Source organism: Dipodomys spectabilis, unplaced genomic scaffold, assembly GCF_019054845.1.
Source record: "Dipodomys spectabilis isolate Male_0828 unplaced genomic scaffold, ASM1905484v1 ptg000436l, whole genome shotgun sequence".
Taxonomy (NCBI): domain Eukaryota; kingdom Metazoa; phylum Chordata; class Mammalia; order Rodentia; family Heteromyidae; genus Dipodomys; species Dipodomys spectabilis.
In genome coordinates, this window is record NW_024871113.1 from 4,154,855 (window position 1) to 4,276,750 (window position 121,896).

The window sequence follows — 121,896 nt, forward strand, 5'->3', positions numbered from 1 at the left end:
TTAGGTTGGAAGTATGTTTCAAATGAGAGAAAGCCAGTTGAGCAAGAGAGCAGAGTAAGTTCAAAGTAAGTTCAAGCCTTGGTACCAGTAAAAATTAATTAATTAATTTTTTTTTAAAAAGACAGTCTCAAAGAGCAGAAGTTGAATTTAGCACATGTCAAACTCCAAACAAAATTCACATAAAGGTAGCAAGCCTCCCCACAGAAAATAATTGCATCCTCTTTAAACTGTTACTCTCTTTTGAAAGAAAACTAGAAATGTTCATTATAAGAGCCAGATTTCAGATCTAGCGATCTGAGGATTGCTATTCAAAGCCAGCTCAGGCAGGAAAGTTCGTGAGACTCTTATCTCCAATAAACCACTAAGAAAACCAGAAGTGGTGCTGTTGCTCAAGAGGTAGAGCGCTAGCCTTGAGCTGAAGAACTCAAGTCAGACCCAGAGTCCAAGTCCCATGACCAACAAAAAAAAAAAAAATCCCACACAGGCCAGATGGATGATAATTGGCCATGTTTTCTAGGTAAGGTATATTTAGGGCTAGTTTTTCTATATTTTGTCTTACCTCATATATTAAGTGCTTTTTTGCAATGAACTGAAGAAGGTTCTTAAGTGACTTTTTTCTATGAATGACTGAGTTTGTAATAAAGTCATTTTTGTAGAAGATTGTCTATTTTTCACTATTCCTTTTTATCATTTATATCTTCCTCTTTGTTCTGCACCACCTTCTACTTCCACAGGTTTCCAGGGTGTATCATAAGAAGACTGTAAACACATTAGTATGGGGTCCACCAGTGTCTCCCATGTCATTAGGTAAGGCTATGCACCATTCTTTAACAAATATGTGGGGTTTTTCTTTCATTTTAATCATAATGCATTAAAACTAGAAGGAGTTAGAAAAGTTCTAAGTCAGTGCTGCACTTGTGGTTTTGCTGTGTACCCAGAGATCCATGAAAGCAGTAGTAGCAAGTAATAAATTGGAGTATCTAGGAGAAACTATTTACTGATAGAGCAGATATTTTTCATTGTACACAGGTCTCTTGTTCAGTGTCCTGACCTTTGATTAATACATTCTGTCCCTTATTCTCTTCTAGCCAACATCAACCTTGTCTTTGTTATTCTTATCTCAAAGAAATAAGTCAAACAGAGCACCAGTAGCTCATGCCTATAATCCTAGCAGCTCAGGAAGCTAAGATCTGAGGATCATGGATCATGGTTCAAAACCAGCGTAGACAGAAAAGTCTATGTGCTTCTTATGTCCAGTAAAATTATGATATTTCTTATTTATAATGAAATATCTTAAATATCCATAGTTCTTTTCTTAGAAAGAGGGGATAGATTATTAATCCATCACAACTTAATCAGCCTTCAGTTAGTTTTTTCCATCAATAGAAGAATTGCTGTATATATGAGGGATATACTTGCTTTAGAAATCTTAGAGTTGCCAGACACTGGTGGCTCATGAGAGCCCACAATGCTTCCACAGATACCATAATGAACCATCAGCTTGGTTTCTAGTTTTCTACCACTTGAGCCACAGCTCCAACTACAGCTTTTTTGGTAGTTAATTGGAGATAAAAGTCTCATGGGCTGGCAGATCTCAGCCTCCTGAGTAGCTAGGATTATAGGCATGAGCTACTGGTGCCTAATAACTAATTTTTATTGTATTTTATGAAAATGTTGATCCATAATAAGTTTGAAATAAAAATATATAAATGATATTCCCTCTAAATAGTTTGAGAAATATCTATCAACTGACTGGCCAACTGGGAATTAGGTAACTAAATTATCTTCAAATATATCAGTGGAAGATAATGTACATATCATGGCTCTAACTGCAGAGATAAGTGAGGAACAGATCAGGTGCTGGAAATCTCTCAGATTGTACTCTACTATGAGCAACATGACTAATGCCTTGACATCTGTTAAATGAAATGTCTGTGCTATTAGTAGAAAATGAAAGGGATGAGACCTTAGAAACTGGGCAACAGAGCTAGGACGCTGTGGCTAATGCCAGTAGTCTTCATACTCATGAAGCTGAGGGCTGAAAGATTGTGGCTTCTAGCCTAGGCAGAAACATCCGTAAGATTCCATCTCTAACCAGTAAAAAGCTGGTAGAGCACTAGCTGGGAGCAAGAAAACCGAGTGAGAACATTCCTTGAGTTCAACACACACACACACACACACACACACACACACACACACGCACTCACACTCACACACACACACAATATTAGGGAATGAACAACTAAACTTTCCAAATGAACAACTAAATTTTCAGCAACCACAATCACAGAGACTCCTGAGAAAATACTCATGAAGTTAAAGACCCACCACTACCACCCAAATCACAAAACCTGAATTTCAGGATGACTCAAATTTTTAAGGAAGGGAATGATTAAGTTCTAGGACTTGGCCAGCCATGGTGAATGTCTAGAAGCCATTTTTTTTAGTGCCATTGCCTTGTTTTTTTTTTGGTCTTTTGTAGCTTTTATGTCTTTTTTTTTTCCAGGGCTGAGGACCGAACCCGGGCAGGCGCCCTTCTGCTGGGCTAAACCCCCAGCCCCTAGAAGCCATTTTTTAGAGACAGCAAGTTGACCTCTCGGTCTACATAAATCAAGTGAGAAGTGAGAGTGGAAAAGTTGTGTCACAGTGCCCAATTTGACCAGGGAAATCTGTGTTCCAAATACCAAGACTCAGACTCTGTGGTAATGTGTGTTTAGGGTACAGACAGTAATCAGCAAAAGAGAAGCAAGAATAGAGGAAGCGATGCAAACTCCTTTAAGTGTGATCTTGAAGGGGTAATATTTAAAGAACACACAGGTACCCGGAAAAAGGACTAAGCAGAAATATATCTCTGAGAACTAGCTGAGACAAAGAAAGTAAAAAATAATGCTTTCTTTTTATCATCCCAGAAAAATGGACAAATCTTGACAAGATGCAACATATCTTTTGAAGATGCTAAAGCTCATAACAGCCTTCTTTAATCACTGAAATATATATTCTCTAAAATCAATGATGATTGGAGACTTCACTGTTAGAGCTTATGCCACAGAGAATAGTGTGTGTCTAATAGTGTGTGTCCTGGTGTGTCTAACCCCTTTGACACAGAGAAGAAACCTCAATTGATAATCTGGGTGAGGAGATTCAGGTAAGGGATAAATGGATCCCATAGTCCACATTCACCTTTGCTTCCCACTTCCTAAAGAAAGGGGAGCCTTGGTCTACTTCAGAGACCAAGTCTGATGTAAAACCATTTATCTACAACCCTGCTATGCTTTGAAACTCCCAAACACTGCTTCATTTAAATATCTCCTAAATCCTGTCCTTACCCTCAATCCTACAATAATTCTCTTTTCCTTTGCTGAGACTTCCCGTGACGGTTCTGGCGTGTGGACTCCTTCGTTCCTTTGGGGCGATAAAACTCAGCAGTGTTGAACAATTTTGTTGCTGGTATTCTCAAGCTGGTCAAGCTGAGAATATTCTGATAGAGAACAGGAAAAGGAAGCAACATTGAGGCCCAGTGCAACAGGACTGGCATTTGAGATAAACATCAGAGCCCATTTATCACCATCAGACTATTATTATAACATAGAGAATGAATGTTATGTGCCATGTCTGAGTGTGGGTCTGGCACAGCCTATGCAGATTGATCTCAAAATGTAGAAATGGAGTTAAGCCATGACTGATTCAGTTTTCAACAGAGGAAAGTATCAGGAAGGTAGGGGTACCAGCAAGTTTAGTCTGAAACCCAAGACTAGGTAAAACTCCAGGGCGTTTGCCTAGGTTCTCAGACAAGGAGATGCCTGGGAATTTAATTCTTCAAAGAACAAGGATTTTTTTCCTTGTCATCATCTATGAAAAGGAGTGCAAATAGAGGCAGTGACAAATCCCAGAATAATAGGTGTAGGGGAATAAAAGAAGCAGCCTAATATAAAACTGTGTCACTATAACGTTTCATGCTGGAGCTGGAGCTGTGCAAGCTAAAGCAAATGTATTGGTGATAGTTCCACTTTCTGACAGTTTTCTGAGCTACAGAATTCCTCAGAGGAATTCCTTATCCTTCCAGAATCTGAATCCACTATCCCTGTTCAGTGGTAAAGTTGAGAACATTGTGTAGCCAACTTGCTCCATTCTCTAGAGGATTTGCTTCCAAAGTAGCACTGATTGGTTGGCTATGAGACCACAGTGGTATTTCTATCTGTGGCTACACTGGTTTAGTTTAGTGTTCCTGCTCCTTTTAGGGAAAGGAGAAATTGTTATTTTGGTCCACAGATTTTTCAAAACTTCCCTTCTAAACCATAAAGCAAGTTTGACCTCTGGGAATTTTCCCTCAAGTTAATAATTTAAACTGTATTTATATGGTGAGGTATGATTCCACAAAGATTGTCATTCCATGTAAGGAGATTTTTAAGTAACAGCAGCAGCAGCACCACCACCACCACCAATAGAAAGTCACATTGTTTCATGTTTTGGGGCTCTGACCAGATATAAAAGGAATTCTTAGGTGGGAAAAGAGAAGAAAACTCTGAGAACCAGTTTTAAGATCTTCAGTCATATATGGACTAACTCATGCAATCAGAAAGAAAGTTTCAGTTCCCAACAAATCCATCAGCACAGTCAACAGAGCCACTTGATAAAAGTGACAATGTTACCTGTTTTGTTCCCCACCCCCTTACAAATTTCAGTACCTCACACCTAAATAACTAGCACTTTTACCTGTTCTCTGTACTCACACTGTATTTCCTTACCCTCACTTCTTTCTTCTTTTAAATCTCTACTTTAAAGAGGAGGAAAACAGGGGCTGGGAAGTTGGCTCAGTGGTAGAGTGCTTGCCCCACGTGCATGAGGCCCTGGGTTTGATTTTTCAGTACCACATGAGCAGAAAAAAGTTGGAAGTGGTAGGGCATTAGCCTTGAGCTGAAGAGCTGAGGTTAGCCCCCATGACTAACAACAAAAGAAAAGGAGGAAAATAAATGTTTTTAAGGTGAAAAAAATTAAAATATAAAACAATGACTACCAGTAATGTATTCCTAAACTAACGGCTTTCAAACTTTTCCACTGAAACGAACACAAGAAGTTATTTTACATCATGTCCTATATATGCATAATAATTGTATATAAATGTGTATATAGAAAGAATTGAGTTTTACCACATACCACTATGATAGATACAGTGAGTTTTCTTTCTTCTTTTCTCATTTTACAAAATGTCAATGAGCTTCTCAGTGATTGGCAACTTGGAGCTTAAAAAATTCTGCTCCTATGTACAACAGAGTATTGCTCCTGTGAGAGATAACTCATTAATCTTTATTTCAAAATATAGCTGAAAATAATCATCTCACTGCCAGCCTGTTCTGTTCTATTCTTGTCTTCAGAGTTCAGGAGTCAGTGCAGATGTGATTATAAAAGAAAATGAGGATCATAGTCTCCCTTCATGATTTTTGACATCATGCTGTTCTAGGTCATGCTGTCAGAACAGGAACAGGCTGCCCCACAAGAAATAGTTCGTAAGGAAATGTCTAAGCACCAGCTAGAAGTCTATCTGAGTTAGGCTAGTATCTCAGTGACATTTACATACACTTTTTGGACTAGAAATGGCTTTAAAAGAACTGACAGAACATCAAACATGATTAAATAATTTAGAGCTCTTCATAAATGAAGTTAAAGACAGTTATGAAAAAGATCAAGATTGATCTATGAGTTGTAAGTCAATATTCTGTATTATTCAGGTGAAAAAAGTAGGATGAGTATTTCATATAGTAGATTTCCATTTGTTTTCAAAAGATGAATATGCATGTGAACAGAATAGTTGTAGAAAGTTCCAGAAGATAGTACGATTGATAGTAGGAATTGCCTCTGGAAAGGGAAAGGCAGAAGGCTGGAAATCTGTATATTTGCACCTGTGAAATGTACTTGAGGTATTGGGCATTGGTGCCTCAAGCTTGTAATCCTACCTACTCAGGATGCTGAGATCTGAGGATCTTGGTTTAAAGCTAACCTACCCCTCCAATTAGCTACCAAAAAGCCAGAAGTGGAGCTGTGGCCCAAGTGGTAGAGTACCCACCTTGAGCAAAAAAAAAAATTGTTCAGAGACAGTGCCCAAGCCCTGAGTTCAAACCCCAGAACAGACACCAAAAGAAGTGTTTGGATGTTTATATTTTGTGTATACAATATTACTTTTTCAATTAAAAGTAATTTTTTTCAGTCGTGGAGCCTCAACTGTGGGCCTCAGTGCTGTCCTTCAGCTCTTCAGCTCAAGGTTAGCGCTCTACCACTGGAGCCACAGCGCCACGTCATGCCTTTTCTGCATATGTGGTGCTGAGGAATCAAAACTAGGGCCTCAGGCATACAAGACAAGCACTCTACCACTGAGTCACCTTCCCAAGCCCTAAAAGTAGTGATTTGAAAAGAAATGGATATTATGCATTATATTATTAAGAAAAGAATTTTCCTTGTGAGTAATTTTATAAATAAATGTTTATTAGACACTGAAATTCATTATCTTGCTCATTTACACATCTTGTATAGTTTACAGAGTACCAAAACCATTGCCAGCTCAGAGCTCATCATCACCTTTTGAGATAAATATGACAGGATCTAGAAGCTGCATTTTTACAAATTAAAACAAAACAACAAGTCTTGTTCTTTAACAATTTAAAATCTAATGCATATTTTAAGGCAAAGGTTTTGGACTTATTATCTGACTATAGGATAATCAAACCTAACATAATACAATATTTGCAGTTTCAAAGTAGTTGTGAATAGCAGCATCTTATTAAAGCCTTTGGGGAAATTTCTTGCAATTTTGTTCCAGACACTTTTACATAAAGAAGAAGATAAGAAAGTGAAGCTCCAAGGTAATTTTGTGTAACTTATGTCTACTATTAAGATACATCGTCATGTGAAAATTGGTTGTAAATACTGTTAAAGAAGTTAGCATTTATACCTTCTTCACAGATTTTAGCTTCACAGTAGAATAAATTGAAAATAATTGCTTAAGTAGAAAAAGGGGAGAATTACAGCATATCACTAGTAAATCTTGAACATTATTACCAAGGCAGTTTCCCTCAATTTCTCTGGGACAACCCTAATTTGTTGTTCCTGTCTGGGTCTCGTGATCATTCTCACAGTGCTCTTAGTGTGGATTATAAGTGGTAAATCCATCCTATCACAGAGAATCCATTCTTATAAACTGTTAAGATCCTAATTTCCCAGAGTTTGGGCTTCATCTCAAGTTTGAAAAGACTCAGGATGGATAATCTATTCTCAGCTCTTAAATGTATATATTACTCTCAAGGAAGAAAGGTAAAATTTCCAAAACACTACCCACCCACAACTCTGGCTTTATTAAAGAGATTAATCATGAAAGTAAAGTGTCTGGGTCTGGTATGAAAGTTGAGGCATGCTAAAGTTTAAAAGGAAAATGGGAACCACATCTCAGGTGTTGAGAATGCTGTGAAAACGAACTGTTCTCTATGTAGACTTCAAAAGTTGACTCTACCTTGCAGAATTAATTGGTCATGTATTTGCTTAACTACATATTTAGAGAGTGGCTCCTGGAAGCAAAACATTGTTTTAAGTACTGCATGGTGTTTGTTTTATTCAATAGCTGTAGCACTTGGTATTTAATTTCAGTGGTTTTCAGAAATGTAATTTCATGCATCCTGTTTTGCCTGGGCCATCTTCTGAGCACCTTTTTGAGCAGTATTCTTCAGAATTTCCAAAATTTTAACTTGAAATTAATCTATTTGTCTCTTTAAAAAACTATTCCCTTGCCTTGATTAGCTGCATTGATGCTGTGGGAGGTTTTTGTGTTACAAATGTATTTCTTCCCTAGAACAAGGAGCTACATCAGTGGCCAAACTGAGTTTTAGAGAACTGAAGTCAGCACCATCGTGGGAAACACAGAACTAGCAGAAGCTTAAGGCAGGTTTTGCTTCCTTTCTGCTCTAAAGCTCCTTAGTGTTTAAATAGTTTATCATGTAGTACGTGACTTGTTGAGGTTTCTGTGTGAAGTATTAAAGAGTATTTTAATTGTTCTCTGATGTTTAGATTTACACTTTGAACAAAATATTTTCAGAAGATGAAGATCACTTAGTATTGTATCTACCAAAGGTCATGCACTGCGGTATTGGGGGCTTTGAAACTTGGCTCTGGATCCAACAGTTCGATGTGATTCCCTTCATTTTGTCGCTGAATGTTTATGGAACTCTTCTGCTTGTTTCTTTCCTTTAGTTTGCTGGGAATCTTCTTTCCTAACAATTATTAAATTTTCACACAAAGAATCCATGGGTTTTTGTTCTAGTCATCGCTCGTTGAGTGGTTACTGTCACTGCCCTCACTGGCACTGGCGCTGTCACTCCCATTGTTGTGGCCATTTCCAGACTTGCTCTGGTCATCGTCCTCATCACTGCTGTCAGAGGTGCTAGCCCCATGGTCACTGCTGTCACTGCCATCGTCACTGCTGTCATCGCTGCTGTCACTACTGTCATCGCTGTCACTGCTGTCATCGCTGCTGTCACTGCTGTCACTGCTGTCACTGCTATCATTGCTGTCATCGCTGCTGTCACTGCTGTCACTGCTGTCATCGCTGTCACTGCTGTCACTGCTGTCATCGCTGCTGTCACTGTTGCTGCTATCACTGCTGTCACTGCTGTCATTGCTGTCACTGCTGTCATCGCTGCTGTCACTGCTGTCACTGCTGTCACTGCTGTCATCGCTGCTGTCACTGTTGCTGCTATCACTGCTGTCACTGCTGTCATTGCTGTCACTGCTGTCATCGCTGCTGTCACTGCTGTCACTGCTGTCATCGCTGCTGTCACTGTTGCTGCTATCGCTGCTGTCACTGCTGTCACTGCTATTGCTGCTGTCGCTTCCATTGCTGCTGTCACTACCATCACTGCTATCACTGCTATCATTGCTGTCACTGCTATCATTGCTGTCACTGCTGTCACTGCTGTCACTATCACTGCTGTCACTGCTATCGCTGCTGTCACTACTATCACTGCTGTCACTGCTGTCACTACTATCACTGTCACTGCTGTCACTGCTGTCACTGCTGTCACTGCTGTCACTGCTGTCACTACTGTCACTGCTATTGCTGCTGTCACTGCTGTCACTACTTTCACTACTGTCTGATTTGCTTTCACTGCTGTCACTGCTGTCACTACTGTCACTGCTATCGCTGCTGTCACTACTGTCACTGCTGTCTGATTTGCTTTCACTGCTGTCACTACTGTCACTACCATCACTGCTATTGCTGCTGTCACTACTGTCACTACTGTCACTGCTGTCTGATTTGCTTTCACTGCTGTCACTACTGTCACTGCTGTCTGATTTGCTTTCACTGCTGTCACTGCCGTCTGATTTGCTGTCACTGCTATCGCTGCTGTCATTACTGTCGCTGCTGTCACTGCTGTCACTGCTGTCGCTGCTGTCACTGCTGCCTGATTTGCTGTCACTGCTATCGCTGCTGTCACTGCTGTCGCTGCTGTCATTACTGTCGCTGCTGTCGCTGCTGTCGCTACTGTCACTGCTGTCGCTGCTGTCACTACTGTCACTGCTGTCTGATTTGCTTTCACTGCTGTCACTACTATCACTGCTCTCACTGCTGTCACTGCTGTCGCTGCTGTCGCTGCTGTCACTACTGTCACTGCTGTCACTGCTGTCACTGCTGTCTGATTTGCTTTCACTGCTGTCACTGCTGTCACTGCTGTCGCTGCTGTCGCTGCTGTCACTGCTGTCACTGCTGTCGCTGCTGCCATCCTTGTCACCACTTTCTGATTTGCCTTGGCTGCTTTCTGACTCATCCTCATCACTCTCACTGTCACCATCACTGTCACTATCATTAGCGTCTGATGTGCTATCGCTGTCATCATCTCCTCCGTTTGAGTCACTGTCATTGCCATTATCTTCCGATTCATCTGAATGGTAGGTAGCATCTCCTTGACTACCGCTGTCATTGTCACCTTCTGAAGTGGCATCATCACTTCCCTTAGATCCATCACTGCTGTCAGGGTCATCTCCTTGCATGGATTCATCATCAAAATCATAGCTATCATATCTGTCACTGTTGCTGCTGCTATCTGTCTTGCTATGTCCAGCCTTGTTCCCAGGTTCTGACTTCTGGCCAGGCCTTTCTGAATTGTCAGCTTGTCCCTGTGGTTTGTTGTTTTCCCTTCCTATGATTCTACCATGCTGTCTTTTACTCTGTTCATGTATTTCCCCAGCTGTTTTGGTAATATTAGTTCTGTCCTCACTGTTGGGAGAGTCCGTTTTCATTCCCTAAGGAAAATGAAGAAAGGAATGAGTAATTAGTGAACATTTACTGCAAAATTGCATTTGTATAAGGAGGACTAGTCTATGGTATGTGGCCATGGTAACAGGAATCTAGCTTTCAATGCTTTGTAAACACTGATTTGTGAAAATATGGTCAATACCTAAACGTATTTAGTTGTTTGAGTTCTTGAACAACTTATCCACGTTTCTACCCAGTAGAAAGTTTTGTAAACAATTACATGATGTTGAAAATGATTGTGTACAATTTTATGCAATTTTAATTGTGTAGAATTAAAATATGCTATGAAATGTTGTAAAAGCAGTTCCATGATAGAACCATTATTTAGCTCAAGATGTTTCTAGCATTGAGAGCAATTATTCAGAAATGACTAGTATTTTTTAAGTTGTTCCTTATCAAAATCCAATAAGGATTCTAGCTTTCTCATTAGATAGTCATTCAAGATAGGTGAAAATACCCGGATGTTTATCATGGCTTATTTCTATGATTCCATTGCAAAGGGGAGAAAAAAAATTTTAACTGCCATTTAAAGAAATTGGGTTTAAAACCAACCTTATCTTGACTCTTTCCAATAGTACGTGGGCCTGACTGTTGAATGATTCCATTTCCCACACTTTTACTTTCTCTGTGACTTGATTCTTGAGGGTTCTCTGTTTGGCTACCATTGCCTTCTAGAATACCACCAGACTCTTCTTCGCTGTTAGAGCTATCATCTGTACCAGTGTTATTGTTGGGATCTTCCTTCTCTTCAGAGTCACAATCTTCAACTGAATTTTGACCTGTGCTTTTCTCTTCTTCTTTTCCCTGAGCCTGTCCTTCCTGGCCCTTGCTGTGATCACTGCTCTCTTCCTTAGTATTTGCTTCCCCACCTTCATTGTCACCAGAGCCCTTGTCTTCATTCTCATCTGCTCCATTTCCACTAGGATTCCCATCAGAATTATCCAGGCCAGCATCTTCCCCATTGTCTGGTATTACCTCAGCCTTCCCATTCCCATTTCCCTCTCCTTCTGTGTGAGATGTTGTTGAATTTTGATCACCCTCAATCCTATCTATTTTATCTTCATGGTTTGTACTATTATTGCTATCAGCTACTTGTGGTCTATTTTCTTGGACAACAGTGGCATTCTGGCTTGCATCTGTTCCATCCCTATCTTTTAGAATATGGTCAGTATTTTCATCAATTCTGCTCTCATTTACTGTTCTAACACTGCTGGAGATGCTCACTTGTCCCCTGATAGCATTTGCTCTGGTATCTCCTTTTCCATGTACCTCATCATGACCATATGTTTCTGGAGTTCTTGTGCCTCCATTTTCATCTTCAAGATTTCCCCCTTCACTTGCTAAAATGAAATGTGTAGAAGGATTGTTTTCTCTTCCTTCTGCCCACTCAGAGCCATTCCCATGTCCTTTGTCACCATCTTTGAAATGCTGTTGCCTTTCTATTTCACTTTCGTACAGAGTACCACCACTTTCTTTAGTGATGTCATTGACAATTAACTCATTCTGAAAAAGAGAAACAATTGAAAATAAATTGTGAATATCATCTCAAAGTAAAGCAAATTGAAAAGATGAGTGGAAATTTGGAGAAAGTGGAATGTAAAATCAGCTTGGAAACAGAAAATTGGTGGAAACACATTTTACGTCTCAAACCTGTACAGGTAATTTTGATTTTGCTTGAAGATGTAAATTCAAAGATTTTTCAACAGCATGTCTCTCCAGTGGTTTAATTTGAGGAACCTGCCAATATGAAAACAGTGGATATTATATACATCCTTATTTTTATGTGTATTGATGCATTTGTGCAATGTGTGTACCCACATTTTTCTTTCCATAAAAAAGAAAAGATAGAACACAAAGGTTAAAGGATGACCTAATTAAGTAGAAAGAGAAACAGCTTGTTATAGGCCTCATGTGGAATTTCTAGTGGAGCACATGTATGTTTTTTATTTTGCTATCACCAATGTTACTGATTGACCAGACCATTTATCTCAGCTATAGGCAATATCCCTTATAAAGACAAGGAGATAGACCTTTGGTGTTCTGTTCCAGCTAGCCTCTTGAATTAGTAAGGGCCCACTTCAGGTATAATCCTAGCTAAAAAAACCTAAAACAATGGCAGATGTGACAAGGCTAATTCAGAAGCAAGCTGAAGTAATACATCAGCTGTAGGAACTGCAAGAAAATGCCTGGAAAATTCTAAACTACAGAAATACCAAAATGTTTGGAATTATGAAAACACATGGAAAATACTGAACAAAGAAGGTAGCTAATAAACTGACAAATAGGTTATAATTCTCTGAATATTTATCTGTGTTTGCTTGTGTATTCCAAATCTTCCAGAATGACCACATAAATGGTCATGCTTTTCATTGAAGCATTGGTTTCTTCATATGTTGAAAACCTCATCTTTCTGATTATTCTTCCTTTAAAATCGATATTAAACAACATTGCTATTAAAATGAAATCTACATGGCACGAAGGAATGATGGACAATATCTCTACGACTTCCTGGCATTGAATTTACATTACTTCGGATATTTTTTTATCATGACCGACACTTTATCTTACTTAGCCTTATATTGCTGAAGTGGAGTTGAAGTCTTGAAGACTTTCCTGTCCAGCCTGGCTTGAACCTCAGTTCTCTACATCTCAGCTTCCTGAGTAGCTATGATTACAGTCATAGGCCCCCAGCCATTTGAGTACATTTTTAAAATAATCCTTTGAGAAGGCATACATTTCAACTAACAGAATGAGCACATGAATTGAAATGCACATTTGTTTTTGTTGAGATAAAAAACATATTGTGAAATCATTTATGGAGATCAAAATGTTTGGAGTCATCAGCATGCATATTTTGATGTGAAGACAACTAAGGACAAAGTTTTGCTAAGGAAGACATACTTACTGGAATAGCCCATGCAGCAGCCCAAATGCAAATGTATATAATTATCTTCATTTTCCTTAAGAATATAGATCGATGGCTGTTTAAAAATAAGAACAGCACAAAATTGCTTATAAAAGAAAAGAATGATAATTATAATAATACATTATTTTGGTTTGCCCTTTTCTAGAGCAAGAAATATATTTTTAACATGAGGAGATTTACAGTGTTCCACAACAAACCTGGCAGGGTTATGAAGGTTATGAAGGTTTACCAGGATGAGAACTGAAGTAGCTTCCTTCTATTTCTGCTTGTGCCAATGTGGTATCAAGACCATAGCTGCAACTGTCCTGCTGCTCTTTTTTGTCGGTTGTAGGGCTTGAACTCTGGGCCTGGGTGCTATCCCTGAGCTCTTTAGCTCAAGGCTAGCGGTTCTACCACGTGAGTCACAGAGCCACTTTCGGCTTTTTCTGCTTATGTGGGTGCTGAGGAATCGAACCCAGGGCCTCATGCATATAAGGCAAGCACTCTACCACTGAGCCACCTTCCCAGCCCATGCCTTGTTGCTTTGATAATCATATCCCTCTTTTCTGAATAGCTTTAACCATGTTATGTAATTCTGCTAAGAGAGTACTTAAAAGATGAAGCACTTGTAATCCTCCCCTCTAATCTATGGAATTTGACTGTAAGAGGAAGAATAACTGAACTGAGAAACCCTAGTCTAGTGGAAAGAATAAACATTGGTATCAGAGACCTGGGTTCAAATCCCACCAGTGCCACTGACTGTGTGAACTTTGAGAGTCTTACATAGCTTTATAAGCCTTTTGTTTTTTTCCCCCATCTTGGATAATAAAAATAATGTACCTCAGGGCTCTCCCAGGGTGTAACAGAAGAATTATCTCTGAGAAACTTTCACTGAGTCCATCCCAAAGTGTACTTGGGCTGTCATGGGGATGCATTCTAATAACCAGCTATCATGAAGAGGATCTGATGGGAGCTTTGAGGTGTCTCTCCTCTTTTTTTTTTTTTTTTGGTTGGTCGTGGGGCCTGAACTCTGGGTTTGGGCGCTGTCCCTCAACTCTTCAGCTGAAGGCTAGCACTCTACTACTTGTGTGTCAACCCCACTTCCGACTTTTTCTGCTTATGTGGTGCTGAGGAATCGAACCCAGGGCCTCATGCATGCAAGGCAAGCGCTCTACCACTGAGCCACCTTCCCAGCCCCTCTCCTTCTCATACACTGCTGTGCAGTCCCTGCAACCTACCTCACTGAGGACACATTGTGCTCTTCTGACACCGCTTGGTTCCTCTACCTTACTACAAACTCCAGAGGCCCAAGAAAGTGTTTTGGTTATCATCATCTCCAATGCAAAGCACAGAAAACCAACTCTTGGGAATGTTGTAGATGAATGACTATGATTAGCATAAGTAATGCTCAACCCTCTTCCTGGAGCTTGGCACTCTCTTGATAAATGAGAACAATTATTTCACGGCACTTCTGACAATGTGGTCTTTCACCTCATTATCATGCAGAATCAGAAAGAGTCTAATATGTATTTTGATACATTTGAAAAAGGTATTGTATAATCTAAGTGACTCAAATATACCAGTTTCTATTTACTAACTCATGGTTTTCTTTATGTTATAAGGCTATTACTGTAAAAAGAAGAGCTTTTTTACTCCTATTTCAGGACCACCCACTTGATTTAGATTCTAATCCTGTGGATCATAATATGACTTTGGATAAATGTGGAAACCTCAATGATTATGACATAAAAATTATTAATGTTTCCCATAGGAAGAGAGCACTGTTCCAGAGCTACTGAGAAAAGCAAACAAAAATACAAAAAATGTCCTTTACTCTTTATGGCTGCTCAGAGAAAGCTAAGAATATCCATATCTCCTTTAAAAATGCTGTAGATTAAAATGAGGCTGAGTCCAGACAATGCCCAACTCTTGGGCAGAGCTGATAAAGGCCAGCTACAGCTTGAGTAGTTCTACTGTCCTTATCAGTCACCACCTGTCACATAGATCCTTAAGGCTACCCTCACTGAGATCCTGAGAAATTACTGTGACTGGAAAGCAGTGTCCTGAGGATCTGTGTGTCTTGCCTCACATCTCCACCCTGCAACCCAGCAGTCTGACCACGTTAGCTTCTTCTTTTTTTTTTTTTTTTTTCTTTTTGCTTATGTGGTGCTGAGGAATCGAACCTAGGGCCTCAGGCATGCAAGGCAAGCGCTCTACCACTGAGCCAACTTCCCAGCACCCCCACGTTAGCTTCTCAGAGCCACTCTAGAGCACTGCCACAGCCATGCCATCACTTGCCAAGGTAACTAGCTTAAGGGACCACTGTAGAAATAACCCCAATGTCACCACCAGAGGCTCCGGACCCTCTTCAAATCATTTATTTATGTTCTTCACCAAATGAGGTTGAACAATTGTGAGGCTAATTTTAAACAAGAACATAAGGAGATAAAGTAAATAAGAACAGCAAAGCCTTGTTTGAAAAGCCCGAGGTAGATTTGAACCTGAATTTTTTATTAAAACTTAATAAAGTGACCAGCTATCATATTTTTATCTTTGTTTTTAAACACTTAAATAAAAAAATTTAAATACTTTTTTGTCTAAATGTATCAGAAGATACGTATAACAGAAGTCAGAATCTCAGATATCCTAAACAGATGTGCTGTTTGATAGAAGATGTCAGAAATTAATTTTCCAGGCCTGTAGTTGAATTTCCCAGACTGAGATTTATAGCATAAACTGAGAATCATTCAGTTAGTCAACAGATACTTGAAGATCTAGTACAGGCCTGATAGTGAAGTATAGAAACAGGTAGGAGCCCTTCTCTCATGGAGCTTTAAACTGTGGAATGGTGAGATTTTGACACAAATGGACATGATATGAAAAATGCCCGAATCTATGTTTATGCTTCAATAAGATTCTGTTTTAATGTCATTATTGGTATTACTTGAAAAAGGACAAGATTATGTGGCTTCTTTTCTATTAAATTCTGTCACGTTGCAATGCTAAAGCTAAAAACTAAAATAGTTTTTGCACTAGATTTAAGGTTCTTTTCTTGGATAAAAATCACAATAGAGGTTGTCTCTCAACAAAAGTATCTGTGTACAGCTAATAATACTAATAAATGAATAATCATTGCAATAATCATTGCAAAAATCACAATAAAACTCTAGTAAATTATATATAAATCATTCTAGTCATATCTACTCCAATTTATGTATCTTTCTCTGATGAGCAAGTGAAATTTTTACAACATACAGCATGTGTAAAAGAAAATGTCTAAGTCTTCTGTGGTGCAGAATCTTATCAAATGGCGTTAACATTGCTTACCACTTAATTTTCTATTATCCTTTAGTATATTGACAACATGAAAAATCAAAAGGAAACAAAAGTCTAATTAAACAGTTATTCATAGTTTAAAATAAATTGTTTCTTTTGTCTCTGAAGCTCAAAGTTCTTTCTAAAGGAATTGTTGGTTCTGAGTTAAAGAAAGTTCTATCTTACCTTAAAAGCCTTCAAAGTGACTTTGAAAATCCAGGTTTTCTTATCTTTCTCTTTGAAAGACTGAGACTGGTACACTGTCCTGGAGTTTTGCATGACAATTTTGTACCTGCTGAAATTTAAACTCAGTTTGATAATTTCCTCAACCAATCAGTGTTTAGGATCCCTGATGTGGGGTTATGAAGTGTCCGCAGGTCCATGGGGCACGTAATAACTCCCCACTTCCTCACTTACCTGGTATGTATTTGGTCACTGAACCATTTGGTTCCAAAAGAACTAGACTTACTTTCACTTAATTAAATAGCTCCTGGAAGGCTGCTTTGCATCTTAAATATAGAGAATCAGTGTGATATATCTGAAAGGAGCCACTTAAACTCTGTCACCCTGACATTTCTTGTCTTGCTAAGGTTGGTAATCTAAGAAAACTCTAGGTTTCTTTAGTAAATATGACTGCCTATTTAAGACCCCTATCATTCCTGAGGTAGATATTAAAGTTTCTGTGCTATAATTCAAGAAACTCCCCCCCACACACACACACCACCACCATGTGACAGCCTAACAGTGCCTGAGGAATTTTTTTTTTTAACAATCTGTAAACAGCCACTCCCATCGAATTTCTCTGATCTAATCCCAAGGGTGACACAGAGTTTACAAATCAATTAACTTAATATTCAAACATTTTAAATATGCAAAAAGTTAAATCTAACTGTACAATGGTTAGCAATGCACAGGTTATCTCTGTGAGCTGTGGCATGCAAAATAGAAAACCAGATTGTAATTTTAGTGATATGGAAGAGGAAATAAGGATGGGATACAATATTTGACTTGGATTGTATAAAATGAATAATGAATGATTTTAAGTTATAAATGTAAGTATGCTTTCTGTGGATAAGGCTAACTAACTAACTAGCTATTTTAGCTTCTAGAACTCTGCTTCTGCTGTTTTCTGAACAATGCATGCCCTAACTCAGCTGAGCCATCACCACCCTTAGTTCTATTCCCCAGCCTCGCGCCAGCAAAACCTTGGTGGGAAATTTAAACTTAAGGTTCTTGTAACAATCATTGGCTAAAACCAACACCCAACCTCCCCCCCCACACACACACCCCCTTTTCACAACCCTAGCCAAAAATGCTTAAAAGCCAATGTGGACTGACACTCGGGGCCGTTTCTTGGGATTCTTGACTCCAGGTGTGATCCTGGAGCATCACCACTTTTCGCTCAATGAAATCTTCTACATTTTCATTGTGGACTAAGTGGTCTCACTGCTTGTCCACATTACACTAGGAAAACATTGGAGTTCTTGAACTCACCATTTGCACCTGCAGTGTTCATTATGATGCAGGTGATACATAAACTATGACTCCATCAGGAGCTTGAAATTTGACAATATGTCTCCCTGTGTACTTGCTCATGAATATGACCATATTTTCAATGTTACAATATTGAAGGGCACAAAATACATACCAGTAATAATAGATCAGTGTCCAACACAGAGATCTGAGGCTTTTATAGAGAGAGAAATATATGTGTGTAGGGAAAACAAAGGGGTGGAAAGGAGATTGGAACTGAAGCTGTGTTTACATAGCAAACATTTTGTTTTATTTATGCAACAGTCTTATTTGGAGAGCTTGAAGCCAATCTTATGAAGGTTCAAGGCCCTCCTGCAAGTAGCTCCATCACTCACACAGACACCAGTGGAAGCTGCTGAATGGAACCTGTCTGCCTGTACCTTACTTTGAACTAACATGAAGGATTTAGTCAAATTTCAATGGTCCCCTCTTAATAACAGATAGAAAAGCAGTGAGAATGCACAAGTTTTAAACAGAAGTACCAAGTAACTTCATCTAGTTGTTGTTTATAGAGCAATTCGTCTAGCAATAACAAATAGTCTCTTTAGGGGAGTGGGAGGGAGTTGCGAGGATTTGAATTCAGGGCCTTGTCCTTGCTCAACTAGCATTCTACCAGTTGAATCACACATTAGCTCTGTTTTTTGGTCCTTAGTTTGGAGATAGAATCTCATGGACTCGACCTTTAACCATGTTCCTCTGGAGCTCAGCCTTCTGGATAGCTGGGATGAAAGGAGGGAGCCACCAGCACACAGTGGAAACATTCTGGGACACTTGCTGTATATATCAGAATCTAATTCAACTACATATCAATAGAATAAAAAACTTTGGAAAATTCAAAGCTTTTAAGAACTAGCTAGCACTTTTCTAAACAGCCAATAGTAAAGAAGACTTCAAATGTATAAAACAAAATGCGATGAATTGAATGAAAACAATGCACCACTTACCAAAATGTGTGCAATGTCACTATAGCACTTAGAGAGACACTTATAGCCATAAATGAATATGTGTGTGGATAAAAGCTTTGAAATAAGGATCTCATTGTCCAACTACAGAAACAACAAATGATGATGATGATGATGATGATATAATTTAAAAGAAAGCAAAAGAAATCATGTGCTACCTGTAATCTTATCTACTCAGAAGACTAAGACCTGGAGGACTTGGGTTCAAGACCACCCCAGATAGAAAAGTCTGAGCAACCCCATCTCCAAAATACCCAGCAAAAACCTGGACAGGTTGTATGGCTTAATGGTATAGCAGGAGCCTAGAAAGCACAGTGTACTGAGTTCAAACCCCTGTATTACCAAAAAAAAGAAAAAAAGAGATAAATAAAAGCAGAAGAAACAAAATCATAATGATCAGAACTGAAATACATTAAATAGAAGGCAAAAACAAAAACAATAGGGAAAGTCTATAAAGCCAAAGCTGATTTTTTAAAAAAGACTCAGTCCAGACTGAGGAAAGAAAACATAAGACACAAATTAGCCATGTGAGGAATGAGATGACACTATGATGGATTCTATAGATGTGGTAAAGCATCTAAAAATTAAAAGAGTACTGTGACCATCTGTAGGCTAATAAATTAACATCTTAGATGAAATAGATCAGTGCCTTGAAACACCAAAGCTCATCTTTAAAAAATGCATTGTCCCATAGGTATTAAAGAAATTAAATTCATACTTTAAAATCTTCCCACAAAATTTTTTTTGAGCTCAAATTATTTCACAGGTGGATCCAGGACATTTCAGGAAGACATGTTGTACCAGGAAACTAAAGTGTGAAAGTAGTTCATAACCATTCTGTGATGGTTAACATTACTCTGATCCAAATCCATTTTATTACAAGAAAGTATGCCACCAACCAGTGTCTACTATGAGTAATAATGCCAAAATTCTAAATAGAATTGTAGTAAATCAAATCTAATGACAGAGGAAAAAGTTCATGATGAGCAAGTTAAGTCTATTCCAAGGATGCAACATGAGATTAACATTTGTGTACATATGACCATATAAGATGATGCTAAGCAAAACCAACCCCAAGATATGGTCACAAGAGGTTTTTCTTTGTTGTTATTATTTTTAATGTACTATGTGATTTTTTTTCTTTCTTTTGTATGTACTTCCCCCTGTGGTATATCCTCTGTTGTCACTGCATTTGATTTTGGTAACTTGCATCTTGTATATACATTTATCTAATTGGGGAGGGGAAGAGGAATAACAAAATGCTGAAACAAGGACACAGGATAACTCATTGCAACAATGATACAAGACACTATGTTGGAAATGAACTTCCTTCTGGGGGGAGAAGATTGTGGGAGGTGAGGGAGAGAAGGGATAGTAGGAGAAAATCAAAGGAGGGGCAACAATGTTCAATAAGAAATGTACCCATTGTCTTACTCATGTAACTGTAACCTCTCTGTACAGCATCTTTACAATAAAAAAATTTAAAGTCAATCAATGTAATTCACCATATTGATGAACTAAAAAAGGCATGATATCAATAGGCTCAGAAAAAATTTATATTTGCTTATTCTTTATTTGAAAATAAACAGCTAAGAACTGAAAACTTTCTCAATATCATAAAAGGTATCTGTTCAGCTTAACCTGAAATATTGGCTATTTTCCCCAAGACCAGGAGCAGTACAAGGATATCCGCCATTACCACTGTTATTCATGATTATTCTCCAGCTTCTGAGACAGAAGAAATACAAGATATTTATATGAAAAAAGAAAGCAGAAATGAAACTATCTTCATTTGCAGACTGTATAATCATCTACACTGAAAATCCAAGGGGATGTATAAAAAAGTCACAATAAATAATAAGTGATAAAATTAGATATTTAAGTGTGTGTGTGTGTGTATCTACATGTGTGTGCATGGGCACATGCATTGCTACGGGGGCATGAATCTTTTTCTTTAGCTTTTTCACTCAAGGTTGGCACTCTAGTACTTGAACCACAACTCTATTTTAGGCTTTTTTGCTGGCTAATTAGAAATAAGACTGTCACTAAACTTTTCTGCCCAGGCTGGCTTCCAAGCCTGATGTTCAAATCTCAGCTTCCTGAGTAGTTAGGATTTACAAGCATGAACCACCAGTGCCCAACATACAATAGTTCTTACTCTCTTAGGGAATGTTGAACTTTTCATGGTCTCATTTGCCTCCAGTCTCTGTCCCTGTTGTCCCTCACAGACTCCAGAAGATATCTCTAAAATATAAATCTAATCATGTCACTATTTCGATCCAAACTTTTCAGTGCCCCTTTAATCCATCCTTGGCTCAGAGAACCTTTGCTTTGAGAACCAGTGAGACCTGAAACACACCTGGGTTGGGAAGGTGACAGAGACACAGCCAGAGATGTGATGGGAGCTGGTAACCAGCCTTCTGTATGCACAAGATAGAGCCTGCTCTGAATGATCTCCAGTGCAATCAGGAGTGACTTTATCAAAGATGCCCCAAAATGTCCTCTATTCAACTTTTCTCAAACAAAAAGTTTTTTTTTTTTTTTTTGTGGGTCCGGTCGTGGGGCCTGAACTCTGGGCCTGGGCGCTGTCCCTCAGCTCTTCAGCTCAAGGCTAGCGCTCTATCACTTGAGCCACAGCGTCACTTCCGGCTTTTTTCTTTTTGCTTATGTGGTGCTGAGGAATCGAACCCAAGGCCTCAGGCATGCAAGGCAAGCGCTCTACCACTGAGCCAACTTCCCAGCCCTCAAACAAAAAGTTTTAATGATGACCTTTTTTCTGGCAGATTAGTCAGTGCCAAATATTTTTAGATGCAAACACGAACTGAAAATGACACATCCTCAAATAAAGATTTTAACAAACCCTTCTTCTAAATTTGGCAGAAGAAAGACCAAAGTGGGGACTGTTAGTATTATCCCCATCTCTGGTCCTCAGCTCCACCCAGACTTGAGCTCCTCCCCGCCCTAGAGTTCCCACCTTACAGCTGGCCATTCCTCTCTCCAACCAGACATACTAGCCACCTGGTTAGGAGCAGTTGCCATGTGCTCTCTCTCTCAGGAGATATGGTCCCTCTAATAAACCTTATAATAATCTTTCTCCTGTGAGTGCCTGCCTCCGTGTGGTTCCCTTAGATGGTCATGAAGGATTCTAGCAGGGACTAAGAATTAAAATATTTCAGATGCAACTGAAGATTGTTCTTTCTCTAAAATCCCAACTCATGAACAAGTGCCCACCAACAATCAGAGTTAGCAATTTGGTACCCGTGGCCTGAAAGTCTGACAATCACCAACAGCTTCACTCTAGTAACTGTGTTTCTGGAAGTTTAGTAAATCAATGTCCAAAGGTTCTGATGGTCAGCCAATCATAATAATACCTCTAGACAATGAGATACTCAGAAAGTGCCTCACTCCAGTTACATGTCAACTCATTTGAAAGCCCATCAATACAGGAACACTCTTCCTTCTGAAAGCTTACCGATCTCTGAACACCAGCCTTCCCAAACATATTAATTTAGAACGACAGCCTTGCAAGTACAGATGTACCTAGTATGCAAGAGGGAAATTTACTTTTCTTACATAAAGCATTAAATTGAATTTACTTAGAGTTCACAAACTAGCAGCTCTTTCAACAATGCAGTCACTATTTCTACTTAGCTAGAGTTCTGACTTGTGTGTAATATATGATCACTACTGTGAGGTTATCAAATTAAATCTTTTCAATTCCTGTGATAGTTCATTTTCAGTTGTGCATATTTTCACCTTGTAGAGCCAAAACATAACTGTACAACTCCTAAATTTTCATTTAGTATAAAAATGGTAATTAAATATAGTAAGCAGCATATAATAACTGAACATAAGAGATAAATCATTTCCTAGACTAGTACTAAAATGTTACTAATAAATTTTTGCATGTGTGTGCTGGTCCTTGGGCTTGAACTCAGGTCCTAGGTGCTGTCCCTGAGCTTTTATTGCTCAAGGCTAGGCGCTTGAACTGCAGCTCCACTTCTAGCTTTTTGTAGTTAATTGGAGATAGGAGTCTCATCAACTTTCTTGCCTGGGGTTGGCTTTAAATCACAAGCCTCAAGTCTCAATCTCTTGAGTAGCCACCAATACTTGGCTAAATAATAAAATTTAAGAGCAATTCAAATGAGGAAAATAAACTAATCACAGACATAACAGCTTTTGTTTTGGTGGATTCAAGCTTCACAAAATAGGTTAGATTATAGACAACTGTGAGCTTTTCTTACATTTAGACAGGTTGGGAAGTTCAGGATCAAAGCACAGATAGAATTAATGTCCAGTAAGGTTCTGATCTTCATACACAGTACCTTCTACAGCATGCTCCTATGGCCAAGAAGAGGTCAAGGTTATTTCACAAAACATCGCTCCCATTGCTAGTGGAGCACTTATTATCTAATCATCTCATAAACCTAAGCTAAGGCATTCAACATTAAAGTTCCATATATGAATTTGTGGGGACCAGAGCAACCTTCTACATTGAGTATTTTAAGTCTTTTAGCTCAACAAACTAAATGCTGTGCTATCGGAAGTATTTTCTGATTTCAAAAATTGCAAGCAAACACTGAAGGCCAGTGGCTCACATCTGTAATTCTAGTTACTCAGGAGGATGAGATCGAGGATGGAAAGCCAGACCAGACAGGAAAGTAGATGAGATTCTTACCACAAATTAACCACTAGCAAGCCAGAAGCGGAACTGCGGCTAAAGTGGCAGAGTGCTATCCTCGAGCAATAAAGCTCAGAGACAGGGCCCAAGGCCTGAGTTCAAGCCCCAGGACTAGCATACAAAGGTGTCTACACACACACACACACACACACACACACACACACACACACAATTACAAGCAAACTTTCAAGTGCCAAGGTAAAATATACTGTAACAAAAATATAGCTCTGTGTATTGTTCTAGTGTTTATTCAGGATCTAGTGCCTTGGTTTTTATGACATTAAGGGTATAAGTAATTGCCATGTGAAAACATGTTTCCTTTGTTTGTGCTACATTTTTCTTATGATAGAAAATTACTTATTAGGCTACATGAGTGAAAATTGCTCCGGATGAGAGTTAAGAAATGCAAATTTTTTGCAGAGGCTCTGTTGTTATGCCAGGAATTCTCAAGGAATACAAATGTTGGTGAGTATTCACATTAAAGTGCAGAGTGTTTATTCAAAGTTTATTTATGCAAAGTGTTTATTCAAAGGAATGGAAGATTCTAGCTGTCTTGCCTGTCCATTCCATGAATAATGTTCTTTCTGTTGGCTTTGAAGGCATTGTTATAAAACTGTTCTCCTACCTCAGCATTTATTCTGTTCAAAAGGAATCCTGATATTTTTATGACTTTGTTAGCATTCAGCAATCTTTGTTTCTCTTGAATTCAGAAATGTGTTAACTCTCTTGAACAAAGACTCTAGAAAGAATCCTTAGTTATAGTCTAATTCTGAATAAGAGTCCCACAAAATTTACATTGACTTTTTAAATAATCCACTGAGTGATGCCTACTTATTTCTGTACTGGGTTTTGAACTCAGGGCTTCATGCTGAAGTAAGGTGGCTGAGCCTTCTTGCAGACATCCTGGTGCCTAGGCTGGAGATGGAAGGCTGTTCACCCAGCTCTAATGCCTACAGGTGAAACAGCCATTCTTTGAAATGCAGATGCCTCGCTCAAGGTGAGCTAGGAGGGCTCTGCTTTCATGGTGGGGGAGAGTGATGCTCCTAACCCCTCAGCTGATGGACATACCTGGATCCTTGGGGACAAGGATGGGTACTTGGCTGATAGGTTACTCAACCTATTAGTGCCTGGGACTGGGAGTGTCCTACCACCTGGTCCCCTGGCATGACCCTATTTAGTCATGGAACAGCATAAGTGCCAAGACGCCATGCCACATATGTCTCCATGATTACATCCTGTGTCCTGTCCCCTGGCCTATCTCCCATCATCAAAGCATCCAAGTTCAGCTCTCCATCAGAGCTGAATTGGTTTGTTGGTATTGATTTTTGTTCTTTCTTTCCTCTCTAGCCTGTTTCCTAGCTCAGCTCTCCATCAGAGCTGAATTGGTTTGTTGGTATTGATTTTTGTTCTTTCTTTCCTCTCTAGCCTGTTTCCTAGCTGTGTTATGTGTATTGGGGGGCTGTAGGCCTTTGTAACAGCAGGCTGCTTGCAGCTTGCTAACTGTGTAATAAAGACTCTAAAATTCCATCTTCCAAAATGTGGCTTCTGGGATAACTCATCTTATACTTGCTAAGCAGATGTTGCCCTCTTTGAGATACACCTCCAGTCCTGCTTTTTTGATGATTATTTTGGAGATAGGCTCAAATGAACTTTTCTGCCTGGGCTGGCTTCAAACAGCAATCCTCCCGATCTGAGTCTCTTAGGTAGTTAAGATTACAAGTGTGAGGAATTTTTTTCTTTTTTTAATTTTAATTTTTATTTTTATTGTGAAAATACTGTACAGAGGGGTTACAATTACATGGGCAAGATAATGAGTACATTTCTTACCAAGCATTATAGCCTCCTCCTTTGTTTCCCCTTCCCATGGAACTTAATTCTTGACAATGATTTTTAAAAATTATTCTCAAGAAGTTTCAATTTGACATGCCCATTTATGTGTATAATGCATCTTGATCATAGTCATTCCTTCCATCATTCTCCTCCTCACTTATGGCTGGGATACATGCAATCCTAGCTACTAAGGAGCCTAAATCTGTAGATCATAGTTCAAAGCCAGCCCAAGCAAGAAAAGTCCATGAAATTCTTATCTGCAATTAACTAGCAAAAAGCTTGAAAGTATATCTCTGGCTCAGAAGATGCAGATGAGCAAAAAAGCTTAAGGACAATCCCCAACCTGAGTTCAAGCCCCAGTACCTACAACCACACATACAAAATGTTATTTATCAAGAGATACCACGCAAACCTAAAGAAGAAAAAGGGCAACCTACATTGTCTAAGACAAAGCTTTAACAAACAAATTGAAGTGATCAAAACTGGCCTATTAGAAGGAAGGGAAATAAAAAACAAAGACCTCAAAGTAAAAACAGACACCCTGAAAACATTGCAGGAAGGAATAAGAGAAACTCTAGGACTTCTTGGCACAAGCCAAAGTTTCCTTAAAAAAGACCCAGAAACACAACAAATCAAAGAAAGGTTGGACAAATGGTATTGTATGAAACTGCAGAGCTTCTGCATGGGAAAGGACATAGCTAGCAAAATCAGTAGAAAGCCCACAGATTGGGAGAAGATCTTCACTAGCCTACAACAGACAAGGGCATATATCTAAAATATACTTAGAACTCAAAAATTTAAATCCCCCCAAAACAAATCCTCCAAGAAACAACTGCCCTATTAATAAGCTAAAGACTTAAAGAGAGATTTCTCTGAAGAGGAAATAAGAATGGCCAATATATACATGAAGAAATGCTCAACATCTCTGGCCATAAAGGAAATATAAATTAAAACATTAAGATTTCACTTCACCCCAGTTAGAATGTCTATAATCAAGAAATCGAATAACAATAGATGCTGGAGGGGATGTGGCCAAAAGGGAATGCTACTACACTGTTGGTGGAAGTGTAAACTTGTTCAGCCACTCTGGAAAGCAGTATGGAGGTTCCTCAAAAGACTACACATAGAGCTTCCTTATGATCCAGCAATACCACTTCTGGGCATTTACCCAAATGACCACAAAGAAGGCCACACTAAAGATACCAGCCCAACTATGTTTATTGCAGCATTATTCACCATAGCTAAGATATAGAAACAATCCAGATTCCCCCCAGTAGATGAATGGATCAAGAAAATGTGGTGCATATGTGTGTGTGTGTGTGTGTGTGTGTGTGTGTGTGTGTATGTGTGTGTGTGTGTATACATACAATAGAATTCTATGCTTCCATCAGAAAAACACTGCCTCATTTGTAAGGAAATGGAAGGACTAGGAAAATATCATATTAAGAGAAGTAAGCCAGGCCCAAAGAAACACAGGTCCCATGGTTTCCCTTATTTGTAATAAATAGTAGACATCTAGGACAATCTTAGCAGATGAACAGAGTGGCTCATCTTATATGACCGTATAAGATGATGCTAAGCTCCAAGACATGGACACATTGTTGTTGTTCTCAATGTACTACGTGATTTCTTTTTTCTTTTGTGTTTTTCCCCCTATGGTTTGTCCCCTGCTGTCACTGTATTCAATTTTGGTACTTTGGGTATTGTATATATGTTTATGTGAACTATGGAAGGGAAGGGGAACAACAAAATGGTGAGACAAAGGATAAATTGGGAAGCTATACAACAGTGATAATCAAAACACAATATGTTGGAAATGATCTGTACAACTTAGGGAAGGATTGGGGGGAAAGAGAGGGGAAAAAAAGAGGGAAAGGGTAACAAGTTAGACAAGAAATGTAATCACTACCTTACTTATTTAACTGTAACCCCTGTGTACATCACCTTGACAATAAAAAATTTTTAAAAATCTACATAATCACTGCAGAAATTATAAAAATATGAAACAGGTTGTATGATATTTTATAGATTAAATCTATAAAACAATTAACTCTAAGGTGAGCTAAATCATCAGGAAAATAGAATTTGAGTTATATAATTTAGTACTTAAAATTTATTTTAGATTGCTTCTTCTATTTCATTAAAGAATGAGTTTGGGATATTGATAGGTATCACATTGAATTTGTAGATAGCCTTTGGCAGTATTGCCATTTTCACGATGTTGACCCTTCCAATCCAGGAGCATGGGAGGTTTTTCCCCTTCCTGAGTTCTGCTTTAATATCATTTTTCATCATAGAGGTCCTTCACTTCTTTAGTTAACTCTTAGGTATTTTATTTTGGGGGGAGGTTATTACAAAAGGAATTGCTTTCCTGATTTCAGCTGCGCTCTTCTTGTTGTCATACAAGAAAACCATTGATTTTTGAGGGTTAATTTTATATCTTGCTATTTTACCAAATTTTCAGATCAACTCGAGTAACTTGGGAGTGGAGTCCATGGGGTTCTTTAATTAGTCTACATCTGGGATAATCTTATCAGACAAGTAAAAAAGATCAAAAGCTATACACATATGACCATATAAGATGATGTTAAGTGAAATGAACCCAAGATAGGGACACAAGAGGTTTTATCTTTGTTGATGTTGTTTTTAATGTACTTATATTGTAGTATGTGTTTCTTTTGTATGTTCTCCCCTATGGTAGAACCCCTGTTTTTACTGTATTTGATGCCAGTACCTTGCATTGTATATGCATTTTTCTAATCTGGGGAGAGGAAGGGAAATAACAAAATGTGTAAACAAGGATACAGATTGACCCATTGTAACAATGAGATGTGCAAGACCCTATGTTGAAAACGAACTTTACAACTTGGGGTGGGGGGGGAGGGAGGAGATGGAGAGGTGGGAAAGGAAGGGATAGTTGGGGAAAAACAAAGGAGGGTGTAACAATGCTAGATAGGAAACATACTCATTACCTTACTCTTGTAACTGTAACCCTTCTGTACAGTATCTTTACAATAAAAATATATATTAAAATATTTTAGATAATTATTTTATCATATAATGTGTCTCACTCATGCAATACTCTTTATCTCAAAGTTTGTAAAAATAGCTGATTAGAAATCACTCACATTTAACTGGTCACTCTGTATCTTTATTTGCTAAATCTAGTGACCTAAGACTGGCCTCTATCAGCAGAAAGATGGGGATTTGGGGGAGGTAATTATATGTTCTTCTTACAGGAAGAACAGTCAGACATCAGAAGACTTCCAGTGCTCTCATGCGGATACCAGCATCACTTGGCCTCAGTGGGCTACCGGAAATTCCTAGCTCTCATATCTCACTTGCTCCAAGGTCAAGTATGAGTAGGAAAACAAGCTCGGACTCAATGACACACTTGTTTAAATAGAGTTATCACAACTCAACTGTTTCTGGGTCTGCACAGCTACTCCAGATTGTGATCAAACTCTTAAAAGACACCCTTATTTAGTCAGCAAGTATTTAGAGGAAAACTTGTGCTGGGCTCTATGAAGGACAAGGAATTAAAGGGGCTTAAGGGGAGGCAAGACACCGCTCATGGAAGTCTAAGTTGGATATTTTGGAGATAGGCTTATGGTAGTAGTAGCTTACTGCTTGTGTCTCATGCCATTGATCCAAACATAGTCACAGGGTCAACCCAACTCCAAGGGAAGCTGGGAAAGAGGAGGAGCACTCTGATAGCAGAAAGCAGTAAATCTGTCACAGGCAGAAAAGGCTCTCCATGCCTACATGGCATTGGCCATGTTGCTACAGAGGAATTGCATCTTGAGTTTTAGTGATGCTATGGTTTGAACTTGGGTTTTATGTTTGCTACAAAACATGCTTTCATTTAAACCATGCCTCCAGTTTTGCTTTTTTATTTTCCAAATTAGATCTCATTTTTTTCACCCAGACTGGACTTGACTGTGGTCTTCCTATTTATGCTTCCCAAATAGCTGGGAGGCCAGGTGGATGTCATTGCATCTATTAAGATAGGGGAGGAGGGTCTCACAATTGTTTGGCCTGGGCTGTCCTGGAACCATAATCTTCCTGATCTCAGTCTGAAGAGTACCTAGGATTACTGGTATAAACCACCATGCCTAATTTATAGTTTAACACTAATTATTGAGATTCTTTTATAAGCTATCTTAAATATAAAGATTAATATGAAGGCAAGAAACAGGCTCAAGTGTTCAATACTATTCCAAATATTTTACCTTGAAGTAGCATTTTTTTGAGTTATCTATTCAGATCTTTTGCCTATTTTTATTTATTTTTTTATTGTGAAAATACCATACAGAGGGGTTACAATTACATGAGCAAGGTAGTGAGTACATTTCTTTTTTTTTTTTTTTTTTTGGTCTGGTTGTGGGCCTAAACTCTGGGCCTGGGCGCTGTCCCTCAGCTCTTCAGCTCAAGGCTACTGCTCTACCACTTGAGCCACTGCGCCACTTCCGGCTTTTTTTTCTGCTTATGTGGTGCTGAGGAATCAAACCCAGAGCCTCATGCGTGCAAGGCAAGCGCTCTACCACTGAGCCACCTTCCTAGCCCATGAGTACATTTCTTATCAAGCATTGTTGCCTCCTCTGTTTCCCCTTACCATCCCTTCCCATGTTCCCCCCAGCCCCCCCATGCCAAAGTTGTGAAGTTTGTTTTTCGACTTAGCCTCTTGTACATCTCATTGTTGCAATTTGTAAATCATATGATTCCTAAATGATTTGTATCTAAACTAAATCTAGTTTGAAAAAAATGTAGACTGCAAGAGTGCTGCTGACCTAATAAATCCAAATTCGTCCTGGTGGAGCTAGTAACGTTCACTTTAAGATGCCTTCTGGATTCATTTTGTGTATACTCATTTTAACAACTACTGACCAAAAAGGAGAACTAGAATACTTTCTACATAGCAGCTGAATGTGTCTGTGATTACAAAACAAGCTCAGCTCTGGGAGCCAATTTGGATCATCTTTGTGAAATAAGAAAAGCCAAGCATAGAAAATTCTAGAACTTAAAATGGTCATGATATTAGCTGAAACAGAGTTGACAGACCCAAGGTGACCAAATCTGGAACACAGGTTCAACTTAGGCAAAGAAACTCCTCCAAGTGTGTGTGTGTGTGTGTGTGTGTGTGTGTGTGTAAGTGTGTAAACCTCATGTCTACCACTTCCTCCCCATACCCTTCTAAGAGCCTACTAAACAAAGCTATCTGCCCCACAATCCAAACTTATACTAACATGAAATGTGACACTATCATGGTCAACACAGGGCTCCTGTGAGGATTCTGTAAGAATGCTGCTGAAGTGATTAACCCTTTTCCCAGAAGGCTAAATCAATGCCAACAATAATTAGAAGCTGACATCACCGCCAATAGACCTGTGGCATTTCCGGGTTCTAAAAGTAATGTCAGAATGAGCCACCTATGCAGCTTACGAATGGATGTTATAGCTGGTCCCAGTGGAAACATCATGGCATCTGCCAGAAAATGAATTAGGAATGCCAGGCCACCCACGCTCTCAATCCCACGGACGGCTGCCAGCCCAGCTCCACCACCACAACCACCCAACACACCCACTCAGAGACAGCTGTAAACCAAATGCAAATCAGTGAATAACTTGCCTACATTAGCCTCTTATAGGCATGGCCTTCCACTCTCCTCAAACAACAAACCACCTATCAGTTCAAATATGGCAGGGTTCAATTTTAAAGGGATGTGGTCAGGAAGAGGGAAAGAAAATAAAAGGAGGAGAAAGGAGACCTAAAGTGCCTTAAGGCCACAGGAAGAATCAGGCTACAGTGTTTTGCATGTGCCACTATGAATTTAAATTAGCAAAACTAGCCAAAACAACATCCCCTTTAATTTAGTATGCAAAATCTGAGCAAAGTTAAAAGAAGACTATTGGATGACAGTGAAAAGAAAGTTTCCTCCAAAGTCTTAGTAGAGGAGACAAAAAAAAGGGAAAAATAACATCCTGTGTATTTCAAACTGTGGATGATAACCCATTAATGAATAATCAGATCAACATTCGTTTATTTTTTAGAATAGAACAGAACATCATACATGCTATATATTTTTGTTTATATTTTTTCTTAGATATTCTTGGACTTAAACTACATACTCTACCACTTGCCACTTGAGCCATGCTCACTAACAGGTTTAACTTAGATTGTTTTTGGAGATAAAGTTTCACCTTGATTCCTGGGCTGGCCTGAACCACATCTTCCTGTTTTGTGCTTCCCACTTAGTTGACAGAACCGCGACACGATGCCCAGACTGACTGAGATGAAAGTCTCACAACTTTTCCCCTCGGTTATCCTGAAATTGTGATCCTCATGATCTCCCCTTCTCAAATATCTAGGATTACAGCGACATTAGCCTGGGTGTAAAGTTATTGTTGAAAGTTTGTTTAAATCTCCATATGTATTAGGCTCAGAGTATAATACTTATTTTGCATTGAGGATTATAGTGGTAAAAGTCTGAACATTGGTATAATGGGAAGCCAACTTATGGAGAAACACAGCGAATGCGAGTGCAGATTCCATCACTAGTTAATTCTGTGACTTGCAGCACGCTTCAAATTCTTTACCTTCATAAACTTCCTTTACATGCAAATAGTCACTTAATCATGGCGTCCACATCTTCACTGAGTCATTAGGTATATAAGTAGAATTTCCTTTGGTCTTGCATGCTCAATGTTAAATAAAACAAGTAAGCTAGATGATCTACTCTCTTCCCTACTTTGCAATTGTCTGATTTATTTAAATGGTAATTCTATAAACACATAGAAGAAATTCCAATTAAGTAGTACTGAAATCCCAAATGATGAATAGATTTAATCATTAAGCTTTTTAAAAATAATTATCACAGATTCAGGGTGGACATTCTAGCACTCTCAGCTACTTGGGAGGCAAACATAGGAGGATTGAGGCCAGCTGGAGCAAAAGTTACTGGGCTCCCTCCTTCATAAACAAAGCAGCCATGTGGTGCATGCTTGTAGTATCGGGATGCAGAGGTAGAAGAATCTCAGCCCAAGTCTAGTAGGGCGAAAAGCAAAACCCTATCTGAAAAATAATTTGAAAGGCACAAAGGGCTGGGGACATGTCTCAGATATTAAAGTTCCTATCTGTGAGACCATGAGTTCAGTCCCCAGTACTGCCAGAAGAAGATAATTACAGATTCATATGCTGTTGTAAGAAATCATTCACATATCCTGTGTGCCCTTTATGGTAACATCTTGCAAACTGCAATATAAAATCTCAATCCGGATATTGACTCTGCTATGATCCATCAGTCTGGTTCAGATTTAAATTTCTTCTTAAGTGCCAACTGCAATTTACCAGTAATGGCTGATTGGAATCTAAGCTTGCAAGCCCCTCTGAGTTCTGCCTTAGCTAAAGCAAATGTTTCCAATTAAACTTTTTTGAAGTTAATGTTTTCCATTGGCCTGTGATGAGAAGCATGTCTGCTGCGTATGTGCTGACTCTGAAGTAAGTGGACAGAATTCCAGAGCTCAGTTCATTATTTGGGGTGAGTGCTTAGCAATATACAGTTTTTCTTTTTATATAATAGAGTTGGCCTTCTTTCTCTATGGATTCCATATGCATAGATCAAACCGGTACCAGAGTTAATATATTTGAGAAAAAAAAACTTTCATTTGCACTAAACTTATATAGATGATTATTCCCTGAGCAAAACTGTACAGTAACTATTAACTAGCATTTACATTTACATTGTACTGTTTTTTGTCTTTTGTTTTTATTTTGTTTTTGTTTTGGAGTCCAGTTGTGGGGCCTGAACTCTGGGCCTGGGCGCTGTCCCTCAGCTCTTCAGCTCAAGGCTAGCACTCTACCACTTGAGCCACAGCGCCACTTCTGGCTTTTTTTTTTTTTCTGGTTATGTGGTGCTAAGGAATCGAACCCAGGGCCTCATGCATGCAAGGCAAACGCTCTACCACTGAGCCACCTTCCCAGCCCAGTACTAAGTATTATAATAAATCTAGAGATATTTAACATGATATATGTAGGCTATTTGTGATCTATGCTGTTTTATATAAAGTACTTGTACATTCATGAATTTTTACACCTCTGAGGGGTGCTGAAGCTAATCCTCCCTCTATGGATACTGAGAGATGACTGCATGACAAATGTCTTAACTTACCAAAACCCAAAGTTATCTCTGTGATGGGGTAACCATACAAGCAGTTATAGTGTATACGTAACTAGATAGCCTACTTCCTGGAGAGAGGGAAACCCTTCATAGAGCCAACTGTAATACTTTAACATCCTTGAGTAACTGAATTTTCATGTCAAGTGGCTGAGTTGCTGTTTTATGCTAAAGAACAGAGACAACCTAAAGTGGAATTATCTGATTGCTCTATTTTTTTCTGACTATTCCATGTAAAATTCATAAAATTCATCAATTTAGTTGAAGGATGAATGAAAGAATTTGGACAGAAAAATCAACTCAAGTTTTTCTTCAAAAAGACTACTTTTGAAGTAGACTTGACTCTCAGGTATAGGTTGGACAAACTGTTGGTTTCAGGGAATATAAATTTCCCTCCTTTCTTTCTTATTTCTCTCTCTCTTTCTCTCTCTTTCTTTTCTTTCTTTCCTTCCTTTCTTTCCTTTCCTTCCTTTCTTTCTTTTTTTCCTTCCTTCCTTCCTCCCTCCCTCCCTCCCTCCCTCCCTCTCTCTATCTCTTTCTTTCTTTCTTTCTTTCTTTCTTCCTTCCTTCCTTCCTTCCTTCCTTCCCTTCTTTCTTTCTTTCTTTTCTTTCTTTCTTTCTTTCTTTCTTTCTTTCTTTCTTTCTTTCTTTCTTTCTTTCTTTCTTTCTTTCTTTCTTTCTTCCTTTCTTGTCCAGGACTTGAACTTGATACCTGATGGTTTTGCTCATTGGCTAACACTCTACCAACTGAGCTACATGTCCAACCCCATGAGATTAAAGTTTTATATTTAAACTTCTTACCAAACTGATTAAACAGTTGCTATTGTACATCTTGTGCTTATTGAAAGAAGTCACTTTGGTATCATGGAAATGACTCAAGGGGTTGGCTATTTTAATTTTTGTTTTTGTAATTTGTTACCATAAATTAGAAGAACTATCTATATAAAATATTTAGTGAAGTCTGGAACAGTGTAAGTTTTAGATATATGTTAGTTGTGATGATGATGATGATGATGATGATGATGATAGCAACTATAATTCATAGCCCTGCATTGTGTTATGAACCATTCAACCCAACCTTCCCTGAAGCTCAGTTGTCTTATCTGCGAAGGGAGGTCATTCAGAATATGCCTTTTATGCCAAAATCACATTCTTATCCAGTAAGAATCAAACAAGATGGACTGGGTTTGCAGAAACATTTTGTAAAAAGAAAGGTAAATGTGTTAGGCATTACAGGTGTCACTACCCCTGCCTACCCATTTTTCCTATGGAGAGGTAACTGTATATAGATTTCCTGGAGTCTAACTCAGTTCACAAAGTAGATTGTGTGAAAGCCCGCTGCAGTATTTTCCAGTTTCCTGACTCTGTGGGCCTTCCTCCAACCCCCCTCTCCTGCTGCTACTGTTTCTGCTCCCACCTCCAGAGCAGCCAAGAGCTGCTCAACCCTACTGGGACTACAGTGCTCTGCTGTTCATGAGGACATGGTGCCAGCAGCAGACTGGCAAGAGAGAATAGATGGGGGGGGGGGAACTTAACTCATTGGAAGGGAGAATTATAGCAAAAGGAGAGACAGAGATACAGAGATAGAGAGGAAGGGAAGTAGAGAGAGAGAGAGAGAGAGAGAGAGAGAGAGAGGAAGAGAGGAGCCAGTGGCTCATATACCTGTAATCCTAGCTGTAATCCTCAGGAGGCTGAGATCTGGGGATCAAGCTTCAAAGCCAGTGAAGGCTGGAAAGTTTGTGAGACTCTTATCTCTAACCAGCCAAAAGCCAGAAGTGGAGGGCTGAGAAGGTGGCTCAGTGGTAGAGTGCATGCCTTGCATGAATGAGGCCCTGGGTTCGATTCCTCAGCACAACATAAGCAAAGAGAAAAAAGTCAGAAGTGGCACTGTGGCTCAAGTGGTAGAGCGCTAGCCTTGAGCTGAAGAGCTGAGGGACAGCGCCCAGGCCCAGAGTTCAGGCCCCATGACTGGACCAAAAAAAAAAACCAAAAGCCAGAAGTGGAGCTATGGCTCAAGTGGTAGTGTGCCCTCATTGAGTAAAAAAGTTAAGGGATAGCATCTAGGCCCTGAGGTCAAGCATCAGTGTTGGCACAAAAGGAGGATGAGAGAGAGAGAAAGGGTGGGGAGAGGAAAGAATGTTTGGAAGCCACAGTTCTAAGTCAAAGAATATACCTTGTGAGTAAATTACCTCTAGCTAAAATGTAAAGTGTCAACATTAGAAATGTTCATGTATCATCATAGTGCTGCATGTAGTCAAAGATAATACTATTTCCCAAAAAACAAAGCACATTCTTGGACCAGTCTATTCCAGAATACCTTCTCTCTCATGTCAAAAGGATCTGCTCTCTGTGGGACTGGACTAGGCCAGGAACAGATCCTGCAAAAGAAAGATGGCTAAATTTGAGAGGCCTGGGTCTTCATTTGAAGATTGCCAAAGTACTCAGTCACAAGGAAAATTTCCCATCCTAACTGATTCATTAGGGGTCTGACTATAACAGCTCTATTTGAAGGGACAGAAGCTGTTCCACAGCCATTTCTGAAGATATATGATAATTAGTGTCACCAATTTCAAATCATTAAAGGGTTAATATGTTACTCAGAATTATTTATATTGTTTTTGAATAGCTGTTGTCATTATCGCAACAATGATGTCAGAAGATAAAAATAGGAAAAGGATACAGAGCAGAGTACAATTTGTATTATTTATTTATTTGTGTCATTATTTTTGTCAGTTTTCATGGCTAGTACATACCACTTTGATCTCAAAGTAGATTTCTAGTGGTCAATTAGAGATAAACATCTCATGGTTTTCAACCATGATCCTCAGATCTTAGCTTCCTGAGTAGCTAAGATGATAGACATGAGCCACTAGTGCCCCAGAGTATATTTTTGACATAATAAGCTCAAGATGGAATTTCATGTCTACAATGATTCTGTTCTAGAGAATCTGACAAATCTATGAAGGAGAATTTAAGTAGACACAGTAAGCATTGCTGGAAAAAGTTACTTATTAATATAAAAACTTTGAATTATGCTTTTGTGTTATAACCGCATAAATAAATGGAACTTGAACTCAGGGCCTTACTCTCCCACATTCAAGTCCTCATCCTCTCTCTTAGCTTACTTATCCATGGCTGGCACTCTACCACTTAAGTCACACTTCCAGCACATCTTTTTGCTATTTATTTAGACATAGATCTCTGCCTGCACTGGCCTCAAACAATAATCCTCCAGGTCTTAGCCTTCTGAGTAGCTAGGGTTACAGATATAAGTCATTGGCTCTTGACTTAAATTGCTTAAATGACAAGAAATAACCGTATTGGAATAGTAAAGCAAGCATCTCCGATCTCTAATGGAATGGGAACAGTTTGCAGATACGACTAGACTTCTATATTAGTCTCTGTCAGGGAGAAAAGACTGAAAAAGAACTTTGCCAGATTTTACATTTCCAATGTAAAAGCAAATGGTTCCAAGAAACCCTGCCCAATCAGTTATTTTATACAATCCCTTTGTATTTGTAGAAAATCTGAGCAAACCTTCCTTCAGACACTTTCCTCAGAATGTGAGGAAATATGCTTCTCTCATGGATGGGGCAGTAAGTAACTGAATTAAATAAAGGAGAGAGTTTTCTTTACAGTGTTAACTAATAAATGGATAAAATAGGAAACAGAGAAAACTTCTCTGCAAGCTCTTATAGAGACAAGTGATGGAGATAGATATGCCAACAGATGGCAATGCCTCAGAGAGGTGAAGATTTGATAAGTACAGATTATTAGCACAATTTCAGAATAGCCCTACCCCGGTGTGTTTCAAAGGCTAATTAATTACAAAGGAGAAAGGATTTCTTGGGAGGTTTATCTGTCAGAGAGCAGCCTAACAGGTGACCCGTTGAGGCAGCACAAACATTGCTAAATTAACATCATCTGCCTCTGGTGTGAGGCACCACGGAGATCCCAGCACCATTTAGTGGACAATACATGACTTAAGTCTGCTTGTGAAGACATCCAACAAACCAGACTTCACGATGGGCCTCCTGAACGGAAGGCTTCCACGCTCTAAAACTGTCAAGCACACAAAGCATAGGAACTGTTTCAAACTGAAGGTGTCTTAAGAGACAAGGCAGATAACACAGCATGTTTTCCTGGTTAGAATCCTCCTGTACCCAAAAGGAAAGAGGCACCGTGGGCACACCTGGTGAGGTCTGAATTGAGTGTTTGTATTGGATGGCTGTGAGGTACCAGAGGGTGCCAGGTTTGTTTGGACAGGTGTAGGCTGTTTTATGTGAAAGTATCATTTCCTATAGGAAATGTACACTTGGAGGAGTGAAAAGTGATGGAACATCACTTCTGCAACTCAATCCCCAAAGGTCCAGAAAGACTAGTGATAACTGGGTGTGGGAGAAGAATTGAGTGTGGAGAGATACTCATATTTGAAGGGTGTGGACAAAGGGGGGGAGCAACAGTTCTACCTGGCCAACAATCATTCTGTAAGTCTGAAATTGCTTCAATGTAAATGATTTAAAATCAAATCATAAATAACCTAATTGCATTGGTGGACTTAAAACAGCTTGATAAACAGAAAGAAACTCAAGCAGCTAAGATAGCACCACACTACTTTATCAAAGCCTATGCTATGAGGTGATCATCGATGCCCAGACACAGACTCATTGCCATGGAATGCAATGGAAGACTAACATTAACCTCTCAACTGAAATCTCTAACTTTGAGTCAAGTGGTATGTCTAGTTCAGAAAGACAATGCAAAAATCATAATTATCTGTCTCTGAAAACACTTGTTGTAGGAAAACATTATATTCATAGGAAGCAGTTTATGTGATGCCATCTCAAAACATATAAACCAGTGGCACAGAACACAACAAAGACTTTTCAGGACAAAACATTCTGGAATTTAGACATAGCTAGTGAAACCACTGACAAATATACCACACAGCCCCGGAGTCTCTGCTGCCCGTTGTAAGCATCCATTCATACACTGGCCTCTTCAGTGCTCTGTCTTTTCTATTTCATTCCCTTATAATGCTACAGTAGTTGGATTATAATGTATTCAATTTTTATTAATTTACTAATTTATTCATCATTTAATTCAGCAAAACTTAGTAAATTACTACACGCTTCTGAAAAAAATCAAAGCTACACTACTCCAAAATATGCCATTCTGCATGTTAAGTTCAAAGGTTCTTGAAAAAGAGTAGGTACAAGACCACACTGACCTCTGTGTTGATTCTTAAACACGGAATGAAATTCTCAGATGAAAGGTGGCCTCTCCACTAGAAGAAAAACAGCTTTCTTTCTTTTTTTTTGGGGGGGGGCGGTCCGGTCGTGGGTCTGAACTCTGGGCCTGGGCACTGTCCCTCAGCTCTTCAGCTTAAGGCTACCGCTCTACCACTTGAGCCACAGCACCACTCCTGTCTTTTTTCTTTTTGCTTATGTGGTGCTGGGGAATCGAACCCAGGGCCTCATGCATGCAAGGCAAGCACTCTACCACTGAGCCACCTTCCCAGCCCCAGGAAAACAGCTTTCTTAACATGAATAATAGAGCTGAGGATAAGGAAGTCTGAGCAAACAAATCCTATGACCCTACCCCTATCTTCCTGACTATATCTCTCCTCAAGCAAGCCTGTTTTGACTTGTCACATTTTCTCAACTTGCCTAGTTTGTCCAGTTCAGTGAGCATCCAATTCTAACTGTCTTTGGTCTTCATTTCCTTGGGAGGACTTTCTTGACGCATTATTATATTAAATGAATTTGTGAAGCTGGGCATTGGTGGCCCATGCATGTAATTCTATCTTCTCAAGAGGCTGAGATCTCAGGATCAAAGTTCAAAGTCAGCCTGGGCAAGAAAGTCTGTGAGACTCATCTCCGAAAACTACTCAGAAAAAGCTGGAAGTAGCTTTGTGCCCAAATGATAGCACACTAGTCTTGAGCACAAAGAGGCTCAGGGACAGCATCCCGGCCCTCAGTTCAAACCTCAGAACCAGCAAAAAGACTTTACCTCATAAATAAATGAATAAATACATAAATAAATAAACATTTTGTGCTCCTCTCTTGATCATCTACTTTGTGTCAATTTACTTCTCAAGTCCATTGGGACCCTAAGATGATAAAGGTAGAATTTTGTGTCTACTTACAATTTATACAATTTGGAAAACTCTCCAAGAGTTACAAATGAACTGGGTGCTGGGGTTCATGCCTCCAATTCTATTTGCTCAGGATCATGGTTTGAAGCCATCCTGAACAGATAAGTTAATGCTTTTTTTAAAACCTCTGATTAAACCAGCAAAAAGCCAAATATTGAGGTGTGGCTCAATTGGTGGCACACCAGTTTTAAGCAAAAAAAGCCATGCAAGAATGCCAAGTGAGATGATCTCATGCCACAGTATAGGCACAAAAATAGAAAAGAAAGAGTTACAAAATAGACACATATCACATGATTCTAGGAAGTAAATTTCTTACTTTGAAATATGCCTAGTAAGTTTACAAAATGCACCCTCCATACATGTACTCAGCTGGAGAGACAATGATATCAACACCAGGACCTGTCCACAAGTATCTAGAGATCTCTTTGGATCTGAATGTACTTGGGAAGTCAGTTAAAGACAAACAGACCTTGAAATAGTCATTATCTAAAGATTTAAAAAGCATCCACGGGCTGGGATGTCGCTACATGGCAACACACTTGCCTAGCAAGTACAACATCCTAGATTTGATCCCCGGTACCAAAAAAAGAGAAAAGACCAAACAAAAAGAAAGAAAAAGGAGGATGAAAAGGAGGCAGAGGAGGAGGAGGAGGAGGAGGAGGAGGAGGAGGAGGAGGGAGAAGAGATGGAGAAAGAGAAGGAGAAGGGGAAGGGAAAAAGGAAAAGAAAATCATACTTTTATTTTTTATGTTTACCTTTTAACTTTGTCATGACCCCATGGGTACTATAAGAATGTAAGGACATTCTGAAGGATGTATCATATCAGCTCCACATATGATGGATTTGATTTTAAAAATGGAAGAATCAGGGCTGGGAAGGTGGCTCAGTGGTAGAGTGCTTGCCTCCCATGCCTGAGGCCCTGGGTTCGATTCCTCGGCACCACATAAGCAAAAAGAAAAAAGCCAGAAAAGTGGCGCTGTGGCTCAAGTGGTAGAGCGCTGGCCTTGAGCTGAAGAACTGAGGGACAGTGCCCAGGCCCAGAGTCCAGGCCCCACGACCGGACCAAAAAAAAAAGGAAGAATCACCATGACAGTGTTGCACACCATAATGAACAGTTCAAGCCCCACCCACCTTCTGGCTCCTCTCCACCCTTTACAGTGACAGTGACAGGGCAGGAAAGTCATGTCCAATTAACTATCAAATAGCTGGAAGTGGAGCTTGACTCAAGTGGTAGAATGCCATCTTTGAGTGAAAAAGCTAAGAGACAGTGCCTAGGCCCTGAGGTCAAATTCCAGTCCTGGCACAAAAAAGAAAGGAAGGAAATAAGGACGGAAGGAAGGAAGGAAGGAAGGAAGGAAGGAAGGAAGGAAGGAAGGAAGGAAGGAAGGAAGGAAGGAAGGAAGGAAGGAAGGAAGGAAGGGAAGGAGGGAGGGAGGGAGAAAAGGAAGGAGAGAGGGAAGAAAGAGAGAACAAGAAAGGTAAAGAAAAGAGAAAAAAGGAACCTTTAACCATGTATGCAAAAAACAAGAACTAAATGCTTGTTCTAGTCTGTCTAGATATCAAAGAGTATCAATCTAATAAATACACAGTAGAAAGTGTTAGAGAGTTAGATAAGGGAATTAATTAGTAAAATAATACAATTTTTTATATTTGAGACTTGCCAGGTTTTTAAATTAGTGATCTGTTGTGGTTAAATGAATCATTCTACAAAAGATATTTTCTTTTTACCTAAGGGTGTGTTGTTTTTCTTTAAAATAGCAAAATTCGAAAATGCTTCAGGCTCTACAAAACCTAAATCCACCCCTGCACTTCACGTATCTCTCATTCAGTGACAAACGAACCTGCTGTTCTTATCACTCCCCCAGCCCAACTGTCGTCCCAAATCTGTCAAGTGAAAACTTTCTGAAACTTGTCAATAATTAACTGGATATACCGAGTTAATCAGTCCTATGTGAGAACTGGGCATCAATACCATTGAAAAATTCTACAAGGAAGTCTCATGCCCACTCCAGGTGTAAAGCCACCATTCTGTGATGCCATGGGGGTCACACGTTTGTTAAGAGGTGGGCCATTTCTAACCAGGAGTTATATGCCTAAGCCAGTATTATTATAATAGAACAAACTAGGTTAGCAGGCATGCCAAGGCTACTTTTGTGGTCATAAGTAATTTCCAAGCCTCAATGTCAAGGATAACAGATTCTCTGAGTATTTTGAAACTTTAAAAAGAATGATCTGGCTCACATCTGTAATCCTAGCTACTCAGGAGACTGAGACCTAAGGATTGTGATTTGAAGCTAGTTTGGGCAAAAAGGCCTGTGAGACTCTTATCTCCAATAAGTTACTCAATAAAGCCAGAAATGGAACAGTGACTCAAGTGTTAGAGTGCTAGCCATGAGCAAAAGAAGCTCAGGGACAGCACCCAAGCACTGAGTTCAAGCCCAGCACACACACACACACACACACACACACACACACACACACACACAGAATAATCTGGTATTTTATTATAAATACCCTGCCTTGCTTATACAGAAAGACACATTGATTATGGAACTTTAAGAAAAAACTTCTGAATGAAGAAATCAGGAGCCACAAACTTTTCTGAGGGATGAGGAGAAGGTTCATCTTGGAGTGTGTGTGTGTGTGTGTGTGTGTGTGTGTGTGTGTGTGTGTGTGTGTGTTTCAAATCCAGGTAGTGTTAAAATAGTAGTAGAAAGAGGAAAAGCAACTTGAGATTCAAGCGTAGATCATTTCATTGTGGAATGTGGTGAAGAAAGGAATTTGGAAATTTTTCTTTCAGAAAAGCTAAAGTTTCTATCCATGTATTTCAGAAGAAAACAATCATCCCAAAGAAAAGAACATGAGATAAAAGCCAACTGTGTGAGCAGTGGAGGGAAAACAAAGCCAAGTTCTTTCTTCTCAAAATAAATGCTTAACTCTGCTGCCTATGACCACTGGGAGGATAATGTGCTTCTAACTGGATATCTTAGTTTCCTGAAGTGACTAAAAATAAGAAGACATATGCAGCAGCTAGCCCTGGGTTGTTTTCACTTACAACCTGCTGCACTTTAATTTGGCCTAGAATGAGTCATCTTTTCTTCTAGAACTCATGACTTAGAAGACTTTGGAAGTTTAAGGTAGCAGACTTTTCAACACGTGTTAGTAAGAAATATTAAAGTGATGGCTCAGTAAGAATTGCCACACTTTTCTGTGAGACAGTTTTAGTTTTGTTACTGTTGAGCAAGCTTTAGACCCTGTCCTATTGACTGGGTTGGATTAAAGCTATAGACTCAGGACACAGAGTTCCGGGATGACAATCTGGCACTATACTTCATAACCCACTGAAGTTGTGTCTTAGTTTCTCCATTTGTACATGAAGATCCTAAAGCATAAACTTATCACATCTTGAAAGAATGATAAGTCAAAAATTTATTTAATATACCTAGCTTTTTGAAAAGCCAACTAGACTACTTCAAATATACTCAGAGCCCTCTGAACAACTAGTTTGTAGTTTAAGAAAATGATTAACAAGAAGCTGTGGTGTTGGGCATGGCGCGAAGAGGGGAAGGCCAAGTGAAGGGTCTAGATGAACGGAGAGAGCAAGGTTGGGCAATTACAGTCATAATATCCAATGTATATATGTAAAAACAGTACTAGGAAAATTAAGGGGGTTGGGCTGGGAAGGTGGCTCAGTGGTAGAGTGCTTGCCTTGCATGCATGAGGCCCTGGGTTCGATTCTTCAGCACCACATAAGCAAAAAGACAAAAGCCGGAAGTGGTGCTGTGGCTCAAGTGGTAGAGCCCTAGCCTTGAGCTGAAGAGCTGAGGGACAGCTCCCAGGCCCAGAGTTCAGGCTCCACAACCGGACCCCCCCCCAAAAAAAGAAAAGAAAATTAAGGGGGTGAATAGGGTTGGAAGAGATAGGGAGAATTATGAAAAGAGGGACACTACTCAAAATGCATTATATTCACAAACTGACACGTTGAATTGAAATCACTTTGTACAATTACATAAAGATAATTTAAAAATAATAATAAAAACATGCTCAGAGCACTTGCATTAGTCTGTAGCTAGGCAAACTTATCCCATATAAAGCCTGTATAAAGTATTGACTATCCCAAGTATTCTTTTTAATTTTATTTTATTGTAAAGGTGCTGTACAGAGGGTTACAGTTACATGTGTAAGGCAGAGTACATTTCTTGTCGAGCATTGTTCCCCCTTCCCTTGTTGTTCTCCCATTATCCCTTCCTTCCCCCACCTCCAAGTAATTTTTTGAATACTTGGATCCAAATGAATACTACCTACCCAATGCCCTGCAGAGAATCCATTGGGCTCATGGTCACATAGCTAACTGGGGGCTGGGACTACCCCCAGTACAGGACTTGCAAGGACAGTTTCTACTAAATGTGTAGCGCATTCTCACTTTGTAGGGTAGAAACTTGGTACTGAATCACTTCTACTTCTGGTTCTTGCCATCGCCTTTGGCCCACTTCATTTTTTTTCACATATTTATCATCCTCTTTTAAAAAAAAATAATACATTAACTCCATGAGTACAGAGATCAAATTTGGCTTTGTTAGCTTCTCTATCCTCCGTGCTATATCATATTCAGAAATTCAGCAATTAAGGAAGGAATGGCTAAGTGATTTAATGAAAAGGCTTTTAACTATTTTGATTTATTCAACAAAATTTTATTGTAGACTTGGATAGTGAAGATTGCTAACACCAGAATTAGAATTGAAAAGAACTTAAAATGACTGTCATCAAGACACTTTAAGGGGTCTCTGTTTTCCAAGCTATTGGAAAACAGGAAAATCCTTCCTTAAGGATTTTCTTTGCAAGCTTTTCTCTTTAGGCCACTTTTGCAATTATCTTGGGTTTGTTTCCATTCTTCTTTCAGACTCCATCCTATCCCTCTCCTGTCACAGGTCCAGGTCTCTTTTTGCTCCCAGTATTGATTTGAGAAACATCTCTACACAATCAAAAATTCAATGGTACAAATTTTGAAGGAAGTGACATTGTTCAAGATGCACTATGTTCATAAACTGCTTTATTGAATGGAAACTCCTTTGTGAAACTACTTAAAGATAATAAAAATGTGTATTTGTTTAAATTCAATATTACATTTCTCCTACTCAGCGCTTAAATTTTAATTAGAAACAGTGCTTGGTTCATGACCCAGTCTCATCTTTGGTTCAGCCATGACCTTCTCTTATCTTTTACCTATTTGTTCTTTAAATAATATACCAGTAAGCAGGAAAATGAGCACATTCACAGTTCCTAACATCTACCTGTACCATCCTTCATTCTTCTTGCTGACTCCCTCCATAGGAAGCAACTTTTCTTTGTATTATTATTACTGTATTACCATGTCTGTTTCTTCTTAGAATGACAGTTTCACCATAAGATGAGGATGTAAGAAAATAATATTTGGTATTGTTGTTTGAAATTTTATTCAAGGGTATTTGAAATACGATACCTCGGAGGGTTTACTTTTTACTCTGATTATACTTCTAGTATTGATTTCTATTCAGATACTTATGCTATGAATCTATCATAATTTCTCTGTTCTTTTGTTGCGCATTTGGATTCTTTTTCTATGTTGTTTGCATTTTCAAAAGTAGTGCTTCTGCATATCCAGATTTCCTGGATATGACTCCTAATGTGTAGTTGAGAGTATAGAATATGCCTCAGAATGGAATTATTCATCATATAGTATATTGGTCTCCAACTCCAAAGATATTGCTATACTGCTTTCCAAGATGGTTGAGCCAAGTTTTACTCTCACTAGCAGCATATAAACTAATCTGTTGAATTACATCCTCTTCAATGTTTGGTGATACTTGGCTTTTACAATTTGCCAAATGAGTGGGCTTAAAAAAGCTTCTCATTGTGATCTTAAGTATTGTGTATTTATTTCACTGTTCATAAATGAAATTCTGTAGCTCTTCATATGTTTATTGACCATCTGGTTTATAGCTTTTATGAAATTCCTCTGTATGGCTTTTGTTAATTTATTTATTTGTTTGTTTATTTGTCAGTTGTGGTGCTTGAACTCAGGGCCTGAGCATTGTCACTGAGCTTTTTCACTCAGGGCTACTACTCTACCATTTTGAGCCACTGCTCCACTTCTGGTTTTCTAGTGTTTAATTGGCCATGCGAGTCTCGTGTATAAAAGAGATGGCTCAAACAGGGGATGAATTTCAGGCTGGACTCTGCTGACCTACAAGTGTGGAAAGAGAAGTAAAACGTAGGCAAAATATGCTCAGACTTATGGACAGTAGCAAATGTTTGGCCAGCTAATCAAGGACTACAATAGTTTCCTACTGCAACCACATAGATGGCCATAGATAGGAGGCCTCTCTTTACTTTCTTAGGGTTCAGGATGCTGGAAGTCAGAAACAAAGGAGTCTCTCTTCTAGAGGCCCTGAAGAACTGAAGAAAGCATTCACACCACTCCCCAAGCTTCTGGTGCTTTCCAGCAATCCTAAGCATTGACACATAGACTCATCATACATCTGTGAGTCTTCTGTATCCTCTCATCTTCTTTTCAGAGTACCAGTCATTGGATTTCAGACCCACCCTAAATCTAAACAATATTATCCCAATATACTAAACCATTCATAGCTACAAAAATACCATTTCCAAAATAAGATCGTGTTCAGTGACTTTAGGTAGACATGCATATTGGGGAGACACATCCAATCTATGATAGGGGCCTAAAAGGAACAAGAAAAAGAGTTCTTGGAAATTGGTGCCCACTTGGACACTGTAGAACAGCAGGAAGATTTTCATCATTCAGGATACCATTCACAAAAAAATTACCAACATGGCAGGACTGTCAAATAGCCAGGTAGACACTGACTGGGCCTCTTCACATCTTCAGCCTCTGCCATCAAAACACTTGACCACTGGGTAGAGTGTGGGGGGGGAGAAAGAGAGAGAGATTGAGAGAGAGAGAGAGACAGAGACAGAGACAGAGACAGAGACAGAGAGGATTTAGCCTGGCTTAGCTGGTTTCCCTTTTGAAGGTAGAAAGAGATCAATATTAATTGTCTTGATTAATACTGATTGCTGCATGTAGCAGCATGTGCTCCAGCCTTTTATTTCTCACACTCAGCACTAATTTATGGACATTGCAGCAAATCATTTGCATGGTCTCTAATTCACTACTAAAACGGTACATAGTATTTCATGGCATCATTCCAAGCCTTTTCCTGCTTTGACCTTGAACACTACAACATCCTATGAATTCCTTCTTGTGGTAGGAAATGCCACCAGACACATGGCCAAGATCAATAGTCTCCAAGGACACCTGAGAAGATCCTGTCTGCCTTTTCTCCCCACAAACAGCCTACTCGCTCTCCCCTTGCTGGAATTTCATACTGCACATAGAAATTTAACACTTCAGAGAAGAGCTGAATTTCTGCATCTGAGAAGTCTACTTCTGGAAATGGAGTTATATTTTTTAAATCTATTTGTGGCTACAAGTGAATACGGCTACTGTTCTCTTAAACAAATGATAAAAGCAGAGTAGCTCTTTGAAGAACTTTCCAGGAGACTTGGCAATAAGATAACAGTGGTAAAAGAGCTTCAGATTTTTTTTTTAATTTAATTTTATTGTAAAGCTACTATACAGAGGGTTACAGTTACATGAGTGAGGTAATGAGTACACTTCCTCTTGAACATTGTTACCCCCTCCATTGTTTTCCCCCTACCATCCCCTCCCTCCCTCCCTTCCCCGAGGTTCTTTTTTTTTTTGATTGTGATTAAATGATTACATAATTTCAAAGTCACAAGTTCATTCTAACTTCCCTGGAGCAAATTGTCTACCACGATCTGTAATATATAACAGTGTTCACATGTTATATACCATGTTTGTGATCAGCAGCATGGGGATATTTAGTAGTGGTTCAACCAGATGAGCGGGAGTTCTTTGTTTCATAAGTCCTGTTAGTTTTGTCGTATCACCTAATCTTTTGGATTTAGCATCCACTTATCAGGGAGACCATGTACCGTTTGTCTCTTCGTTCTTGGCTTACCTCGCTCAACATGATTCCTTCTAGCTCCATCCATTTCCCTGCAAATGACACACACACACACACACACACACACGCACACACGCACACACACACAAACCATTCTGTGAGTCACTGGAAGTCAGAGGAAGGTCAAATGCAAGTATCCAAAATTCTTATGTGAACATTCATTTAGGTCCTTTAAGGGATCACCATATATGCATGTCTTTCTTAATAGTAAGTTTCCAATGAATGAGTCTACTATTCAGCTGACCCTGGGACACAGTGGCTGCCACAGGATGTCCTTACATGGTATTTGTTTCCTGTTGTCTCTGGAGTGAAGTCAGGACACACTAGGGCAAGTGGTACTTGCCATTTCCTGGACGATGACCACAGTGTTGACTCTGTCATTACTTGGAGGCCCTGCCTAAGTCCCACAGCAATAATCAGGCCTCGGTCACCGGAAGAAGGCACAGTGTGAGGCTCTGGGTAGGTAGGCCGCATATGTGGAGAGTGAGGAAGCCACATTATAGTTGTATACCCAAACAGATCCTTTCAGGAAAGAGTTTGTACCAATGGAAACCAACAACTGCCTCAAGCTTCTCTGCAATTCCAACCATCAGGCATTTTGTGAACACACATGAAGGTTTCTTGAATAGTTAGGAATGCAGCTTCTATTGGCAATCAATTCTACGTTAGGTGAAGCTAAATATTTTGTGTTTATCTTGTCTTGCCTATTAGGACCTCAGATCTAAATTAAAAAAAATCTTTGCTTGGGCTGGTGGTCTAGCGCCGTGGTAGAGCCTGGTAGGAGAAGCTCACTTAAAATTTTTGCTTTCCTGTGATGGAACAAGAAATGTCTTAGCTATGGTTAGATCAGCACCTGAAATTATATAGCCAAAAAAAAAGAAAGAAAGAAAAGAAAAAGAAACCCAGTTCTGATACCACATGGAAAACATATGGCTATTTGTAGTCACTTTCCTTTGAAGCTCTATCTCTTTGGTAGAATAAATAATATAACAAATCACTTTCTAACACAGAGCTACTTTTCTCTTTTAAAAATATGTAATTTTAGCCAGATGTCGGTGGCTCATGCCTGTAATCCTAGCTAGTCAGGAGGCTGAGTTCTGAGGATCACAGTTCTAAGCCAGCCCGGGCAGGAAAGTCTGTGAGATTCTTATCTCTATTAAACTACCCAAAAAAGCTGAAGGTAGAGCTATGGCTCAAGTGATGGAGCAAAAACACTCAGAGACAGACCCAGGCACTGGGCTCAACCCCAGGACTGGCACAAATGAAACAAACAAAAATATTTAATTTAATTTTGGGGGGGGGTCCGGTCGTGGGGCCTGAACTCTGGGCCTGGACACTGTCCCTCAGCTCTTCAGCTCAAGTCTAGCACTCTACCACTTGAGCCACAGCGCCACTTCTGGCTTTTTTCTTTTTGCTTATGTGGTGCTGAGGAATCCAACCCAGGGCCTCATGCATGCAAGGCAAGCGCTCTACCACTGAGCCACCTTCCCAGCCCCTAATTTTATTTTTAATAAAATAAAATTTTTATTTTTATTGTTTCAAGGTATTTCTACAACTTTTTACAAGGTAAGGTTTTGTTTGTTTTTTTTTTAACTTGGTCCCAGGACTTTTTTCTTCATAAGAAATATTCCCAAAGCCAGGCACTGGTGGCTCACGTCTATAATCCTAGCTAATCAGGAGACTGAGCTCTAAAAATTGCCGTTGGATGCCAACCTGGACAGACTAATCTAAGTAACTTTTATATCCAGTTGACCAGCACAAAAGCCAGAAGTAGAGCCAGGCACCACTGGCTCACACCTGTAATACTAGCTACTCAGAAGTCTGAGATCTGAGGATCACAGTTCAAAGTCAGCCAAGACAAGAAAGTCCTTGAGACTCTTTTGAGACTCTTACCTCCAATAAACCACCAGAAGACTGGAAGTGGCACTGTGGCTCATGTGGTAGAGTGTTCATTTTGAGCTGAAGAGCTGAGGGACAGCATCCAGGCCCAGGGTCCAAGCCTCACAATTGACAAAAAAAAAAAGCCAGAAGTAGAAGTGTGGCTCAAGTGGTAGAGTACCAGGCATGAGCAAAAGTGCAAGGCCCTGAGTTCAAGTCTCAGCATCAAAAGAAAAGAAATATATATTGAGATTATATGTATGTGTATATGTTTGTGTGTGTGTGTTTGTGTGTGTGTGTGTGTGTGTGTGTGTGTGTATATATATATATATATATATATATATATATATGTTGAGATCCAGAGAATTGAGACCACCCTAAGCAGTAAAATCTATTTTATTTCTAATTAACCAGCAAAAAGCCAGAATGGTGGTATGTCTGAAGGGGTAGAAAATTAGCCTAGAAAAGTGTAAGGTTCAAACCCTATTACTTCCATGAAATAAAAAATAAAAATTAAGACTATTCTGATTGGAAATTTAGTATTTTTCCTTCTCTCCACATTACCTCCAAGTATTTAGGTAGATAATAGATAGATGGTAGGTGAATATATGTATATACATATATATATACTATATATGTATATATATATTTCACCTGTCATATTTGATGAGTTAATGTGATTATTAGTTTGAAATTATTCTTGAGATAATTATAGTCACAGTAGGTGCTAATATAGTAGGTAATGTTCCTACCAATTGTTCCTCTAAGGGTAACATCTTATGTAACCATCATGGGTTCTCAAAATGAGGATGATGGCTCAATAGTAGTGCCTGTGTTTAGCATGTATACAGCTCTGGTTTGGTCCCCAGCATCACCGAATAAACAGGAGGACTATGAACTAGTGAACTAGACTTTTCTCATGTTGAACTAGTTTTCATATGCACTCATGTTTTATAGAGGTTCATGGGATGGTATCCAGTTTACAGATTCCAGCATCACACAGGAACTCTGAGGTGACACCCTATAGAGCCACAAGCTACCTTGGTTCCCAGCATTAGCATCTGGCATCCACAGATCTCGTCTCCACTGGCAGGAGTGCCAGAATTCTCCCATTTCAGAATGTCATATATGTGGACTCACACCATGTGTAAGCTTCTGACATTTTTTTCTAATATAATGCTCCTGAGTTCCAACCAAGTTAGAATATGTATCTCTCATTAACTCCTTTGTATTTCAGAATAACATTACATTGTGTAGCTTAACCAGAGGGATGTGTGTGTGTGTGTGTGTGTGTGTACACATGTGTGCACTCAGCCACTTTTAATGGAATCTTAAGGGAAGACACATAGTGAATCCTCATCCAATTTGATACCAATTTAGGCAAACAAAATATTAGTAAAAAGATAGCACCAAAAACTAAAAGTATTTTATTTATTTTTTTGGTCCAGTCGTGGGCTACTTCCGGCTTTTTTTTTCCTTTTTGCTTATGTGGGGCTGAGGAATCGAACCCAGGGCCTCATGCATGCAAGACAAGCGCTCTACCACTGAGCCACCTTCCCAGCCCCTAAAAGTATTTTAACTAAGAGAATTTAATTCAAGTCTTTGATGTGCATTTATTTGTACATTAAAAAGAAAGCAAGTAGATATATATCAAGGAACCCAAGTCTAGGGACTTACCTCTTTTCCGTCTAAATAGTTAATATTCACCCTATGGTTATGCAACCCCTTGTTATATATTGTGACCTGTGCAATAAAACAGAATTGCACATATATGCATATATACATATATCAATTACAATGGTAATACAAGCCATGCAAATTCGTAAGGGAGTAATAAGTAGAACAGGATATGTGATATAGGGTCTAGAGGACTTACTTTAACTAGTCAATCATGTTGAATTAAGACTGGCACAATGCAACATACTGTAGTGTTTGGAATTATAGTCATAAATGTAAAGCTAGGCAGGAGATTATGTTAACCACATTTTTTCTCTCCATTCATCTTTTAAAGAATTGAGTGGGGGGCTGGGAAGGTGGCTAAGTGGTAGAGTGCTTGCCTTGCATGCATGAGGCCCTGGGTTCAATCCCTCAGCACCACATAAGCAAAAAGAAAAAAGCCAGAAGTGGCACTGTGGCTCAAGTGGTAGAGCGCTAGCCTTGAGCTGAAGAGCTGAGGGACAGTGCCCAGGCCCAGAGTTCAGGCCCCACCACCGGACTCCCCCCCACCCCGCAAAAAAAAAAGAATTGAGTGGCTTCTGACTAGGGTTATTACAAATTAAGCTACCAAGAACAGTTATGTAAAGTTCTGTGCAAACCCAAGTTTTTGCTTCTGTAGGATAAATTCCCAAGGGTACAATTACTATACTATTTCCTAATATATGTTTAATTTTTCTTATAGGAACCTGCTAAACTAGAGCAGAGCACCAGTGGATCATTCCTATAATTTTAGCTACAAGGAAGCTGAGATTTGAAGATCAAGGTTGGAAACTAGCCTAGGCTGACAAACCCAAGGAACTCATTGCCAGTTAATCAACCAGAGGTCAGAAGTAGAGGTATAGTTCAAGTGGTAGAGCACTAGCCTTGAGAAAAATAAGCCAAGCAAGACAAGGCCCTAAGTTCATGCCCTAGAACCAGCACAATTTTTTTAATTTAAAAAAATGAACGACTGAACTATTTTCCCAAAGAAACTGTCCCATTTTTTTCCATTTTGGATAGAAATTCTTCTTTTTAATTGTGAAAATACTGTATAGAGAGGTTACAATTACATGGGCAAGATAATGAGTACATTTCTTTTTTTTAATTGTGAAAATACCGTATAGAGAGGTTACAATTACATGGGCAAGATAATGAGTACATTTTTTATCAAGCATTGTTGCCTCCTCCTTTGTTTCCCCTTCCCATCCCTTCCTACCTCCCCCCCTCTTGCCACCAAAGTTGTAAAGTTCGTTCTTCGACATAATGACTTGTACATCTCATTGTTGCAATGGGTCCACCTGTATCCCTACTTAAATGATTTGGTTTTTTTCCCTTCCCCTCCACAAATTATACCAACATCAAATACAGTGAAAACAGGGGTTATGCCGTGGGGGAGGGACATACAAAGCAACAAAGAAATCATCTTATAAATATGTTAGGTTTCTAACATATTTTTTGCAAGAAAGAAAAACCATTTGAATCCTTATCTTGGTGTTCATTTCACCTAACCTCAACTTATCTGACCTTTTCTGCTTGTCTCAGACATATACTAGTTATTGCAAATAAGGGAAACCATGGGACCTATGTTTCTTTGGGCCTGGCTTACTTCACTTAATATGATTTTTTCCAAGCCTTTCCATTTCCTAACAAATGGGGCAATGTCATTCTTTCTGATGGAAGCATAGAATTCCATGGTGTATATACCCCACATTTTCTTGATCCATTCATCTACTGAGAGGCATCTGGGTTGGTTCCATATCTTAGCTATGGTAAATAATGCTGCAATAAACATAGTTGTGCTGGTAGCTTTAGTATGGTCTTGTTTGTGATCATTTGGATAAATGCCCAAAAGTGGGATTGCTAGGTTATAGGGGAGCTCTATGTGGAGTCTTTTGAGGAACCTCCATACTGCTTTCCAAAGTGGTTGAACAAGTTTACACTCCCACCAACAATGCAGTAAGGTTTCCTTCTGTCCACATCCCCTCCAGCATGTTTTTATTAGAGTTCTTGATTATAGCCATTCTAACTGATGTGAGGTGGTATCTTAATGTTGTTTTGATTTGCATTTCTTTTATGGCTAGGGAGGTTGAGCATTTCTTCATGTGTCTATTGGCCATCCTTCTTTCCCCTTCAGAGAAGTTTTTCTTTAAGTCTTTATCTTTATTGGGCAGTTGTTTCTTTGAGGATTTGTTGTTGGGGATTTAATTTTTTGAGTTCCAGGTATATTTTAGATATGAGACCCTTGTCCATTGTATGGCTAGTGAAGATCTCCCAATCTGTGGGCTTTCTATTGATCTTGCTAGCTATGTCATTTGCCATGCAGAAGCTCTGCAATTTCATACAATCCCATTTGTCCAACCTTTCTTTGATTTGTTGTGAAACTGTCCCATTTTAAATTTATTTCAGCAAAATAGGAATGATCTAACGTTCACAGGCCAGAGATGTGGCTCAAGTCGTAGAGTGCTTGGCTGCAAGCACAAAGCCCTGAATTCAAACCCTAGTACTGAAGAGAAAGAGAGAGAGAGAGAGAGAGAGAGAGAGAGAGAGAGAGAGAGAGAGAGAGAGAGAGAAAAGCAAAGGAAAAAATCTCATCCAAATTTCTCTGAATTCTTGTCAGCATTTAGTATATCAGTATTTTTCTCGTGCTAATAAGCATGTAGAGTTGTAATCATTTACTTTTAAGAATATTACCCATATAATGTTTTCTCTCTGTATCCAATTTAAAATTGTGCCTTGTTTAAATAATTTCCAAATGTACTTCCTACATAAAAAGTTAGCATAAAGTTCACATAATAATATAAACTCAAGGTAGTATTTCAGACTGAATCTTCCATGAATGGCTTACACTGGCTTTAGTGATCTGACCGTTCCATTACAGACTGAGAACTTTAGTTTTTCCATTGACATAGAGATAAATGGATGCACAGACATTGAGCCAAGCCTAACAACCTGCCAGGACTTACCTGAATGCTAGTAGATCAGCTGGAACAACACAGGAAACAGCAGCCCACAGGAAGGGTACCCATTTCCTCTGGTTTGCCTGGTCCTTCCCATCAACACAAACCTCAGAGTGAATGAAGAAGGGCAGCTGAAGATGTGAGATGTCTTCACAGCAATATTTATGATGTCACGGTGGCCTGATGAATGGCTCCTTTTGTTTTAGATATTCCTGATGAATCACAATGTGTATAGATTAAATCACTCTACAAGAGCCATTTCCCTTCTCTTGAATTTAGCATCATATGTCTTCTTTTGACTTCCTCTAACATGCTAACTTCCAAATATCTTATTTTCTATTGATTATGTTTTGAAATAACAACTCTTCTGGGGTACTTTGGACTGAATCGTATGGAGCAGAATTCCACGTCTAAGTGAGAAGAGAATTCTCAATTTGTAAATAGCTAACCAGAGTCTTAGTTTACAATTTCAAAACAGAGATTGTTATAAATAGAAAAGCAATACATATTCACTATAAACAAGTATGACTTAGGAATCTTGAACATGTCGTTTTCCCTATGTGATTTGTGTGTGTGTGTGTGTTATGTTCTAGTATTGGGACAGTACTTAGGGCCTGAGCAGTCTTTTAGCTTCTTTGCTCATTATTCTACCTCTACCACTTGATTCACACCTCCACTTCTGGATTTTTCCTGGTTAATTGGAGATAAGAGTCTCCTGGACATTTCTGCCCAGGCTGGTTTTGAACCATGAGCCTCAGATTTCAGCCTCCTGAGTAGTTTGGATTACAGGCATGAGCCATCAGTGCCTGGTTCCGATGTGATTCTGTTGACCTCTTCCTGGCATTTTGATAGCGCCAAACTTAATATTTCAAGTCACTTGAAACACATAGGCAATGAACAATTGCTTTTCTTTTCTTACTGTGAGATACATAAAAATAAATACAGGGTAAATTTCCAAGGGTGTAATTGCTAGATTATATTCTAAGTTATATGTTTAATTTTCTTATAAGAAACTGTTAGAGCCTAACTACTCAGGAGGGTCCTAGAACAGCTGTTTTAGTCCCAGATATGAACAGTGTAGAAGAGAATGGCAGAGATGCCCTACCAAGCTTGAGCCATCCAGGTCATGCATCTATAAATCAGAAATGGGATTTGCAAAATTAGATAACCTTCCAAATGTCACAGCCAGTAAGCGATAGATGCAAGATTTCAACCCCGACAATCTGAATCCTATTCTTTACCCAAAGCAAGCTCAGGCTTAGGGTTACACACACAAGAAGTCTGAGCAAATGGAATCTGCAGCTTGCAGGAAAAAGCATAAACCAAAATGTTTTTGAAACTTCTCATAATCTTTGCATGCCACCTCCTAATTCAGCGGGAGCAGACTGGAGGATGAGTTAGAATAGCTCCACTGGGGTGACCATGAGAGTGAGGGTATTGCAAAACTAGATTTGTTTGGTCTCATGAGTCATCTTTGTCTTGTGTCTGGTAGAAATGAAGCTGTTTTGTCTCATTGTAGCACTGAGAGGTATTTAAAGTCCCATCCAGAGATATCTTGAGTTTGGTCATCTTTGTCTGATGATAAAAATAAACCAAATGGCATGCTGTGGGTACAAGCACAAAAGCTGAGGGTATGGAGGCGGAAGGTATAAGAAGTCAAATGAGTGACGGGAAGTTTCTTAGCCATACTATTGCTTACGCCTTCTCTTTTTCCCTGTGTCTGGCAGACACACACACACAGTCCTAGAGCACATTGGAAATAGTTCCTCGTGAGGGCCTAAATCTGGTATTTTTTCCTATATCTCTAATACTTGTCAGCAAGGCAAATCCTAGAAAAAGTTGAAAAGTGCAATATATGTTGCCATCTCCACTATATTTTCCTTCTGTCCTCATTTTGAGTTGTCTTTGAGCCCACAAGCCTCATAAATTCTTTTACCCTATTTATACATCTCTGCCCCTGCTTATTCTTAGCCAGTCCATTTGTTTGACAACTGTATATGGAGTGAGGGGAGGGGTACTACTTTTTTAAGTTCTAGAGATACATTAGTAAACGGAATAAACTCTCTGCCCATTCTAGCATGGGCCAGGAGGAAATACACAATTCATGATAAGTGAGGGAATTGTGTAGTATTAGAAAATCATTTATACTACAAAGAGTCAGAGGAAGTGTGGGCAGGGAAGAAAGATCAGCTATGGGGAAAGAAAGACAGTGTGATGTGCACTATTAAATAGTATAGTCAGTAATATGTACACATGTACATATGTGGATATGGAAGCAAGGGAATTACAGGGATAGATGAGATTGGGAGAGATGGGGAGAATGATGAAAGGGATTATATGGTTCAAGATGAATAGTATTCATAAATTGACATGTTGAATTGAAATGTCTTTGTAGAATCATTGGGGAGAGACAGACAAATAGACAGATAGACAGATGGCAAGAGGAGAAATTGGAGCAAAAACTTGTAGAAAGAATGACCATGAAGAAACATTTCAGGCATAGGGAAGAAGCACTCCAAAGGCCTCACTAGAATGTCTCAAGGGTTTGAGACCTTGTGTGGAGGTCACTCTGGAGGAGAATTGGCTGATGAGCAGGTAGAAAATAGAATTTGTTGGATCACCAAAATTGTGATGGCCTCAGCCTCTAGGGCTTGTAGATCATGGAAGGACTGAAGCTGTAACTGAGCTAAATCTGATAGAAATGAAAGGTGAATTCCATGATCCCATGAATTGAATTAATAAAGACAATATATTTCTCCTCTTTTAAGATAGCAAATAAAAAGCTAAGAAAAACTGTAATGGGGGAGAGCCAATGATCTATGCAACTCAATCGGTGTGCTTTTGCCACACACAGAGTGGCAAAGGGCTCAAGCCAAATGGCTTTATCTTAATCACTGACCTCTCCACGAATACTAGAGAACTCTGTAGAAGTGCACACAATCCCATCTTGAGATACTGTCATGTCAGGGGCTGATAGTTTCCAGGAGCCATTCAGCAGTCCTCAATATGTTCTAGTATCTTGATACTATTTTATCTGAGTTCCACAGCCCCAGCATCATGTTCTCAGTGCAGATTTACAAGTATTAAGTTTGATGTCACTATTTGTCATTATTTTTTTCCCCTATAAGTAATGATTATGGCCATTCTTTCTTCTGGTTTGTTCTATTCAGCCAGAAAAAGCCAGAGTTAAGTTCCAGACAAGTTTTCTCTCTTGTTTGGTTTATTTCTGTATCATGAAGTCACTGTTGCTGATTGGAATACCAGCTGCAGAAAAGGTTTAATGCAATTCCTTTGAGGAATGTTTTGAATATTTTTATTATCTTTACGATGTCTTACTAGGGAGTTGCCATTCAACGAAGCTGTTTATGAATACAATGCATCTCGATCAATGCCACTCCTTTCAAAATTCTCATCCACCCCTCTCGGCCCACCCTTTCCCACACCTGTCTTAATTTTTTTAGGATATGTATTGATTTTTTTTGCATTCAAAAAGCAGTTTATGTGTACAACACATCTTGATCTGTCATTCCTTCAATAGGGAGACACATCCCATCCAAACATTGTCCTTCCATTCAAATGTGATTTTTTTTCAATTAAAAATCAACAGCATTGAAAACAGCTTCATAAATAATAAGAACTTTAAGCCTTTCCCAGTTGCCACTTGATCCAGCAGTCACTGTCACCACGCCAGCCTTCTGTCCCCAAAAGCCCAACTCCACTATGAAAAATTTTAAATCTTATTTCAACAAAACTTAGGGGTATTTGAATGTCTAAGGATTCAGGAATCTGGTTGAATGCCACAAAATGATCTTTTCTGCTCCAAATAAATACTTGACTGCAACAATTATTTTCTTTGGTTCTCATCTTTGCCCTAATTATTACTTAGTTATTATTTGTAATTAAAATTGAGTAGGTGGTATAAAATTATTAGACATTCAAGTGAAATATTTATATTAATATAGAGAACATTTTATTCCTCAAAATTCATCTTATAAGGGTGCTACATTTGTGCAGTAGCTTTAAAGGCACTTGCGGCTCAAACCTATAACCCTAACTACTTAGGAGGCTAAGATTGAAGGATGGAAGTTCGAAGCCAGCCCAGGCAAGAAAATCTGTGAGACTCTTATCTTCAATTAACCACCAACACCCAAGAAGTGGAGAAGTGGCTCAAGTGGTAGAGTGCCAACCTTGAAAAAAAAAGCCAAAGTGAGAGCATAAGGCCCTGGGTTCAAGTCCCAATTCCAGCACATACACACAAAAGACACTGTTTGGGTGAGACCCCTCAGGAAAGATTTAAGTAACAAAATTTGGAAACGAGGAAAACATTTTTCAGTAAAACGAAGAAGCCATGAGATCCAGTGATCACCAAAAATTAAGAGAGGGGCAGATCACTCAGGAACAGAATGACCAAGGGAAACAGAAGAGCAAACACACACCAGCAGCAGATGTTAGAGGATTTCTACAGTCTGTGTTCTGTGACGCTCTCTCCATGGACCTAGAAACGGATAGCTGACATAGAGCCTCGGCACTTTCTTATTTAAATTCTGAAAGACTTTAAATAAGCTGTACAATCTGGAGAGAGATCCCATTGCCTGTAAAAAAAAATAGCAAAAATTACTCTTTTCTTAGGCTTAGACACTGTGTTATGGTCAATGTCTCCTCCAATGAAGGAAGCAGTGGGTAGCTATAGGAAGCCTATGTTGCAAGTGATGACATTTCCAAGGTAACAAGCCATCATGTGGCTTAGAAAGGAAATGTAGAGTGTATCAAAGGGCACCCATGAACAGATGATGTCACAAACATTGTTCTTTATTGGGAGGTCATGATGAGGCTGGGGGACCAATGCTCCACCTGGTAGGATGTTAACTGCATCCCCATCTCTTCCCACTGAGAAACCAACAGCATCTTCTCAGTTGTGAGGATCAAAAATGTATCCAGACTTTGCTTATTGCCAAGTCATTCTAGATGAGAGCAGCAACCATTGGGTGATGTGGCAAACCATCTATCACTCTTTAGCTCATGCTCAACCTCAAAAGCTAAGATATGGAACCAACCCAGATGCCCCTCCGTAGATGAATGGATCAAGAAAATGTGGTATATATATACACAATGGAATTCTATGCCTCCATCAGAAAGAATGACATTGCCCCATTTGTTAGGAAATGGAAAGGCTTGGAAAAAATTATATTAAGTGAAGTAAGCCAGGCCCAAAGAAACGTAGGTCCCATGGTTTCCCTTATTTGCAATAACTAGTATATGTCTGAGACAAGCAGAAAAGGTCAGATAAGTTGAGGTTAGGTGAAATGAACACCAAGATAAGGATTCAAATGGTTTTTCTTTCTTGCAAAAAATATGTTAGAAACCTAACATATTTATAAGATGATTTGTTTGTTGCTTTGTATGTCCCTCCCCCACGATATAACCCCTGCTTTCACTGTATTTAATGTCGGTATAATTTATGGAGGGGAAGGAAGAAAAACAAATCATTTAAGTAGGGATACAGGTGGACCCATTGCAACAATGAGATGTACAAGTCCTTATGTCGAAAAACGAACTTTACATCTTTGGGTGGGGGCTGGGGGGAAGATGGGAAGGGATGGGAAAGGGAAACAAAGGGGAGGCAACAATGCTTGATAAGAAATGTACTCATTATCTTGTCCATGTAATTGTAACCCCTTTGTACGGTATTTTCATAAAAAAAAAACTACCATGAATAAGTCGATGTATCTGGATTTTGGAAACTTCAACTAAACAGAAATAAGAAATAAGGTTGAATGCTTTTATGGGTATTTAACACAGACAGGAAACCATGTAATATAAGTTAGGATTTGTTGCCATGATCAGGTAATATAACCTATATGAAATAATTTTCTCAATAGTTGAAAAAAACAACCTGAGAGCTTGGTCAAAAGGTGAACTGTCCTTCCTTTACTTCTGCTGAGAAAAATAAAGGCATAGTTTGAAAACACAGCCGCCCATTTGGCTCAATAATTAAGTCTTGTCTGGCTGTCCTGTAAAAATAGGTATTCTTCTGTCTGACCATGAAAATAGCACTTCCCTAACAAAAGCCAAAAGTCTCAGAGTTGCAAAAGATGTTTACTTTCGTAGAAAAGCCTTTTCCTGTAGGTTTATTTCAGGATTGAGTAGGTGTTGGGAGACAGGTAAGGGGGTATATAAGGCTCAGAGACAAGTCTGTAAGAACACATTTCCTGCTGAGAGAGCCTGGTGAAATCCACAACTTCCTGTGAATATACCAATACTATTTGCTGTTATCTTGTGCCCCTTCTGCTGAAAAGTCATGCTGACATTGAAATTGTCATCATGAACATAGCCCCTGGTCAATCTTTGTAAAATACTTTATATTCATTAATGAATATTGTTCTTCAACAAATAATTATACATATCAGGCACTGCTGACTTGGAATACACTGGTGAATAAAAAAGAACAATCTCTCCTTTGTGAAAATGCTTTTCAGATAAGTTATTAATGCAATTATTCAAATAAGACAATATTTTTTCAAGTAAGATATAGCTAGATATGTATAGATTTAATATACATATAGATATGTAGAGAGATATAGATAGATGTTTGAAAATGAACTGGACATGTTGAATTGAAAACTTTTGCATAATTATATTAATTATTTAAAGATAGCAAAGAAAGCTTATAAGTGAAGCAATAAAAATAAAAAAGGGCGCACACTGGAATTTTTTTTTGGGGGGGGTCCGGTCGTGGGGCCTGAACTCTGGGCCTGGGCACTGTCCCTCACTCTTCAGCTCAAGGCTAGCACTCTACCACGAGCCACAGCGCCACTTCCAGCTTTTTTCTTTTTGCTTATGTGGTGCTGAGGAATCGAATCCAGGGCTTCATGCATGCAAGGCAAGCACTCTACCACTGAGCCACCTTCCCAGCCCCCACACTGGAAATTTTTGTGATGGGCCAGCTACAAAACATTTTAGACTTTGTTAGTTTTATTGTCTTGCAACTCTGCCACTTTTGAGTAAGAGCAGCCATATTCAAGACATTTTAATTTTTGTCCAATATTAGGCATTGAACTTGCTTGCTTACAGCTGGTGCTATACCACTTGAGTCAAACCTCCAGCTTTTTTTTGCTAGCCTTGGACTGTCCTTCCAAGGCTGGGAGGCTGGGATATTCCAGATTTCAGCCTTCTTTTTTTTTTGTTTTTGTTTTTGTTTTTTGGGTCCAGTCGTGGGGCCTGAACTCTGGGCCTGGGCACTGTCCCTCAGCTCTTCAGCTCAAGGCTAGCGCTCTATCACTTGGGCCACAGCGCCACTTCTGGCTTTTTTTTGCTTATGTGGTGCTGAGGAATCGAACCCAGGGCCTCATGCATGCAAGGCAAGCGCTCTACCACTAAGCCACCTTCCCAGCCCAGCCTTCTTAATATGATTTCAGGGAAGAGCCACCAACACCAAGCTCCAGAGCATTTTTTTAATGAGTGTCGCTGTGTGCCAACAAAAGTTTGTTTACAAAATTAGGTAGTTCAAAGCCATGATTTGATAACCTCTGAGAGAAAATAAAAGAAATCAAGAGTTTAAGTAATAAATCATCACTTTTTTTGTGTGTACTGGCCCTAGGGTTTGAACTCAGGACCTGGGCACTGTCCCTGGGCTTTTGTGCTCAAGACTGGTGCTCTACCTCTTGCACCATGGCTCCACTTCCAGCTTTTTTGGTGGTAATTGTAAGATAAATTAAATACACTAGGTTTAATTAGGTAGCTGATAAAGAGTATGCCGTGCAGTATTCAGACAGGAAAAAAAGTTTAATTACCGAACTGCCCCATGCATGGTGGAGAGGCATGGCCAAAAAGAGGTGACCCACTCCCAGGACCAGGGCTTATCTAGGCCAGGGACAGGGAGAGGTGTGGCCAGGTGTAGGAAAGGTGTGACCACACTGGATCTGGATGGAACCTCAGGGCCTGGGACTCTCCTACAGTCAGCTGGGAGGCATATGACCAGAAGTGGCCCAGGATGTGACCTAGCAGGAGGGGGAGGTGACTGCTTCCAGGTGTGCCAGTTACCTAAGTAACACAGATAATGGGCAGAAACTTAGCTAAGAGGTAGGGAGGTGTCTGCACCCGGCCTGCATGGCCAAGGGCAGACCTTACAACCATGAGTCTCTTGGATTTTTCTTAGCACACTGGTTTGAAATGCAATTCTCAGATCTCAGCCTCCTGAGCAGCAAAGATTACAGATGTGAGCCACTGGTGCCTGGCTGTAAATGACCACTTTTATTAGGGCTATGAAGATGAGCCTCACTGAGAAAGCTACAATAAAAAACCAGAAAGTCAATGGTAGAAGTTATGGTGATATAGAAGAAACAAGTGCAAAGGTGCCGTGGCACATATCTGATGTGATTTGAGCAAAAGAAGGAGCCTTTTCTGGCTGAGACAGAAAGGAGTGAGTAACCCTTCTCGTAACCATTTCCAGCTGATGTCTCCAATTCACTTTCCACTCTCTTCCCTTGCGCTCTCTTAGTGAACAAACTGTAATGCTACTATGCTAAGTAAGCGCTCAGAAATGGGTAAAGTCATCTATACATTTTGTTCTGACTCCATTATGGCCCACATTTAAACTCCCATGAACAAAGATGACAAATGAGAACAAGAATGTCTAACCACACAGCTGCCCTCTAGTGGTTGTTTCCAGCACATTTTAACTTTCTGCAGAGCTCCAAGCAGGAAGGCTTATGGTCAGAAGGCAATTCTGTCCTATGCATAAGGCATCTCAATGAAAGCTGTTGAACAAAATAGAACTTATAGAGATAGGAAAAGAGAAAGCAGTGGAGTTATTCTGAGTAAGCTTATATATATATATACATACCTGAAATACCATGACATCCCTTGGTACAATTAATCTACACTAAAAAAGGAAAGGAATGAAAGCCAAGTAAAAAGCCTCTGATTGGAGGGGAAGGGATGTCACTAAAAGGGGAAAGGATTAACTACAAAGGTGAATAAGGATAAATATGGTCAACATAGTTTATTTGAATATATGAAAAAAATAGAACAATGAAGCCAGGTGTTGGTGGTTTATGCCTATAATCCTAGCTACTCAGGAAGCTGAGATCTAAGGATTGGAGTTCAAAAATAGCCTGGGATGGGAAGGAAAAGTCTCTGAGACTCATTTCTAATTAACCACCCAAAATCCAGAAGTGGTGATGTGACTCTAGTGATAGAGTGCCAGCCTTGAGTGAAAAAGCTTAGGACAGTGTTTGGGCCCAGAGCTCAGGTCCCAAAACAACATCATCATCATAATAATATCAATTAATTAACTTAATTAAAAATAAAATAAAAGCCAAATGGAAGCACAGGTCTAGCACACAAAATAGTCAATCAATAAAAACAAACACACTCTGAGTGTTTTAAAAGGAGAATATTCTGTGAAATGATAAGCAACATCCTTATGTTGATATAATACTAGATTTGAGACAGTTTTTCTTAAGTCACCCTCAATACAGATATTAAGTTAGCATTCAATATAAATAATTCAAGTAAGGGAATGAGGAACCGTTTTCTTAGGGTTCTGACTTAATGCAAAGGTAACATAACAATGCAGAAACAGAAAAACAGAGACACCATGACTTCTGGCTCTCCTCCATAAGCACATTTATTTGCACAGCAATAGCCGAGGTTACATTCTCTGTTCACATAGAGACCCACTTTCATTATTGGACAATCAGATGGGAAGAGTATGATGATTTCATGACCTATGTTCATGCTGGAAATTTCTCCACTCAGGGAAAATAATGAGTCTTTTGTCCCACTCATCTGTGGAAGATGACCTGGTGGTTCATACTCCCCTCTTGTGGCCACTTCTAAGCATGTTGGCCTGCCCAGAGGAGGAGAGAGAGGCACATGAGAAATCAAGGGCCCAAAGTCAAGCTAAGTAACCTGGAAACCATTCATTCTACAAGTTCAGAATTTTTTTATTACAAATAAGATTGGTAGGAGTTGGGAAGGTGGCTCAGTGGTAGAGCACTTGCCTTGCATGCCTGAGGCCATAAGCAAAAAGAAAAAAGCTGGAAGTGGCGTTGTGGCTCAAGTGGTAGAGTGCTAGCCTTGAGCTGAAGAGCTGAGGGACAGCACCCAGGCCAAGAGTTCAGGCCCCACGACCGGACCCAAAAAATAAATAAATAAATAAAAACAAAACAAATAAGTTTGGTAGGTATTTGACAGCACAATATTAAAACTCAGGTCTATGGACTTTGTATTAAAATGTCAATGCAGGAAAATGTTGAAAAAAGATTAATAATCAAGCTGAAGCATGCAGAGGAATTGATGTAAATGTGTGAGAAATCTGATTTTTTTTGGGGGGGGGGGAGAGGGTGTTTCTTTGTACTTGTACTTGAGCCAAAACTCAGGGCCTCATGCTCTCAATTTCTTTTTTTTTCCTTAAAGCTGGTGCTCTAGGCCCTTGAGCTACAGCTCAACTTTCAGCTTTTTGCTGGATAATTGGAGGTAAGAGTTTCTCAGATTTGCCTACTCAGGCTGACTTGAAACCTCAATCTTCAGATCTCAGTCTTCTGGGCCTAGTTGTTTGGTTTTTGAAAATTTACTCGTTTTTGAACATTTTTCTTAGCTCTATTTGCCTTCTCTCTGCTCTTCTTCAAGTAATAGGACAGCAGATTTGAGACTTTGGGAATTGTGGGGGTGGGGAAATAATCAAGAGGACAAAGAAATCCACAGAGTTGCGAATGTGTACTAAACATTTTTTTTAATGTGGAAAATTTAAATTATATAAGAAATGATCTCCACTTGCAAATATTATTTAGGCGGGAAAAGGGGACCTCCACACAAACAGCTATGTTCATTACGTAGTGTGAAGTAAAAAACACCCAAGAAAATACATTAAGAAGCTGGGCATGGTGGCATACATCTGCAATCCTGATCACCTGGAAGGCTGAGATTGCTTATGGGCCGGCCAGGCAGAAAAGTCACAGTAGGTAGGTTAGGTGGAGGCTGGAATCTTTTTTTTTTTTGGTTGTCGTGGGACTTGAAATCTGGGCCTGGGTGCTGTCCCTCAGGTCTTCAGCTCAAGGCTAGTGCTCTACCACTTGAGCCACAGCACCACTTCTGGCTTTTTCTGCTTATGTGGTGCTGAGGAATCAAACCCAGGGCTTCATGCATGCAAGGCAAGCACTCTACCACTGAGCCACTTTCCCAGAGGCTGAAATCTTAACACTACAAATGGGCTGTGTACATATAGGGAGGGGGAAGGGAAACAGGAAAAGGAAAGTTTAAAAAGCCTTTTACATGAATGACAATTAAAACAAATTTTGGAAAAATGTTAAATTGGCAAGGACAAACCTTGTGCAAATTATTCTTTTATCTCTCAGTTGCTAATCAGTTAAATGTCAATGTGGATCTCAAACAATCCCAAACTGGCTCTCCTAGCATGTTCTGGAGAGCAAGCCCTGGCTGCACTGGCAATGTATGCAAACAGACCAAACAAAATCTCAACAAACCCATTGCTCTGGCACAATTGACATATCAATAAAATATAAAACCCTTGCTCCAAAGCAAGCACACACACACCACTGACTAGGATTGCTTCAGTCCATAACCAACAGCAGGAAACGTCTTGCTCTGAGAACTCAGTACTACAGCCAAACTTCATCAGATAGCTTTGGAGGAGAGCAGTCTTGGCAAATAATAGCCAAATGACCTCATCCATGAGAGACTGTGCATGCAAACTTCCATCCAAGTGCATGAGACACATCCTGAGAGTGAAATGTCCAGCTATATCCCATTTGGACAGGAAATCCAAATTTGAGGAGCTTTGATAAATCAGGCCCTGTCTCTTCCAAGGTGAAGTCAGAACAACAGAGTCGCTACATAGCTCACTGCTGCTAGTAAACAGTCAGCCTATGTTCTCCACAATTTAATGAGGTGGTGTCTGAGAAAAGACAACCGCGAAGGGCTCTGGGGATTGATGTGAGCAGCTGCTGCGTTTGCACAGCTGGATCAACAGGCTAAATTTCACCCCTCTGCCTGTAGTAGTTCATAGTAAAAGAGGAGGTATTCTATAACCTATTACTAAGGGTTCCATGAGAGCCTCCAGCCATGCTCAGCCTTCTTTTTATTCATTTATTTTTTTGGGGGGTCCGGTCATGGGGCCTGAACTCTGGGCCTGGGTGTTGTCCCTCAGCTCTTCAGCTCAAGGCTAGCGCTTTACCACTTGAGCCACAGTGCCACTTCTGGCTTTTTTCTTTCTTTCTTTTTTTTTTTGCTTATGTGGTGCTCAGGAATCATGCATGCAAGGCATGTGCTTTACCACTGAGCCACCTTCCCAGCCCATGCTCAGCCTTCTAATTGGTGGGTATCACCATCATCTTCTTCATCATCAGCAGCAGCACCATGAGTGACACCTTTGTCTCATCCATCAGAAATTAGTCAAAATTCTATGAAAATAGCTCTTTTCTTCACAATGACCTCCCCCCAAAAGTGGGTGTTACTGTGTTCCTATTTTGACAGATGAAAGCATTGAAACTCTGAGTGGTTAGGTAGCTTGCCCAAGATTATCCAGCTAGAAAGCACCAGAGCTGAAGCTATATCCTTCTAACTCACCAATCATCTGCTATACTTGAACTGGAGAGAACAATGCTGTTAAGCATGTCCTCCAGCTTCAGAGAAGTTGATGGGTATAGTTTAGCTAGAAAGGTAACAGAAATTAATTGCAGTAGTATTAGAAAGAGCCTTTTATAATGTCTGTTCATGTGCAGGCACCTGATAGGGAAACGGCTGGGAAAGACTGAAGGTCAAGGAAACAACAGGCATGGATAGACTTCAGCGCCAAATGTCGTCAAGTTGAGAACTTCCCAGTTCTGAATCAAAGCACGAAGACTGTGCTCCTTTGTGCAGTTCTCTGCCCTGAGATGCAGACACAGGTGTCTTGTGTCTTGGCTGTGGATTTGACAGTCCGTGTTTGCAGCCAAGTGCTATTAGTGAAGTTCTTTTGGAGTCTTTGGACAGTGCTTCAAACTTCTCAGGAGACCAAAACACCAATAACACCACCAACAAAACCCCCAAAGTTTCTTGGTAGGATGATGAAGAACTTCAGGAAACAGAACACGCAGTGGGACGCTGCTTAAACACAGGTGTAAACTATCAACAGCAGCAGGCCCAGTCAACACAGCTGTGGACTTTGATGGAACAAAGAACAATCGTACGTAGTTCTGCAAGGGCATTAAAAAAAAATCTGTTTCCTATTTCCTTCCTTAGCTCCTTTGACTTTCCTTCTGTAACTTTTAACTTTATGCCTTTAAAACTCAGTCCTCTCCCTCAGAGTTACACCCAACCATTATTTTCTGGCTAACCTCCAAGGTTTCCCTGTGGTCCCCCGACTCCCAATTACCCTGTGATGTCTGTTAAACAATCTGGCTGCAGCCCCTTTGGGAATATCCACTGCCTGGGAAACTGCATGAGACCATCCCCTTTCTGAGCCCCACTATTGGACCAGCTGTCACCAGGCACAACCTCCCATCTGCCAAGCTCCTTCAGGGTTTTCAGACCCCAGCAGCTCTAGTGGGGACCACTGTCATGGCTGGACACTAATGACATCCCCAGGTACCCTGCCTCTGCTAAGCTCTGTCACCACCTGCACTTAGCATCTCCATTGAGCATGACAGCCCATGGCTGACACATGACAAAGCAGACAGTGGCTCTGGTGTCCTGGCATTAACCATATACCAGAGAGTACTTTTGTGTCCTATCAAGTCATGTGGATGTAGAAGCAGAGCTATATGTACCCCTGGGTTTCAAGAGTTTTGCTTTCATGGATTGTTTCCTTTCAATCGAGTCCTCTTCTCTCTCAAGGATATAGTGTGGTCACATCTGAGAGAATAAATGAATCTTGCACTCCAGCAGCTTAGTTACAGAGCTAATCTTGTCTGGCTAGCTTCCTGTTCACTTAGAATGTCTTTCCCATGAAGTTGTTTCCTATTAGACCCACCCCACTTGTTCTTCATCCAAATTTATGCAGTAATGCAAAAAAATTAGGCTCAAGCCAAACTCAAAGAACAGAATCACAATGTAAATGTAAATAGAAATAATGGAGTTCTGCTCCTGTCAACATGGAAGAAGATAAACCAAATGGTCACATTTGCTGAAATTGAGCTTTAGTCACTTTATTTTCTATCCATTTGAAGACATTATAAGACTCTGGTAGGAAATAGGAAAACCACACATAACATTGCGAGATCACAATGTGCCGCTTTACATAGCACATGTATATTATTTTCAGAAATTAGTTCTTATTATGAATCATTAGTAATATTTTCCTCATTCTTTGGCTCAACCAAAACTTTAGAGTCAAATCTGAAAGCCATTAGGTAGTGAGCTAAATTGAGTCCCAGCTAGAATCTATAAATGTGACTGTTAGGACCAGCTTAAATTAAACAAATAGAGTATTAATTAGACTAAGGAAGAAGGAAATTTAACTAGGATAATTAAGTCGCAGGACCTAATATTAATAAGTGCAAACTTCAAAAAGGGGAACAAAAACTGCGGCTTGACATTTAGTGAGAATTGCAAAGCGAGTAAAAATAGGGCTGGCAGTCTGCAAGGCTGACCACCACAATGTCCCAATGTCTGGAGTTTTTTTGTGATTATGCTTGCTCAGCAATTATACTAAAACATGGAACTTGACCTTTTGCAGTTAGCTTTTATCGATTAATAGGAATAAGGCCAAATTTGTAAGATAGGATCTCCTTGTAGAAGAAAACTTCCAGGTTAGTCATTCAAAGAAAGAAACCCAGAGAAAAAGGCTTGAGTAAATCAGGGGGTTAAACACTGGGTTACTGAGATTCCATAATAGACAAAAACAAGGGAGAGTTTAGAGTGTGTTCTGGTTAATATCAGTTAAAATCAAAACTGGGAACAAAGGAAGATCAAGGATGAGAACTCTGTTTTGATTGATTATGAAAATTATAACTGCTATTTATAATTATTTACTGTTAGCTTTGCTTCTGTAACTGCTTCCTTGCTGATTGCAAAATTACCACTGACCATCTGCAAGTGGCCTCTGTGGTTTTTGCCTTTATATTCCCTGGGCTATTTGAGTTCGGGGCTGGTCTTCACTGACTCACAATAATGGAGGTCAGTCACCTGGTCTAATAAAGATTCCTAGCCTGTTTGATTGTTAGTGATTCCTTTCTCTGATCATGGGTTTGAGTCTCACTGGCCCCGGGAAGTTGAGATACTTCAGTGGCCTTGTTTGGAAATGGGGTCTTTGCAGATGTAGTCAAGCTAAGATGATGCTATACTAAATTAGGATGGCACTAAATCCAATGGTTGTTATCCTTTTAAGAAAGTAAGAGAGTTGGAAAGGAATTTTAGAACTGGGGGGGGGGGCATTATGGAGGAGGGAAAGTGGGAGAAAAATGAGGGAGGGGGGTGACAATGATTGATAAGAAATGTAATTACTACCTTGTGTATGTAACTGTAACCCCTCTGTGCATCATCTTGACAATAAAATTAAATATAAAAAAAGAAATTAAGAGAAACCAGAGCAGTGGTACGCATCTCTAAACCCAGCATCTCAGGAAACTGAGGCAGAAGGATCTCACACTGAAGGCCAACCCAGGCTCCATAGTGAGACTCTGTCTCAAAAATAAATAAATAAATAAATAAATAAATGGGAAATAAAACTATGGAGGAAAGGAAAGAAAGAAGGAAGAAAGGAAAGAAGGGAAGAAGAGAGAGAGGGAAGAAGGGAGGAAGAGAGGAAGGGGAAAGAGAGGTATAGATAAAAGAGATTCAAAAGAGGTAAGAGGCCATGTGAAGATGAAAGTTGAGATTAGAGAGATGAAGCTCAAGCAAGGAACACCACAGGTTGGTGGATGCTATCCGAAGTTTAGGAAGGCTTAGGAGCCATACCTCCTGCAGCCTTTACAGAGAGCTTGACCTTCCCTATTTATCCTTCAGACTTGGAAAAATTAAATTTTATGTGTTTAAGCCACCTAGTATGTGGTGATTAGTGGTGGGAACCCTTCAGAAATACTATAGATTTTGGTATTGAGAGTGAAGTACACTGTAAGAAATTTTGAAAAAGATTAAAGTATCTTTAGAATTGGACAATGCTAGTAATTAAATACTTTTGAAATGCATGCTAAAAAGGCTGAGATGCCTTGAAGAGGCTGTGAGTAGAAATATGGATATTAACAGAGATTTTGGTAAGGATTAGGGATGATCATCCATTCATATAAATTTAGGTTGATTCATATTTTAGCTACTGTGGGTAGTGGTGAGAGAAATATGGAAGGGTAGGTGTCTTTTTTACACACTGACCTCATTGTATATATTTCCAGTAATAGGATTGCTAGATCATATGATAGCTCTATTTTTGAATTTTTTGAGACAGATCTATGTTATTTTCCAGAATGGTACTGATTTACAGCCTCATCAACAGTATATCAGAGTTTATTTTTCTTCACATCCTCATTGGCATGTTATCATTTATCTTTTTCACAATGTCCATTTGACAAGGTTTGGATTTTAAATGTTCATTTACACATACATGCTCGCATGCGCACACGCACACACACACACACACACATACACACACACACACACACACACCAAAGATGAAATTATTGAAGGCCGTGTCTGCAGCTCATGACATTCTTGGGAGGTGGCTGAAGTTTGGAGAGTAGGGCTTCATGGAAGGAAAGCACATTGTTAGGGTCATACCCTTGAGGGATATATTGGAACCCCAGCCTCTCCCACCTTGCCTCTGCTCCTTCCAATCATGAGATGAGCAGACTTCCTCCACCATGTATTTTAGCTGTGATTGTCTATTACCACAGACTCAAAGTACAGGGCCACATGTTGGTCGACACAAACCTCTGAAAGCCGGAGCTACAATAAATCTTTCCTCCTTTTAATTTGATATTTTATCACAGCAACCGAAAGATGACTAATACACTATTCTAGTTGGAATAAGGGATATTGCACTGCGGTTTTTATTCTCGCTTTCATGATAATTACTGAAATTGAACATTTTTATGTTAAGGTTTGTCATTTATAGTTTCTATTGAAAAATAGCTGTTGGGCTGGTGCCAGTTGCTTATGCTTATGAAATCTCTTGTCCATTTGTTAATTAGGTTCTTTGGTTTCACTTTTGCTATTGAGTTTCTTTTATATTTTGGATATTGACCCACTATATTTCTTTTTGGGGGGTACTTTATTATTGTAAAAATGCTGTACAGAGGGATTACAATTATGTGAGGAAGGTAATGAGTACATGTCCTATAGAGCATTATCCCCTCCTCCTTTGTTTTCTCCTTACCATCCCTTCCCTCCCACCTCCTCCATAACTACCCTCCCTACCATCCCTTCCCTCCCACCTCCTCCATAACTACCAACACCCCCTCACCAGCTGAAGTTGTAAAGTTCATTTTCAACATAGTGTTTTGTACACATCATTGTTACAATGGGTCAACCTATATCCTCATTTAAGCATTTTGTTTTTTCCCTTCCCCTCCCCAAATTAGAGAAGTGTATATACAAGATGCAGGGCACCGACATCAAATACAGTGAAAACAGGGGTTATACCATGGGGGAGGAACATACAAAGGAACAACAACAAAAATCACATGGTACATTATAAATATGTTAGAAGTAATAGCAAGAAAGAAAAAAAGATATTTGTGTCCCTATCTTGGGGTTCATTTTGCTTAACCTCATCTTATATGGCCATATGTACATAGCTTTTGCACTTTTCTGCTTGTCCTACAAATGTACTAGTTATTGCAAATAAGGGAAACCACGGGGCCTATGTTTCTTTGGGCCTGGCTTACTTCACTTAATATAATTTTTTCCAAGTATTTCCATTCCCTAACAAATGGGGTAATGCCATTCTTTCTGATAGAGGCATAGAATTCATATATATACATATATATATATGTATATATATATATCACCTTTTCTTGATCCATTCATCTGCTGAGGGGCATCTGGGTTGGTTTCATATCTTAGCTATGGTAAATAATGCTGCAATAAACATAGTTGTGCCGGTAGCCTTAGTATGGGCTTGTTTGTGATCATTTAGGTAAATGCCCAAAAGTGGGATTACTGATTGACCCACTATATTTCTATTGTCTTAGTTCTCTCATTTACTTATTTGTCTCTTTTATAGAGTTGCCCCTCCCCCCACTCTCTACTTCCTCCTCTAGCTCCTCTGTCACCTACTTTGTAAAATTTTCCATTTGAGCCAGGCGTTGGTGACTCACACATTCAATCCTAGCTACTTAGGAGGCTAAGATCCGAAGACCATGATTTGAAGTTGGCCCAGACAGGAAAGTCTGTGAGATCCACTAAATTAACTACAATAACAACAACAACAAAAGCCAGAAGTGGAGTTGTGGCTCAAGTGGTCTAGTGGTAGCCTTGAGCAAAAGAAGCTCAGGGACAGAACACAGGCTGGAATTCAAGCCCCAGGATGGGCATCAAGATAATTGTTTTTCTTTTTGCCTCTCCTATATTATTTTTTCCTTTTCCTTATGTTTATTTTCAACATAGTGTTCTACACTTCCATTTCTGCCTAAGAACTATTTTCTAGTTCTCTTGCCTGGCATCCCTCACCTCTACCGGACTTTCAGACCCCCTCTGAAATCAAGTGTGGTCATATAACTTCCTTGACTCAGTGGAAGAGATGAAGTGTAGAATACCAGACAGAAGCTGTAAGAACCTAATGTAATGTGCCTTTTTTTTTCCTCTCAAGGGAACTTCATCAACCTGGGTTCAAAAGTGAGGATGTATATCAGAATTGTGTTAGATTTGCAGTAAGCAAATAGCTTAAACAGGACAACACAGCATCATGGACCTTTGTTCTGGTGTTTTAGTGTTGTTTGTGTTACCTCAGCATAATGTTTCCTCATAAATACAACTATACTTCTTATCAATGGGAAAACCTTCCAGAGCTCCTTTTACCTAATACACAAAGGTCAAACTTCTTAAATCTGTTATCTAATATATACCTAGTCTTAATCTGCCTTTCTCCTTTTATTTTCATTTATTGTATTCTGAAGCTTATTACTAGAAAAACAGTAGCTAATTACATTAGGCACATTATACTTAGCAAAATATTGTACACATTTTTCTATTGTCTTTCTTGCTCTTGTGTGCCACTTAATGGAGGGCTGGCTGATCTCATGAAAGGACCTGGCTAGAAGAAGATGACTGGAATAAACTTATAAGAGCCTATACTCAGAACTTGAACCAGAAGTTTGAATACCAGGACCAAGCTGAGAGACAGGAAATGGTTCAATGCTAGGGTAAGATGGTGCTACATTTAGGCACAGCAGTAACTAAGCTAGAATTCAGACCTGAGTAGGGGCAAGACCCACAGAGACCTAAACATAAAGACCTAAATGTCACAATGGAGTATAAGTAAAATGAACTTTCTCCCCTAACTTTCATATCGGAAGCCTCAACCCCAATAGTACTTACTATATACAGAATTTAACGAGAGAGTTGTGATTAAATGATCATAAGGCTCAAGCTCTAATCCATGAGGACTTGTGTCTTTATAAAAAGAGGTAGACACTAGACGTACATGTGCACAAGGGGAAAAATATGTGAGGTCACGGTAAGAAGATGGTCATCTGCAAGCTGAGAGAGGCCTCAGGGAACTTGGAGCCTGTCAATACCTTGTTCTTGGACTTCCAGCTTCCAGAACTGTCATTTAAATACTAGTTTGTGATATGTTGATATGGGAATCCTACCAAACTAACACATTGGGTAATCAAGGAATAAAGTCTTACAGGCCACATCCCAGCCTAGATTGTTTTCCCTGTAGCCTTCCTTGCCCTTTCTACCTGCTTCCTGCCTGTGCATCCATTACTTCTACCCCAAAGGAACCATGTCATGTTCTGACCATCAGTGTGTCCTGTCTTAGACACCAGAAAGGCTGAACTGTGATAATTCTCTCCCATGACTCAGATCCTGTGCTGTCTACACAGAGCAAGCTCATCCTATGCTTGCGGATTGACTGCAGTCACAAAGGATTTGTTGCAAGACCCCATCGATACCAACATGGTGACTGCTCACCCCTCATAGAAAATGGTACAGTATTTGCCTCTAACCTATCCACATCTTGTTGTAAACTTTACCCCATCTCTAAATTACTTGTAATATCTAATCAAATGTAAATGCTGGGTTGATAGTTACTATACTGTATTGTTTAGGGAACATGACAAAAAGAAACATCTGTACTAATGAAATATTTGTAACATTTTTGATCAATGATTAGTTGAATCCACAGATGCAGAAGCTATGGATGTGGTGACCTGACTAACTAAATAGACCCCTGAATGGGTGGGAGGCCTGGAGTACTTCATGGATGGGTGGGTTTTAGAAGCTGTCCCAGAACTCTCACCAGTGTCACAAAGGGAATCTCAGCACTGACAGTTAAAAGAAGGCTCCAGCTCAGACGCTAGCATATGAAAGACCCCTGACCAGTACAGATGACTTGTAGGTCAGGGCACACAGTCATGAAAGAAGCACTTTGTCAGACTTCTCCACTGCATTTAAGGACTGAATGAATTCTCTAAATCTGATCTGAAGCTCCATCTGTTAGGTGGGTATTGTTGTAGGTCTATTGTCCTCAGCTTTGTGAGCTATAAACTATTTTAGAAATGACAGCAGCTTTACAAACAATAAGAGGTTGGATATCTGCCAATGAACATTCCTAAAATAAAGACACACTTCAAAGGCACTGTGAATTCAAAACTCTTTCACGTTTAGTTTGGATCAGTTTTCTCTCTTATCTAGTTATGAGTTTGCACTTATATGAAATCTCAGTGTTTTGCTTTTAAAAACAAGATTTAATGACTGAATGGCAGAGTAGTAAAACAGGCTTTCTTGGGAGATAGAAAACACTTAAGGGAAGGAGGGTCAATGGACAGGGTGGATGTGTGAACGTGGTCTAAGGACTTCATATATGTTAATGTAAATAGAACAACAAGGCCAGTCAAAATTGTTCTATGAGGGAGGAGAGAGAGGAAGGAGACTAGAAAGAATGACAAAGAGGGTGAGTCTGAGAGGGTCATTTGTAATCATGTATAGGAATATCCCAGTGGAATTCATTTGTATAGCAAATAAATGCTAAGTAAAATATTTAAATGAAGAACTTGCAGTATTCTGAATTTCTTTTAACTAAGCAACAGATTTTTTTTGGCGGGGGGGAGGGCGGTCCGGTCATGGGCCTGAACTCTGGGCCTGGGCGCTGTCCCTCAGCTCTTCAGCTCAAGGCTAGTGCTCTACCACTTAAGCCACAGCACTCTACCACTTCTGGCTTTTTTTTTTTCTGCTTATGTGGTGCTGAGGAATCGAACCCAGGGCCTAATGTATGCAAGGCAAGCGCTTTCCCACTGAGCCACCTTCCCAGCCCTAAGCAATAGATTTTTTTCAATCATGTCATAGATTAACATAAAATTGATTAAAAGTTCACAAGCTTTACAATCTACAAATGAACTATCTGGCTACATATTTACATTTAGGATATGAAGTCTGTTGGCTTAAGCAAATTTATTATTATTATTATTTGATAATGATGATGATGATGGTGATATCAGTCATTGGGCTTAAACTGTCCCTCAGCTTGTCAGCTCAAGGCTAGTGCTCTACCACTTGAGCCACAACACCACTTCCGGTTTTCTGAGTGGTTTATTGGAGATAAGAGTCTCTCGGACTTTACTGCCTGGGCTGGCTTTGAACTGTGATCCTCTGATCTCAGCCTCCAGAGTGTGATTACAGGTGTGAGTGCCACCAGTGCCTGGCATAAGCAAATTATTTTTACATTTGGGAGTTTGAGATTGAGAGCATCACAATTTGAAACCAACTCAGGCAAAATGTCCATAAGGCTCCATCTCAAGAGTAAAGGCTGGATATGATGACATTCCTGCTATAGCAGATAGTGTGAACAGGGAGACCAAGATCCAGGTCACCCAGGCAAAAAATAAGAACCAACTTCAAAAACACACTAAAGCAAAAAGGGCTGGAGGTGGAGATCAAGTGGGAAAGCTCCTACCTACCAAGTGTGAAGCTCTGAGTTCAAGTACTACCAAAAGAGATTTTTACATTAACCCATCCTTCAATAAGAAATTTTTGATGATTTCCTAGAAATATGTCCATTTTTAATACTAGAAAAATATTTGATTTCCATAGCTCTTCCATTTAAATTTTGTCGGCATAATCCTTGAAATCAATCTCAAAGCCACCTCCAGTTTATTAAATTGGGGTCCCTAAGAAAATCTTTAATCCAATACAAGAAAATCCTCCCCGGTCACCAGTGGCTCACGCTTGTCAACCTAGCTACTCAGGAGGCTGAGATCCAAGGGGCGCAATTCAAAGCCAGCAGGGGCAGGAAAGTCCATGAGACTCTTATCTCCAATAAACCACTCAGAAAACCAGAAGTGGTGCTATGGCTCAAGTGGTAGAGCGCTCGCCTTGAGCTGAAGAACTGAGGGACAGAGTCCAGGCCCAGAGTTCTAGCCCCACGACCAACCAAAAATAAAAAAAAGAAAAGAAAAAATCCTCTGAAATGCTTTTCCTATATCTCCTGCAAAGGTCTCACAACTCTCATGTTCCCCAGGACATCTTTGAAGTAATGAAGTAATAGCGCCTGCACGCTCCACATGTCTATGGCCAGATGTACACATAAGCTGAAGAGAAGAAAAACCAACAGAGCCCACTCTTTCCTCTTCCTCAGAGGAGACTTCTGACACTGGCTAAGGAAAACACTCCATTGTCTAAGACCCAAGGACATCCTATCCTTTCATCCTGTTTCTGGAAAGGCACTTTGGAGCCAGTAATCCTGTCCTGAGACGGAGATAGTCCCCAGCTGCATTGCGATTTGTTTTTGGTTTCTAGGCACACTGCCCAGTTTCCTCTGCTCCCGAATGTGTCTACCTGCAAAACAGAGATAATTCTTGTTACCTTTCTCTTGTAGTGTTCTGAAAATAAACAAATGTTTCCAAAGTGCTTTGAGAGATTTGGATGAAGGTGTATTTACCTAGCTTTATAGCTCAGGGCTTTGCTTATATTTTATTTTGCTTTGTTTTTATTAGGTTGCTTTTTGAGGGTTGGAGGTTTGTTTTTCTTTGGGCTGGACTTTGGCATCCATTTAGATATTTTAACTTCATTAAGTTGCAATCATTTATCTCATGTTTTCAAGAGCATTTCCAGAATGTGAAGAAAGCACATCTCCTACATTCTAGTAAAATAGAGAGAAGCATACCTCTCACTCCATAGAACTTACCAGCTTGCTCAGAAAGAGATGGTAAGTCGCCTAACACAAGTATGACTGTTAAACAAGGTGGTTGGGAATTCCACCTTACTAATTAGCTTGATTTGTAATTCTATTTCACTGATTACAGATAGAGACCCTGAAAAAATCACTTTGCCTAATCAAGTCTCTTACATAAACTATCGTAGCTAACATTTACTGAGTGTTTAATAAGCGACAGGCAGTGTCTTATGTAGTTTTCTTATAGTGGGTTTCTTAAAATTCAGAAAAATTGCCAGAAATATATTGTGATCATTTCCATGTATAGCTCCATCATGTAGATAAAGATGCTGAATGAAGCTTGGAGAGGTTATATAACATATGTCTGTTCTTGCAGTTGAGAGAAAGAGACAGACAGACAGAGAGACAGAGACAACAAAGAAAGAGATAGAGAGAGATAGAGATAGAGAAGTCAGGCACTCAAGAGGCTTAGATGTGAGAATCTTGGTTCAAAGCCAGCTGGAGCAGTGTAATCTGTGAAACTCTTATCTCCAACTAATCACCAAAAAGCCAGCCTTGAGCAAACAAAGAGATAGCTTCTAAGCCTTGACTTCATGCCCCTGTACCACTAGCGCGCACACACACACACACACACACACACACACACACACACACACACACAAAATAGGCTAAGATATAAATCTAAGTTTCCTGGCTTCAAATTCTGAACACTTAGCCATTATGCCCATCAAATGAGAAGAACATAGTTAAACTTACTTCTGATAGACTTACTAGTCAACTCATACAATGCATAAAAAGCTGTTGACACAGTGTCTGACACATAACAAATGTGCAATAAACATAGGTGGGGATTCATAATAGAAGAGATTAGACATACATAAATAACAGAATGCCAGGTCAAAAATAAGCACACATTTCCAGCTGGCAGACACCTTCCTAGAGACCAAACCTTACAAGCACAGGATTAGAGTAGGAAGCGGGGATAAAGGATTCTATAATTGCCACATCTCTGAATCAGCATACCAGTGAGCTATAATACCAGGAGCAATGGTTCAGATAAATCTAAATTCCCAAAGCTCACTTAAAGAAATGTCACAGTTGCTGAAGTAGCCTGCTATTAACATTCAGACTGCATTCATGAGAACCATTTCCAATCAAGCCATGGAAAAAATGTTATCTGCTACAATTTTTCTTTTCTTTTTTAACCCCTACTGCTCGCTTGTTCTTAGGAAGAAACACTGACATGAAGTTTCTTTTCAAAATCTTAAAATTATCCCCCAACAAGAAATATTGCTTATAAAAATCTTTCAGAGCTGTTTGGAAGAAAAAAAAGAAAAAGCAAGCACAAAGAGCCAAGTGCTTATATTCTGGCCAAGTTATGAGCCTGTGAGAACAGGAGCTGGGGGCGGGGGGGGGAGGTGGGGGCTGTTAACTCCATGCACGCCAGCAGACTTGCTTTTTCCCCTCTGGGCTTGCATTTCCTGCAAAGCTCATCTTGCCCTCAGAAGAAGAGGCCAGCCTGCTACAGAGATCCAGGAATCTGCAACCAAACCGATGACAGTCTGAAACACTCCCTTGCTGCCAGCCTCCAAATTCTCATCGTCACTTCAGACCCGGACTAGTTGACAGAGCAGCAGAATTTCAACTCCAATAGACTAGAATGTGTTTCTGAGCAGAGAAAGCAGAGCTAAACGAGAGAAGGGGTTGAAAGAGTTTCTCTTGGGTATTTGTCAAACTTTTATTTCCTGCTGGAAGCAAAGAGGGGATTGAACTTCAACTTCAGTTTTCTACTAGAACTCTGGGTCCAGCCACCTATCTGAAGGTAAATTTCAATATATTTACTGCATTACTAATTGCTTTTGTTAAAATGATTGTGTTATGATCTAACTGTTCAATATGTTTGCTTAAGTAATGCAAAGCCATTCATTAAAAAATATTCTATATATGATGTATAGAAACGATCCTGAATAGGGAATTTTACCAACTATATCTATGTTTTCCTTTTCCCTACAAGATTAAATTGCAAACTCTAGCAAATGATGGTTTTATAAGGACCAAGAGCAAAGATAAAAAAATAGTTGTTAGCCTGAGTAGCATTAAGACCGTAGTGAAGCTTAAATATCTTTTGTAGATATATTTTACTAAACATGAAATAAACCATAGGGAAAATTGTGTTCTAAAATAAATAATAATTTTTAAACTGAAATAATTTGTATTCCATATTTAAATTATCTAGTTATTCAGTCACCAGCACAATCTGTACCTAAAACCATTGTAGAATTATAGTATTTTGCTTTTCTAAGATAGGAAAACTCCTCTGATCATATATTCTTATTGGGTCATTTTTTTTGTGTTGTTATCCCTTGCCGATCCTCTTTGTATTGCTTTATAATGAATATTTTCATGCCTCCTGTCATTTGTTAAGATCTGCACTACACATGGGCATAATATTTCTCTAATTTCAGATGCTGTCTTATTTAGAAAAAGCCAAATGGAGGAAGGAGAATTAAAGAGCTAAAGACATTCTGATAGCTCTTGTGTTATAAGATGCTATTCCTGTCTCTGTCTTCTACAATACACCAGTAAATGCCACTGATGCTTACTCATTCCTCCAGACATTAAAGGTCACCCTGTAGAAACCATGCTTTCAACTACAGATCAATACTGCACAAACACTGCAGCAAGAGGTACTGCAGGGATATTTTGTTTTCACTGCCTTCCTTCTGCAGAGGCTAAATATGTCACCTTGCTATTGTATCTGCTTCCTGGCCATGAGTTTCAGCATTCTGAATAGAAATGTTCACTCAATCTAACTCAGTAAAATCTTTCTTTTTATTCTCCCCTTTCTCTTATATACCACCTTCTTTAGCTGACAGCTTACTTGGATCTAGATGATTATGGCTGTGGCTTTTTTCTTAAAAGATACGATAGTTAAGGAAGATTAAAATTCTATTTCTTTCCACCCAATAAGATCTATCTAAACAGAGAAATCTATTTCATCTGTTTTAACATTCAGTTAACTCGCATTGCCTTCTGCATTTTGGAAAAGAATAGGTATGCATCATTTGTGGATCATGTCTTTTTTCTTTCAGAGAATTTTAGTGCAGCCATTGAACAATTAAAATGCTGGAGATTATTTTCCTTCTCCTTTTGGGATTTAATCTCCAGTAGCTTTTCCTGACACCATCTCATGCATCAACTAAGCAAAAATAATAAATAGTGATGCCAGAAATGAAGTGTGTAGTGATGTATCCGGATAAGCCCCAAATATTCTTCATTTCATTTCCTCTTAAGTGTTATTTTTACTCAGTTGACTTGTAGCAATACTGAAATGTTGGTATTTTTAGCACATGTTGGGAACATTTTTCAATCAAGTAGGACATAATCAACTTTTATTAAAGCTTGGGGTGTGCTTTACTTTTATCACTTTTCAGTTCAGGAAGTTCTCCTGGTTTTGTGGAAAAGGGGCCCCCTTAAATTCAAGAGAATTTCCCTGATAGGTCTAGCTGCCTGAGAGATACATATCCAGCTAGGCCAGAGTATGATTCTTACATGTCTCACAAAGGCATCTTCTGGCTTTGGCAGAAGATGAACCAGCATGGCTTTCATTAGCATCAAAAAATGGACTGAGCTCTGGAAAACAGAGTGTGTGGTCCTGACCAAAACTTCTCCATAGGTAGGAAGCTAGTCTAATAATTTCAGTAAGACCATGGGCTCTGGTTATATATGACTGTGTAGATTTGGCTTATGATACTTGAACACACAGACTTGGTTTATATCTAGACTTTTCCACTAAATAACACCAAGATTTAGGACAAATAACTTCACCTTTTTGTGCCTCTGTCTCTTCATATGTGAACTAGGAATGCAAAATTAGATGCTGAAGAAACTTGATGTGAAAATCCAGTGAGGAAAGCAACAATGCTTGGTATATACAAATTAATCCATTGATCATAGCAAATATAAAAGTATTGGCCTAATTAGAGTTACTGTTGAAAAAAACAGTGGAGAAAGGGATTCTCTTATTTCTTCCTTGTAAACATTCTACTCATCACATAGCTCTGAGTCAGCACAGAAGAAGAACATGGACTTCTGAGCCTTATACACCTAGGCAGGATCCCTGACTCTACCTTCTACAGGGTAAGCATCTACTTCATACTTGCTTGTACTCATTTACCCAAGTAGTCAGCAAAACAGTGAAACTGTAGTTTTTGACCCTTTGCTCAATCTCTAGGAGCTCCAGATATAAGTCCAGCGCTCGCCCCCATATGCCAAATAAAGAAACATCTAGGTGAAGGGCAAAGAAAGGTGATTTATTATGCAGCAGCCATGGGAAGACAAGTTTTGCCATCATCAGCTATTTTCAGAGGCTCAAACTTTTGACTTAGGTTAAATAGAGAGAACTGGGGGCAGACAGGGAGAAAGTATGCATAGTTACTACAGTTCTAAGTCACAGGCAGACTCAGAGATGGCTTCCGGTGGTCTGGCAGTTGGTTATCTCAGGATTGCTCAGGTGAGCTCAGGATTGCATGGCTAGGTGAGCTGGTATTTCCTGGATTCCAAGATGACTACAAAGTGACTACAGGAGAGGATGGCTTGGGGCAAAAGACATGGATACAAAATGGAAAACTCTAGAATGTCTAGCCTTTATCCTCTTCCAAGTATCAGAGTAAGCTGTCAATGTTTCTCAAGAAAAGACAAAAGGCAGATTTAAAACACCTCTTACAATGATTAATCATCATTTTAATGTAAAATCAAATGCAATATTTACTAACTACCAGGTATAGGACCTGACAGAACACTTACCACATGGGAATTTTAGTGGATTTTATTCATAAGAAATCTTACGTAACAGTAGGGTATCCATACTGCATCTAAGAAGGTGTTTCTAGTTGCAAGGTTGGAGATTAAAAAGAACATATTCTTTGAGTTGTCTTTTTTTTTTCAATTCAAAGACATGGAAAGACATCTGACATTCCCCCTGGGGGACCCCAACATGAGCTATTTGTTACTGTGAGTCTTTCTGCTTCACCAATTGGCAGCTGCTTAATGGCCCAGTCAAGTGAAACCAAGGAGCAATTTCTGTTGCAGCCTGCCTTAGGCTAAGTCAGGAGACAGGCCGCTTTGCAGTCCGTCCTGCTTTATTGCCCTACTTGGACAGAGGGGAAGGCCCCCAACATTTTTCCTTTCAGATCTTTTCTAAAGGCAAGAATAGGGCTTTTGACTTGCCCTGGGAGTATTTTCTTCTTCTTCTCTCCCTGACATTCAAAAAGAAAGGGGTTTCTTGTTTAATTTTTTTTTTTTTGGTTTGGTTTTGTTTTTTGTCACCCTCTCTTCTTGGGTCTCTAGCATTGAGCTGTCAGCTGCTTTTCCTGGCTGTGGGAAGCAGCAGCTCCTCGTTACCATAGCAATGAAAGGGCATAGAGGAACTCCCAAGTCATGACCTACTGTGTGAACAGCTCTTAGTGGGCTTTAAAAAGCCTTCTTTGGAAATGAAGATGCCAGTCCTGGCACGTTGCCTTCCTATTATGCAACCAACTTATACACAGTGGTTGCAGTAGCTAAATGTTTCCTTTAAAGATTCAGTGAACAGGAGGTATTAAGAAAATGAACAAGAAAGCTGGCTGGTCTGCTGTGAGGTCCCAGGGAGGAAAAAAAACTCAGACAGCAAAAATGGTCTCTCAGATGGAAATGGTCTCTCTTGACATCGCACATTTCACACTCCACAAGCCATTTTTTCCCCAAGTTCCCACCACCCCCTCCCACCTTCACGTGCTGTTCTTTGGGGCAGTCTCCACTTGAATCTTGACACTTATTCTCTCCCAGTCCTTTCGGTTTGGTTTGGTTTGTTGTCGGTTGTGGGGCTTGAACTCAGGGCCTGCACACTGTCCCTAAGCTTTTATGCTCAAGACTAGAGCTTTACCACTTTGAGCCACAGCTCCACTTCTGGATTTTTAGGTGGTTAATTGGAGATAAAAATCTCAAGGACTTTCCCGCCCAAGATGGCTTTAATTTGCAATCCTCAGATCTCAGCTATCTTGGTAGCTAGGTTTATAGGCCTGAGCCACTTGGGCCTGGATCTCTCTCTGTCATTTTTTCTTTTGGGTCGGTCGTGGGGCCTGAAAGCTCTTCAGCTGAAGGCTAGCACTCTACCACTTGAGCATCAGCCCCACTTCCGGCTTTTTCTGCTTATGTGGTGCTGAGGAATTGAACCCAGGGCCTCAGGCATGCAAGGCAAGCGCTCTACCACTGAGCCACCTTCCCAGCCCCTCTCTCTCTGTCATTTTTATCCCTCTTCTTCCTTCTCCTTCTCCTCTTCCTCCTCCCCCTCCTCCCCCTCCTCCCCCTCCTCCCCCTCCTCCTCCTCCTCCTCCTTCTTCTTCTTTTGACAAGGTTACTGGCCTTGAACTCTCTATGTAGCCCAAGCTGACCTAGACTTGAAATCCTCCTGCCCCTACTTCTCAACTACTTCTCAACCCTACTTCTCAGCTTTTTAAATCTTATCCTCTCTATGCCTCTTTCTTTTCATCTGTGAAATAGACACAATAATAGTCAAAAAGCAGTCATGAGAATTTAACAAAATAGTGTATTAAGACACTTACTGTAGTATCCAACTCATGGTAAACACTGAATGCTATCTCAAAATATCCCATTTCTCCTGAATGGGAATAAGAGCTCATCCATATGACCATTGTAGGATTAATTAACATAATTTACATGGATGCTTAGTATGGAATAGTTGTAATTTATTTTTTCACGATGAGGTCTAACTGATAGGAATAGACTTTTTGAATCGAATTTCCTGCGAGTGGCCTCCAAAATATGCTGGCATAAACGTGAAACTGTGAATTTGTGAAGAAAAGACATAATTCTGAATTTTTAAAATATTTTCTATGAGTAAAGAAAACTGTAATCATCTTGATTAATACTAGAACAACCTCTCTGTCTGAAAATGCTTTTTAAGATAGGTGCCAGTGACTTATACCTGCAATGCTAGCTACTCAGGAGACTGAGGTTTGAGGATGGAGAATCAAGGTCAGCCCTAGCAGGAAAGTCCATGAGACTCATCATCACCAATAAACCACCAAAAAGCCAGAAGTAGAGGTGTGGCTCAAACAGCCACAGCCTTGAGAGAAAAACCTAAGGGAAAGCAACCTGGCTCCAAGTTCAAGTACCAGTTGTGCCCCCCCCCCCGCCCCCACACACAATGTTTTTTAAATGAAGTCTTCCCTTTAGCTTCTTCAGGGTTTTCTAGGTCACACAGTTGAGTAAATAAGCAATCCTTTTATGTGGTGCCTTAAACAACTGATGTTTCCGTTCTCCTACATCCTGTGCAGCATCAGAGATGTAACAAGGAGCCAAACCAGACAAAGGCAGTGTTCTGCAAAACTCTGGTGTCCTTGTCCTGGGGAAGAGAGCCATTAATCAAATCACTGCATTACTGAAAAGGCAGGTGCCCAAGTATAAGATGACCTTGCATACAAAGCCATCTTTATTTTTCTAATGAAAAGATTTGTGGCAACTTAAATGTATAAATGGACAGTGTATTCCAACATTTATTTAGGAGATTTAATCTATTTTATCTTCAAAACTTGTTCCATTTTGAATATTTTATATGTATAAAAGGGACTTTACATTTCTGCCTTCAGGAAAGTTTCATTAAAACTTCAGTGTCTGTGCACTGGATCCACTCTGTAATTATCAAATACTGAATATATCATCAATTCTTCTGTAGGTCACTTGTAGATCACCTTTTTAAAAAATCGGCTGATGCTGCAAATTATCCCAGGCACAAGACGTCACTCCATGGTGATACGTGCTACATTTTAATTGCTTACCATATTGCTTCTTCCAGTGCTCTTTAAAGGGCTTATGTAAAAATCACATGGATCTGCAAGTGTGGTTTTCTAAAACAGCATAATTCTAACACTTCACTAGTGAAGTCATACCTCAAGGATAATGACTAAGTCTGCTTTCTCCTCTCTTCTGTCAAGCTGACCTTCTGAAGAACGAAAACAAGCATTGCTTGAGATCATTTCAGATTGTTTTCTGAATGACACTTTGCTGCCCCAAATGAAGAAGCTGAGATAGTTGTCTTGAATATGAGAGGTTGCAGCAGCCCTGGAATATCCGGCCAATCCCTCTTTTTTTACATCATGATTGGGAGGGAAGTGGAAAGTGACACTGTATTTGCACATACATTGCATACAATTATATTCTGAAATGAGAAGCATGTGGCAAAACACATTTGTTCTAAGAATATATGTAAGGAACCTGGCCTCCCCGCAAGGTCTGTGATGGCTTCTGCTGATCTAAATGCTAAGTGCAGGTTCACTCTGGAGCTGGGTGATTGGGAGGAGTGATTGGCTTCCAAATCCCAAGAGCCTAGGCACCTTGTGCAAAGACCGTGGAGCAGGAACCCTCTGACAGCAAGAACAGGGGAGCTCCCCCAAAACCTCTCTTTTCCAAGTATTAAACAAAGGTACTCTGCTTGAAATTCTTAATATCTCTATGAAATTCTAGCTGGACTCAGAGCCCCGATGGGCATGACCATATGGCTACACACAGGAAAAGTTCAGTTAGGAAGGTAATGGCAGGTGAATGTCAAGGTCCAGGAAAACCTGCATCACTGAGTGTAATTGTGTCATGTGTACTGTGAGATCAGGGCCACCTTGATGTCAGGTGGTGACTCAGCAGAGAACTCAAAATAGAAGTGTTTTGTTTTCATCCTTCAGATGACTTTAATGTCAAACCATAGTGCTCACCCCAGAGACTCTTTATTACTCTTAAGCCCTTAAGCATCAGTGTTACCTGAAGATCAGGTAACAACATGCATTCAGCACCCAAAACAGGACCAAGGGGTTTGCTCTCTGAAAACGAGGCCTGAGCCTCACGTAAAGACAAGGAGAATGTTCTGTTTGAGTCTGGTTTTTGTTTACTACCTTTCCCCAAAAGGCAAGTTTCCCACAGTTTTAACTACTAAAAATAGCAACCTACATTCAAACTCAACAGAACATACCTGGCCTTATTTGGAAGGGTGCATGTACATAGTCCAGGATGTAAAATGACAATCAGAAAGAGAAAAACAAAAGAACAGAAAAATCAGTAAAGGCAACCCTTTCCTTTTTTCCATTTGGTACATCCTTTTCAGGTTATTTAACTTTAGGCAAAGAGAGATTAAATAGACCAAGTAGTCACCATCTGCCTTGAAAAACAAAAATCTCTGAAGCCAGAGACTCAGGATTTTAGCTGCAGCTGCGATTGAAGTAGCCAGCAGCTAGATGCTCCAGCTACATGAGGCACTTAGGACAATAGGCAGAAACTTCTCATTACAAAGATTCAAAGCAAAACTACCCAGCACTACAATTTCCATCAACCGTTGGCCAATAGAAATGAGGAATCATTTTGGAGGTAGGGATGACTGAGTTGGCACTCCAGTTCACTGGTTATGCTGCCTGTGAATGAGCAGCAAAATGAGAGTGGAGGATGATAAGAGAAAGGAGGGAACAGTTGGTGTTCAGGGAAGGCAGGTGGCTATGTGAAGTAGGTTTAAGTGGCAAAACACTCTGCAGAACTTCAAAAATACATTTTTTTCTCTTTTTCTCATTTCTAAGTCTATTATCTCAGGTATTTTGTGACAATAATGGAGAACTAACACAGTTGACCTGTAGGAAGAATGAATAATTCATAACTTACTTAGACCAGTAGGTTCAGAATAATCCACACATTTTTCTTAATTTAAATTAATTTTCTAAACTAATAAAATCAATTCCTATTCTAAAAGATATAGGAAAAGCAAGCCAATGCAAAACCATGCCTCTCTCCTCACCTGAACTTTCAGATTTCTAGAAAATACTGTGCCAGTGGAAATGAATGTAATTACAGAACAGAGCACAGATTTGTCATATGGCAAAAACAGAAAAGCCACATTTTGAGAGGTTGAATATGGAGTCTTTATTAGAGCCCTGGTGGCCTGCAGATGGACTCCTGGTCCAAAGATCTGCACCCTGTGAATATACTTAACACTGTCAGAAAAGACTGAGCTATGAGAGCCGGAAAGGAAAGACAAAGTAAAGAAACAATACCAACAAACCAGACTAGCTCCTACAGAGTGAGACACCATGATGACCAGAGAAAAGCCAGAAGACAGGAGATAGAGGACACCAACACAGAGACTTATGGCATGGCGTAATGATGCCTGAGCTGGTTTGGACCTAAATAGGGTCAGATCAGGGGGGGTAGGGTCACAAGGAGCTTGAGAGTTTATGACCCAAAACTGACAGGTCCAGTAACCTATTGTCCAAGCCCTAGCCCCTGCCTCCCAGGATTCAGGCAAGCCCATCACCTGGGATGGGAGGTGGGATTTCCCTGGGGCTAAACAATACCATGCAATTACATATCCTCTTTGGATATAAACAACATGGTGTATCTGCGGTTCAAAAGATGGCTTGTCTCACCTCTAGGCCTTGGAAGCTGGTTGGACAGCCTCCATCTCCTGGGTAGGTGCCAGGATGGGTGTGGAAACAAGGTGACTTACTAAGACCTAGTCTTTCCCTTACTTCAGAATGAACCACAGGACCAATAATGGTTGTTTGAAAAGTTCACTATTCGGTCTAGATAGAGGTGTATGTCTTAGGAGATAGTTATTTCAGAAGAAAGAGCTAAAGATGAATTTGATGGCTTCCTTCAGAAGAATGTTCTATTTCCCGCCAAATACAATGTCAAATAATTCTTAGCTATTACACACACAGCCTCCCTCCCACCCTGCAGCTAGAGGACCACACACTTGTTCTTTAGAGGCCAAAGCTGGATTTTCCCCATCAGATGTGAGGCAGCTGACCCATGCCTGGCCCATTCCACTGTGCCTATCAGGCCTACGTCTGCAGGTGTGGCTACACTGTAGTTCCAGCTGAAGAAAGATATTCAGGCCCCTTTCTGTGTTTTTCCAGAAACAGCTTTCGGAGTTGCTGAGAAATCTAATTACTGTTTTCTTTCATGGTGAAATCCAATTAAAACCTCTCTCATAGTGAAAGCCAATCCTTTTAATAAAAATAAAATTTAAAAAAAAAGCTAAACAAAGGGGCTTCAAGCTGGGAATGTCTGTTCTTTCTGGGGCAGCTCTGCAGGAAGGTTGCAGTGACCTTGGCCTACCTTGCTAAGAACAATGACCATAGTCTATTACTACCCTTTCCTCATATAAAGAAAACTAATTTTGTATCTGATGCCAAGAGTTTGAACAGTGTTTCCAAAGATCCCTTAGACAAAGCAAATTCTGAGCCAACATCTGTTCCCTCCACATTTTTTTAATGTAACAAGATAACTTTTCTTATTGAAGTTAGAATGCCATGTTAAATTTTAAAGGAGTGAGTTATTTCTTTTCTTCCTACAGAGTAGCACACAAAAAGCCCACCAGGTCTACATTATGAGTGGTTCTTTGCTGCTTTCTTTCTTTCCCTCTCTTTTTAAAAAACAATGTGTTTAAATAGTGATGGCAGTTAGGTCTGAGACTGTGGTGATAACAGGGTGGCTGCCTAGCTCTCTGCTTCCTATTATCTTCGTAACAGGGCTAATAGCTCTCAGGGTCGGGGTCCGTAGTCCAGTTCCTGGTATGTACATTTTGTATACAATGTAATGCATCTAAAATACAACTTTGTTTCAACTCAGCTAATTGGTCTACTTCTGATGAAGATAAATTTTCCTAAGTTTTAGGACTAACCAACTAAAATCAGATTTGAAAGCAATGTGTAAAACGTTGTTATACTGAGCTAGTAAGTTGGAGTTCCTTTTGTTTGAAAAAAGGCTGAAATAGAAGGGAAAAGAATAGTACTAAACAGGATAGATATTGGTGGTTCATACCTACAATCTTAGTACTCAGGAGGCTGAGATCCAAGGATCAACATTTGAACTTAGCCTGAACAAATCTAAGAGACTCTTACTTCCAGCTAACCCAAAAAATATCTGAAAGTAAAAGTGTGGCTCAAGTGGTAGAGCACAAGCCTTGAGGAAAAAGAGCATGAGGCCTTGAGTTCAAGCCCCAGTACTGGCATGTGTGCATGTATACACATGCATACATAAACATACATACACACACACACACACACACACACACACACACACACACACACATACACACACACACACAGAGTAAACAAAATGTACCAGTTCAGATAGCACTAGAAAAACTTAAATGAGGGCATCTTGGCAATAAGAAGTAACTTTATTGACAGAAGATGTGAAGATATTCAAGCCAATAAATCCTAAATTTTGAATCAAGGGTTGTGTAGGTCAACAACCCAGTAAAGACTCAATCAATAGAAGAGAAGAACTCAAGTTTGGGAACTTGGAGAGAATGTAATAAAGGCATGTAAAAAGTATGTAAAAAAACATATGAGGTTGAAAGACAAGTTAGAAAGAGCTAAGCTTATACAGAAGAGAAGAGAGATTTTATGAACCCAGACAAGAAATTCTTTATGAGAAGTTCACCCAGAGGATGTGTGAACTGAATGGCTGGAACAGTTAAAGGAAGAGAATGATTGGAAAGTGATTGGCCAGCCATATCTTCCTCTTTTCCCCAAATCTCTTGCCAAGTCTCCCTACTGGCTAAAAACAACTTGTTAACACAATTCGTTAACACAAATCATTCTGAACCCAAAAGGATTGCATGGAAAAATAGAGAGAGAATGCGGATGAGCAACTGGAAGATGTCTAAATATCCAGGGGTGATAAATCTCTTTCCAGAGAAGGAGAGGAAGAATGAATAGCCTTCACTTATGGACCAATTGTGCCTTTTTCTTGTTTGAAGGAATCTTCTTAGAACTTTCTCTCTAAAGCCATAAATGAGCTATAGCTTTATTACCCTATTTTCAAACAACTCTTCTAACTCTGACCACCATTCCACTAGAATGTATTGTCTCTACTTCTTTCACAGAAGACAGGTAATGAATAATGCTATAGCACTGGGCAACCAATTATTTCCCCTGTCAAAAGTGCTGGCCTTCACCAACGTACTGTTGTACCAGACGCCAAATTTTAAAGGGAGGGACCTATGTAAGGACGGAGTGCTTTCATTTGTTGTTCAGACAAGAACTAAAAGCTCCTGAAAACACACCATTATTTATTCCCCAGAGGGCTCTAATACCATGAGAATGAGGCTACTTGGAACTGTTTTTAGGTATTAATTGCTGTTTTTTCTTAAATCCTGGAAGAGAAGAACTCCCCCAAATGAACAATTCTTGTCCATTGACAGAGCTGAAAGCCCTTGAAATTGCTCTCTCCCAGCTAGCAGAACTTAACAACTGAATTACTGTGTTAACACAGGAGACACAATTTCCTCTGAGTCCCAAGAAGCTGAATTTATACTGGTAAAGTTTAACTAAGAAGAGAAATGCAAATAAAAGCAAGCAGAAAAGAAGCAAGAACTTGGTATTCAGGGGTGGCAGAAAAAGAACAGCATTAATCTATGGGATAATTCTAGGGACTAGCCTTCTGAAAGGGAATTGCCAGGCTATTAACAGCAGGGAGAAAATTATTTGAATATTAAATCCTACAGTATCACAAATTCCACAGGCCTTCAGGTCAGCCATTCTGAGAGGATGAATATAGTGTTTGTAACCCAGGAGTTGATAGATTGAGATAGATAGATAGATAGATATAGTGTGTGTGTGTGTGTGTGTGTGAAGATCATGTTCATATACAGGACTTGGTATGGAGCCCATGTAAGGACCCTGAAGTCTGAACTAATTGTGCTGTGATACAGCATATCCATTTTGGCCATACTCAGATAACTGTACCCCAAAGATTATGCAAAATTACTGGGAGAAGATTCCTAACTGTAAATATTAGAAGTCCTACATTCAAAGAAAAAGAGGCAGTTGAAGGACAGATACTGTCACAGGACTTGAGAACGAATCATTCATATGGATAAAATACTTTTGTCAACTCTACTGTGGTGCAAGGAGCAATGGAGGCTCTCTGGAGACAAAAGCTGAAAGAAAAACCAGAAAATGACCTGCAGGGATTTTGGAAAAAGACAATGAGATTAGTGAATGGTATAATAAAAGAGGAGCTCTGAAAGGAATGATGAAGGAGTGTGAAAAGGTGGTCATTTTACAGTCTTGCCTATGAGAAGCCTTTGGGATTCTCCAAATATAATTATGGTAATCTCTTAATTACATGTCATGGAAAAGGGAGAACATGCACATTTCTTCTGAGCAAGGAAGGGATCTCTGGGAATGTCCCTGAAAAGCCACACAATGAGGTGTACTTTGATTGCCAAGACTAGGCTAGGTGCAGTGGCAAAACTTGTGTCATTGGAGAAGTGAAATGTTCAGGAAGTTCTCTTTGGATGGATTTTTGCCATGAAGTAGGGGTGTGGTCGCAAGTGAAACACTCATAGCTAATGTACTTTCCACAGTACTGACCTGGTGTGTACTATTAGCTATTATTAAAGTCAAGGCTTTTCCAATAAAATAATAGTTGGGTGCTTGTAAGTGATTCTAATCTTAGTGAATGTATATGAGTGCTACTTCATATAAAATACTATTTATTCTAATTATCTAGTGTCACATAAAATTTAAAGAATTGCCATTTTATACTGCTTGAAGATTTTTTAAGTTGGTGGCTTAGTGGAAGTTTTACAATGGTCTAGGTCATTTGGTGTCTTTTTTTTTTCCTTATTTATTAATCTAATGTCAAGGGCCAATGAGGAATGTTACAGTGACAGGAGCCCAAATTGCTGCAATTTAGTGCTGTCCCATTTGTGACCTTTATCCAAGGTCAACTCATAATTCTGTATGGCAGTTCCAACCAGAAATAAGAAAGAAAAGAAGGTTGACTCAAGATTTTGTGTATGGAGAGTTTGAGCAGGAGACTCAGGGTACTCAGCAGTGAGATGAACTAGTCTGGAGTGTCCCAGATGGCTCCACTCACAGGTCCTTTTTCAATGACATATAGAAAGCTGCAATGGTTTAGGACTATAAAATGATATTTTCAGTGGCATGTCACTCTCTTGCCACTGGCTCAAGTTTCCCAAAATAAGTATTCTAAGAGATCCAGATAAAAACTCCAAGGCCCCTATGGTCTGGCCTCAGAAGTCTAAGAACATCACTCTCGCTCAATCACTTGTCGAGTAAATCACCAAGGACAGTTCAGATTTAAGGGAAGGAGAACAAGACTCCATGTCTCCGTGAGGGTAATAGCAAAAATCAATAGCCACAGCATTTAAATATATTAAATCAGAAATGAAAGAAATTCTCTTAAGGCAGTTACCCAATGTGAGTTAGAACTGAGTTGACATCTATTGAGAGTTTGGTTCTTAGTGGGAGACCCATTCCTGCCACAGCAAATTTGTTTGAATGGCACATTGGCCAGCTAATAGAAGAACGCTAGGCATTTGAAGGTCCAAATGCTGACTTATCCTAGAATGGTCTTACCCAATGCAGCCTGTCATCTTTTAGTTTCAACTGAAGTTCTTCTGGAAGTTTAGTTACAAGACACCTTGTTCTAGGAAAGATAAGGACTTCCTGGAAGTTCCCCAACTACTCCACATCTTCAGCCTCTTTTGACTCATGGAAATACACACTGGTATGAAAGAAGGAAAGAAAGATAAATGTAAAGACATTAAGTAACAAAATGACTTAAAGTGTGAGTTATTAATAAGCTGTTTTCTGTCTTAGTGTTTCAAGAGATGTTAACATTTTTCACTTAGTTTTTATAGTTGGTGATGTTACAAAATGATTAGGTAATCCCATTTGAGAGTCCAACCAACCATAGAAAATAAGTCAGAAAGGCATTAATATTTGCCCTTTTTGTACATAAAAAAAATCCTGTGTCTTGACCAAAGTCTCTTAGCTGATTAAAGGAATTCAGATCTACCACTGAGACCTTGCACATTTAGAGAGAGAATTTTTATCTAATGTCACATCAATGCTGCATACGTAAGTCTTATAATCATTTCTGAAAGTTTTTCTCATTGCTAAATTTTTCATTTGGTTTTATTTATTCCATCTGCAAAATAGCAATCTGCATTTTGTAAAGACAGCACACCAAACAGGAACATCTCAAAATAAAAACGAACTTTTTACTTATCCAAGAATGAATGGTACTAAGCAAGGACATCATGGTTCTTTCTCATTTTCAAAGTACTTTGCAAGCATCAGCAAATTGAACCTCCCAGACTCTTTAGTATGACAGTTATTTTCAAAATATTGCTCATTTCCCAGCAACGTTCTCCACTTTGTCCTGTTTATGCAAATCAACACATTTGTTCAGTCTTTCAAATAAGAATCTGAAGACCTTGAAGTTATTTTGGTCAATGTGTGGCACCTACAGTTAGCTGGACAAGATGAAGTGACCAGTGATTTTATCTAAAGGACAAAGTAGAGCATAATAGAAGTTCTGGATAGAAGATTGTTCTACAAGTTTCTCTCATTAGAAATTAATTTTACTGATCCATCACAAGGAATGATATTTTATCTTTTGTAAAGAAATAGATGGACCTGGAGAAATATTATGTAAGCCAGGCCCAGAGAGACAGGACATATATCTTCTCTCATATTGGAAGTTAGATCTAATTTATAAATATGTGTAAACATATATAGGGTCATATGATCTATACAAAAACATATTAACTGTAGTATGGAAGAATATGCAGAGAAGAATTCTAATGATGTAACTCCTTTGAACAAGTAACTTATAGTATAACAAAATGAATACCAGGAATCTGGTATTCTTGAGGTATGTGGAGAGGAGTCAAAGGGAGGGAGATAGATGAATGGAGAGAGGAGGGGGAGAATGCAGTCATAAACTAGGAAAATTGAGAGGATGAGTAGCGTTGGGAAGGAGAACAATGGAAGGACATTGATCAAGATGCATTGTGCTCATCAATTGACATATTGAACTGTAACTCCTTTGTACAACTACTTAGAGACAATAAAAGATAAAATTTTTTAAAAGAAATTCAATATAGGTATCTCCCTAATAATTGAAAGCTGGGGCAGTTTCCTACTTTAATCATTCTAAATGATGTGCTATACTGGCTTCAAATTCTGTTTTCAATTTCAAGAATGGAAATAAACAGGAGATTCCTGAAAAAATACTACCAGGCTGAGACACAATAAACAATCAGAGCCCATGCAGGAAACAATGAGCCCTCCACGGTAGGTGAATAGTTGTATTGTGTACAACTATTCAGCTAGTGCTATAAGACAAGCTCAGTTGTTTGTTGTTGTTGTTGTTATTGCTGAAGCTTAAACACAGGGCCTGTGCTCTGTCCCTGTGCTTCTTCTTTTGCTCAAGGGTAGTGCTCTACCACTTGAGTCACAGCAACACTTCTAGCTTTTTCTGAGTAGTTTATTGGCAATAAGAGTCTCATGGACTTTCTTGCCTTTGCTGGCTTTGAACTGTGATCCTCAGATCTTAGCCTCCTGAATAGCAAGGCAACCCTGCAGCTGTGGAATGGTTGTCAGGATTCTCAGCGTTCTAGTAACTTCTTTGAGTTAAAACAAATACTTTTTACCTGAAAATAGAGACTCATCAGTCTAGGACTATCTCCTAAGTATGTGTGAAGAAACTACAAGAGTATGTAGAATTTGAGACAAGCAAGTTTTTTTTTTTTTCAAATTATTATTCAGTAGTTGTACACAAAGAGGTTACATTTCCATAAGTCTGGTTATGGGTGCACTGAAAGCTTATTTTTAATGAATGAACCAAGAGCAAAGATATTCTGGAACTAGAGCAGCTTGAAACCACCTAGGGGAAAAGGTGTGGCCAGAAGAAGGAGAAAAAGTTTGTGTTACATTTAAGACATATTTGTTGTCCTATGTCAAACATAATGCTAACAATAATGACTGTATTAATAATAATGTTGAGTGACAGTAGATAGGGCAAAGAAAATGATTTCATGGTATCATGGATCATACTGTCCAATTTTCAGTCTTCTTAGATCAATGGCAACCTTTGGCAAACAGGAATTTTTGGTCCTATTCCATAGATGAAGTTTGGAAAGTACTAAATGGTAAAGTACTACCCAAAGCACCATAAAAATGTAAGGAAGGCATATTAAACTCTTATCAATGAATCTATATTCCTGGGGCACTGACTTAATATAACCATAAAGTTTTGCTTTCTGCCTCTTTTTCTTAAAGAACAAAGAATCCAATGAGGTGTCAGTGGCTCACACCTGTAATCCTAGCTACTCAGGAAGCTGAGACCTGAGAATTACAGTTCAGAGATTGCCTAGGCAGACAAAAATTAGACACTCTTTTCTCCAATTAATCAGCAAAAAACAAACAAAAAAACAGAAATGGAGCTGTGGCTTAGTTTCTGCATTGGCTCTGATTACTTACTGGTAGAACAGAAGCCTAGAGCAAAAAAGCTGAGGGAAAGCTAAGGCCCGAGAGTCAAGCCCCAGTACACATAGGCATGCGTGTGTGTGTATACACACACACACACACACACACACACACACACACACACACACACACAGAATTCTAGCAAAGAAAATAAGGATTCACAGAAGTTGTAGCTTCTTAATTAAATCTTCACATAATTTTGAATGTTTGTTATCTTTTGGAAAATGCATTTTTCACTGATACTTTACAATTGGCATTCACCAAGAGAATAAAATATTTTAAATTATCATCAATAACACAGAGAGTAGATCCTATGTATTTACTCCACACATTTAATTTTGGATATAAAATATTAGATTTTGATACAATAGTCATAGAATATATTTTAGAGAACATAGTGAAGGTAAAAGATGGTAGCATTTGAAGGTTCATGAAATTCATAGACTATTTCCTAAAACGTTATAGCTTAGAAGATCATCTAAATCACCCCCTTCACTGCGAATCACTGGAATAAAAAAAAGAGACATATTAGTACTCCTTAGTGTGTGTGTGTGTGTGTGTGTGTGTGTGTGTGTGTGTGTGTGTGTGTGCGCGCGCACACACGCGCCAGTTCTGGGGTTTGAACTCAAGGCTTGGGTGCTGTCCCCGAGCTTTGTGTCCATGGGTAGCGCTCTACCACTCAAGCCACAGTTCACATGAGAAAACTGTCCCTAAGAAGAGGTAAGTGACTTGCTCAAGGTTATGAGCAGTTATAATTCTAGCTGAAGCTAGAATGTTTCCAGGATGCCAAGAATTTTAATGCTTTCTTTGGGAAGGCCAAAATATGAAGGAGCAATTTTCACAAGGACAAAATAAGGTAAGAAGTGTCATTTATCTTCCTTTTCAGATGTTAGTTCACTAAGACAATGACTTCTAAATTCCAAGGACAATATCAAACTCAATATTTACTAAGACTACCACTTCATCTCCCCTAAGGAAATTGTCCCCATCACTGAAATTATCTTCTTGATTCACAGGTCTAGAAAGCATGAAGACTGTTCTGATTTTCCTCTATATCTTGGGAACTACAGCTGCAATCCCGGTAACTTCTGTTCTCTTTCTTCATATCTCCTTCTTTAGTTTAGGACCTTTCCATTAAAAGAAAAAAGAAGAAGAAACTGAGCACCAGTGGCTCATGCCAGTAATCCTAACTATTCAGGAGGCTGAAATCTGAGGATTGTGGCTCAAAGCCAGCCCAGGAAGGGAAAGTCTACAAGACTCATCTCTAATTAACCACCCGGTAGTGGAAGCTGTGGTTCAAAGCAGTAAAGCACTAACCTTAAGGAAAAAGTTCAGGGATAGTGAGTGCCCAGGCTCTGAGTTCAAGCCCCAGGACCAAAAAACAAAAACAAAAAAACAAACAGCAGGGTGTGGGCTGTTTGTTTTACAGGCTCAGGTGTGTAATCTGAGCTACTCACGAGGCTGAGATCAGAGGATCACAGTTCAAAACCATCCTGGGCAGGAAAGTCTGTGAGAATCTTATCTCCAATAAACCACTCAGAAAACCAGAAGTAGCACTGTGGCTCAAGTTGTAGAGCACTAACCTTGAGCTGAAGAGTACCTAGGCCCACAGTTCAAGCCCTACAACCAACAAAAACAAAAACAAAAAACCACACATATTCTTGCCAGGAGCTGATGGCTCATGCCTGTAATCATAGCTATTCTAGAGGATGAAATCTGAGGATTGTGGTTCAGAGCCAGTCCATACTGAAAATCCCTGAGGCTCTTATCTTCAATAAACTACTCAGAAAAAGCTTGAAGTGAATCTGTAGCTCAAGTGGTAGAGTGCTAGCCTTGAGGAATAGCGCTCAGGTCCTGAGTTCAAGCCCCAGGACTGGAATAAAAAAAATGTATTTGTACTTTTTAGTGTGTGTGTGTGTGTGTGTGTGTGTGTGTGTGTGTGTGTGTGTATGTGGCCGCGAGCGTGTGCACGCGCGTGCGCCAATCCTGGGGCTTGAACTCAAGGCCTAGGCCCTGTCCCTGAGCTTTTTTGTGTCCGTGGCTAGCATTCTACCACTTAAGCCACAGCTCTACTTCCTGCTTCAGTGGTTAAATGGAGATAAGAGCCACACGAACTAAAACACAATTTGATTTTTTATTTCATTTTACATAATACTATTGACATTTGTCTGTATCTTCAGAAATTCTAGACAATATCTTTTTATTGATATTATGAATAAAACATACTGCTATGAATAATAACAAGAGCAACTAGCAATTTTTAAATTGGTGTCTAGTTATGAAAAACACATATTTTTTAATTTTTCAGACAACTGCAAGGTTTTTATCTGACTATTCCAAACCAACTGCTGAAATATTGGTGACTCCCGACAATACTGCAATCCCCATTGCCGAGGTTGAAGCTGCAGAGAAGGAAGCTGGAGCAGCCACAGAAAGCACTCCCAACCATAAGGTAAAGGTAATACCATGGCATTAAATATGATTTCTTCTTTCTCCAAAGAACTCAATATCAAGGCCTCATCAAAGAGATTACCCTATTTGTTTCTGTTTAATTTCTTTAAATATGTTTATCATCACATAAATCTCTTAACCAATACAAGATTTAGGAGCTAATGCAACCATATATACACATATATATTATAGTTATATAATTACTATATATAATTGGGGGGATTGCTTGCTTCTTTGTTTTTCTGCTGGTACTGGGGCTTGAATTTAGGGACTGGGCACTGTTCTTTAGCTTTTTCACTCTAAGCTGGCACTCTTACACTTAAGCCATACACTCCACCTCTGGATTTTTGGTGGTTAATTGAAGACAAGCATCTCATGGCCTTTCCTGTCCAGGCTAGCTTTGAGACAGCCTCTTGAATAGCGAGGATTACAGGCATGAGCCACCAGTGGCTTGTTATGTAGTTGTTTAAATTTATAAAACTCAAATTCAGGTTGAATCTTTGGCTACAAATCCAATTATATATTCACATTTACAGAGTCAAAATATATTTACAAAGTCACACAATCACGCATTTACTTGTGATCACATTTACATAGTAATGCTTGAAGAAAAAGAAAGATGAGTTTTTAATGTTTGCTTATGAATTGTAAATATGATTGCATTGTCATTTGTTTCAAGAACAAACTTTTATTCTTTTTAAGGCTGAAAAATCTTCAATAAAAAGATCAGAAGAGGAAAACCCTGATCAATCTGTAGAACAGGACAAGACTGACAGCCAAGAGGTAGGGTTGAAGGACCAAGAGGACAGTGATGGTGATGTAAGTGTGAATCTGGAATACTCCCCAACTGAAGGGACCTTAGACTCGAAAGAAGATTTGAGTGAGACTCCAAAGAAACACTTCCCAGAGAACACTGACTCCCCCGCTGCTGCTTTCAGTTCCACTGTGGAATCTCACCAAGAAAACACTGCAAAAGGAGAGGAAAATGAAGAACAACCTGTAAATGAGTTATTTGAGTTGAACAAGAACAGTTCACATAGCGAAGACCTAATCGATGAAGGAAACCAAGAGCAAAATCCAAATATTCCCAATGGAGATGGAGAAGAAGGAGAAAAAGAGCCAGAGGAAGATGGTGTCCTCAATGATGACCAAGAAAATGAAAAAGAAGTTTCCAACGAACATTTTAACAGGAAGCAGGAGGAAGATAATGACCAACCTGATGCTCTTTTGGAAGACTCCAATCCACCAACACAAGCAAGTGAGATGCAAGATGAATCGGAGCAGAGTCACCAAGATCAAGGAGAGAACTCTAATGCAGAGATGGAAGAGGACCATATATTGCACAGCAGTAAGCAAAGTGAAGAAGGAAAAACTGACCTTGAAATTACTGACAACCAGGAGGACATAGATGTAAAAACTGCTCCCACAGAATCGACTGATGATGGTGATGTTCTGTCCGAAAGTCATGGAGCTGAAAGTGATCGGGAGAATGATGATCCTAAGCATGGTGAAAGTGATGACTACTTGATGCCGAGTGAAGACAGTTTAGAGGCTGAAAAAGGTCAACCCATTTCATCTTACCTCAAGTATGAGCAGGAAAGATCCCAGGAGGATGAGAATGTAGATACCAGTGAGACTAGAGGCTACCAAGAGGTGAGATTATTTATATCCGAATTTGTCTAATCATGTTAGTTATCAATATAGAGTAGTGAGTTTTCTCTGTGCTCTCAGGCTCCTGTATGTATTTCTTTCTTTCTTTTATTGTGAAAATACTGTACAGAAGGGTTACAATTACATGGGCAAGATAATGAGTACATTCCTTATCAAGCATTGTAGCCTCCTCCTTTGTTTCCCCTTCCCATCCTCCCCCTGCTCATCCACCCAATCCTACTCCCCCGCCCCCCACCAAAGTTGTAAAGTTCGTTTTTGACATAACGACTTAATACATCTCATGGTTGCAATAGGTCCACCTGTATCCCTATTTAAATGATTTGTTTTTTTCCCTTCCCCTCCACAAATTATGCCAACATCAAATACAGGGAAAGCAGGGGTTATACTGTGGGGGAGGGCCATACAAAGCAACAAAGAAATCATCTTATAAATATGTGAGAAACAATCGCATGAAAGAAAAAACATTTGAATACATATCTTCGGCTTCATTTCCCTAACATCAACTTATCTGACCTTTTCTGCTTGACTCAGACATATACTAGTTATCCTGTGTGTATTTCTATCAGCGCAATACTAAACTCAGTATCCCTTATCTGAAATGATTGGAATGAGAAGTGTTTCAAATTTCATGTTCTTTTTCTATTTTGGAATATGTGCATATGTAAATGTAATATGTCTAAACATAAAATCCACTTGCATTTCCTATTATACATACTCAGGTACTAGTATTGATAGAATACTCTCAACGTTTGCACTTTGAACATGAGATCAGATGGGAATTTTCAGCCTGTAGTGTCATATAAGCACACAGATTTTTGGAGAATTTAGGACTTCACATTTCAGGTGATGTTCAGCCTGTAGAATTATTTACTTTTCTGTCCATATTCATATTTAGACCAAAAACACCTGCTTTATTTGAGCTGCTTTGAATGAAACCTTGGGTTTGACTCACAGTTAATTGAAAGGAATAACCTTTAAGGAGGAATTGACATGGTTTTGGGTAAACAAGTCATCTCAAACATTGAGAACTCTGCTGCCTCTAAGAAAGGAGTTTTGGGGTTATTTTTTTTAAACCTAAGAAAGCTTGATCAACCTCATGGAGATTACTAATGCATCTCTGTCCTAATCTAACTATAGCAAGATGTTACCACACCATTAATATATTCCCAAAGCCAAAGCAGAGATGGTTACTCATAGTGAGTAATCCGCTGGGCTCCAGCACTGAATGCAGATGGTCGGGACTATAAAGAGTGCTGTCCACCTACACTTACTGTCTCCCTCCACAGTTGCAGCTCATTTCCTGAGTGAGGTTTGACAATATTTGCACTTAAAGAACTGTGAAGGCATGTACTGTGGGAATATAAACCAAGTAATGGTTCTCTGAATAGAACCTAACTTTTGCTCTTGTTATTTTAAAGGTTAAGAAAGCTGAGAGCTCATCACATGATGATGAACCGTCAAGTGAAGACAATTCAAGGCTGCACAGTGCTGGTGAGTAGGCGCTAAGCTTACTGATGATGACAGCTAAGCAGCTGTCTGTAATTGTATCAGCGAAGAAATGGAATTGCAGGTACTAGTGCTTCAACTAAGGGCCTGGGCACTATGCATTAGCATTCCTTCAAGGTTAGCTCTACCACTTGAGCCACGTCTCAATATCTGGCTTTCTATTGGTTAATTGGAGGTAAGAATCTCAGGGACTTTCCTGCCCAGCCGGGTTGGCTTCAAACCATGATCCTCACATCTCAAACTCCTCACTAGCTAGGATTAAAGGAGTGAGCCACCGGTGCTCCACTTTTCCCTCCCTTTGTGACACAAATGTCCTTCTCTCCAGACCTCCCCTCCCCCAAATAACCCAGAAATGGATATTTCTTGGGCATATTTGATAAACTATGGTTCAGTGTATTTACAAACTGGGAGTTCTGTTTCAATATTAAGAAAAAGCTAGGCTCTTCCCAACTATATCCTTTTGCTTCTGGGAAGAATTAATTCTACCTTTATTCTCAAATCTATAAATTATTCATGAATTTAAATCCTATACTGAACTAAGGGCCTACTTCCTACCCGAATCACAACAATTTAAATTTCAACACAAAATCTCATGGCTTATTTAACTGCTGAGCGATTTTCAACAACAGTTCCCTAGGTATTTTCAGACTCTGGCTGTCTCAGGCAAACCAATAGGCACTGCTATTTCTTATTGCATCTCTTTTTTTTTATTCTTATTGCATCTCTAATAAAAACTATTCCAAGAGAAATCAAAACTATACTGCAAAAGTCTGGGGCCAAAAGGTTCTGTTTAGAAATTAGTTCACCAATGAAAACAGTTTATAATATCTTCCCCCTTTAAGTTTTTCATATTTGCAACATTTCAAATTTTCTCTCATATTAATGAAAATGAAGCTGCTTGTCAGATGAATTTGCTTTCACTTTGTGTTCCTTTTCCAAACTTTTCCATTAGATTCCTGCATGAACTTCCAATGTAAGAGAGGGCACATTTGCAAGGCAGAGCCACAGGGAAAAGCACACTGTGTGTGCCAAGATCCAGCGACTTGTCCTCCAGCAAAACTCCTTGACCAAGTAAGTATTCCACCAAGCAATCCTTAAGATACATCAAGAAGCTAGGGATTGAACGAGATCCATGTGTTCAGGATGTATGGCCATAGGTGGGATTTGTATTAAAATACTAGTTTGCCTTTGCGTTTTTAATTTATTACAACCAGGGCTTAAACTCAAGGTCTGACACTTGCTCAGCTTGCTTGCTCACAACTGGTACTCTACCAATTGAGTCATGCCTCTAGCCCAGATTTTTGCTAGTTAATTAGAGAAGGAGTCTCATAGATTCTTTTGCCTAGGCTACCTTCAGACTATGATTTCAAGGTCTCAGCTTTCTTGGTAATTAGGATTACAAGCGGGAGCCATTGGTGCTCAGCTGAAAGTTACTATTTTTAAAGTACCTCTCTACATTATCTAATAATGAATAGAATATTGATCTATACCAAATGCTAGCCTAATCAAAGTATTTTAACTATGCCACATAATATAACGCTGGTAGTTGGGCAATAGAACGCATTCTAAAATTTTCTATTCTCCATTCTTCTGAACTTATTGAGAGCTAAATTGCCATCACCTTTGATTAAATTGATATTTGTGCCAAACCAAAGGATTTTATTTTAATAGTCTCATCTATCTGACTACATCTGTGACATACTATAAGCTTTCATGATCAGAGCACTTTACAATGAGCAATTTTGTCTCTATCCACTTTTTTTGTCTTCTAGGCTTGTGGCACTGACAACCAGACCTACGCAAGTTCTTGTCATCTGTTTGCTACTAAATGCAGACTTGAGGGGACCAAAAAGGGACACCAACTGCAGCTGGATTATTTTGGAGCCTGCAAATGTATGATGCCCTCACTCCCACCAGCCACCATTCCTGGGAGGGTTTAGGGGGAAATCCATACATGAATGGATCCTATAGATGCAAACCAACAAAACTGATAGAGTCATGAACTCAAGCTGCCCACTAAAATCAACTGGAAAGACAAAGCATAAAAGCAAACCCCAGGCCTTAATCATAGGAGACTGTTTTATTTGGATTGGATTGGAACACTAGTTTTGTTTCTTTCATTTGTTTTTCAAGTAACCTAGACAATTCTAACATGGAGCCAGGGATCAGAAATACCATGATAATGTGATCCACTTAGTAGACATGAAATACTGGGGTTTTGCTAAATTATTTTCTCTCTTCCCAATTAAAATCTTTGCCAAAATGTTTTATTCTTCCAGAAGTTTTTTTTTTTTTTTAAGTTGTCTTCCTTCCCCAGGATGCTCTCAATTGTGTTTGGCTCTTGTGGCTAATAAGCGATTCTCCACATTAGCAGCACTCAGTCATGTTTTGGGTTCCTTTCTCCTTCCAGACACAGGAGAGAATTAAACTTGTCAGCTCTGTTGATGTTAGGTATTGTCACATGACTTGTTTTATCCACTGAAATGAGATAAAACATCCTTGTGCTTTCTGGGAAGATGCTCCTAAGATCTTTAGATGGCTCTCCATGCTTTCTTTTGAGTTTGCCACACAAACTTCGTGTGAAGCTTTGGGTAAAGATAATCACCATAAAAGATGAGCCCTGTGGAGAGCCTGAGGAGCAGAGCCCTCTTGTCCGTGGGAGTGGCCGTGGAGCAGGATAGAGTAATAGGCTTTGGTTTAGCATGATTTGTTCTGAGAGTGTACACCAAGCCCAATCAATTCCTCTGCTTCTAGTTACTAGATACTCCACTTTTATATTCCAGTTCCCTGGTTCTCCTAGGGAGAACTAGCTGCACATCAAAATTACTTTCAGAACTTTAAAAACATCCTGATGTCCAGGTTCTGTTCCTCACCCCAGACTAATGAACTCACCATTTCTTTTCACCAAGTCTGACAGTTTATATGTGTTTAAAACACTCCAGGCAGCCAGGCGCTGGTGGCTCACGCCTGTAATCCTAGCTACTCAGGAGGCTGAGATCTGAGGATCACGGTTCAAAGCCAGCCCAGGCAGGAGAGACCGTGAGACTCCTATATCCAATAAACCACCAGAAAACCGGAAGTGGCGCTGTAGCTCAAGCGCTCGCCTTGAGCTGAAGAGCTGAGGGACATCGCCCAGGCCCAGAGTTCAAGCCCCATGACCGACAAAAAAAAAAAAAAAAAACAAAACAACTCCAGGCAATACCATTAGGCCATAAGAGTGGGCAGTTGAGTCTGCTCTGTCCATCGCCAGGAGTTGCTAAGCTCCTATTATGAGAATTTGCCATAGGGTAAAGCCCAAAGATCACAAAGTATTTTCTGCTAATTACAGCTATTCCTGTTTGTACGGACTTTGAAGTGGCTCAGTTTCCCCTACGGATGAGAGACTGGCTCAAGAATATTCTCGTGCAGCTTTATGAACCAAATCCTAAACATGCAGGACATCTAAATGAGAAACAGAGAAGTAAAGTAAGTGATTCATGGGTATACTCTGCTGCTAGGGCTTAAGGGGAAAAAGTGGTGTGTTGGCCAGGGTAACCTCTGCACAGCGGCAGGAGCCCACTGTGCCTCCCCACACCTGATTAGCTTACACAGGTTAACATTCGAGTGGTGGTTACCGTCATGCCACAAGACTGGGGACACTGCCAAACTGCCCATCCTACTCAACAGGCTCTTTAATTCATATCCAGAGCAAGCTGTTAATTAATTGAGCAGTATTAACCAACACTCATCATTGATATTGCCAGGCCCTGTGTTGGTCAGTCCATTACTGTAACAAATACCTAGGTTAAGAAAACTTAAAAAGAAAGGCTTATTTTGGCACAGCGTGGTGAAGATGATTGCTTTATTGGCTCCATTTCTTTGGGACTTGTGTTGAGGCCACACATCGTGACCGGAAGCACATGATGGGGCTAGCTGCTTACCTCCTGGTAGGCTGGGAAACAAAAGGAAAGAAGAGGAGGGATCAAAGTATGCCCTCACTGAAGCATCCCAACTTCCCAGAGCCGGCAGAACTTGAACCCATGATGGGCCAAAGGAGTCACCAGCACTCAAACTGGCTGGAAGCCTTTTATTGCCACATGGCGTCTGTCCCTAGCTTGTAGAGCTTTGGGGAACAGCCCTGTTGGCTTTTCATGGGAGAGTTTGGTTGTTTTTTTTTTTTTTGTGGTTTTGGTTGGTTGTGGGGCTTGAACTCTGAGCTTGGGCGCTGTCCCTGTGCTCTTCAGCTCAAGGTGAGCTTCAGCCACGGTGTCACTTCTGGTTTTCTAATGGTTTATTGGAGATAAGAGTCTCACGGAGCTTCCTGCCCGGGCTGGCTTTGAACCACGATCCTCAGATCTCAGCCTCCTGAGTAGCTAGGATAGGAAGGGGTTTCACTTAGGTGATGTTTACCAAAGCAAGAAGCAAAACATAGCTGTGAATCATTAGAGCAGAGGCAAAACATAATCTTGACCTAGTCAGCATGGCTGATACTATCAATACAAAAAGCCAAAACATATCCTTTGATACCAGAAGTCAAAACATAATCTTGGGTAGGGGTAGTCTATTTTAAATCTCAAAACATTAGAAACTCATTTCCATGGTTGGGGGAAAATGATTTTTATTGTAAGCTCTCAGTAAGTAACTCAGTACAGCTGGTGATAAGCCTCAAGGTTGTCTGTCAGTGGCCTTCAGCAAAGTGTGTGGTAAACTGCAAAGCTGCCAGCCTGGGAAGCTTGAGAGAAAAAGAAGTGTTTGCTTTTTTTGCTTTTTTTTTTTTTTTTTTAGTAAGGATGTTTCTAATTTCACATTTTTTGTTCCCATGGATAGCCTTCTTTTCCAAGGGAAAGGGGCTCAGAGGAGAGAGTAAGTTTCCTGCAGCAGGAGGGACTGACGCTAGACAACAGAAGGAACTTTTCTGCCAGTGAATAGTAACTCAGATACCTTAATTTTTTGGTGGGGATCCCACTTAACCAGGAGACTTCCAGCAGGGCCCTCCTTTTAAAGGTTCTACTACTTCCCAATAATGCCAAAAACTGGGGTGTCCAAATCATAGGTCTTTGGGGGACATTAGATCCAAACTATATCAGGCCCATACTCACAGGGCAGACATAGATGAATGATGCAGGGAAAATCCATCAGTCCCAATGTCCACAATACATTAAATTTTTAAGTGCAAAATATTGATTTCAAAAAAAACACATTCATTTGCTAGTTATTGAGTGTATCTTAGGTGCCAGGAATTTATTGAAGTTTTGAAGGTATAGCTAAGAAGCAAACAATATTTCTGCCTTTACAAGCTTACATTTAAGGCAAAGAGACAGATAAGTACATAGTTGAATATAAATACAACCTCATCAGAAAATATTTGCATAAAGCATGCCAAATACTATAAAATGTTCTATGAAGAAAAGAGAAGGAAGGGTTGAGGGCTGGTGTCAAGTAGTAGAGGACTTCCTGATAAATGTGGGGATCTGAGTTCTAAGCTCAACTCCCATACCATCAAAAGAGACAGAAGAAAGGAAAGAAAGCAAGGAAGGAAGGAAGGAAGGAAGGAAGGAAGGAAGAGGCCTCTGGGTGCTTACCACAGGCTGTGTTCTTACACTGACTGTATAGAAAGAGGAGGCAGAGTAAACCTACCCCATATACACCTCATCCCAGGCCCTGTACCTGGTCTGTATTATGAATGGGGAGACAAGGGCTAGGAAAGAAAGAAAGAAAGAAAGAAAGAAAGAAAAAAAGAAAGAAAGAAAGAAAGAAAGAAAGAAAGAAAGAAAGAAAGAAAGAAAGAAAGAAAGAAAGAAAGAAAGAAAAGAAGGAAAGAAGAAAGAGAGAGAAAGAGGGAGGGAGGGAAGAATGGTGGAAAGGAGGGAGGGAGGGAAGGAAGGAAGGCAGGAGAAAAGAAGAGAGGGAAGGAAGGAGGGGGGGTGGGAGAAGAAGTGGAATGGATATTAACAATGTCACTGATTTAGCATGTAGTCATCATAGATCATATTTGGCTTTGACAGGAGCTGTTTCTGTGACAGCACGGTGGGTTTGGGAGATGGCAGTTTGTACAAATGGGGTTCAAGAAATCCTAGCATGGTAGTATATACTTGTAATCCCAGCATTCAGGAGAATTATAAGTATGAAACCAGACTGGCCTACACAGAGAAACTGTCATAAGGAGAGAGAAGAAAGTAAAGGAGGAAAGATAGAGAAGCAGCAGTAGAGAGAATACTTTTGAGAATTAAAGGGAAACAGAATAGAAGCTAGAAGAGAAAGTTCAGGAGCCTAGTCTTTTAGTGGGAGATGCTAGAAGACATTTCTATATTTCTGGCAATAATCTAGTAAAGAAGGAAAAATACTACTACCTAAAGATAATAAAAAAATATTTTTTTTAAAAACAGAGTCTATAGCCAACTGCTACAGGTTGTTACTGAGTAAGTAAGAAGGCTTGGATTAGCAGCATAGAAAGTACACAGCTGGTAATAGGGAGGGAAGTTGGCAGATTCGGCCATGGGAATGAGAGTTTCATATGCATTATTCTCGCATGCTTCCTGTCCTTAACACATTGTGTCAGACAGCCTTGAGATCACTAAGTAGGAAAGAGGGACTTTTAACAAGGGAGCAGGGGATAGCCAAGCAGCAATTGAGCAGAGCTAAGCTGAGACTCAGCAAGAACTGGGTGGAAACAGAGAGAATTAAGAATGGAGTATGCTAGTATGAAAGGAATAGACGTTTCACTAAATAATCAAACATTTTGCCTAAATCAGTTCAGCCTTTTTTTATTAAGACCTTCTCATAGTTTTAAGGAATGTGCTACAGATTTTCTTTGTTAAAGAAGAAAGATTAAAAGACTTAAGTTTCTCTTGAAAACCATGAGTTGTAGCTGTCACACAAAAACTATAACATACACACATAAAAAAAAAAAATTGGTGGCTCATGCTTATAAAATGGCTACTCAGGAGGCTGAGATCTGAGGATCGCAATTCAAAGTTAGCCATGACAGAGAAGTCCATGAGACTCTTATCTCCACTTAACCAGCAAAAAGCCAGAATTGGAGGTGTGGCTCAAATAGTAGAGCACCAGCCTTAGACAGAAAAAAAATCAAGAAGAGGCTAAGTCCTGAGTTCAAACTCCAATAACAGCACCAAAAAGAAAAGGAAGGAAGGAAGGAAGCAAGGAAAGAAGGAAGGAAGGAAAGAAGGAAGGAAGGGAGGGAGGGAGGGAGGGAGGGAGGGAGGGCAAGAGAAAGGAAGAAAGGAGAAAAAGGAAGAAAGGAACAGAGAGAGAAAAAGAAAGACAAAAATGGAAAGGAAGAAAAGAAAGAAAGAAAGAAGGAAGAAAGGAAGGAAGGAAGAAAGGAAAGAGGGAAGGAAGAAAGGAAGGAAGGCAAGCAGGCAGGCAGGCAAGCCATCAAGCAAGCAAGAAAGAATGAAAGAGAAAAGAAAACCCATGATATTAATTAGAAGACATTAAGCTGGGCACTGGTGGCTCATGCTTATAATCCTAGCTACTCAAGAGGCTGAGATCTGAGGATCTTGGTTCAAAGCCAGCCCAGGCAGGAAAGTCAGTGAGACTCTTATCTCCAATTAACCACCAGAAAACTGGAAGTGGTGCTGTGGCTCAAATGGTAGAGCACTTGCCTTGAACTGAAGAGCTGAGGGACAGTGCCCAGGCCTAGAGTTCAAGCCCTACAACTCACATACACACACACACACACACACACACACACACACACACACACACACACACACACAGATAATTAGAAGGCATTATTTTGTGTGGGACATGGTTTCCTTTGTTGTGTTATTGTTAACCTTCAAGTAAATGTTAATAACTCACAATTCCATTACACTTGTCTGATGCTTTGACTGTCTTCTTCCTTCTTAATCCCAGGTCAAGAAAATTTACCTGGATGAAAAGAGACTCTTGGCTGGGGACCATCCCATTGAACTTCTCCTAAGGGACTTCAAGAAGAACTACCACATGTATGTGTATCCTGTACACTGGCAGTTTAATGAGCTTGACCAGCATCCCAAGGACAGGTAAAAACTCTACGTCCCTACTACTTGGTCACTCCCTTATATAATGATATCTATGCAACACAGAAATTAAAATAGAATCGAGAAATTTCCAGGTTCTATTTGAGAACAATAAGATGATCAACAATCATGGTTAAGAATCATAGAACTGCCTTCACAATAATAAGGCCAAGTACGGTGCTGCATTTCTATAATGCCAGCTATGCAGGAGGACAAAATGGGAAAAATCTCAGTTCAAGGACAGCCTGGATACAAAGTTAGTAAGAAAGCCAAGCACCAGTGGCTCAGGCCTGTAATCCTAGCTCCCTGGCATGAATGAGACCTGGAGAATCATGGTTCAAAGCCAGTCCAAGGAAAGTCTGGGAGATGTCACCTCCAATTAACTAGCAAAATACTAGGCTGGAGGTGTAGCTCTAGTAATAGAATGCCATTTGTGAACAAGAAAGTTGATTGAGTGTGAGGGCTTGAGTTCAAGCTCTGGTACCAGTAGGTGTGTGTGCCAGTGTACACACACACACACACACACACACACACACACACACACACACACACACACAATGTTAATGAAAAAATTTAACTAGTCATGGTGATTCACATCTGTAATTCCAGATATTCAGGAGACCGAGATAGGAGAATTGAAATTCAAGGTTGACCATGCACAAAAGCACATGAGCCTATCTGAAAAATAAACTAAAGCCAAAAGGGCTTAAGACATAGCGAAAATGTTAGCGTGCTTCCCTCATGCTCTGAGTTCAAATCCCATAGTTCAAACTTTGAGATTGCTAAGAAAAAAAAGAACAGAATATGATTATGTTTCATCTCCCAAGTTTATATATAAAGGTCCCACTTCCTATAAAGACTCTACTTTCCTCTTTCTTGATCATAAATTCTCAAGATAATCTGATTGGCCCAACTTGGGTCACATGCTTACATCTGGAACAATCTAGTACAGCGGCGAGTAAGCACCGGGCTGTATACTCATGATTGCTGTGTGTCCATCTATACCTTAGTGGGAAACACTGAGTTTCCAGTGAAAAGAGTAAGTGTGTTGGTTTCAATTGCAGATTTTCACCTGTCTCCTATTTATTTGGTATCTGCAGCCATCCTGAGGAAGGCCAATAGCCCTCTGAAATCTGAATGGATAAGATGCTGAGTAACAGGCTGCCGTGTTTCTCCTTGCAGAGTCTTGACCCATTCCGAGCTGGCTCCTCTGCGAGCATCGCTGGTGCCCCTGGAGCACTGTATAACCCGCTTCTTTGAGGAGTGCGACCCCAACAAGGATAAGCACATCACCTTGAAGGAGTGGGGCCACTGCTTTGGAATTAAAGAAGGTAAATGTATTATGGGCTCAAGGAGGGTATTGTCTTCCCCCAAATAAACCCTGAGCCCCGCAGGCCTGGAAGAGGCATTCCACTGGATTTTCTAGTAGAAATGGAGAGTCATTCGATGGTTGTGTTCCAGTTATGACTATTTCATGCATAGACTGTCAATGCAGGGTCATTATTCTTACAGTTTCACCTGCCCAAGGCAGGATTTTCATTATTTCGTTATCAGGATTTCATCCCGATGGAATTTACCCCTTCATTACTCTCCCTTATCTCTCTCGTCCCCTTCTTCAAACAGTGTCAACAAGTTTCACTGTTCTGTTTTTATATATATAAAATACTTCAACCCTCTTCACCTTCCTTCACCCTCCTTGGTCCCACTGATTTCCCTGCCATTCTTTTTTACCCATGTTTTACAAATATTAATTGCATAAAGAAGTTTTACCATGGTGATTTGCCTATGTGTTATAATTAACTCACATTATCCTCCTCTATTTCTCCTTCTCCATCCTCTGTCCCTCCTGCTTACTTTCCTCATGCTGTCTTCATACTTACAAACCATGTGTTTTGATAGTTGATATCATCCATCATTCTCTTTCCCTCTCCCCAATTATATCATCTGTAAGGTCATTTCTTGCTGCCAGTAAGACAGTCTGGTTTTGGAGGGTAGCAAGCATGAATACGTATTAAGGTCTCAGCAGCTGGTTAAGCCTGTCAATGCAATGTGAACTCAGAGAGTTGAGTCAAGTTTCAGAAAACTTTATTTTACATCCTTCCTTAACCTGAGTAGAAGTCATACTTTTCAAATGCTTATGTGGAGAGTGAAACTGCACACCTGTTTTGGACAATGGGAGGTATCAGAAGACATCTTAGATTCATTGCCAACCCACGGACAACTGCATCTTATACCACAAATTGTGCCCATATCCTGTTCTTTAATCTAAAACAACCCATTGCTGTATCTTCATGGGGTAAAAGGGTAAATAAATTCTTTCTCTATTCTTACAATAGAGACATTGTTAGGGCAGGTTATGTCTTAATCTACTTCTTTTTCTTTGCTTAATAGTTGACTTTTATGAGCTAACATGTTTTCAATAGTCATACTATGACATATGTCCAAACCTAAATATTGAAACTGCTCACAGAATGTAACTCAATAGGGAGTGTGAAAATCCCAAGGCAGAGGCTTTTTAGATGTAAATTCACTTTCTAACATCCTGTTATGACATACTGAATTTGCATCCAAGTTGTGAAGAAACACTAGTTCATCAGAATTTCTCAAACAAAGGTAATCTGGGTGACCTTTGGTGTAAAAACTACTCATCATATAATGGCTCAAACTTAGCAATAACTGAGAGTATTCTGGGCACCAAAGGTTCACACCTATAATCCAAGCTACTTTAGGAAGCTGAGATCTAAAGGTCACAGTTCAAAGCCCAGGCAGTAATGTTCATGAAACACTTATTAACCACCAAAAAGCCAGAAATAAAGCGGTGTCTCAAGAGCTAGAGCTCCAGCCTTGAGCAAAAAAGCTAAGGGACAATGCCCAGGCTCTGAGTTCATGCCCCAGTAGCAACATAAAAAATGAACTGAGAATATGCGGAGGTAGTTATTTCTTCATAAATGGGTCAGCAGAAAGGATTAGTCCTTTTCCTCTACAATATTAGTCTGTGAAAGTAATACAAATAGTGGAAAAACATTATTTTTATCAGTATCTATTTTTATTTTGTGTATTCACGGTCTCTGCTATATAACAGATTATCCTGAATTTAGCATTTCAAATTCTATTCAATTTTCAAGGGTCAGAAATCTGGAAGTAGCTTATTTGAATGGCTCTGTGTTAGAATCCAGTCTTAGGACCTTAGGATGCTATCAGCCAGCTTGTCTCAGCAAGGAATGAAGAAGCTGCTTTGACTCACTCATCTAGCATCTGCAAGAAGCTTTTCTTCAGAGAGAGAGGGGAGAGGAGAGAGAATAAGAGAGGGGGGCTTTGTAATTGTGGGAGAAGACCACAGACAATAAGGAGTGGGGGATTACTGGCAACTATCTTGGAAACTGGACCTTATTAGCACTGATATAAAGTTTGTAAGCTATTAAGGCCTAGACTGACAAAAAAAAGCCAAATTTCCTTTGTAACCTCTATTCAACAAGCAAAGTACTTATATAAACTCACTTATGTGCCTAAAAATAGGTCATAGCTGTGTCTTCTAACTTCCCTACTTAGAAGAGATGAAACCTACCCAAGCACAGCTCCACCCACCCTGCTCACCCCATCATTATCAGGAGCAGAGAACTTGGCAGGATAGGACATCTTTCTGAATGCCCTTTTATAGGACATGTGGTTTTAGAGGCCTGATAAAAAAGACAAACTTGAATAGAGGCCATCCATTTAAGGGAACTAGTTGGGCTTTTGCAGAACTCCTGGAAGCTCTACAGGACATCAGCTTGCCTGGCCCCTGGGCCGGGAGGTTGTCTAGGAGGAGCAGGAAAGGGTTACAAAATCCAGTGACTTGCAAAGCTCTTAATGATCTTGTTTATACACTGTGGTTTGGTTGTTATTATGCTATTTTCAAGAAAGAAAAAAGTTAGCACTTAAAAAGGCAATGAAATAGATATTATTCAGTGAGAATAAGTAAACAAGTTGTAGCTTTGGGGTATAACTAGGGAAGGCAACAAAAAACAATCTATAAGTATACCCTTCTTTTTCCTCAAGGCTGAGAAATTCCCAGGAAATCACAATTTTTAGTCAATGGCTTCCTGAATGTGTCTGCCTATGATGAGCACTAGATGGGATTGGTATTCAAATATCCTAGCTTTGTCATCAGGTAACTATGGGCACTAGGCAAGCCACTCATCCTCAGTCTCATTTTTTTTAATCTACATAAGTGGAGTTCAATTAAGTGGCAAAGGAGTCTTTATGTACTTAGCACCCATGGCGTACCATGTATGACATCTCTCCATGTTAATCTTTAGGAAATCCTTCCAGTGAGACTAATATGGTGAATTAGATCATACAGGTCCTACTAGCTCAATTAAAGACATTATTCTAAGAGTGCTGAGGGATTACCCAATAACACAGTGATTTCTCTGGGTTTGAATTCAAGAAAGAGTCCTCTGGCAACATTATGGAGAAACCAGAGAGCAGCTGAGAAGATGTGATAAATTCAGACAAGTTGACGTTAACTGGACCCAGAGGGAAATTTTTGGGGAAAGAGAACATAGTCAAGATACATTTTAATAAATCATTCTCAAGATGTACAGCATATAGAACTAAGAAGGCAATGGCTGGTGGAAAACATGTGGGGGCAAACAGCACAGAAAGAGAAGTACAAGGCCTTGTTTTCTAACTCAGGCCAAGCAGAATAACTAGAGGCAACTTCTACTTAGAGAGAAAAGCCAAGGACAGAAGCAGACTTGAGGTCAATGAAAATTCCTTTTGGATAAGATAGGGACAATGTCCATTGGTAGTTGAATATATTTGTTTGCCTTTGAAGGCAGAGTTTTGGAAATGAAACAGATATTTGGAGTTTACCAGCATACAGAGAGAAAACTGACACCAGGAAAGATAGTAAATATGACAAGGAAATTTTGGTAAGTTAGATGAAAAAGGGTCTAGAGTTGAACACTGAGAAACAACATCTGAAGGATAGAGGAAGAGAAGTTTACTAAGGAGATTATGCAGTACCTCCTGAAAGTTTGGAAGAAAACTGGGGTATATGCACAGAGGTGTTTTATAGAGGAAGAAGAAATTGACTATGCCATATACAAAGATTGAACGTTCATTGGCTGTAGAACTAAGGGTATCCTGGGGGTCTCAATAAGAGTAGTTTTGGTAGAATAGCAAAGATGAAAGCAGATTCTATAGATTGAGAAGGACTGGAAGATGAGAATAAATGAAGAGTGAAGGGTAAAGAGCTGGGTGGAGATATAGAGCTGGAGGAAGTATTTCAATAAAAGAGGCTTGAGAAATCCATTCATTCGCTTACTCAGTAGTCACTTATGGTCCACATAGTTTCAGGCACTGAATATATAAAATACTTAAATATTGAATAAAAGATGCTGGCTTAAAAAATAACATAAATATAGAGTATAAAGTAAAAGAAGAAAATAGAAGAGTAGTCTTGAGAAAGTCAGAGGAAATCTTGAACATGGGTAAAGGAATTCACTTTAAAGTCAACAGAGCTAGGCACTGGTGGCTCCTGCCTGTAATCCTAGCTATTTAGGAGGCTGAGATATGAGGATTGTGAAGCAAAGCCAGTCCAAGCAGGTAAGTTCATGAGATGCTTATCTCTAAGTGACCCCAAAAAGCCAGAAGTGGAGCTGTGGCTCAAGTAATAGAGTGCTAGTCCTGAGTAGAAAAGCTCAAGGACAGTGACCAGGTCTTAAGTTCAAGCCCCAGAACCATCACACACACACACACACACACACACACACACACACACACACACACACACACACACACACAAATCAACAGAAATTATCTTTCTAGTCTGAACAACAGAGAAAAAAGACAAAAATATGTGTATAAATATAAACTTAAAAGTAATGAATAGTATCTTCCTTTTATAAGTGAAACAAGTATTCAAAGAAATATAATATTGAAGTCTATATTTACATACTTTCTGGTCTAGATAAAGACTTATTATATCTGGACAGGAAAATTACCTTGTAACCAAAACAGGGTACTAGTTTAGTGTGTTTCAAATGAATCTTCTGTAGACAGGTGCTGAACTGTTACTGAGAAAATACACCCAAGTACAGCTGGTGATCTATGGCAGTGGGAGTGGTCTCTAATGCGTTACAGGATGCTGTATCCACGTGGAAACAAGTTCTTCTACAAGTTACTCAGCTAGGGGCATGTTTGAACTGCCATCGTGTGTTATATTTTAATTTTCCCTACAGATTAGCCTAGTTGACACTTTTGACTGGGCTTCTTGCCCCTTAATCTTCCCTTCCTCTCTCAATAATTCTCAAATGAATTACAACTATGTGGAGAGTTGCCTATTTGTTACAAATAGTGATTCTAAATCAGAAGCAAGGCGGTGACTGTGAATATGAATGATTATGAACACGAATAAGTGAGTAAGAATATATATTTTTAGAGTGAAGGGACTTCCTGGAAGATGGCAGATTAACAAAAGACCTATATTCCAGAGCAAGAAATGAAAAGCAACAGGAACGATGAAAGAGGTTTCAGAAACAGAGCAGCATGTAAAGAAAAGTAGGAAAACAGAGCTTCACTACTGGCTCCCAGTCAGGGGTAAGGGAGAAAGACTAAAGCTACAACCACAATGCAAGCCAGGATGCCCTGATGACAATTGATTGGTCGTCCTAGCCACAGAATAAGCTCATGTTTTTCACAAGCCTTAAGTCCAGTGTGGGGGATTTAATGGGCTAATGAGTTCTCCTTTGCAAAGGCTAACGGTAAAGGCTTACATGTCTCCCCATTGAAGTATTATAGCCAGGTACCTTCTTGAGATGAGCTTATTGTTTGACATTGAGTACTCTGGAGACCTGAAGACAAGGAATAGTCACTACAATGGGGACACTGCTGCTGGGTTTGATAGAAGATGCCACAAGAAGCAGTAAGTGGGAGTGATAGATGTCGACCCTCTGAGAAGTTTAAGCATAGGGGAGCTGAGGCCGTAGAGGCTACAGTGACCTAGTGATTACTAGGGAGAGAGCTTTGAGTCAGAGCCTGAGTCAGAGCAGATTGCTCGACCTGCAGAACTATCTCTTTGCTACATGCATTTGCTTGCAGGGCTGGACTGAGCCCTGGGCACAAGGCTGGAAGATTGCTTGGTTTCCCAGATTCTTCCCTCACGTAGGGTGGTTTACTGCTAGGTGGGATTTGAAGGTCCTGAAGAAAGTGGCAGGTGCCTCAATTCTGCTCCTCTGGCACAAACATCAGTATTTGTTTGTTTCCCTTGCCCTTCAATGCACTCAGGAGACATGCTATGGTTTAGATGTCTGCAATTTCCTGGGTACACAAGGTAGGGGAAAGCTGGGAGTGGAGCTGTGTGACTCAAGTGGTAGAATTCCAGCCTTGCGCAAAAAAGCTAAGGGACAGCACTCAGGCCCTGAGATCAAGCCCCAGTACTAGCACACACACACACACACACACACACACACACACACACACACACGCGCGCGCGCGTGTGCGCGCGCACAAAGTACATTATCATATGCACAAATGGAAATATCACGATAAAAGCCCTTTATACAATTAATTTATGCAAATTGAATGTATGTATATGTGTGTGACCTATATATACAATGGGATTTTTATTTAGCCACTAAGAACAACAAAATAATGCCATTTTGAGGAATATGGATAGAACTGGAGATCAGCAAAAATAAGTCAGAGTTAGAAGGCATTACATCTTTTGTTTCACATGTGGAATCCTTTTAAAAAGACATGAAAGTAGTAGGAGCACTATTGGGGAAAGGAAGGTGACCAGTGGTGGATGTGGGACAAGAGAAGAAAATGGGGAGCCAGGCGCCGGTGGCTCACACCTGTAATCCTAGCTACTCAGGAGGCTGAGATCTGAGGATCGTGGTTCAAAGCTAGCCTGGGAAAGAAAGTCCGTGAGACTCTTATCTCCAATAAACGGCTAGAAAACTGGAAGTGGCGCTGTGGCTCAAGTGGTAGAGCGCTTGCCTTGAGCTGAAGAGTGCAGGGACAGCTCCCAGGCCCAGAGTTCAAGCCCCACGACCGACCAAAAACATAAAAAAAAGAGAAGGAAATGGGGGTGAGAAGTATATATATATGAATATGTCATAATGAAATCCATTGTTTTCTACAATTAACATGTGCTCATAAAAGAGGAAAAAATATGAACAAAAACATAAAAAAAGAAAATGCATTTTCAAATTTTCTTTTTTTTTATTGTGAAAATACTGTACAGAGGGGTTACAATTACATGGGCAAGATAATGAGTATATTTCTTATCAAGCATTGTAGCCTCCTCCTTTGTTTCCCCTTCCCATCCCTTCCCATCCTCCCCTCGCCCCTCCCCAATCCTCCCCACTACATCCTCCCCCCGCACCAAAGTTGTAAAGTTCATTTTTCAACATAAGAATTTTCTTAGGTGATGTTGATGATATATTGGGACTGAGAATAGTGTTTCTAAGCATTTCCCAAGCTCCTAGATATGACACTGATTGTTTATGCTACTTCTCTAACAACATTCTAAAAGTTTTGTTTTGTTTTTGTTTTTACAGAAGACATAGATGAAAACCTCTTGTTCTGAAATCAGATTTGGAAGAACTCAAGCTTTCCAACATCCTCCTCTTTTAAGCACGTCTGAAATTCATGCAGCTAGGAGATTAGTAGATTTATATTTAGCAAAATATTTGCATGTAAGAGAAGACAATGAGAGCAATTGCTTGATAATGAATTATATGCACTGAGCATGCAAATTACCTTAAGAAATAAAACCATAAAATGAAGTTAAGTCAATATACATAGAAGAAATGCACACTATTTTAGAACAAGAGTTTGACTCACAGTAATTTCACTTGCTACATTAACTTTTAAGGTAATTACTAATTATAAAACTTGAAAAACATTATGTGTTCATATTGTCCATAACATCACATATACTTCAAGAAAATGGAACATGGCATTTTATGATTAACATGTATCACATTGAATATCTTAATAATGTAATAAAGAGTCTATAAAATTCCAAAGGCCTATTCAAGTTTTTTGACAATCAAGTATCAAAGCCCAACCCAAAGAGTATACCTCATAGCAAATTATAATTGTGCATCCTAGACCTTACTACTTGAAAATAAAGTGAGTGGAATTGGACAAAAAGTACAAGATATACCAGATGCTAGTGGCTCCCTCCTGAAATCCCAGCTACTCAAGAGGCTAAGATCTGAGGATCACAGTTTAAAGCCAACCCAAGAAAAAAAAAGCCCAAGACTCTTCCCTCCAATTAACTAGCAAAAAGCCAGAAATGGAGGTATGGCTTAAGTGGTAGAACACTAATCATGGGTAAGTTTTGCAAGGACCTAAGTTCAAGCCCCAGTACCAGCACCAAAAAGAAAAAAAATGAATAAGGAGACATTTTCCATGGTAAAGAATAACCAGTAATAAAATACTAGCTGCTCATGAATGTCCTCCAACATGACGTGAGTTTAAACTTGAGAAAATGAATTCAAATGATTTTTAACCAACTTAAAATTAAAAATGTGGATGATTGTAGCATTGCTCAGTCCACTTAATTGTATCTCTTTACATTTGTGCATGTGTGTTTGGAGCCAGAGGCTCTGCAAAATGTCTAGTTTCTTTTTCTCAAAATAAAGGTAAATAGCTGGGTGCCACTGGCTCATGTCTGTAATCCTTACTACTGAGGGAGGTTAACATCTGAGGATTGCAACTCTAATCCAACCTGGATAGAAAAGTCCAGGAGATTCTTATCTGCAATTAGCCAAAAAACAAAACAAAAAGAAAAAGAAAACAACAACAACAACAAAAAATGAAGTAAATGTGTGGCTCAAGAGGTAGATGGCTAGCCTTGAGCAGAAACCTCAGGGACAGCACTCGGGCCCTGAGTTCAAGGCTCAAACCCCAAGATTGGTACAAGTACGCACGCGCGTGCGCACACGAACCGTAAAGGTAAACAAAAAGGTGATTGCCATAAAATGTCATGATGGAAATGTGAGAGAGAGCCCAAAGTATGTCACAGAAAGTATGCCCCTGTTTGAGCTCTTCTTTGGTAACTATAATGTTAAAGATCAGAGCACAAAAATATAAATAATACCATATAGTTTTCCATTTTCTAAGGTCTGAAACAAAGAAATAAATAAAATTGTCAGATGGGCTCTAGGGGCTCACACCTGTAATCCTACCTACTCAGGAGGCTGAGATCCGATAATCGAGGTTTGAAGCCAGCTCTGACAGGAATGAACCACCAGAAAAACAGAAGTGGTAGAGCACAAACAGTAAGCAGAAAAGCTCAGGTCTGGCACCCAGGCCCAGGCCCTGAGTTATCAAGCCCCAGGACCAACAACAAAAAAATTGTCATTGACCTTATGATATTTGAAAGTGGGATTTGAAACATGTTTGCCTATCTGAAATTATGTATACACACGCACACAATTTTGTCACTTATTTTATCTGTTATCTGCTTCCTTAGTTCTTTCTGCAATCTTCAATTATTTTTATCTCTTTTCTGAACTCAGTAAGTCACTCTTGAACCAGAACCACATTAAACCATGTCCTTCCTAAATAATTATCTTCTATTTGATTAGTCAAAATGTAATTGTACTTTTTCCAATTGGAGAAATAACTTAAAATTATTCCAAATTTTAGAATTTTTTGTACACATAAATAGAAATATCTTAATTAAAAGCCAAGTTTTAGAAATCAAGTCACAGAAACCATGTTTTATAATTAAAAACAATATGTAAAAGTATCAGTTTCACCTAAATTATTTTTCACTCATACAACTTTTAAAATGTTAAACTGTTTTAATGAAGTGATTTTAATGCTGAGGACATCATCCAAACATTTAGTCAATTTTTTTATTTGAAGATGGTTTTCCTTTTGAAATAAAAATATGTAACAATAGAAACTGTTGAATCTTAAATTTCATTATCAGTTAAGACTCCCATGTTTAATCAGGAATGACACATTATTATAGGAGCACTTTAAATGTTCTTTGTGGTCACCATTTTTAATTATTGGTTGGTTGTGATATTTACTCTTACCCCAACCAAGGGGAGAGAGAGTTGTTTTCTCAGTAACCAGTCTTTGAGCCTATTTCTATGTAATGGAGATATTTTGGAAGATCCTCGTATGAAACCTATTCCACTCAGTTCTAAATGTTGTGACTCATACTGCCTGTGACCATAACAGCATTAGTAATAGAGCTTAAATACTAGATGGGCCTAGGAAGTCTAGGAGTTCACACTGTTTCCTGAATCTGCTGCTCCGAGGGCCATCTGAAGCAAAGGTAAATAATTTCTACTGATTCTAGATAAAATGGTGTGGGATATTCTGTGTTGGGTACTTTGATGATTTCTATCAGGTCCACTCATCACAGGAAATAGTTATTTCAAGGGTTTGGATCCAGAAGAAGAAAAATAGGAAAGAAAGACATGGAAAATAAAGGTAAGGGCACTAATAGTCTCAATTCAGGCAAAGTAATAGAGAACTGAGGTAAGAGTTGAGTTTTAAATACACACAAACTAGCTGAAGAATACATTATATGTAAGTAAATATAACGACTCAAACATTGTGATGTCTTAATTAAGAATATGAGCTGGGTGTAGGTGGTTTATGCCTATAATCCTAGCTGAGATCTAGTTGAGGTCTGAGGATCATAGTTTAAAGCCAGCTCAGATAGGAAAGTCCATGAGACTCTTATTTCTAATTACCACCGAAAAGGCCAGAAGTGGAGCTATGGCTCAAGTGGTAGAGTGCTATACTTGAAGAGAAAAGCTTAGGGACAGTACCCTGCTCCTGAATTTAAGCCCTGGGACTGGCACAAAAAAAAAAGGAAGGAAGGAAGGGAGGGAAGGAAAGAAGGGAGGGAGGGAAAGAAAGAAGGGAGGGAAGGAAAGAAAGAAAAAGAATATAAAGTAGCTTTTCTTCAAAAATCAAACATTAAAGTGTTTTGTTCAAATTCACAGAGTAAGTTCATTTAAATTGTGTGTGTGTGGGGGAGGGTATTTTTGTTTTTATGGTTGTGGGGTTTGAACTCAGGGTCTGGGCACTGTCTTCTTTGAGCCACAGCGCCACTTCCAGTTTTTTTAGTACTTTATTAGAGATAAAAGTCTCACCGGGACGTTTCTATCTGGCTACTCAGTCTCCGGAGTAGCTAGGATTACAGGTGTGAGCCACTGGCACCTGGCTTAAATTGTCATTTTTAAAGCATA

General features: G+C 39.5%; 2 protein-coding genes and 1 non-coding gene across 5 annotated transcripts; 2 read left to right on the forward strand and 1 right to left on the reverse strand.

Annotated features, from left to right (window-relative positions):
- Positions 1 to 8,298: 8,298 nt before the first annotated feature.
- LOC122097865 (dentin sialophosphoprotein) lies at positions 8,299 to 13,250 on the reverse strand. The gene is made up of 4 exons (XM_042668461.1): positions 13,200 to 13,250; positions 11,945 to 12,031; positions 10,847 to 11,797; positions 8,299 to 10,281 (listed from the first exon to the last, which is right to left on the reverse strand). The coding sequence occupies exons 1-4, from the start codon at positions 13,248 to 13,250 to the stop codon at positions 8,299 to 8,301; spliced, it is 3,072 nt and encodes a 1,023-aa protein (XP_042524395.1).
- Positions 13,251 to 79,159: 65,909 nt separating this feature from the next.
- Sparcl1 (SPARC like 1) lies at positions 79,160 to 118,698 on the forward strand. Of its 3 annotated transcripts, none has more exons than XM_042668426.1 (11): positions 79,160 to 79,519; positions 97,064 to 97,128; positions 98,356 to 98,505; positions 99,201 to 100,151; positions 101,588 to 101,660; positions 102,628 to 102,746; positions 103,448 to 103,568; positions 105,004 to 105,140; positions 109,533 to 109,681; positions 110,861 to 111,009; positions 118,228 to 118,698. In XM_042668426.1, exons 2-11 carry the CDS (start codon positions 97,075 to 97,077, stop codon positions 118,254 to 118,256), a joined length of 1,932 nt encoding a protein of 643 aa, XP_042524360.1. In that variant the 5' UTR covers positions 79,160 to 79,519; positions 97,064 to 97,074; the 3' UTR covers positions 118,257 to 118,698. The 3 variants fall into 3 exon arrangements, with proteins under 3 accessions (XP_042524360.1, XP_042524361.1, XP_042524362.1); XM_042668427.1 differs by having other exon boundaries at positions 98,356 to 98,499; XM_042668428.1 differs by lacking the exons at positions 79,160 to 79,519; positions 97,064 to 97,128 and having other exon boundaries at positions 98,455 to 98,516.
- On the forward strand, positions 107,220 to 107,351 carry LOC122097879. Its single transcript, XR_006145601.1, has one exon. It is a non-coding gene; the product is annotated as a small nucleolar RNA SNORA51 (small nucleolar RNA).
- Positions 118,699 to 121,896: the final 3,198 nt, after the last annotated feature.

Coding starts and splice junctions, on each gene's coding strand:
- LOC122097865 (XM_042668461.1), bottom strand. CDS start 13,250: ATGAAGATAATTATATACATTTGCATTTGGGCTGCTGCATGGGCTATT. Junction 12,032..13,199: donor CTGCTGCATGGGCTATTCCA/GTAAGTATGTCT, acceptor TCATATTGGCAG/GTTCCTCAAATTAAACCACT. Junction 11,798..11,944: donor AATCAAAATTACCTGTACAG/GTTTGAGACGTA, acceptor TCTCTTTTTCAG/AATGAGTTAATTGTCAATGA.
- Sparcl1 (XM_042668426.1), top strand. CDS start 97,075: ATGAAGACTGTTCTGATTTTCCTCTATATCTTGGGAACTACAGCTGCA. Junction 98,506..99,200: donor CTCCCAACCATAAGGTAAAG/GTAATACCATGG, acceptor ATTCTTTTTAAG/GCTGAAAAATCTTCAATAAA. Junction 101,661..102,627: donor TTCAAGGCTGCACAGTGCTG/GTGAGTAGGCGC, acceptor CTTTTCCATTAG/ATTCCTGCATGAACTTCCAA.